General features: G+C 39.7%; 8 protein-coding genes across 11 annotated transcripts in view; 4 read left to right on the top strand and 4 right to left on the bottom strand.

The window, feature by feature from the left end:
- Window positions 1-4,145, bottom strand: part of LOC131256609 (uncharacterized) — a 5,083-nt gene extending 938 nt beyond the window's left edge. The window contains exon 1 of the mRNA XM_058257533.1: window positions 3,911-4,145. Coding sequence (XP_058113516.1) covers window positions 3,911-4,078 — 168 coding nt within the window. The 5' untranslated portion in view covers window positions 4,079-4,145. The remainder of the gene's footprint in view (window positions 1-3,910) is intronic.
- An 18,016-nt stretch (window positions 4,146-22,161) lies between these two features.
- On the top strand, window positions 22,162-22,884 carry LOC131256096 (auxin-responsive protein SAUR19-like). The gene has a single exon (XM_058257146.1). The coding sequence runs from the start codon at window positions 22,235-22,237 to the stop codon at window positions 22,748-22,750; it is 516 nt and encodes a 171-aa protein (XP_058113129.1). The 5' UTR covers window positions 22,162-22,234; the 3' UTR covers window positions 22,751-22,884.
- Window positions 22,885-26,972: 4,088 nt separating this feature from the next.
- LOC131256095 (indole-3-acetic acid-induced protein ARG7-like) lies at window positions 26,973-28,308 on the bottom strand. The gene has a single exon (XM_058257145.1). It carries the CDS (start codon window positions 27,578-27,580, stop codon window positions 27,167-27,169), a length of 414 nt encoding a protein of 137 aa, XP_058113128.1. The 5' UTR covers window positions 27,581-28,308; the 3' UTR covers window positions 26,973-27,166.
- A 22,719-nt stretch (window positions 28,309-51,027) lies between these two features.
- On the top strand, window positions 51,028-51,854 carry LOC131256094 (protein SMALL AUXIN UP-REGULATED RNA 51-like). Its single transcript, XM_058257144.1, has one exon. The coding sequence runs from the start codon at window positions 51,057-51,059 to the stop codon at window positions 51,540-51,542; it is 486 nt and encodes a 161-aa protein (XP_058113127.1). The 5' UTR covers window positions 51,028-51,056; the 3' UTR covers window positions 51,543-51,854.
- Window positions 51,855-67,766: 15,912 nt separating this feature from the next.
- Window positions 67,767-72,245, top strand: LOC131256608 (uncharacterized). Its single transcript, XM_058257532.1, has 3 exons — window positions 67,767-67,962; window positions 70,101-70,356; window positions 71,667-72,245. Exons 1-3 carry the CDS (start codon window positions 67,879-67,881, stop codon window positions 72,032-72,034), a joined length of 708 nt encoding a protein of 235 aa, XP_058113515.1. The 5' UTR covers window positions 67,767-67,878; the 3' UTR covers window positions 72,035-72,245.
- Window positions 72,246-72,804: 559 nt separating this feature from the next.
- On the bottom strand, window positions 72,805-86,487 carry LOC131256607 (ethanolamine-phosphate cytidylyltransferase-like). Of its 3 annotated transcripts, none has more exons than XM_058257528.1 (10): window positions 86,342-86,487; window positions 81,901-82,324; window positions 81,050-81,285; window positions 80,074-80,243; window positions 77,440-77,511; window positions 76,369-76,436; window positions 75,753-75,873; window positions 74,727-74,792; window positions 74,191-74,313; window positions 72,805-73,199 (listed from the first exon to the last, which is right to left on the bottom strand). In XM_058257528.1, exons 2-10 carry the CDS (start codon window positions 82,257-82,259, stop codon window positions 73,128-73,130), a joined length of 1,287 nt encoding a protein of 428 aa, XP_058113511.1. In that variant the 5' UTR covers window positions 82,260-82,324; window positions 86,342-86,487; the 3' UTR covers window positions 72,805-73,127. The 3 variants fall into 3 exon arrangements, with proteins under 3 accessions (XP_058113511.1, XP_058113513.1, XP_058113514.1); XM_058257530.1 differs by having other exon boundaries at window positions 81,901-82,321; window positions 86,342-86,483; XM_058257531.1 differs by lacking the exon at window positions 77,440-77,511.
- Window positions 86,488-89,596: 3,109 nt separating this feature from the next.
- LOC131256606 (pyrophosphate-energized membrane proton pump 3) lies at window positions 89,597-120,504 on the bottom strand. 2 transcript variants are annotated; one of them, XM_058257527.1, is made up of 15 exons: window positions 120,260-120,504; window positions 116,327-116,684; window positions 111,904-112,107; window positions 110,510-110,661; window positions 110,246-110,393; window positions 109,305-109,437; window positions 105,295-105,467; window positions 97,837-97,957; window positions 96,528-96,715; window positions 95,879-96,316; window positions 93,920-94,084; window positions 93,643-93,798; window positions 93,436-93,547; window positions 92,351-92,570; window positions 89,597-89,961 (listed from the first exon to the last, which is right to left on the bottom strand). In XM_058257527.1, the coding sequence occupies exons 2-15, from the start codon at window positions 116,414-116,416 to the stop codon at window positions 89,862-89,864; spliced, it is 2,400 nt and encodes a 799-aa protein (XP_058113510.1). In that variant the 5' UTR covers window positions 116,417-116,684; window positions 120,260-120,504; the 3' UTR covers window positions 89,597-89,861. The 2 variants fall into 2 exon arrangements, with proteins under 2 accessions (XP_058113510.1, XP_058113509.1); XM_058257526.1 differs by having other exon boundaries at window positions 116,327-116,657.
- Window positions 120,505-140,201: 19,697 nt separating this feature from the next.
- On the top strand, window positions 140,202-140,720 carry LOC131256604 (mitochondrial import receptor subunit TOM7-1-like). The gene has a single exon (XM_058257525.1). It carries the CDS (start codon window positions 140,259-140,261, stop codon window positions 140,478-140,480), a length of 222 nt encoding a protein of 73 aa, XP_058113508.1. The 5' UTR covers window positions 140,202-140,258; the 3' UTR covers window positions 140,481-140,720.
- The last annotated feature ends 3,459 nt before the right edge of the window (window positions 140,721-144,179 follow it).

Genomic DNA, 144,179 nt, shown 5'->3' with positions numbered 1-144,179 from the left:
CTTTTACCAATTGATTATATACATACTTTTTATAAAAGCTTTTTATAATCAATATATTTATTTACTTACTAAAAATTAAAAAAAAAATTAAGTTCATTTTATATATATAAAAACACAATAGATAAGCCTTGTGATTTTAACATATAGGCTTGCCATGAAATGTATAGGTTGGATGTCACATAAAAAACACATTGGGTCCCATTATAGAAAATGATGGGCAACCATTTAAAGACCTCCAAATTCATGAGGTGGCCTGGTTGGATAGTTGGATGTTAGTTTGAGGCCGTTCAAATTTCGTAATATGCAACCATGATGAAGAAATTAGGTGCAATAAAATAACTTGGTGGGCTTTATATGCATCACTTGCAAAATCAGCTCAATTTCTACACGTGTGGCTTTTAGTTTTGCAATTAAAGCACATTGGTGAGACAGGACGCATCATTAATGGACCATGCACTAAATTCTTCTTAATGGAATAACCATAACCCTTTGATTGTTGTCATTGTAATGTATCAGATTTTCATTATTTTGAATTTTCAAAAACCCTTGAAATTTTTTTTTATAATTAATTTATGTTGTCAATTACTAACCCTTAATTCTCGAAGTAAACATATACGTGAGTGGTACTAGTAAAGAAGCACATAAATCCGTTTAATCAACTATAGGAAGCCAACGAATCCACCTAATCACTTAAATCTCGAGTCTAGCCTCATGATTTAGTCATATAGGGTCTAAATCTAACGACCTATTACTGACTAATCAAGACAACCGTAACTAAATAAAGACCTACTAAGAGCCGATACAACTAGGAGTCGGATCAAACCAAACTGACCTAATTACTCTTTTAGCCTAAGAACCAACGGTTTAGGGTGATTAGGATCAAATCACCATTTATGTGAATTATGAATAAGCCACATTATGAACTTAGCTAATCCACACCCTTAATCATTGTGCATAAGAAATCTCGTTACCTAATTTATTCAAAAAATGTCTTGATTATCCAAACAAGCTCTATACCGTTCAATAATGAATCACTAAACCCGAGATTATAAAAAAATATTTGTCTTAGCGAGCTTGATGTCCATCGCAGGATATTGAGCTGAGATCGCTTCTTAAATCTCTCAACTTGGACACGCAAGGCTAGTGCATGAGAAGTGTGTGAATATTTTTAGAATTAATTAAGAATTTAAGTTAGTTGTGTGTATCTGATTTTTATCAAATTTGTAACTTTTTGACCATTATATTGTGACTAAATTTAGAGTACTAACCTAAGTTAATACCTTGCATATATCCATATAGTCGCGAACCTGATTGACCATCGGTAACTGTTGAACTGACTTCTGATCATACTCGTCAATCGACGCATCCAAATGACAGGTCGATTATATTCATACATAGATTATCACTAAGACCAACTATCCTACGGTGTATATCGACCCATATATCCTATAGTGGATCCCAAAGGTCAGAAACACCATCCCATAGGGATAGTATAATGAAAATCTAGGCTATAGGGCCATTTGCACTATTTCTGTCACTATAAATAGTTTAATATTTCACACCCCCTCCCATATGAATTTCATGCCCTAGGTTGAGAAAGAACGAAAAAGAGATTGCTAAAGAAAGAGAGAGGAGTGAGAGCAAGTGAATAAGAGATTGATGTCTCCTTCTCCGAATCACTTTAATTCAACCCTTGTCGCTATCGGATCTTCCATCAATCCTCTTCCGTTGACAATTGAAGGTAAGAATCTTGGTTTAAGATTGGTGATTTTTTTTTTTCAAAAAATCCTAATAATAAGTGCGATTAGGTCGCGTAAAACTCTCCAAGATGCGGACCATTATTTTAGGTTTCATTTTATCAACCCTTTATAGTGTTAGATAATAATTTTTAGTTAATTATAAGATATTATATGCTATTTGTGTTTGAATTAAGTTATTATTATAATTTTAATGTTATTTATTGATGGTATCCAACATATTTGAAGAAATATTTAAACGAGATGAAACATTTACGGTTTAGATAATACGCAGATATATAATGGTGGCTCCATGGAGTCTTTGTGCAACATCATTGGGTAGCGTTGGGTTCACCTTTCAACTAAAGGTATGGAGTGGTGAAATGACGTGGAGAGATTTCATCGGTGGAATTGTACGCTATCACACCAACATGTGAGTCTGCCAATCAAATCTGGCCCAGTAATTTCTCTGCATTGGTCTTCGCCACCCAATTGGCGTCCTCTAGCAGACTGATAAGTGGAAGTCACTAACATAAATGTAAGTTACGGAGAGAATATATTTCCACGATTCTCAACCACTAAATATCTCTAAAGATTCTAACGTACGCATGGTGTGACCTAGTGCCCGGCACATGGTCTCCCTGAGTCCCACAAGATGCAAGCAAAGCACTACGAAACTATCAACTAGGTTCGGCATCGATGTTATATACTTAGGGTGTGCGTAGGTTAAGCCCATCACACCCAATGCTCTCTCTCTCTCTCTCTCTCTCTCTCTCTCTCTCTCTCTCTCTCTCTCTCTCTATATATATATATATATATATATATATTCAAACTTCTCCTCACATGTGGCACTTTGTACAGCAATCCCAGCCATCTAAATTGTGGACTCCATTGTTGATGGAGCATACCTCTATAAAATAACGATCAATCAATCCTAACCATTCAGTTAATAAATAAAGTATTGAACGGTTCAAATTCAGAGAGAAATTTCAGATGGTTAATAGTATCTTCTTGTGCAATATTTAGGTCATTCTCCATCCATATTTGGGTCAGCAATTTGAACGGTCTTGATTTCCATACAACTATACCATGTTTGAGAAAAACTCTGATACTTTAGCAATGGGTTGGATGATGCGCATGTACTTGAAAGTTATTTAAAATTTCCATTCGCATATCAGCGGCCACAGTTTAGATACATATACCATGAACAAAAAATAAAGTTATTAGATTACCTGACCATCAGATCGTCTGGCATTATGGATGGTTAAGAAGAAAAAAAATACAACGGTCATAATTCAACAAACAAGTGTCCACGAATCAGAGGCTAGAGTGTTTCAATCAATCTGATTTTATAGATGCCGCTTATCGACCATCAATTCTCCAACTAAGTCGGTCTGATTAGCGTTAATGTGTAGAATGAAGGAGTGCCTGCGTAGCAAGCTTGAAACTCTACCACCGTATCAAATAACACTAGGGCTGAAAGTTGGGCGGGTTCAACCCAACCGACCCGTGACCAACCTGGCATTGGGTTGGGCTTAGGCAGGATGTATCGGGTTTGGTTTCGGACTTGGGTTATATAAACACCAACCTGATAAAACTTGGGTCGGGCTTAGACTGCCTGACCCCAACCCAAACCCGATCAGTATATAAGTTATAAATTATAATTGAATGCGGATCATCTATGTTGAATGCAGAGGAAATTTCAGTGCCATCGGGTCTCATTGGTCCACGCCATTTTCGATAACTCCAGCTAACAAGATATACCAAACTTATCTCTCCTAGCTAAATTGTGTGCTACACAACACGACTTTTAAAGGAATAGTTGTTGTATTAGCTTATTTGTTTAGAAAAAATGAACTTTTTGATGATAAATAATTAATAAATTTATAGGTATAAAAAATAAAATGTACAATTAAATATAATAACAAAAATATTAGTATGTATCTACCCAACCAACCGGAGCAACCTGGCCGAGCCTGCTTGAGTTGGGCTTGGGTTGAGAATTTTCAACTCGAGGTTAGGTTGGGTTGGGTTGAGATATGGGAACTTTGGATTGGGCTAGGTTTAAGCACCAACCCGACCCAACCCAACGCGGCCCGACCCAGACTTTCAACCCTAAATAACACCAGTTAAGTAAGATAGGAGATTGAGAAGGGTATAACGTGTGCGTTTACCTTCATGATGGCGAGCACCCATAACCGTCGACCAGCTGCATTGATACCTATGATTGTGCTCTTGGGTTGTGTTCTAACCTTATGCCACAGCCATCCATGGTACAAAATGCTGAGAAGTAGCCCACAGGGCACGAGCATCAAGTCCAAATAGCTCTTCCTCCACTCCATTCTCTCTCTCTCTCTCTCTCTCTCTCTCTCTCTCTCTATCTCTTTCTCTCTCACCTCTTCTTTTCTCCTCTTCTCTCCTTTGGTACTAGAGCTCCACCATTGTCCTTTATATGGGAATACAATGGCAATGATTCAATGAATCTGGACGTGTTTTACTGAAAAAAGCAAACCCACCTCTTTTGGCTTTGTCTCAAATACAAAGGTTGCCCTAATTTCCCGTCACAAACATGCAACTTTTGCTGCGACCTTTTACTTCTCGAGTTCCATAAATACCCTTGCTTTTTTGTGAAAACTACCAAAATGCAACACGTCCGTTACCTGGTTTTTGAAAATATGGCGATGAATCGACTCAACGATAATGTCACGATATTTTTCGAAATATCAGTAGATGTAAATATATCTTCTTTTTTTTTAAAAAATTTTTACAACTTATATTAAAAAAATAATAATAAAAACTTCTAAAGAATTTGTTACATGTGTGAGGTCAACCTATTGGGAGCGTCCCATGAAGTTGAGCTCTGTGGGCCCCACCATGATGTATGTCCCAAATCCATACATGCACCCTTTCTATGGTGAGTCATTAGCCTAAAAATTAGATCAATTCATTACTTAGGTGGGACACACTAAAAAAAATAGTCAAGAGTAGATGCCCACCTATTGAAATTTTCTTGATTGCTTGTGGCGCGTACTTATATGTGGTTAATTTAGTCATCTAACTCATCCATTGTATGTGTCCCACTTCGATGTAGGGTCACATTAAATTTCAAGCCACTCTAACTCAAGCGGGCATCACAAAGTACTTTTAAATGTTTTAAGCATGATTTCAAATAATGTGGATGACATCAATTTCTGATGTGATTGAGTTTGGGGGAATACCATAATCTAAAAGTGCCCTACTAAATGTGTAGACATATTACATTATGGGCACAGAGCTGGACACCATGAGAAGCTCTCATGAAATCAACTATATATATATATATATATATAGAGTGAAATGAACACTAGTTCTCAAGATAACTAGTGAATACCTTTTGATATGTGATGTGAGTGCCTCATGAAACTCTTAGGGCCTAACTTTCAGTATGATCTAAAACTCTAGTGGGACATTGCAAAAGAAAATAATTACATCCCTTGGATTTGCCACTCTTTTTGCTATGGCCCACCAAAGTTTTGGATCGGGATAAAAGTTAGGCCCTTGAATTTCATGAGCTGGCACATTACATGGACTGTTTGAATTTTGTGCCCATAGCACGTGTGCAAAGGCACACATGCTGCTCACATAAGAAGGTGCTTTTGTGAGCTAGACTCTCTCTACATATAGTCATTCTCACCTACATACCTTACCTGAGCACCCATGCGCACCTTTTTATACATGACATTTGCCTAAAATTTGAATGGTGCATGTTGTGCAGCACATTATAAAATCACCCAAGTTCAATTTTCAGCCTGATTCAAAAGTCTGGTGAGTCATAGTAAGGAGGGAGACAAATCAAGAGAGATAACTATATTTCCTTTTACTATAGCCTTCCAGAATTTTGGATTAAGTTGAAAGGTGGGCCTTGAAGGATTCATGGGTGTTGCATCATGTAGACCATTCAAATTTAGGCCTCGCATCACCAAGAAAAAAAAGTGCTCACAAAGTCTCTTGAGAACTTGTTTCAGGTGAGCATTTTCACCATATAATATATATACATAGAGAGAGAGAGAGAGAGACTCATTTATAAGAAAATATTTTTATGCATTTTAATTTTTGATGAAATTTTACTAATAATATTTTTTAAAAAAACTTAATAATTGAAAATCTCCCTAGTAATTTTCTGACTGAGAAATTGCTGAGAATGAGATTTGTCACTATGCATGGTTACCTTTTCTCTCTTAGGCAAATCTCGTCTTGGCAATTTAAACATAAAATATCAAAAAATAATTATCATATATTTATCATAAATTCATAAATAGCTCTGAATTTAAAAATATGGGTAAAAATAAATTATTTAAAAATTCCGCATATGTCCTCCACTAGAAGCATGACAAGTTCACGGTAAAATCTCGAATGATAAAAAAAACTTCAGCGATTTGAAAATCTGATGATATTATGGTTCGATGAATTTACCACGATACTCTCGTGAGATTTTCAAAATCTCCGCGATATTAGTAACATTGCTTTCCTCAGGGAGAAATACTTTGATACTCTGGCACAATGGATGGATGATACGCAGGTAGTTACAAATTACTAATAACTCGCATACTACCACATATAGGTAATTCAAACTAAATTTATGGGATATTTATTGCACGGTTAAAAATGCAAGATATCCGATGATCTAATTTTCGAAAAAATAAAAAAGAAAAAAAAATACATGCCATCAAGGGATCACGTGGCCAGTATACATACATGATCTGGACCGTTCATCTGTGGTACCTCACTTATATATGGCCTGATGGCCCAAAAAATGGACAGTCTTAACGGCTTGATTTTTGGAAGGAACTATAATCATTGCAACTTTTGGGCTAATGTTCCAATCTAGCGGTTAGGATCGTCTGACGTGCCTTACACTCGGACCAGGACTCATGTATGGTGAGCCTGATGGATGATGGGCCCCGGATAACGTTTGTGAAAAGACAGAAGTACCCCCGGATCAGCGGTGGTGAATATCGGACGCGGATTGCGTCCTACCCCCGTCCGTCTCTAGCCCACCGTGATGTATATATACATCCAAGCCGTCAATCCCTTTTATTATATCATTTTAAGGCATGAACACAAAAATGAGGCAGATCCAACGCTCAGGTGAACCACACCAAATAATAAGCTTAGTTGCATTAAATGCACAAAGCATTAAAAACCAGTTGCATTAAATGCAAAAGTAATCTGTAGTGTAGTCCATTTAAACTTAGGATCTACCTCATTTTTGTTTTTATGCCTTAAAATAATCTGAGAAAAGAGATAGACGGCTTAGATGTACAGATATATAACCGTAGGCCGGCCCACAGAACTACCCGTTCGGGGCTAGGGACGGGCGGGATAGGACGCAATCCGCGTCCGGTGAATATCATGGCATGCGCATGTCATTTACCCGAACCGTAGAGGGGTACTTTCGTCCTAATTTGATTCCCCTTTGTATTAAAAGAACGAAGATCATGTGTCTGCCATGAGTCCGGGCACACACACTACAAAACGTGAAGAGTTCGTTTTGCTGCTGTGCAACTCAGGATCCTGCGTTTATAGCAGCTTCCTTGGGCCCACATGATGAGCGGATTATAATCAGATCCGTCTATGTTGTTGGCTCCATGTTACATGACTACTATATATAAAAATTCAGAAAAATGGATTATTTCTTCTGTCACTCTTTGTAGATGAATTTAGAACAATGAAAGAGAATTTTTAATGACTCTCATTCAACTCTGAAAATAAAAGGTTAAGATTGATTAGTTATTGTATAAAAAGATCTTTTTTAGGGTATTATCTATAAAATAGACGGCTCAAATCATATAAACGTCTCATCATGCGCGCTCGGTGATACACGCACGATCGTGAGTCGCGACAGACGCAAAAGAGAACATAAAACCGACGCGCAGGTGAATGAAATCTGAGGTTTGATATCCATCAACGCAATCCGTCACACGCAGATGTACACGTGGATACGGATGGCAATCTGGTGTGGTCAATCGAATCTGATCCGTTCATAGATAGAGGCCACATAATATATTTCGTTCCCCAAAAACATTATAGCTTTCCATCTATCTTATGGCCCACATGTATACGGAAACAATAGATAATCTCCAAAACTAGCAAGCTTGAGCTACTGCATTGCGTTCAAAAGCCAATGTATATCTAATGATTCGCATTTTAGCAAGATGATCTACACCGTTCATCAGACGTAATTGGAACACGCAAGATTTTCACACGGGTGCAAAGGCAAAGATGCGTGTGGAAGCGTGTACGTGGGGCGAAGTGAAAGAAAACCAAAGCAATGGCACCTGAGTAATTTCTTGGAACGGAAAGGGTAGATTCTAAGTAGTGAGAATCCGACGAGGCCTCTTGACTCCAAAGCACAGGAGTGGGCTACGTAAACGCCAAGGTTCATGTGGTCTGCGTTTCCCGCGCATTTTAAATGGAACTGTTTCGTCTTTTGTATGACGTGTCAAGCAGAGGCTTGCTTACGTGGCAGGAGAATGCAATACACGTCTACCATAACAGGTATAGATGAGGAAAACACTTGTGTACGTCGGGTAGGTACCTACTTGGGTCAGTTTCTCTAATTTGGGAAAACGAGTTAATTTATATAAAATCCACTCCGTTCATCAGGTAGAATGCCTCCTTTTTGTTTGGTTTCCAAAAATAAGCTTATAGAATAGTAAGGTTAGCTACACACTTTAAAGATATATACAAGATATGGGTCAGATGTGATATATGTATACAAGATGTGGACCAGATGTGTTTTGGAATAGTTTGATTTTAGCGTAATTCATTCTTCCTGACAGGCCCATCAGATGAATGGATTGGATGGGGTGGATCAAATCAAATTTCAACCCACGTAGCACTCAATGAGCCAAAGTGACCTACGCGATGTACCCTATCCGGAAGCGGATTGGCTGGTGTACCACACACCAGCTATATAGCTGCTGTAGGTACGTGTCGTGCGAAGATAAGCATTGATTGTACGAACGGTTCATAGGAGATCAAAGTTGCATGGGACCCATAGTGATGTATTTATTATATCTATAATGTTTATCTATTTTTAAATATTATTTTAGAAAATTATCCAAAAAATAATTATATTAAAAAATTATCTGGACCACACCACGAATAGCACCGGAGATAATGATTTTCACTGTTAAACCATTCATAGGACCCACTATAACGTTTATTTTCCATCAAATCTGTTCATAAGGTCACAAAGACCTAAAGGAAGAGGAAAAACAAATTTCATATTGATCGAAAACTTATGTGACCTCAACAAGGGTTTCAATGGTAGACGTTCAATCTCCTACTGCTTTGTCTCAAGCCTTAAGATGAGCTCGATAGGCGGTTTGCATCTGATACATACCTTATAATCAGATCCACATAATTTGCTGATGTCAATAAAGCAGCTATATAGCGGGTGTGAGGTACACCAGCCAATCCGCTTCCCCCTATCCCGGTTCTCACTCGAACGGAACTTTTTACTGTACTCATGTGCTGGACGTCATCAAACTCAGGTACATATCTTCCATGTACTTAGTTGTATAAAATCCTATAATTCTAGACCGTCTAAATTGTGTGACACGTAGTGGATGGATCATGGATTAATGATTAAGCTGATCAGATGATTCTAACCATATGATTTTTCTTTCTTGAATTGGGATCGTTGGACGTTTTCGTTTCCACCATCAATTTAATGTCGACGCAAATTATCAATGGTTACGATCATCACATCACCATAGCTTTTATACATGCAAGTGGTGTAGGTTCTTTTGGGAGAATAAGGGATAATTCCTCACAAGAGATGCATTGTGTTGTTATCTTTTTGCATGCAAGTGATTGTAGCAAATGCTAGTGGAATCCGCACAAACCCATTCAACCCACTAATGTTATATAAAAATCTTATCTTATGGAGGCGGTTCCATTACAACTTTTCTAGAATAATCTTACTCTACTACGTCCTGTTTGGACTCCACCGTGATGTCTAAATGAAATCCAGGCCGTCCATCATATGTGTCTCCTCGTTTTCTCCTTGGAGATAAAAAAGTTTAAGTGGCCTAAAACTCAGGTGGCCACACCATGTAAATCATATGTAAAACCTTTAAAATCATGTGGTGGTCGGACCCACATGAGTTCTTCAATGACCTCACTCTTGGGGTGTCCATTCTTCCTCGTGAGGAGAATCTGATGAATGGATTGGATGGAATATACAAAAACGGGTCCCACACACAATCCAAAAGGTTTTTAACGGTGGCAATTTCCATCCCAACCATCCACTGTGGTATGACTCATATCTACTTTGAATCTGCCTAAAATTTTAGTTAGTGTGAGAGCTTGAAGTGGTCCACCTTATGGGCGGAATAGATGTGGACCGACATCACGGTGGGCCCACACGCAGTGCTGTAACATATGCTTATTCTACAAACGTTGTATGTTAACAGGCGTCAATCTGCACCTACATGATACTCCTCATTGTGGGAAGCCTGATACTCTAGCACTTACAAAATGCACACGTGGCATACATTAACTAAAATAAACCAACTAAACTGTGGAACCCGTACGTTGTCAGGTAGGTTACAGTCTCAGAATTAATAGATCGGTTTCAATAGTCACAACCTCTGATTTGTGGACACTTGTTTGTTGAAACAGCATTATTAGATATTTTTCATTTTTAGTCGTCCAATAAATGTACCCCAGTTCAATCAATTAAACAATCAAACAAGCATAAATTTTTTATTCATGATACATCTAAATTGGGAACCGTAATGAATTCGATTACTTTCATAAGGCCTGTGCAATTTCTAATTAATTTCTTAGTAACTGCTTATCATCTATCACGCTCTACCAGAGTATAAAATCTTTTTTAATTAATGAAAATAAAATTAATCTAATCATGTGATTAATGAGAGGATATTGAAGTGGGCAGGGAATACGTAATTGATTCGTTTGGTGGTATATGAGAGGAACCTAATTCAATTCGATCCATCTGATGGTATGATATCGTCACATGTTACATGCATGTCTTAGTTAGACATCTAGACTGTAGAGATCATGTGTCTTGATATTATTGGACGACTAACATAAAACGCCTAATTTTCATAGTGCATGAAACGCCCAAGCTGTCTGTGTGATATCCACTCTATCCATTACATGCACTCCCAAATTATATATAGGCCAATAACAGGAAAAGAAAAAAAAAAATCAGTCAAATAACCAACTCAGGTGGGCCACACCACCAAGTAAAATGGGGATTGAATCTCAACCATAGGTTTGTGTTTACATGGTGTGTCCTTTTCATCAAATGAATAATTATTTGTCAAGTGTCACTTGCAAGGTCAGGGGGATTTTTTATTTTTTATTTTTAAGAAAAAAACAGCCTGATTTGAACTTAAAATTAAGTGGTGGGACACACAACAATGTTAAAATCAAAAGAAAAGAATAGAAGAAGAAAATTCAAAATACAAATAGAGATTTACATGGCTTTCGTTCAGTACATTCATGAGTTCACACTAATTCATTATGCTTAAAGCAAAAATAAAAAAGTAATTTCTCACTACAATAAAATGAGTTAGGGTTTGCATAAAAGCTTTATGTGAAATTATGAAATTGCCTCTAAAAAAAACTCCACGTTGTACCTGTGACAATACCAACAAGGTGAACGATACATGCACTGTCAAGATGAACAACACATCTTTAATGATCTAGCTTCACGGATCTTAACAGTTGGAGGTTTAAGACACTTTTACATTGTTTCCATTGGTATAATCCCATCTTAGCTTTTTGTCTTGCGGATACTTTTAAAAATGAAAATAGGACTATATAAAGGCATGTTATCTTTTATATTATTCTATCACCATCTGTGTCTAGTATTCCTTCCATATCAGGGTTGCTTGGCAAACAATATTCTGGAATAGCTATTCATGGTAGAAATCCGAATGGGCACAAGGGTTATTTCTTTGGATTTTGGTAACTGTATTAATTGCCTGATGGTCCAAGCAACCAAGATATTGTAGGTTTTCTACTTGCATGGGCCGAATGTGATTTCATAAGGGCTTGTTTGGATGCTACTAAAAATATGATTTAATGGATTTTCCTCTTGATAGGTATGTGTTTTATCCACACGCCGTGGGACTACCAACCATATTCTATATAAACATGTGTTAAATTTATTTTTATTTTTCCTTCTTTACACACACACACACCCACACATACCACATGGCCACCTGAGCCCATGACTTCAGCGTTGAAATGCACATGGTCTACCCCTGAGCCATGAATAGGGACCCATATACACTTGTTATCTGCTCTACATAAAAGGTGGAAATTTATGCTTTAAATTTTGGTGAATCGTATTCCTGCTTTGTAAGTCTAAGTGCACTCCTCGGCACTATTTTTTTATGTATGTGCCTTCAACTTGTAGTGTAGTTAGTATTTGATATGCATTGGCAATTATCATAAAATCTAAATGAAATGAAATCATTTGTTGTGTTTGATAACTTGTAATATGAATTTATTGAAATCTAACAATTTAATAGTCAAAATCAACAAATTATGTTTAGCAGCATATATTTGAAAAATAGAAGTTGGAGAAATGACTCTGTCTTACAAAATCTTTATAAAATAGAATTACATGATTTTATTGTGATTTCAAAACAAAAGTCTTTTGGTGTATTTGATGTGAATTGAATCCAATCCATATTCACATCAAATACACTTTAAATATGCTTGGCTAACAAACAACAATAGGGAGGAATGAACATGTAAATAATTATCTTTTTTAATTAATAATAAATGATTTATTCATTCGAAAAGATTATCGAAAAACCCATATGAAAAGCCCATCAAATGGACCTAAGCATTGGGTCCAAAGGGCCCACAGTGGTTTTGAACTTCGGCTTTAAGTAATGGGATGGGCCTATCATGGGCCAGCAGATTGCAGACCCTACAATGGATGTCATTTAAACATAGGCATGATTGCGATTGCAGATGTTGGTAGCATGTGATCAATGACAACATTCAGAATACCTGAATCCCATCCAACCCCAACTGCTTCCTATTCCAGTTCCTTCCCCCACCTTCCAACCCAAATCAATGATGACGACGTTGTGGGCCCCACATCATCATCGTCATCTTGCCTTTAATCTCTCACCGAATCATCCTCCAATCACCAGTTTCCTCCATCCACCACTCATTTCCCTCCCTGGCTCACGTTAGAACCCCCATGCAGGGTAGAACTTTGTGCAATTAGCTGTGTGTGGGACCCACCGTGGCGTGCGTGTGGAATCCAACCTGTTCAGATCAGTTGCTTGACCATGAAGATGGGTGGTTCTGAAAATCATGCCGATCCAATCATCAGGTGCTCCACCATGTGAATTTGATGGTTTTTGGGCAGTTGTCTATTGTTTTCTATGGTGTGGCACACCCAATTATTGTATCAGACTGATTTCTTGAGGGTCGAGTTTTCATAGTAGGATTACCTTACTGGACGGTTTGGATGCCATACCCACACGACGGTGGGCCCCACCCACTGGTTGCACAAAAGTCATATCCACAATCTTTGTAGAGGAAGCAGCCTCACAAGAGGAACGTATCCATAAACAAATGTTAGGCAAAACCCACATAACAAAAGAAAGAAAAAAATAATAATCTGTGGGCTGGCAAAGTATGGCCGTACATAACCATCCACGCAGAAACTGGCACGTGGCATGCGTGTTCTTCAATCCAAACGTCCATGTTGTGAGGGGCCCACTCTAGATGGATCAAAGCCGTTGAAATAATTAATACCGGTTTATTTGTTGAGTGGAACCGATTTGAAAGGGGTTGAGTCAGGTTCGGGTAGGGTCCACCATGTTGGACCCGGTTACAATAGAATCATGTCAGATCCAAGTCGGTCCAATAAAACTTATGATAATGTTATATAGGCCAATATATATTAATTATTGGATAAAAGTGGCACACGTGTGTCAGGTGGACCTGACAACATAACCGCCCTTATTTAACCTATACTGGACCCGCCAGTATTTGACTGGTATCCGAACGTTATCGGATTCGGATAGGGTAGCAATGGGTCCGGTAGGCCCATGGGTCAACTGGGCCAACCCGTTTCTGAGACAGTTTGGCCGAGCTCAATGGCTAGTGGATAGGGCCCGGGTCCGTTGAAGTAATCAATGGGCTAGCCCAAATGACATGACTGAAAACCCGACTAGTCCATTTAGCCCTATATTTCATTCTTAAACCATGCGTAGTCGTGTTGGGTCAGACCCGATCTATTACAACTAAATGGGACGGGTTGGGTCCGATTGGGTTAGACCTGGGCTTGATGAATTTTAAGTGGGTTGGGTCAAGCTCGACCCTGACCAGACCCTAGCCCAACCTATCCTATTACCACTTTAGAAGGGCCCAAACACGATTAACCTGTGTTAGGGTCTCTAGTACCCGACCCGAACCCGACTCACTGACACCCATTTTTCGAGATATGAGCGAATAAAACTGGACCGTTGATTCTAGTGGCCCCCAGAAAGCACCTTGAATTGGCAGTTAGAAAAGGAGAGGTCAGGCTATTATTGCTGTACAACCATCAAAGAGCTGACCCCATTCAGTTCACTGACTTAGTCCATCCAAATGCTCTTTTCTATTTTGAGTGCAACGAGGAAACTGACGTTTTTTAATACCCGACCAGTTAAAGTCTGTATTATTCATGCATTCGTGCATATAGCCTAGTACAGACAGGTAGGTGTTATTTGATGCTCTGCCAAAGTATGACGCTTGATACGCTGCCGCTCGAAAGTTGTACACGTGGCACATATTAAGTCTAAGAGTAATGATTTTATTTGGTCCGTGAAGCAATTCCCAGTCAACTTACAACATGTGTCCCTCCCACATTCCGATGACCTGTGACGTGTGTGCCATCTATTCCGTCCATTATTTGTACACGAGTGAGTGTGCACATGTGTAGTTATATATAGTGGCCCACTTGAATTCTCATCATTTCCTACATAGTGGTCCACTTAATTTTGAATTCATGTAGTAAAATGAGTTTGTGCAATCGAGGGATGAGATGAGATGGATGTTGCACACATATCATGATATGCATCATGAAGCATTTGGTTGTATAATTGAACAGTCCACTAAATTATGGTCCAAAATTAAATTAGCTAAATAGTTTTTATACTCTGGTTGGTTGAAACTTTTTTATATAATGATACTGAGACTAGTGAGTATTTCACATTTTTAACCGTTAGATAAATATTAATATAATAATTAGCTAATAGAATATGTATAATATTTGGTTCAAATTTGTTCACACGTGGGTGCTGGTAGGCTTGCCGGACTTAGATGTGGCTTGAATCAAACTGAACTCCTTTTAACCTTAGGTGTTAAGATAGGCCAATTAAGATTAGATCAGTGAAGATTGACTGCCTATCCAATCACCAATCATTATGAGACCAAGCGATATGTGAAAGGAAGGGATTTGTTCTTCAAATGAATTTATAAAAAAATAAAAAATAAATAAAATAGTTGAAATGACTTCAATATTCATATAATTGTAATCATTGGTAGACAACAGAATAAATTTTTTTTTTTAAAAATAAAAACTAAAAATATTTTATTAATGATTTTTTTGATATTAACACTCACGATCGGTTTCAGGGATAACGATCCATTCATCACCCAAAGTGCATTGAGCTTTGCAGTATGATAGTCGTAATATGCGAGATGATTGTCTATTCGTTGCTTGATCAAAATTGAGCTACATGGTGAGACAATCAATGGAAGATAGGTCCTTGACAATCGGTAGAAAGCAATCTCAAATCTTGACTATTTATCCTTTTACACCCTTGTACTTGCCAACTATTATAGAAAAACCACCCTTATACCTTATAAATACCACATTACATATTATTTCCAAGAATCCCTCAAACATCCAAAACCCCCAGGTCCTTTAAAGCCTCTCCCTTTACCTATCTACATCCATTCACCAAAGAGAGGTGAGAGCAACAGGGAGTCCAACTTAATCCCTAGCGTCCTGAGCCACAAAAATCATAATCTTTGCCACTCAACCCAATCCTTATGCCACAACCATCCATCTAGCCGTCTAACTTCCAATCAACTTCATCTATTCCCGCTTTAGCATGTATTCCCTTCTCAATGCCTTTGCTTATCTCATCACATTACATTGCATTACATCACGCATCTAATTGACTCGAGTGTATGCTCTGTGGTTTGTTGATATAATTGTATCATGCCTATTAGAAACTCTAGTAAATTAGCTCACACTTCAATAAATGGAGATATCAGGGTAGATTTATTCAATTCGAACTGAAGCTTGTCATAGGCCATTGCATTCAACATTACATCGCACACACAACATTACATACCTAGCATCATATTTATTGCATCACATACACAACACTCAGAAGCCAATCAATACAAATATTATATGCTCTATGTCTTGCTAACATAGTCGGATACTGCTCATTAAAAATTCAGGCTGATTAGTTTATTGCTTCGGCAATTGGAGAAGTCAGGATATATTTATCTAGCCCAAACCAAATCTTGTCATAAGCGTTACATTTAATACAACATTACACACACACACACACACACACACACACACACACTCTCTGTTGCATCAATATTTTTGCGCAAGAACTATCTAAATCCTTAAGAGTGTGTCTAATCCTATGAAGTAGACACCGTATGCATGTATGGGCATGGTAAAGGTGCCTAACACTTTCCCTTTCTGTAACCTTGATTCCTTATGGTGAATCTTCAGTTGCAGTTCAATGAGTTACTTTAGGATTGAGAATTTTCGTATTTTCTTTCATAGTAGTTTTACAGGGTCTAGCGAATAGTGGGAAATAGAGTAATTAGCTAGTAACGACTTCATATAATAACTTTTCCTCACACAACACAAAGCCTTTCGTAAGGGCAACTCATGGAAAAGCAAGATCGAACGTCCACACCTACGTAGAGACTTGTTATTACTAGACTCCTTCCTTCGCGGAGCCATATAGTTTTTTACTCTGAACATTTAATGCTCAGTAAAAAAGTTTCGTTGATGGGGTTCTTGCCTCACCGAGAATTATTTTCCCATCACAGACACTTTTTTACCACATGGCATGTTCTAAATATGAGATCTAGCCATGATCACCCAAGTGTAAATACATAATACGTCTAATCCGTGGTCTCTAATTTGAACAGTTGAGTACATTTGGGTATCGTCCAGCACATTGCCGGAGTATCAAAGTTTCTCTGATAGATGTTGCATACAAGTAATTCAAATGCAACTGTCCTACGCATGAGTATTGTTCAAATGTCTTGTAAGCTAAATATTATACTTTTCTTATTATACAAGTCTCGCACTGGTGGACCGTTTATTGGACGGCTGAAAACAAAAATACCCAACGGTTCCTTTTCAGCAAAGGTGTACCCATGAATCACAAATTAGCCTGTTTTAACCAATTCAATTCTAGGATTGTAACTCAGCAAAAGTTGCATCTACAGTTCAGGCTGTTTTAATTGAGTTGACAGCCACTTGTATGATTTTTCAGTTCGCTTCTATGAAGCATCATAAGCTGTCAGAGTAACAAATAACTCCCTGTGGATGGAAAAGAGGAGAGAGTCCACTCGAGAGCACTGTGAGTTGTAGTGCTCCTTTTTGCATCGAAGCAAATGCTCAGTCCTATCTATCGAATTCCATCCGTCTATTAAGTATACATTTATTAAGTTACAATGTGAAGATCATAGTGATCAGATGATATGATCCGTCCATAAGCTATTTTACAATAAATAAATAAAGCCCAACTTTTGGACGGATCAGAATGTCCAATCAATCTGATTTTTACATTGTGGCCATGAAATGTATGCTGAACCTAATAGACGGTTGGGATGGATCGATCCACAGGATGTCAGCACCACAACTTACAGTGCATTAAGAGAGCTGGGTCAAATCTCTCTCTCTCACCCTCACCACACACGTGGCGCGACTGAGTCATGAAATGTGCACAGCAAATAAAGGAAGCGGATTGCCTGGTGGCAGGTGTTGTGGGTCCACCGTGATGTATATGTTTTATCTACACCGTCCATTCGTTTTGCCTCATTTTAGGGCATAAGCCCAAAAAAATTAAATCAGATCGAAAGCTCAATTGGACCACATCATAGGAAACAATGGTGATTGAACTCCCACCATTAAAAACTTTTTGAGGGCACAATTTTTGGATCAAGCTGATATAAAACACTTCATCCAGGTCGTGTAACCTTTTTATGGCATATGAACATCACGGTGGGCCTCAGGAAGGTTTCAACGGTGGGTATCATTTTCCGCTGTTTCGTGTGGTGTGGTCCACTTGAGCATTGGATCTGCTTCGTTTTAGGGCTCATATTCTAAAATGAGCCGGAAAAACGGATGGACGGCATGATATAAAAACACATACATCAAGTGGGCCCCACAACGCCTGCCTCCCTGTGTCAGGTCACCAGGGAACTCGCTTTCGCAAATAAAACAACCTGGAAATAGAAACTCGTGCCCATACCGAAAGTACCAGAAAATCCGCTAACTAATGCTCCATTCACACTTCACATGATGCTTGTGGTACTCTCTCTTTCACACGTACGCATATGTAAACACGTGTGTGAACTAGAGAGCAGGAGTGTATATTTGCATGCAACATGTGTACAAGTGTGTGAGAATGAGAGAAAGCACGTGTCGTACGTGCATGCAACTCCACTCTCTCACATGCAAGCGCACGTACGCGCATGTCCTGGCATGATTTTAAGAATCAGCTGCGGCTCGTCCGAGTTGACTAGGACTCGGTCGCACCTGATCCGGTTCCTAATAGTTAGGGACATGGTTTTAATGATTGGATGAGTCTATGAGTCATCAGAGTCGACTGAACCGTACTTAACCCTGTTTATTATTATTATTATTATTTTCAAGGTCTAGTACCAAATCTTGCCAAAGTTTGACCATTGACCAAATTCAGTCCCTAATTTTTATTACCACTTTTAGATATAATGATTTTTGAAATCATCCCCTTCTCTTTACTTTTCTGCCATTGTTATAGGAAAATGGGTCGATCAAAGATATAATGTCAGGTCGGGACTTAGTACACTTCACTAGGTCGGACCACAACAAATACAACTAAAAGGTTCAGCCTCTAGTTTCAAACAGAGTTGGAGATGAAGTCGAGCCAGATTAACTCGTCAGTAGGCATGAAGACCCCCTGGTCAATCATGTGCCTAAAGGAAATATTCGATTGTTGTTCGCCGAAGGATTCAAGTAGGTGTAACTCCAGGTCGGCATAACATTTCTTCTACTAGTTCTAACTTGATTCTAGCAGTGTCTACCTAAGATCCTAATTGAGGATCTAGGGAATCGATTGCAATATGGGTGTGCCCAAGATCCTAGCCAAGAATCCCAAAAGATTCTCGCAACGTATATGGATCTGAATCTTACTACAATGCACCCTACTAAACAGAAAAATCTCCTCTATGCCACCGAACTAGACTCAGATTACCTACCTGACTTAGGGATTGAAGAGTCCTCGTGCAAACCAGGGTCTCCTTTGTCTATTCCTTGTGCAAGTACACAAAGGTCCATAAAAGACTAACAAGAAAATTGCATCAATAATCATCTTCAAGCATGATTATGTATATTATATTTTAGAATGGGCCCATCAATCAAACGGTTGGAATGGAACATATTTGCAATATGTGGGCAAGAGAGTTTATGAAAAGCAACTGTAATAAGTATATATTTTAATGATATTTATGTTTTCCCTCAGACTGTGTGGCCTTGTCAATAGATTGAATAGCCAATATACATGATGGTGGCCCTAGAAGGTTTCAACGGTGGATGAAATGGATGCATGCGTGGATAAAACACACACATCATGGTAGGCCCACAGAGTCCGATCACCAGGGATATGGGTGGTGTTTGGGTCACCACCCAATCCGCTTCCCATTTTATATGTAGGTCACCATGAATGAATTATGGAAATCATGTAATCCTATCCATCTAAAGTTAGGAGTCTATTTTATAGCCATCCATCTTACACTGCATAATAGTATACTAGGATCATGTATGCAAGCAATCCACAGTGGACCCACATAATGATGGTTAGAACCATCCTAGTGCTGTCTTTTCTTCTTGGTAGGCCATGATGAGTGGTTTGGACAAAATGGATGGTCTAGATGAATTGATGAAAATGCCCTTTTTCCATGTGGAACTGAGACACTAGAACTTACATTGCTCGAAAAAAACTGGATCATTTCTCTTTTAAATTGGAACATTTCACATGGAGTTCTTGTGCCATCTTCCATGCACACACAATCCAACAAATATTTAATGTTATCAACCCCATAAAATATTGATGGGTGCATTCTGGCAACGGATCTCGACCGTTCAATCAGTGGCCTACCATTACCCAAAAAATCCTCTATCCCAAATTCACAACTCTATCAATCCATAACCTATATTATACTTCGATTGTTAAGAAAAGTTGAGGGCAATGGTACATATAAATAGTCAATAGGTTGAATGATTATAACCATCCGATTGCTAGAATTTTCTCCCAATGGCCCATCAATGAAGTGGCCCATCAGATGATCATTCCGGATTGATGAAAGAACCGGCCGGTCTTATGAATCGTGAAGTTGATACCATTTACTAATGGTAGTAATCATCTAATATTTAAAATTCCCAGTCCTCATCTAATATTTAAAAAGACAAAGCCTTGTAATTGGATTTTGATTTTTAAGGCAACTGAAGTAAAATCTAAGTAAACAACCATAAAAGAAAGGAGATAAATGGTCCACTATACCAGAGGCCACAACATTATAAGTTATACTACACCTAGTTGTATAAAGAAATATGGACAGTCTGATCAATCGATCTGGACTGTTCATTTGGTTCAGCTCAGACTATATTGTTCACTTGGCAAAAATCACACTGATTGGATGGTTTAACAATATGACAATAACATTTAAAATGGATGGTTAAGATTGTTTCTGGAAATTTTCATTGGCCAATAATTTTAACCATCCATTTGGTGGGGCTTATCATGGATTGCTTGAGGTTCTAAATAAGCCTATTGATTAAAAAAAAAAATCCTGATTATCCCATTCATGGGTTGGAAAATGAAAGCTGTAAAAAATGATATATGGATAGGATCATCTGATCCATTTGTTTTTCAAATGATGGTCTCTGTGCTGCTAGAAAACTCTGTGGGCCCCACCATGATGCATGTGTTTTATCTACGTCGTCCATCCATTTGTCCAGCTCATTTTAGCGCATGATCCTGAAAATGAGGAAAATCGAAATCTCAGGTGGACCACTACGCAATCCAAGTCCAAATCCACCAAGGATACACTTCCACGATAGTTCACTAGTATTTTTAAGTTGCAGTGTCCAGTACATTCGTGCGTGATCCACACCGTTTAAAGCACGGGCCCAGCCATGAACAGACGACTAGTCCGAGTCAACTCGGACTGAGTCGAGTCCAATCGAGCTCAGCACTGCAAATCATGATTGAGAATAGATGTGACTCAACCCTTCAGCTGGACGGTTGGAACAATGGCTCGAAAGAGTACAGAAGCGTGGCTACTAACGGCTAAGATTCAAAAGGAAGCAGAAATCACGCAGCTGAGGTCCACCTGTGGGGTCCAGATTGACTGTGCAGCTGCTTGAAATTGCACAGCTGTGAATCATCGAGCCCTGAAACCATAACTCTTAATGTGGATGGAACGGAGACCGATATAGCATCCGATTGATAGAGTAAATCGATCATCCAACCAATGAGAAAAATCAGATGGTTAAGATAACTAGCCAATGCAGCATGCCACGTGTACGGTTAAGACACGACAGCTTTAAGAAAAAGTAGCGAATACACCATAGAGTAATGGCCACTGTAGGAAGCTCTCAATCAAAGGAGAGAGAGAGAGAGAGAGAGAGAGAGAGAGAGAGAGAGAGATACGAAAACCAATAAACCCAACTTGCTCTGGCAACTACTCAAAGGAGAGTAAACAAAGAAAATCCTCTCATGCGTCTTGTGACTGTTGTATCAGATTTAAGGCACTAAAAAACATTAAAAATCATTTAAAAAAAGAGCACAGCAATTCAAGGATCCAACTTCTATAAATCTCACCATCTCTCAACTGAGATATTTACACACTCTGATCGGGAAGCGAAAAGCATTTCAAGATCTCTCTCCCTCTCCTTCTCACTCTCTTGGTTTTGATTCTTGAAGCATTCCAAGCTCTCTCTCTGTCTCTCTGTCCTACTATCTATCTTTTCCTACATCCATCTGTCCATCCATGTAACAGAAATCCCAGTTGGATGTTGTTTCTTGAATCATTCCAGGCAAGCGCAAAACAAAAGAGAAAAGCTCTCTCTCTCTCTCTCTCTCTCTCTCTCTCTCTCTCTCTCTCTCTCTCTCTCTCTCTCTCTCTCTACATCCATTCAATCCATCTATTTCATGGATCCAAAGAAGCGAAACAAAATAAGAGAGATTGTCAGGCTTCAACAGATCCTCAAGAAATGGAGAAAGCATGCAACTGCACCAAAGCAAAATACCATCACCAAGAGCACAAGCAAGGGCATGAAATTCCTCAAAAGAACTCTCTCCATCTCCGACAGCTCCTTTCTTTCGGCAGCCTCTGCAGACATTGTCCCGAAAGGATTCTTCGCCGTCTGCGTCGGGGAGGAGCTGAAGAGGTTTGTCATCCCAACAGAGTATTTAAGTCACAGAGCATTTGGGATTCTGCTTAGTAGAGCCGAGGAGGAGTTTGGGTTCAAGCAGGAAGGTGTGCTGAGAATCCCATGTGAGGTGTCTACTTTCCAGAGGATTCTGAAAGCAGTGCAAGAGAAGAAGGAGGTCATGTTCATGCACGAGCTGGGAGCTTTCAATGGAGAGAAAGACATGGTGGGGTGCTGTTCATCAGCGGCTGAGATTTCTCAATCTCATCACCTTCATAAGCAGATGTGCAGATGATTTCTACTCTCTTCTTCTTCTTCTTTTTTCTCTCTTTTTGGAAGGTGGGATTTTGAAGTGAATAAATAGAGGGGCCTGATTGTAATTGGACAGTGGCAGTTTAGTAATTTAATCGGTTTTGAAAATCTTGATTCCGTCGTCTCTCATTTTTTATTTCCTCTGTAAAAGGTTATGTGCCAATCGGGACCGTCCATCTAGCGGGCCTCATCATGGAAGACCTATGTTTTGAAAATCACACGTGCCCAACTTAATCTTGACCATTCATTCTTTTTCTTCACTACCGTCGTCTCAGATCATCTGGTACATATGTATCTGGAACCTCATGCCAAGCACAGCAGAAACTGCTAGCAGGGGCCCACCATGTTGTATAAGTTAAATCCACTCCATCCATCAGGTTCTGTCCTCGATTCTAGCACATGTATACAAAACATGGGCAGCATCCACAACTCAAGTGAGCCACACCATACGAACAACGGAGATGGGATGCCTACCATAGGTTTGCATTTGGGGCCACGATGGTGTGTTTCTTTTACCAAACCCACTAATCAAGCCCAACTGACCAGGATGAAGGGAAAACAGAAAAATCATCGTATTTTTAGGAGTACTTTTACATTATTCTCATTGATGTATCCCCATCAAGACTTAATATTTTTATATATGTTATTCAAATAATGGTAGATTTACATATAAAATATAGTACGCCCCACGTAGCTTAGCTGTTTTAAGTTAGAATTTGGATTATAAAAATCTTGATTTCCTACATCATGATTGATTCACATCTTCATAGACATTTTCAACACTTTTCATTAAATGCAGTGTATATAATGATGTGGTCCAATTATATTGCGACAAGTAAGATTTTTATGCTCGTAGCAAGCACAAGATCCCTATTCTTTAAGAAACTTGCACCCAGTACTACAACTCATGCATTTCATTCTTATCAAGCATAGCTTGTAAAGCTTAGTATAATTCAGTATAACTCATATTTCATGCCGTCGATGAGATTTCACCACAATGGGTACCCCCATTTATAACTTTGCAATCAAATGCTTGTAATTCTACCAAGCAAGGATGAGTATAAGGACTTAAATGAGAGTTACTCATTAGCAAGAAAATCACTTTCCTCGATGCACTACAACTGAAAGAATTTACAAGCATCCAAACACCACCTAAGTTTATGGTAGGGCACAAATGACCACCTAACCATAGTAAAGATCCAAGCCATTCATCTACAACCTCTTCTTGTAGATGCGAAACATGGAACCTTCTTGCACATACCATTATTTTTTAATCACTTCCTATAAATGCTGAGATCTCTCAATAGTGAGGTTTTTCCCTAGCAGACTAGGCTATCCACGTTCAGAAGTCCTAGAAGAACGGTCTAGATCATCACATGGTGGGGCAGAAAGGGCGAAAAGATAGGGCGAATTTCTAATTAAAATAACACAAATAAAAAAATCCAATGGATACATCCAGTAATAAGTGAGCTATGTATGACTTGAAGATTCATATAATTTCACATGCAACCATATGCTGCCATTTATTATAATATATTGCAATGAGGATACTTAGACCCTCCCACATCCTTCTATGTTGCATCTAACCAGTCAAAGTCAATGCGTGTTTCGCAAGTACGCCAATGGAGTTTCACGTGGCCTTCTTTCTCTCTGCCAAGTGTCAGTTCTGGCATATTGACAATTGTCACACTTTCTTAAATTTTCTGCACCTAAGGAAAAAATAATAATGACATGATGAAAATGGACCGTAACTTAAAGGAAAACACTCAGATATGTTTACTAGTAGGCGCGTGAGAGCTTTTGTGATGCAAATGACTTTGCATGCATGAGATCCAAACCGTCCATCAGGTACAGCACCCTACATTTGGCCTTGATACAAAAAATCAAGCCGATTCAATGGACACGGGTTGCCTGCACCCGCAACCATAGGAAGTTCGTGCAGTTGGAATTTATGTGAGGCCCACCATGATGTTTGTGAGAAATCTATCATGTCCATCTGTTTTGCCAGCTCCAAAAATCAAGTGGGTCAGTTGACAGGAAACAATGGTGATTGAATGTCCACCGTTGAAACATTGGTAAGGCTATGAAAGTTGAGCTCAAACTCTTGGGCACTACTTTTTATTGAAAAAATTATATTACTGTCTTCAATAGATGATTATTGAATAGCCACATGATTTATGTATGACATCTAACCCATCCAATAGATGCACACTAGCATGATTATTATGTGAATCAAATTTTTGGTGGATCCAATCATAAGGTCGCCCAAGCCATTAAAAATAATATACACCACTCAAAACACTTGAATTCAAATGTAGCCCATCTAATGATTTGAAAGGCTTTATGTTTTTTTTCCTCATCCAATCACCATGGTGGGGTATGTGTTGGATGGCTTGGATGTTATGCATATATCATATGGCCCCCACAAGTTTCAACTTTTGCTTCTTGTGATGAAAAACTTAGACAATGACATTGTTGAATTTTGCTCCCTGAAAATGGACCTTTGCTGATTTCTAAATGCTTGATATTTTTTGGAAAAATGCCGATTCGCAAATTAAACTGTATCATTTTAATATCCTATGTTTAAAAATGTCAATGACTTATAGAGGATATTTAAAAATGATAATGACTTATATCCTAAAATTCCATAGAAATTAGGATTTTATCAAATAATTTTGGCACTGAATGCAAATGAGTGGAAGTGCTTTTTCAACTGTACAATAATATAATATTACTCTATATATTTTTTCTTAAAATGGGGTAAAATAGAGAATTTTAAGGCCCATATGATACCCAATCTATCCAATAAATGTAAATCAACTATGATGTTTACAAGAATAAAAATTTACTTTCTCTAAATAGAAAGTGAATTCCATGCTTAAAAATAACATGCAACACTTTAAATAAAATCAAAATCAAAATTCATTTGTAACTCTCCGAATGATTTGATGGGAAAGATTTATTATTATTATTACGATTAGGTTCATATGTTTGACAAGTTATATGTTATACATATAATAATACATGAGCCTCAAAATTTTTAACTTTATTACTTTTGAAAGAAAAGTAATATATGTGGGCTTTTCAAATGTGTTATCCATGTATTTTAGTTGTAGTACTTTTTGGTCATTTTGAAACTTATGTAAAACATTTATATAAAATTTCAAAATATTAAAATTAATTATTACACTGAAGTATATTTGATCAGCTTGTAACTACATCACATGTAGTTTTAGACGTGACCTATAAAATTAGCCCACATGCATTTCCAGTTTTGAAAATTCTCTCATATTTTATTTATTGTATTAATAACTCTACTTTTAACAAGCGCACATAATATATTTATAATATATTATTCTACAAACTCCTACATATAAATAATTCAATTGATGTAGATATTTTAGTTATTGAAATAATTTATCCCATGGGCCCATAATTGATGGCCCACTGACATCTTGCACGGGCTGGACTTGGATGTTTTCTTGGGCTGGGAATTTAAATTGACTGGGCCCCAACATATTCAAAACCCTGGTCCACTTGGTACACTGGCAGCCCTATGGCCTGTCTTTTTTCTGTTCAAACCTTGGGGCTATGATACAGTGATCCAAACCATTGATATGATCGATCCATTCTAATCCGGCCCATTCAATGATTGGTCCGGTCAGATTTCAAATTTCAACAGGCAAGATCAGATGGTTGGGATCTTCCAACCCTTGATACTGAGGCTAATCTCCCTTTTGGGAAACAAGTAATGGTAGTTCAAAGGGCCCATTGCCGGTGAAAGATGATGAAAAAAATTATACCTATCATATAATCCTAGCCATCCAATCAGGCAGGCTATCAAATCAATGGCTAAACTCAATAACAATATCAGATGCATACGTCCATTCTAGTGCGAATTTCAGTCGAGGAATGCAGGGTAATTACCATACATACGAGCTGTGGGTCCCACCTGTGATATGTAGAATCTAAACCGTGCATCTGGTGCCCTTCCTCATTAGCACCGTATAACCCAAAATTCACTCCAATCAAAATTTGAGGTGGGACACACCGAAGGGAGAAACGTTCAATCACACCTCAAAACCTGTGCATTCACCGGCCCACCTAAAAATAAAATATTGAATGGCTCGTATACCCAACAAAGTGGGCCCCACATTCCATCTGTAAGTCCCACCTGAATTACAGATCAGGTCAGATCTTGGGATCAAAGCCGAATATTGAGGGACATCAAATGAACGGTTCGGGTGGTTCTCAACATCAGGTGGGACCCACTCGGCTAGGACGTATGGTAATGATCATTTCCCATTTGAGGATATGTTCCGTCCAAAATGGGCCCCACGATCTAATCAGTGGGTGATATGCCAATCGAACGGCTGTGATGAAACAATACCTTCAGATCTTAGAGAATCCTTCCACTCTCTTTTTCGAACTTCCATGAGCCTTTACCCAAAACCCTAAGAAGCTCTTCAAAGGTTTCCTCTTCGCAGGGAATCCTCAGACCCCCTTCCTGCTCGAACCCGAATTCGTCCGCGGCCCTCTCCATCAAAGCCCTAAAATGGGGCGAGCAAAGGTAACTCACGGGAATTACGAACCGCCGCATCTCCGGGCCCACGTACACCGCCACGTAGCCCTTCGGCACCGTCGTCAGATCCCGGCAGCTGGGAATTTCCGCCGACAGCAGCCCAGTTATCGGATTATCAACCGACTCCGGCGGCCCCCGCACTACGCCGGCGAGAAGGATGTATTTCCGGCTAGGCGTCAGAACTTCCCACTGCCGGACGATACGTCGCAGTGGCTTCCAAGCGGATTTCATGGCTGAATGACGGTAATTTCCGTGAATCGAGGACGGATAATTTCATGGAAAGAAATTTCTTTTTTTTAAAAATGGCCCTAAAATGCGAAAAAAAAAATGGATATTAGCAAGATTTTAAGTAATTGCGAGAAATTTCAAAAAATAAGTAAAAAGAAAATGTTTGCAGAATTTTCAGGGAATTCATTGAAGAAACGGAAGGTCCGATCCCTGTTTTCATCGGAGGGCAAGAAAAGGGATCTTCCCCGGCGACCGAAACGGGAACGCTGATTTCCGTGCGGAGAGGGGGAAGGGATTTGGGGAAAGCTCGGTCCATGCTAACGTGTGCACGTGGTGGGATGGCCTTAACCTACGCACGGAATGAACGGAAACACCCGAATCGATTTCTCCGGCCCCTTAATATGAATTTCTGGGTTTGACGTCGTTCTGCCTTTTGAATTTTTACTCTAGGGCCGGTCGTGACTGATATTGCCAGCGTCTGTCGCACTCCATTGGGGCCCACATTCTGAGATTGTCAGATGATCGGAACCGTTCATGTTGAAGCTTCTGGTCCAATAATCATGCTTCACTGATGATCTTACAATTGATCTTTCAATGAATTTGAGCCATTGAAAATTTTCCTATCAATGTTTTAAGTTCATCCAAGTGTATGGATGGTCCAGATCTTTCAATCATCGATGTTAGCAAGTCAACCAACGGATGGCAATGAGTGGGGTCCACATGGGATTTGGCCCACCCATTTCAAAGCTGGGTAGGAGGAAAGCGGACTGCGTACTGAATAAACTGTGGCCCCATGGATGTATGTGTCTTATCCACGGTTTCCATCATTTTGCCCAAACATTTCAAGTCATGAGCCCAAAATTGAAGCGTATCCAAAGCCAGGTAGACCACACCACAGTGACGGTGAGGATAATGATGCCCGCTGTTGAAACCTTAATGCATGTTTATTTGACATCAAACATAGTGATAACGTCATGAAGATAGACGAAGTTTTCAACGGTAGGCATTTAATTCACATCGCTTCCTATAGTATAGTCATGACTCTCCATATGCTTCAGTTTTTGGCTTATGCACTAATTAATTTAGAAAATAGATGGACAGCACATACAGCACAGTGGACCCAACAAAGCTTACTTATCATGCTATTATTCAGCGCAGTAGCTATATTAAGGAGCTATAGCGGTTTTAATGGTTTGACATGGTTTGCCAATATGACCGGAATGGATGGATGGATGAATGTTGAGACGCTTGCATATGTGTCTATATGTATATATATACACACACACCCCAGTGCCCAACTTTTACCTTATTCAAAACTTTGGTAGGTCATGATAAAATAGAAATGTAAGAAAGGACACTCCTATTATAAGAATGGAAATAACTCTTCTTGCTGCTTCAATATCAAATATTTTCACTTTCAAATCGGATAAATCATTTGATCCATGATTCATTGGAACAAAATAGGGAATGACCTGGCTAGGTATAGTACTGGCCAGGCAAGGGGAATCAAAGGAGATAGAAGTGCCAAGTTTGAATAAAAAGAGGGTGGCATCGAGTAGGCAAATGGAATCGAACGCCGCACCTTTTTTTTATCTCATTCATTCATGGCAATAATAGGATTCGTGCAGCCGCCTCAATTTGGGGAGTTAAAAAGACTTTTAATGAAGTTATCTGACCGTAAGTGTGAGAACGGTCTTACGTATTCAGCTCTCCATATATACATCTGCAAGGGCATACGTTAAGAGATATATGCAGGGCCCACTCGTGATGCATGTGGAATCCAAACCGTCCAACTGATGTTTCTTCTCATGTTCAGGTTGGGATGCGGATTAGGTACTACCCCAACTTGTCTCAAGCTTAGAACAGGCTGGAGCTCCGAGGGTCTCACATAGTGATGTGTGGGTTTATCAACTATGTCTAGCCTAATGAAAAAGTGTCATGTGCTGGGAGAAGACATTGCTTGAATCCCACATAGGAGAACTCTTTTCACCATCAGCACGCATGGTACTTAACACTTCTAACCGCCAGACATGACAATTTTTCATTGTCTATGACAAGATGCTAGCTAGGTGGGGCCTACCGCGATGTTTGCAAGAAATTCGCCATGTCCATCTGTTTTACAGCATCGTGTTAGGATATGGAGCCAAAAATGAGGTAGATCCAAAACTCTAATGCCTTGAATGACCCGAAAAAAGTAAGTAGGGAAATGTCTACAGTTGAAACCTCTTGGAACCATGTACTGTTCATAAGGATATTTCTATTAGGATAAACTGACAACAATATGAACTTAATCTAAAACTTCTATATACCCATGAATGTTTCAACGACTGTGGGGACCATTTGATAGTTTTAGATCTGTATCATTTTTTGGCCCATGTCCTAACATAATAATTTAGCAAAACGAGTGAACGGATGAATTTCTCGCGACATCAGGGTAGACCCACCTAGCATCCTGTGGGCTGTGGTAGTCATACCGCGTCCCATAATTCACGGAGGAGAATAGTTATCACCGTGACATGAGCCATGTCAAGGGTCATGGGCAATCGGGTCCAACATCAGTGGGAGGGCCCAGTTCTGCGTTGAAGTGACGCAAATGCCGGCCGTGGTCTATGGGATAGTCTTGGACGTTGGATTTTGTGAAATTGTCAACACGAAACATTTAAGGCACATGTGTGGGGCTACCTGATTCTTGCATATATATGATAAGGACGGCTTATATGCACTTTTCTGGCATCATACACGGTCGTTAAGTTGCCACGTGTGATGCGTATCAAAGGTGTCTGGGGAGAGGTGTGCCTGTGGGGCTCACATATCTCTGCGTCATACAAAGGATAGATAACCTCGTAGTTGCATGATAGCATGGTTGTGCATCTTAGTTGTCCCAGCAATGACATGTGGAGAGAGAGAAATGGTAGTTGGGGAAGATTAGATACTTCACCGGCTTGTAATGACATATAATGTGGAAATTGATTGAATGGCAGATAGAGCTGTACATGAACCGTGTTATCTCGGTTAACTCGCTCAACTCGACTTGAAAAAGCTTAATTCAAAACTTAGTTTGAACCAATTTTTGGGGTTCGAAAAAATTTTGAGTCAAGTTCGAGCTTGTCTGAGCTCGAATCAACTTGGATTGTACCTCAACTCAAATCGAACTCGGATCAAACCAGTTCGGTGACTCGGTTATTTTGATATTGATGTTGCTCACCAAACGTTTGATGAAATGACTCAACGAAATGTTGTTTTGGGTGCATACATTCTCCTCGGGATCGGTTGGTGGTGAGGAATATGTGTATGAAACAAATCACTACTTTAAAAAAAGTATATTACATGATAAAACTACACTCGTATCTTATCTTGATGTTGCCTACTAAGTATTTGATAAAATACATGTAAATTGTTGCTGATGTTTTGCTGCATAGGCTCGAACTGACCCAAGTTGTTGACCAAACCGAGTTGAGTTGGTCAATCATGCTCAAGGACCGAGTCGAGCTATGCCAAGCTTGACTCAATTTGACTCATGTACCGCTCTAAAGACAGCAATAGAGATGAAGCGGGATGCAATTTAACTAGGTACCCAATACTAATCATTTAGCTAGTATCAAAACTTTGTATAACCTTCCACGGTATATCTTGTTCTATATATGCTTGTCCATCCATTTTTCAAAGTTACCCTAAAATGAGGCAAAAGATCCAAATCTCAGGTGGACCACACCATGGGAAAATAGTGTTGATTGAAGATACAATATTAAAATCTTCCCAGGGTTTATTGTGTACCATCTAATTTGTTGATAAGGTTACAAAAACTTGGATAAAAGAAAAACACAAATGTTATTTTTAATCTAAAACTTTTGTCGCCTCAAAAAAATTCCAGCAATAAGCATGCAATCCCCGTTGTTTCCTTTGGTGTGGTCTACTTCAAATTTGAATCAACTTAATTTTTTAGCTCATGCCCTAAATGAGCTAGCAAAATGGATAGAGGGTGTGGATAAAACAGATACACCGTGGTGACACATAAAACTTTGACACCAAAAGGGTCATCAGCTAAACCAGATCCGATGGAGCAAGTAGAATACTTATTTAACCAAATTACTTTACAGAGTTTTAACACCCGGTCAAGGGTTCAAGTATCCATGAGTGGTGAAAACCCACTACGGCGTGAGTGTTTGGGGCTGTGCGTGGTGTTTCTTTCTTTCTTTTTTTTTTTCTTTTTATAAATTTTATTTTATAGGTAGAATACTTATTTAACTAAATTACTTTCAAGCATGCTTTGCATGACGAGGGTCCCCCAATTTAAACCTGTCACAGCATATTTATATTACTAGTGGGATTTGTTTGGCCAGATGGGCCAATCTAATTTATAATCGGCCAGGTAACTTTCAAACATATTTAGCATTGGGCTTTTATTTATAACAGTTGCATGCCATCTAATCAACTTCAATCACGTGTCTACACTTGAGGCCTGATTTACTTAGACTATAGATTTTTTTGTGGAACCGATATGTCACACATGTGCGCAGTTGCCTCGTGTGACGCGAAGATTTCCCGCCATCTTACGCGAGTGTTTCACTGTCATGTTACTCAGCCATGTGCCGTCACCGGATATCGATGTGACTGCGTTTGTTCCGTATTGCAAACGGAGGTACGGACGGAACTTCATGCTACTAACAGACGCCGTTAGTGAGGGCAATTCATTAACCACCTGGCAGCGCTTCGCATCACAAACAGATCCGATTAATGAGACCATATGGATATGAATCTTTGTTATATGATCTGGGACGTTCATCAATCTAAGCCCTTAGATTATATATTCTGTAAGAAAATTAAAAATAAAATAACTACCGTTTGGATATCTTTGGATGGAACACGTAATCAATGAAATTAACAAATCAGATAAACATCTGTAGATAAATATAGAAAAAAGGTCATTCTAACTTCACAAAACTGTATAAATTCTTCTATCCAATCTTTTGAACGATGTAGATTAAACACAGTGTTTCCCCTTTACACGTGTGACCTACTTGTTCTTGGCAAGTGCAGATGCGCGGCTTCGACTGGGAGATTTTCTCAAGAAGAGCAAGTACACTCGCCGTTTAAGGGAAACTTATCAACGGTTGACTATTGTTATTACCAGGCCTGTTGACAACTCTTTTCAGAGAGCAATTCTCACACGTTTAGAACATCAAGCACGTGAGAATGGTGGACCTCGTCTTGGATATTCACTTCATCAAATTTATGGCAGATCTTGAATCAGGTTTTCCAGAAGAAATTCCAGCGTCCGATAAGTTGATTTAAACGGTGCAGATTTCCTTTTGAATCTGTGAATATTTCTTTTGTCGAGGAGATATATAGTGGTGGGGCCATCTTTTCTACGGTCATGATTTCCTACATGCTTGAAACTTTGGAGGTGAAATGAGTGCAGCTATATGATTAGTTACCGTCCTACGCGTTGTATTGTTTTTGAAACCCTTACGTGGTACTCTGGTACTTCCCGTCTCTCTCGTTGGACTGCCCGTATTTTACGGTCAGCATGTCGGGCATAGTATTTTACGGTCAGCCTGCATGTCGGGCAACATCGGTGCGCCTATGAGCAAATGGCGGGCAGCTGCCCGAATCTCGACGTCCCAAAAACGAACACCAAGATACTGACTGCGATGTTTGGTTTTCTGTACGTCTCGTTTCGGTCCCGACTCCCGCATGCGGGCCCCACAGGGTATACGGGTGTTCATTTCTGATGAGTGGACTATGGTTCGTCTATCCAGACGATTGGTCTGATGCACCGCATCCTGGATGGGCTATGCCTTGAAAGTCTCCCTGATGGGACTATCTTAGCCAATCTATTTGTATGACCAACATATGAACGGCTAAGAAGAGAAGGACAACGGTGGTCCACATCCAACTGAATCAACTGTTAGGATCTTCCACATCCAAGCCGTCCAATAGGTTGGCTTGGTCACTGGAATTACCATATGCAAAATTTAGCCACATCCACTCACTGAGCGGACCACACTTATTATTTTTTTTTTTTTATTTATGAATGGCTAAAAATTGTTTTATATGATGTAGCGCACCTAAATAGTGGATAGCACTGATATGTGCATAATGCGATCCTCATGGAGGGGATAACTTATTGGACGGTTTGTATGTCGCACGAACATGATAGGTTCGAAGTTATTCACTTGATGGACTTTGAGTAATGGTCCAAACGGTTGGACTGGAAACGTTCTCTTGCTAAACACTAGGCGAATTAGTCAAAATATTATCTGTAGTACCCCCGAGGAAGCATGATTTGGGCACGTGATGGGGTTCGTTGTATCTAATAGTCGCTTCATTTTCGGCTCCTTTAACTTCTCCCCATGCATGCAGAGGAATCCAACGGCTCAGGTTGGATAGTCAAATGAAAATAATGGCCCTTTTATATGTAGTCAGGGTACAATTTTTTTATTTATTTGACTCAAATCTCTGAGTAGCTAGTAAAATGTTGCAAAATCAAGGCTAAGATCTAATCTTGATTTTGAGATATTAATCAGGCCCTCCACTGTTTTTTTTTTTCTTTCAATCACATGGAATCAAGACTAAGCCATGTGGGGCCCACATGCTGTGGGCATGAAATCCATCCTGCCCAGTCAGATGCCTCCTCGTCAGACCAGAACATGGAAAGATTTTAGATTATGTGGGGCCTGCCATGGTGTGTATGTGCCATCCAACATATTATAGGTGGCAAAAGGGGTTAGTTGGCCTGAGCATTGGGCCATGTTTGAAATCTAGGCCTGGTGTTTAGGTTGGGCCGAATAATATAAATTCATCCGTCCCATTGATCTCCTTGACTCATGAAGTGAGCCAAAAAAAATTAAAAATTAAAAACAAATATATATATATATATATATATATATATATATATACATATATATATGGGAAAAGATACTATGCGCTCGACCGTATTATACCTTCCATAAGGTCAAGTGCTGGTGGCACGTTATTCTTCAAATGGTAAAATTTTTATCTCTCGCATATTTTCTGTAAAAGTCTTGCACCCGTCATTAAAACCTTACTAAGGCCCACTATAATGTTTATCTGAGATCCAACTTGTTCATAAGTTAAGACGTACATGAAAGAAGGGAAAACACAAATTCCAGCTTGATCGAAAACTTTTGCGGCCCTTAGAAATTTTTAATGGTGGGGCGTCACTCTTTCTAATGTTTTCTATGGTGGGTACATTCCAGCTTTGGATTTAACTCATTCTTTCTCTCATGCCTTAAATTGATATATTCAACTAAATGGACAGTATGGATATAACACATATATTTATGGTGGGTCCTAGATAACTTGGTGACGTAACATGTCCATAGAATCCGCGTCCAGCCAGTCCAATGCGACTTTTAATAGTATGCATATTGTGTCCTACCCCGCACAGACAGTAATCCATCCGGGTAGGGCTTTGTGAGGCCCACCGTAATGTAAGTGTTTTATCCATGTTGTTAAAAGATTTTCTATGGGTGGCTCGTCATGTGGGGGCCCACCATGATGCTCACTGAATACTATGGGAGGCTCGTCACCCAGCATAAGCTAACAGATCAGATATAATGTCCCATACCACCATGGTCGGCCCGTGAAACTTTACTTATAAGATAAAATTACACTAACAGTTATAATTGAGACTTTAATTCAATAGAAATCATGATATCCCAAATTCAGTAAAGTGTTAGACAACAATCAAACACATAATGATCAACTATGAATTTGACTTATTCGGTGGATCAAATGAAAATCCAACAAATCCGACATTGTGCAAAGTAACCCGTGTAGCCCTAACTACTAGCAGTCAACTGTGTTCTGCCTCAATCGACGAGCCTAATTTTTTAATTTAATTTTAAGGAGATTTAAATAAGGAAATGGAATTTACAACTTAATTATCCAATTACATTACAGGGTGTAGAGTTATACCTCAAATTCCATTTATATATTGATTAAATGGAGTGATTAGGCAACTCCTAAGGTGAAATTCAGCAATCCCTTTCTTCTAAAACAAAAACCTCCAATCTAACTCTCATTCTCTTCTCTCAATTTCATTTTCATTTTATCCATTTTCAACACCCTCTCATCACTCAATTAGAGTAAAATTTGGATAGGAGAGAATGCTACCTAAAAATGAGTACTACTATAATTTTTATGTTTTCGTCCCTTAAATTAAGGACATGATTAGGGATTTAATTTTCTCTCTATTTTATACATTTATGAGATTGTAAGGGATTAAAATATAATGAAGCAAAAAATATATTCTCTTAAATTCGTTTGCCACCTAGGAATATTTTATATCAAAGCACTCAATTCAAGACTTTTAGTTCGTCCATCATTGTTACTGATAATCTTACCATTGTTGCGGTATTGTCACAGTCATTGGACAACAATATCATTATCATATTTGCAGCGTCATCTGGCATATTTGAGGTCCTTTTTTTTCATTATATACAAAAATAATATAGTAAAAAAAAAATGTTATATTAAATTTTACTGATATAAAGGATTGCAAATCTAAAAAAATTTCACAAGCCACCTTTAGAGTGTTTTTGGAAACTGCATTACAATGTATTGCATTAGATGACATTAACACAATAATTACTACTACGTTACTTGTATAGAAATACCATGATATTTTGACCTTCAAATTTCCCGTTTGGAATCTAATTTTTCATTTTTTTCAAAAATACCATAACATGTGAAGCCAGCATTTAGTGGATGTCAGAATAGTCGTCAACAGATCATATTTCACATATGATGTTAATCACCTATATTCATAAATAAGTGAATTGTCACATGTAAAGGGTAGCATTGATAAATTACTTGAATCAACATGGAGCCCACAAATGTAGCGAATTTTGAAATCCATCATAAATCAGCAAATTCATCCTAAAATATTTGTAATCCTATTAAGACTGGAAGGTCAAATATTAGGATTATTTCAATCTTTATCATGGATTTCAAACACTATGGGCCTGTTTGGATTTACGTATAGTGGTATGTTGCATTGTGTCCTTCTATTGTTGAAGTATACGTCCAACAAAAATTGATATACATCCACTTTCGCCAAGGATAGGGGAGTGTTTGGATCGGATCGCATGTTGGGCAAGTATACAAGGCATCCAAGTAGTCATTGTTTGGATCAGATTGCATGTTTGGCAAGTCTACAAAGGCATCCAAGTAGTCACTGTTTGGATCAGATGCATATGGGCTACGTTCGTGTACATATCATTACGATGAGATCATGTTAAGGCCGAAATGGATTGGTTGTTCCTAATGCCCCCCTTTGATGGGTTGATGGTCGGTGCTATGTGGGCCCCCACAATGATTTCTGTGACTCATCTATGCCGTCCATCTATTTTACAAAAAACAGTGTTGAATGAATTAGTGGACTGTGAGATGAATTTACTGGGGACCACGGGATGATCTCAATGGTGGATATACTGCATCGCCGAATGCCAATCGTAATTTGTTGATGTATTCACAGGGATGATAGACCCCCAATTTGAACTCCCTATCAAACATAGTAAATGTGTTGTTTCAATGTTTCATACCATATAAATCAATCCCGACCATCAATCCAAACAGGCCTTGTATGAAATTTACATTCAATCGTATGCAATTCAAGAGGTTCAAATTCTACGCACCAAATATGCTCAATTTAATTTAAAATAAAAAATTCAAATTCAAATGGGGCTTGTTTGATTTCCAGGACATTGGTAAATACTCTACAAAAGGGGGTAATAATTATTTCCCAATGCATTTACAACATTTCACCCATACTTGATTTGACAACCTACTTTTTAAACACGAAAATCAAGAATATTGTGTCTGAAATTTGGATGCATCTAAAACTTAGTCTGACCCTTCATCCAAGTGGGACACACATAATGGATGGGCTAGATTTGTGAACCACATCTTGATGTGCCAACAAATGATTATGAATGTTTTAATGGAGGGTAATCCCTCTCAACTTTTGTATGTGGTGTGGCCCACACAAGTCACAGATTGACTTGATTTTTAAGCCCTATGCACGCTATGGAATAATGGTGCATCTAACTGATGGGTTCAGCATACATCATGGTGGGGCCCACAGAGCTCGACCTCATGGGGAGTTCCCATGAGCTTGACCATATAGAACCTTTTCCCTTTTATATATATATATATATATATATATATATATATATATATATAAGTTTATCACCTATGTAAAGTATGATATGCTCCACCATTTCAACTGCCTCTATAGAGAGAGAGAGAGAGAGAGAGAGAGAGAGTTACATGGTTATGATGAAGAAAAGAAAAGGCTCAAAATGAAATAGGATCACAATGACATGGCTCCTTAAGGTCTAAGGTCTATTAGAAGTGAGAAATTTATTTTAAATCTAAAGGAGAAGAATTTAGATTTTTTTTTTTTTTTTTAATGTTAGTGAGTCAATACAAATCAATGGTTTGAGTGAATCAGATTGATGTCTCTTAATATAAGAGTAACAGATATGCTCGCGGACTCACTTTAATGTGATCATATTATGAACATGAGAATAAGGATGATGTCCACTCTTCTTTTCTGACTCTCTACTTTCACCTATTGAAGCATACCTTGGTCATCAATTCCTCTTCGACCTTTTGTATTTGTTCGTATTTTCAATGTGTTTGTATGAAAATTTGTCCGGATCAAATGAACAAGAGATATTTGAGAATTATTAATGCACATAGATTTGAAGGACAAGTTATTAAGGTTATTTTTGGTATTTAGATTATTTCCGGATAAGATTACACCACTATGCCAGCTATGTCAAGTTCCAAGTGTACAACGAAGATAAGATTATGGTCGATATATATAACTGCTCTTTCCTAGTTGAATACATGTGAATGCATCATATGGACCGAAAGTTGGCCTTTCATCTATTCTTGAAAGATATAAATAGCATAAGCTCATTGAGAGTATGACAACTTTTCCAATTCAAAAAAAAATCCAACTATAAACCCAACGACATTGCAAAGCTCTTTATTTAGGTTTAGTTTTCCCATGCACAACAACAATGGACCCTTAGCATAAATTTTTTGTTTTCTCATGCACAACGACGATGGACCCTTAGTGTAAATTTGTAGTTTTCCCCTGCACAACAGCATTGGACCCTTAGTGTAAATTTAGATCCAATTCATCCCTACACATATGGCAGACCGATTCTTAGTTGTAGTCAAGTAGCCATAGTTTCCCACTCTGGATATGAAGGAATACCTTAGTTCAGAAACTTGTCTGTCTATGCTTATACACCGGGATAACCTTAATTGGTAATATCCGACATTATCTTTTGCTTCACTCATAAGCGCATTACTCATAAAAGCATCTCATTGCTCTCGGCCGGGCCAGTGATCCCGTTGTAGTGGTAAGTAAATGGAATGTCTTTTTCGCATCTATCTCTCTCTCCAATCTATTATATTTTTTACCATATAATTGTTGTACTTTTGAAAGTCTTTGAGTTTATAAAAAAAAAACGAACCTGTTGAAGGAAGAACTCCAACTTTCATCATTCGACTAAATAACGAGTGCATGATAGTTGGCTAAATAGACAAAACAATTATATGCACGACCGACCCTTGTTCCATCTCAACATCAGGGGTTGATGGTTTAGGTTTAAATCAAACCCAATTGATTCTGGCACACCCGCAATCCAAACATGTGTTCGGCGTGGCCAAAAACAAGACCAACACGGCCACGGCCATAAATTTTTTTTAAAAATGTATAAATCAAAATTAAACCATTTTTCCCATCAAAAGAGCTTTTGAGCAATTAACAATAGCAATAAGCATGGCATGTACGTGTCCTGACCTAAAACTCGATGCTTTCAATGTATAAATGCCCTAGGAAAATCATATATCCTAATTTCTAAACTTCTTACCGTATAACACAAGATCATGGGCAACAATGTCGGTTCTTTCTTCATCTCCATGAATGCGAATACCTTCCTTTCTATTGTATTATTTGTGTGATTTTCTACAACCATGTGATGTATACAGCCCATCCAACCAGCCCATTAGATGCGTTACCTTACATCACCCTCTAGTATGCCAAAAACCAGCTACATCAAGCACTAAGGTGGGCCATAACACAGGGGACAACGTGAAGGAGGACACCCACCCTTGATTTGCGTAGGGGCCCAACTGAATGATAAAATAGCATGGCCTATTCCTTCATCCAAGATAGATGAAAAGTTGGAATGACCTGGATTCTATATAAACAACATGGCGGACCCTCTAACCTCTGAGAAATGGCTTTATGTGAAAAGTTCCCATAGCCAGAGTACAGTGATCATTTCTCAATGGAAAAAGTCATGCAACTGGACTTGGTGGGCCACCCAATAAATTACTGAAAGCGTTCCATCCATGTTGGGACCCATCTGATGAACTGTTGAGAGGCATGCCACGTGTCTGATTTGACTGCATTAGTGTTATTGTGTTTTTTTTCAACACCAGCTTTTTTTTTGGGTACTATAGTACCAAAAATTGCTGGAGTGTAACACTTGAGTTCTGTGGGCTCATCATGATGTTTTTAAGAAATCCATTCCGTTAATCAGTTTTTGCACTTATTTCCACCGTACAAAAATAGAATGAAGTCGACCTATGACTATAGTTTTGCAGATGAAGTTAACGGCTAAATCCTACACATTTATTTAGTTTGACCAAGGTGGGAATGTATTTCAGATTCAATTTTATCGTGTGTCTTAATTTCTAGTTGGGCTCACCTGATAAACGGTTTGGATGGCATATAAACAAAACCGTTGGCCAAGAAAAAATTTCTATGGTGGCCGATCCAGTCCCAACTGTTCCATATTCTGTGGTCTACATTAATTTTCGATCGTCCTTATTTTTGGGAAATATTTCTATAATGAGGTTTATCCACTGATGGACGGTATAGATTTTATATAAAATCATGGTGGGCCCACAGAGCTCGAGTGTTGCACGCTCTTTAGTAGTCGTTGTAGACCGGGCATGCAAAAACATCCATTGGCGCAAGTAGCATTTTTCTGTCCTTCTCAGGAACATCCTTTTTTCTCTTCCGCTGGCGAATGATATGATATAGCTCCACCTCCGCCGCAAACGTGGCACATATGGAATTCGGTGGATCACGACCGTCCAGATGCTTTTCTTTCATATAAATAATACATAGTTGAAGCATCAACCGATTATTCTAATCACAAATCTGAGTAACGGCTACAATTCATTAGAAATTTTTAAAGGGAAACTGATGGATAGGAATATCCGATTGGTATGAGATTTTAAACATCATCCATCCATTCAATATCCCACAAGGAGAAGGGTCCCGATCTAAATTTTACCCTGACACGTGTGCGGTAGACTGGGATTTTATCAGATTATGATGGAGACGTCCTGCAATTATAACCGTGTGGAAGAAATACCCGATCATAATCATAGCTGGAGTTACCGAAATTCACTCACCGAATTCGCCATTAGAAAATTTTTTATACTCTAGCAGCGTATAATGAATGATACACAGCACTTAGAAATTACTCAGAATTGGCGTATGCTGGCATACATATAATTCAAATAAACTGTCCAATAAAAAAATTCGATTGATTATCTTACAGTCCGATTGGCAGACATTTACTGGACGGTTAAATTAATAATGATAATAAACAAAATCCAACGGCCGTTCATCACCAATAAGTTGGTCTGGAATCAGAGGATAGAATTGCTCGACTAATCTGATTATGAGGTATTTGTTTATAGATAGTAGATTCTATAATTTAGTCGGTTTAATTTAAATCAATGGACAAAAGCCCTATGAATTCGTAGTGACCGTGTATCGAGTGGCATACTCTTCCAGTGTATCAAATAACAGCCTGTTTACTCCCCTGATGCCGAATCTGACTCGTTGCACGACGACCACTGACACGTGGTTGCTCGGCTAGTGATTATGGGCCGTTCGTCTCGTGGGACCTTCAAAATCACATGCAAAACAAGCTTAGACGGGTCGGCTTTTGTAGTTTAATCCATCCATAGTAGGGCCCACTTCTTGGTGGGTCCAGCTCCGCAGATCATCCCGAGCCACGTGTGTTGTACAGTAGAAAAACCGTTTACACGTGGTTTCGCGATTGATGATTCTGAACTGTTCATCTTGTGGGACACTCAAAATCAACCGTGAACACAATCATAGCTGAGTGGTATTCGTAATGTGGTGCGTCAGCAGTGGGGCCCATCTCCTGAACGGTACAGATTAGCAAACCGTACTTGTCTTATAACGTACGGTTGAAAAAAGAAGAAGAAGAAGAATGGCATGGTTCATCGCGTCAACGCAAAAACCCGGTGAGAGAATACTGCCTAAATACCGAGATTTTATGCATGAAATCCTCTTAAACACGAGTAAATAGAAAATGGAATCTTATCAACCGTTCAAAACCATGATTATCGCCACGAGGATGTCGCATCGTATCTTTAAGCTTTAGGTTTGAACACGTGGGACACATGATTCAGAAATCCAGACCGTTGATCTGTTGGGCCCAGCCATGGACGTATGTGATCCCATGTATTTCTCGGATTAGAAGATACTGGCCACCGATCTTGGCACTTTAATGTAGACTCTTTTATATATCTCTTATTAACCGTTTATTTGAGAGCGGTAAACAGAAAGTTTGGGACGGATTTTTTGCCAAGCCATCCATGTTTGGCTGAATCATATGGACGGTTCGGATCAACAAATGACCCTCACATGGATCTGCTGAAAATCCGAGTATCTGTCGGTATTTTGGGGTCGAGTATTGAGAATCTTTAATTTCTTACACTGAATTTATGGTCCTCGGCCATGAGCATATGTACCGTATCCTCGGTTTTTATTTCTACAGATGGGTCCTAAGTTTCACTAATCCATTCCGTTAATCTGACATTTCCCAACGTGGATTCTTCAACCGTCTTCGAACCATGGATGGCCCAAATACAGTCGGTTAAAGAAAGAATCACCGCAACATTCTACGTTCAACTAAAATCAAGGCTGAGATTGGACGGTTGAGATCTTCCAAACGTGGATTGATTTTACAGCCTCCATCGAGAGTGGGCTCCATCAGATCAACGGCTTGGATCACTAAACCATGGGCCCTGTACAACTGAAATCCCATGGCATGCACACCCTTCGCCTACAACTTTATACACTGCTTACGTGTCAACCTGGAAATGGTGTAGGAAATCTGAGCCGTCCCTGAGGAGGATCCCACCATGTAGAGGATTGCTTTCAGAAATCAAGCTGGTCAGCTCATCAGAATAGTTATCTCTGGACTAAAACAACGAACACTATAGAAAATATTGACAACGGTCCAGATTTCAAGGTATAGATAGATGAACGGTCCCGAAATTTCGTTACATATAACAGTCACGGTGTGATGCATCTTATGAACGGATCAGATGTTCTATATAGGTACCATTTTTTTCATGTGAACCGTACGTGACATACGTGTGGGGATGCAAACTTCAACTTGCAGGTTCGCTAAGCGCATGGAGCCTGGCCCATTCCATAGCTTCTGCACGTGCGAGTAGAGCAGGGATCCACACGCGAGCGAGCCCGACCCGTGTGATTGCGTGTGACATGCATACTTTCGTACACGTGGATCACATGGGCCCGTGTAGTTGCGTGTGAAATTCAGGGACCCACACGCGAGCGAGAATAGCAACTCTCCCAGAATGACGGATCACACGGTCGTTGTGAACCCTTCATGTAGTGGTAAATTACCTAAATGACCCCGTCTTTACCTCCCAGTATGCACGTTGATCAGGGTGCGGCTTCGGTGGATCACTGACTGTGAAGCCCACCCTGATATATCTGGATTTCATCCAAGCCGTCCATCCGTTTTTGCATCTCATTTTATTGTACTTTACAAGAAATTAAGTAAATAAAAATCTTATATGGACCACACTACATGCAAAAGTGGGTGAATGAATACCGCCATTAAAAACATCTTGGGGGCCACCGGAATTTTTATTTTCCATCCAACCTGTTGATAAGGTCGTAAAGGCTTATATGAAGGTACCACACAAATATCAGTTAGATCCAAAACTTTTGTGCCCTACAAGAAGCTTTTAATGTTGAATCATCACTATTTCCAGATGTGTGGTCTACCTACAATTTGGATCTACTTCATTTTTAAAATGATCTTTCAAAACGGATAAACGGCGTGGATGCAAGGCACATACTTCATGGTGGGCCCCACGGTCAGGAATCCATTGAAAGCTGCTCCCCCTTCATTACCTCAAATTCCGTTTTAAAGCATTAAAATTGAGAAATGCACCAGTGGTTCAGAACACCATATGCTACTAGCTGCATTTGGATCCACCAATCAAAACCGTCCATCAGTTACTACCAAGCATTTATGGGCTACTATGCAAACACACCAATATGACAAATACTAACCATTTGATCAATGTACTTTAATATGGACAGTCAAGATTGTTGGTCCAGTCAACAACATGATATTATGATTCTACTCTTCATTGATTTTTGACACGTGGCATAGGCACAAAATCCATCTCATACACCGTCTAAGTTTTTGGCCTAATCCAAAAATCTAAGCTTTGTGTTTTTTTACCTGGTCGTGGCATACTAGATTTTTAGATTAACCCAAAAAACTAGCCTTAAGTTTCATGTGGTGATACTTCAAATGAATGGTACGGATTTTGTGCCCACATCAGGTGTCAAAAGATCTGGTGAAGTTCCATAGAAACCATTCTCATGAGAACATTTTTCTAACATCGTCTGGGCTGTTTGCTTTCTTATTTGCTATTGTAAACGGTGGTAAATAGGTGATTATAACCTATTTCTATTATTTGGAAGAGGGTAATTATGCTATAAAAAAATAGAAGGCTGGGAGTGATGGAGTGAAATTTTTGAATTTCATCATGATGTATGTAATCGATCTATGTTGTCCATCGTTGAAATATGAAGCCATTTGTGAGTCCCACACTGATTTGTATTTGTGATACAACCTATTCATATGATCACTTAGACACTGATGAAGGAAAAGTACAAATATTAGTTGGAAACAAAACTCCTATAGCTCCCAAGATGTTTTGGATGGTGTGTGTTTAATCTCTATGTTTCTTGTTTTGTGGTACAATTGTACTTTGGATTTGTCTCGATTTTCTATTTATGTCTTAAAACAAGCTATTACAATGAATGGACGGCTTGGATCAAACACATATATCATGATGGGCCCTACGAAATTTTGAAATTTTTTCTTAGTATTAGTGTCAAGTCAAATTAAAGCTTAATGTGCTGGGCGGATAGGGTGTATTTCTTATGAAAAATAATGATTATTCATTTATTTTTATTTCCAGTTATAAATAAGAAAACAAACACCCCTAATGTGTGATTTGCATGCAGTCAACAATATGTTATAAATTCTTCAAAATAAATGCATGGGTTGTGACTTTTGACTTTGTACGTTGGTTGTTTTATAGAGGCACTGGTTCCGTCTTTTTGGTGACTCTAGTTTAGTAGCCACTGCAGCTTTTGGTGAATGGTTAGAAGCAGAAGGTTGCAATTAAATATGAAAGGGCATCTACCCATTTATTAAAATTTCTCAAAGAATCCCTTATATATAGCTATATAAAAATCAAACCTGACATCATTTCAGAACAACCACAGTGTCCTCTCCCTGCTTTTTTTCTATCGATTCACTTCCAAATATTCTTATTTTAAGTCTATGAAATTAGTGCGTTTTAAGAAGATTAGAATTATAGACGTAGAGAGAAATTTAACGATATATATCATAGAAGTCAATTCTAATGTAATTTTTTATTTTACAGGTAGAATCTTATATTGCTCGAGTTTAAGAGAGGAGTATTATACTGAGTAAGCAACGACAAGTACCTTAGGAATGGGGGTGTACATCAAGTCGAACCGAGTCGAGCTGGCCTCAGCTCGATTCAGCTTGGTCACTAGCTGACCTCAGCTCGAACTCGGCTTAGCTCGGTGTAACACCCTGGAAATCGGGGGTCGCGCAATCGCTCGACTCCCGAGTTCCCGAGAGTCACTAATACAGATTTGTTAACAAGCATTTAAATCCTTCAAGTCGCGTAGTCTGAAATTCTCTGAACGTGGAACATGAAAACACCAGTCTACTGAAATGAAAGAGGGCGATACATAAATGTACAAGTCCAAAAATAATTGGGTCGAGCAAGGCATTGCCCAAACAAAATAGCAAAAGAATAAACCATCCCAAAGGAATGAGACTGAGCCCAGCGCCCAGCCATCCTATCCCGCCTCTCATGCCGGCGGCGAACCCTCCATCAGCTGGAAGTATGACAGCTCTAGCTCCTCGTCCACGCTCGCCTCGCTAGGCTCGTCCAGTCCTGAGTCACCTGTATCTATCAAAGGGTCTGGTTGGTGTTTTAAAACACCGTCCCAGAGTGGGAGTGAGTGATCAACACAGTGGGTGCTATTAGCCATAAGTTATAACAAGCATCAATTGTAATAAGAATTTAATGAAAAGCGATCAATCATTAGCATCTGTCTAGTCTTGTAATGCGCATGTATGCAGGATGACATGATGAATGCCCTCGCCCAACACTCCTTCGTGCGACGCCATCTAACGATCGCCAATGCCAACACTCCCTCAGTGCGATCTCGACTGCCGAGTCGCCAACCTAACTAATGCGATGCAATGTGGTCGTGTTAGCCGAGTTGTTAGTTAGGTTCATTCATCAAGCAGATTTGGGAATCTGGAACACCCCATCTAATTAATACCCTAAACTGATTGCGAGGCCAAGACCCCCCCAATGCGTGAGGCCGAGGCCCCGCGGTCCGTGATCCCGTCGGGTTCCTCATCCCCGACTTCAAGCACATGAGGAGTGCCATGAGAAAAGGGATCGCTCGCGGTCACTACGGGGAGGCGCGGTACCCCAGCGTAGGCCGACAGCTCGAACACAGTGGCCCACTACAGTGGTTGTGAGGAGTCCCAGGTTCCATACAAATGTGAGCAAATAGGGTTAACAATCATGGTTGGCCAGACAGTAGGCTAGACCGCATGAGTCCAGGCAAACGTGTGGGGGAACGACATCGGGTGCAAGCAACCCACGTAGTCTAACTACAGCCGCCCACACACGCTCGCCCAAATCCGAGAGTATAGCCTCAAGGCGGTCCTACCGACGAGACCACCTTAGCCTTCTTTGTTTCCTTGGCCAACCGCAGAGTTTGAGTGGCGGTCCACAACATATCGACTGACAGAGATTTCGACAGGCAAGATCATCATGTTCTCATACATCAATCATATAATCCAGGTACAACAATAAACAAGCTAACAATTCATAAGCAATGGTGCAAGTGTGTTGGGTGTGTTGGTGGGGAAGTTGCGCACTTCCTACAACTCATGGAAAAATTTCACATGTGGTAAATAGGACATGCATGCAATAGGGATCTTATGAGCGATCAAACAAGTCATCAACAAGCAGTCATTAAATTCCAACAAGTCCTATGAGAAACACAAATAACATCTTGTGAGAAAACCAAACAAACACACGATTTCATACGATTAAAGTAGGCATGCATCCCTAGGTTTTCTCTACACTCTCTAAATGCATCAACCAACAATCATAATCATTAAACTCATATGAAAATTGGTGCTAGGCCACCTAGGAGTAATAGTCCGCACCTATGGCTCGTTGGAGGCTCGGGAAACGCCCTAGGGAATCCCTAAAGCAAGGTATTGCATGTTAGATTTCCAACCCAAATCCACAATACTACTTCGAATTTCAAGAAGGATGGAGGAACACTCACCTAGGCAACCCACGGAGAGTCGATGAGGTTAAGGAAAAGAGTCTTCTCCTTGCAAGAGTGGCAAGGAGATGAGAGGTTTGGCTTTCTTGGGGCCCACCTCGATCTAGGGTCCACCTTGGATCTCCTCCCTCTCTTTCTCTCTTCCTCTTTACTCCCCTTTACTCTCTTTCTCTCTTGGTGGTTGTAGCAAATGGGAGAGGGAGTTATGAGGGATTGAGTTTATTTCCTAGACTAGGCCCCTTTGGCCTTAAGTTCCCTCATATTCCCAAAATAGCCTACAAGGGACATTTTCGGGGTTGGCGTGGTCCTAATGCTCCCTTGGCCACCAAATTCAGTGGGTAGGTGCCTCATGGCCCGCCTAGGAACCGTGTAAAATTTGGGAATGAACGGATAGACGAAAGTGGGGTTTGAGTCAAAGGCTTTGATCTTTAAACGGCCCTGTGGGGTCCATTTTAGTGACTTAAGTAATTCTGGTGGTCCTCAGGCTATGAAACTTCTAGGATGGGTGCTTCACGGCCTGATGAAGGGCCACGCAAAATTTGGGGACGATCGGACCAGGGGTTTGACCGCACGGGTCCGATTTGTGATCAAGGGTGACCGGCCCACGATCGGGTCCCTGAGTTGGTGGACAGGCGCAGGAAAATCCATTAGGCCTCCACGGTAAATATGGAAGAGATCCAATGGTCGGATAACCTGAAATCTTGGTTCCATTTGCCAGCGCCAGATTGGTCCTGGCATAGTTGCGGTGCATTAAGTCAGTGTCAGATCCCACTTCTGAGCGTCTGCCGGGTCCGCGGTCCGCGATGGACCTCAAGCCCAGTGAGCTCTATGTCTCCCTAAATTATTAGATTTTTCTGACCCTTCGGCGTCGCGGTACAGCATATATGGACTGTTGTCCAGTGTAAATGGTCATCCGGCTTGGCGGCCCGCGCTTGGTCTTGCCATGGCCTGTCCGGTACAGGCAAATGGGCTAATCCTAGATTAATTAGCTCATGGCATCCCTGCCACGAATGTTTCCAATGTTCGGTCCTGCGGTAAAATCCTACGTGGACGCCTCAGGACACTGTACCGATTGGACGGGATGTTACACTCGGTCCTCGAGCCTGACTGGCCAGCTCGGCTCAATTCAATCAATAGCTTGGGCCAGTTCGAGCCAAGATCGAGCCGAGTTCGTCATATCACTACTCATCACCTGAATAGAGAGAGAGAGAGAGAGAGATCTGGTCCGTATTGGCCCGACATCCCACTGCTAATGTGATGATGTGATATGAGAGAAGGCATTAAAGAAGAAATTTCAACGACAATGTTTTAAGAAATGGGGTATATGAAAAATGATTCTATACCTCACTTGCCACCAGTCACACTTCATTGAGTCATTTTATTAAACACTTGGTGCGCAACATCAATGGCAAAGTATCTGAGTCACTGAACTGGTTCGATCCAAGTTCTATTCACGCTGGATTCGATCCGAGTTGAGTCGACCTAGGGTTTGCTTGAACTCGGCTCAAACTCATTTTCGAGCTCAAAAAGTCAGCTCGGCTCTGCTCAAACTCAACTTCAAACCAAGTCGAATCAAGCTTTTTCAAGTCGAGTCGAATTGAGCGAGCTAGCTTGGTTCATGTACACCCCCATCCATTTGTATTGAAAGCTCATTTTGAGATATGACATGAAAAATGAAGCAAATCCAACTCTAGTAATTGATCGATAAGAACTTCTTATGAGCCACAAAAGTTTTGGATATAGATGATATTTGTTTGGTCTCTTCATCCGCATCTTTGTGACCTTATAACCAGGTTGGATGGCAAATAAACATTCTGTTGGACCCTATAGAGTTTTTGATGGGGAGATTTAGTAAAGGTTGTTTCCTTTGGCCTTTGGTGTGGTCCAACTGAGATTTGGATCTCTGTCTTCTTTTGGTTCATGTCATAAGATGAGCTTTCAAAACGGATGAACAGCATGGATGTAAGAAAAAAAATACATCCTGGTGGGCGCTAGAGTTAGGGATCACAACTTATTTGAGCTCCTATGAATCACCAAAACACTCCTCTCTTTTTTTTTTGTTACCTGTGGTGTTAGTTAGAATGGTGAATTCCTGCATTGTTTATACTACCATAAGTAGAGAAACGGGTGTACTAATTGACAGTAGTGCCATTTCTACATTGAGTTATACCATTGTCAATTAATTTAAACATCGAGTACCATACAATCAGTAAATTGGCCTGATTGTCACACCAAGTAATATTAATGATGTGGCCCACCTTTTTAACGGCACCGATGTCCAGTATATATGACGCTTTAGCCACAACCGCTGCATGTGGTATATACATAATTTTCTAATATAATAAAAGCACACCGATATTATTTTTTAAAGAAGTGGCATTCATGTTATTACTTGAATTTACAAGGGCATTTATTCATCAAAAAGTAATTCGTTTCGCTTTTCCTGAACCGCGATTTTTGTACTCGGGTCTCCTGTTAGAAAGTGGGACCGTTGATCTGTTATCCAGACCGTTGGCCATTTTATCCTCTTTTTCTTTTTAACAGGGCACTAATCGAGTAATAAAAGTTCCTTATTTATGGGACGTTGGGAAATGAGCTAACCCCAGTGAGATCCAACGGGTTGGATCAGATACCATGGCCCACACACAGCCAAACTAAAAACCCGAGTATAGTTGCGTAGCTTTGATAAGCCCACACGCGTGTATAACGCAGCTCATGTTCACCCCAGCACACGTGCGGGCAGGTTCAATAGGTGCAATATCCACGCCGTAGATCAGGTGTTTAAGATAACGTTATCCTCTTAATTAAAATAAATCTGTTATGGTCGGATCGCTGGCCACGGATTGGTAAGAAAGGATAAGTAAAAATTTTCAGCCCTAAAAATATGTTTTATTAACCGTGGCCCACCTAAGATGTGGATGGATCTGATTCCTTGAATATACCATCTACATAACCTTAGGCTCCTGATGAATGGAATGGATCTTGAACCAATTTGACATACTGCCACGTACATGACGTGCACACGAGTTGCTTTGCACACGCGTGGCTAGCGTATGCAAATCGCCGTGTCGAGGATCCGATAATTCCTCCGCCCGTTATAATCCCCCGAATCTTTCCTTCCCTAATAAAGAGGTGCAGTCCAGTGGTTCCGGTACCACCGTAATCTTACAGTAGAACGAGACAGATATGAGGCCTACGTGGTGTATGTATCACATCCGAGCCGTCCATCTGATACCTTCCCTCAAGAAGCTAAAAACCAGCTCGTCCAAAATTCAAATGTACACATCACAGGGAACAATTTCTGAACGGATGATCAGTCATTATTATTACAATGGCCCACTTGAGTCACAGTAAAACGTTACTTTTTTTCCATGCACCTTCATCCATATCAAATGAAGGGCCTTCAAGGCATGGATCACTACCCATACACGAAATGGTGGTCCCCTAAACAAATCAAGACCGGCCGTCCTTATCAATGGCCCACCTGAGTTTCTGTTTGGGCTGACGTGAGACGAGTCAACCGATGAACGGATTGGATGTCGTGAATACAGAAAGTGGGCCCCATTTCCATAGCTACGGTGGTCCTGGTTCCACCAGAGCGCTAATAAAATCCGAACTCCGTTTCAGTCTCTTTCGCTTCTCTCCCTTCTCTTTCTCTCTCTCTCTCTCTCTGAAAATTCAATGGCGAGCGCCATTAAAAAGGTAGAGAAGATCCGCCAAGTCGTGAAGCTGAAGCAGGTGATGAAGCGATGGAAAGACATTAGCCTCGGTCGCAGACACGTCATATCTGATTCGGATTCGGATTCGGATTCGGACTCGACCCGACATCGGCGCATCCCGCCCGGCTTCCTGGCGGTCTACGTCGGACCCGAGCGGCGACGTTTCGTGATCCCGACCCGGTTCCTGAATCTCCCAATCTTCGTCGCCCTGCTCAAGAAAGCCGAAGAGGAGTACGGATTCCAGGCCTGCGGAGGGCTTGTTCTGCCCTGCGATGTGGGTTTCTTCAAAGGGGTGTTGAAGATTCTCGAGAAAGACGAGCAGAGATTTCGTGGGTTTGGTCTGGAAGAGGTTTTGAAGCTGTTTTCTGAGGTGGGTTTTGATTCTTGCAAGGAGGGGAAGGCCGCTTGCCATGGATTTGCTCCCCTGTTGCAGAAAGCTAGGGTTTGATGGTTGGTGGTGAGGAGTTTAGTTTTTTTCTTTTTTCTTTTTTTTTTTTCATTTCTTTGGGAATTTTAGGATTTTAGGTCTTTTTTTCTTTCTTTATTAGGGGTATGGCTGTTGGTGTAAAAAAACAAGAAGGGAAGGGGGTTTTATGCAAATGTGATGTTTTTCAGTTTGTTTTTCCAACCATCCATGAAGCCATTTTACATGGGTTTCAATGTGATGTGGCCATTTTTTTTAGGGTTAGTAGTGAAGGTGTGGATGATGATGATGATGATGATAACTTGAAATTAATATTAATGAAGATTTTCTTACTAATTCTAGATCAATGGAGTGCCTTTTTTTTTAATAGCTTTCACCAATTTTTCTTAGTCATTTTTATGAATGCCATTTATTTCATGCATAATTAGATAAAATTTCTAAAAACATTCTTTCACGTGATTTTATTTTACCATTTTCCATAAAAAAAAGAAAAGAAAATAACAGTATGTTTATAAAACAATGAAAGTAATATATTTGCATATTTTAATACAAGAATGAATCTAAATTCTATACTGGCTTTAAAATATTTACATATAACATCTTTGTACTTTTGAATGATTATGTATCGGTCATTTACTTTTGAACGGTTCAGATTACTTATAATTTATAGCTCAGGCTTACAATGCCAGCTAGATTATTGCCTTACTATTTTGCATCTGTCCAGTCTATATTGCTTTCTAGTTTATATTGCTTTCTATAGATATTACTTTGTGAAAGTATTTTTGTCATTTTAAAAAATAAATTAATAATATTTATTTATATTTGACAGACAATAGTAAAATAAATAAACTTATCAAGATGTGAGTGATTAGATCTATATAAAATTCTTTTGGATTGTTTTATATATTGTATTAGTACTTCTTTTACCGCAACTTTTAGTTAAAAAAAGTAGATATAGAGCCGAGTGTCAAAAGGTCTCAAAAAGGTGGGGTGGATGCATTTGTTAGATTAACATAACATGTAATTTAAGATAAATGGAGATTTTTCTAGTATATATTTTGAGTTGATTTTTCTATTATTATTATTATTAAGCTTTCATTTATAATTTCCTTTATTCCTGATGTGGGTGATGGTAATATTTGTTACTTGCAATTTTAAAGCTAGGGAAAATATCATGATAATCTAAAATTGGATATTTGGGTATCTTTGTTTTGTGATATTTTTTATATTTTCTTATTTTTATGTTTACTTAATCAGCATATTGATATCTACACCCACCCTTTTGATTTGCTTCTACCATAAATGAGGAAGGTAAGTGTGAAGGACTCAATTTGTTGTATGTGTCGTGTACATATCCTTTTTATAAGCTTAGGGCTGTATAGGAATTGAGTTAGCTCGCTTGACTCGACATGAATACGCTCGATTTGACTTGGTTCGAAACTGAGTTCGAGCCGAGTTAAGCTAATATTTTGAGCTTAAAAAAATTTTGAACTGAGTTCGAGCTTGCTTGAGGCCGACTCAACTCGGATCGAACACAACTCAAATCAAACTCGGATCGATCTAGTTTGGTGACTCGATTACTTTGATATTGATGTTGCTCACCAAGTGTTTGATGAAATAACTCAACGAAGTGTCGGATGGTGGCAAGGAAGGTATGTATACGAAATAAATAACTTTTTTTTTCTTGATTTTTATGTTACCTACAAGGTATTTGATGAAATACTTGTAAAACCATTGCTGTTGTTTTACATACAGTGAAAATTTGAAGGTGCAATTCATATGTTTGTGAAAATGCTGCATAGGCAAACTCGACTCGAACTGGCCCGAGCCACTGACCAAACCGAGCCGAGTTCAAGCCAGGGTCAACTAGTGGCCGAGCCAACTAGGTTCAACTCATGTACAACTCCACCCATGCTGAAACCTTCCTAGGGCCATGGTGATGTTTATCCACTTATTCATAAGGTCATACAGACATGGACCAGGAACAACACAAATATCAACTTGATTTAAAGCTTGTGTCCTTACGAAGTTTTCAACACTAAGCTAACCCCTTGAAAGATAAAATATAAAAAATTATTTTGTAGGCCGCTACAAAATCCATCCTTTATTTGTTCTCGTTTTTGTAGCCCTTTTTTTTTTCTAGCTATGATGAGATGTGGCTAGAGGTGGTGAAGAAAAGCTAGGCTTTAATATCATAAGCAATCTTTGATGGGCCCATCAAAGAGATTGATCAAATTGTTGATTTGACCTTTTTTGTGTAGATGAATTTGACTACCTCCATTAATGGCTAACAATTAGATGGTCATGATTGTATATCCAACCTAGTGAACGGTCCAAATCAACTAATGGAATTGCCTGAGTATGGAGCTGGATTTGGTGAGGCCAGGAAACATCTAGTTTAATGAGGATGCAGATTTGGCAGTGACCCAGCTCGTGCTGCTCAGTGTTGGAAAAAGCTCAGTGGACCCATTCATTTTTCTAGATCAGTTCATTACATCACCGTGAAATTGAGACTGATCAAAATCTAACCATAGGAAATTGTGGCGATTGAATGCCCCTGATTTTTTTGTTTTTCCTTCATAGGAGTTAGTGTACTTTTTTCATTTTTTCTTTAAAAACACTCACATCATATGGGCACTTGAACTCATGATCTACATTACAGTGAGCTTAAGAAGTTTTCAATGGTGGGCATTTAATCACCACTGTTTTTATGGTGTGGTACACCTGAAATTTGGATCTACCTAATTTTTGAGATCAGGCCATAAGATGATTAGTTAAAATGAATAGACAGCATGGATAAAACACATACATCATGGTGGGACCCACGGCTTTTCCAGCACAGCTTGGCACTAGAGGGGTTGGTACTGCAGGGGCTATTACCTAGCCCAGTCCGTTCAATGACACCCTAACGGAGTCAAATTTCATTGGGTAACGTTTTACTCACACATGAGCTGAACCAATGAGAGCCCTCCACTTCAGGACCTCACCAAGCTGGGCCCCACTAATGGGGTCCTATACAACTAGTTGCACTGTAACATACATGGAGCATATCCCCTTAAAAAATATAGGTACAAAATGATTTAATTTAATTTTTAAATAAATTTTACAAATGGCTAAAAATAAAATAAATTAGAGACACTTTGAAATCGAAATTTCATGACAGTGTCTGTCTTCTTAGCTGTTGTTTTCCCATTAGTCGTTTTCGCATTGCACTTATTGTGTCGTAGAAATCTCATTTACTTGACTGACTTAGACCAAAGATCTTGCGAGTATGCCTTGTCCCCATCATAACCACCGTGCACGGCATGTATGTTGAGATCTGCACCGTTCATCTGCTATTGTAGCCTATTTTCCCTACACCCAAAATTAATATTGGTACGTTGACGTGGCAGATCACACTGGTACCAGAAAATGGATGGTTACACGTATTTTCATGCAAATAACTCAAATTAAACATCCAGAAGGGTGGGACCCACTATAGATTGGTCATGCAATCATACCATAGAAAATCAGACCGGTTAGATGATTATTGAATTAGGCCATTTGTAATTTTTCTTTTAACCGTCCATTCGGGGTCTTACTATCTGACGGTTAGGGTATTAATTCCGCCGAAGATTCGGTTTATGACCCATCTAAAGTGGGCCCACGTTTTGGACTTGTAGCGCGTGAGCGCATGTGTGGTCCACTTGTGTGGTGTATTTTGTTTTGTTATTACTTTTTCGAAGTAGTTTTATTTGATACTCTGGTAGCCAATGATGCTCGATACACAGGCTCTCAGATTGGTATATATCCCAGCTCCAAAATTACATTGGTTGGAACAGGATCGTCCCTATCTTGTATCTCAACCGTCCGTTAATATCCAACAATCCAATGGTTATATGATCACTCAAGTGTAAATTTCAATCAGTGAAACATCTAAACTGGGACCCATAACTTGGGCAACTCAATCAGAATGAGTTTTATGCCACGTAAGCGATATCTCGTGCCTGTGTATCATCCAACCACTTCGCCAAAGTATCAAAGTTTTCCCGCCTAGTCTGTGGGGCCTTTTTGGAACCCCCGGATTCGGAACCCCCAACCCCCTTGATTTGCAAACCTTCCGGTATGTTTGGCAACCTTAATCCAAAAATATCTACCAATGGTATATTCACATGGGTTTGAATTTAATTACTAAATTAATTTTAATATTTTTAATTAGTGAGATATATAATTTTTGACACTATGGTTGTGATAAGCCCGCTGAAATATACGCTTTACTTGGAAATGATGAAATTCCTAGTCTCGGATGGACCGCAAGCACAAGATCATGTTTGAGTAACTAAACAATAATTTTTAATCATTGATTAATATGGACAATGTTTGGATGGTGTTTATTTACATGGACAATGTTTGGACAGTGCTGATTATCATTAGTGGGCCATGTGCCTAGTAGAATGATAGTGTACAGTAATATATATATTACACCTGCAACTATTGAAATGATTTTAAGTGTAATCCGATCTCTCACGGTGAGTGGCAAACCCTCTCAAAGAAGGGATTAGAAGCCCCCTGATTTTAAAACCCCCGGTTATATCATGCTGCCAAACAACCATGGGGATTTGAAATCCCCGTCCAATCCCCTCAAATCCACGGTGTCAAACGACCCTAATGTTTTATTTAGAGTCAGATATGACCTGTAACTCACCAACTTAGTTTAAAGTTTGTATACAACACCTGTTGTGAAAGGTATAATCATGATGGTGATTCCATGTGACTTGGCACAGTGGCCCTTTTCCTTCTCAGGATGGCTGTGCGCTGCTGGAAATGCTATGTAGGCCCCACCATAATATGTGTGTTTTATCCACCCCGTTCATCCATTTTTCCACCTCATTGTAGAGCATGAGCCTGAAAATGAAACAAATCTAAATCTCACGTGTACCACACCATAGAAAACGTTGGCGATTGAACTCTCATCGTCAAAATTTTCTTTGGGGATTATAAAATAAACATTACGGTGGGTATTAAAAGTTTCAAATGGTGGGCGTTCAATCACAGCTGTTTTCTAAGGTGTGGTCCACCTGAGATTTAGATCTACGGGCATGATCTGAAAACGTAGATGTACGGCGTGGACAGAACATATACATGTGATGGACCCACAGAACTTTTCCGGCAGGACACAGTGCCACGTGGGTGCTGTTTACTGCATGAATATGGATCGTGCCACCAACAAGTATTTAACAGGTTGGTCTACGTCATCACTGATGTTATGCATTAAATGCAACATGGAGTTGCATGAAGTTCGTTGTCCAACGCTTTTACTTCAGGCTGATGTGTCTCATCTGAAGACCATCCGACCGTGCAATAGGTGGGCCGCACGATAAAAACTACCTGGGCCGAAATCCAAGATGGTTTACTCGGAAATGGATTGGCTACTTCCCCTGCCACCAGCCCCGTGGCTGATGGTCCATGCTCTGTGGACCCCACCATGATGTATGTGTTTCATCCATTCTTAAAGATAATTTTAAGGCTTTATCCCAAAAATTATAGGGATAGAAATCTCAGGTGGACCACACCACAGGAAAAAAATAGTAATTGGATATCCACCATTTAAATCATCCTAAGGCCCAATGTACTGTTTGTTTGACATCCAATATTTTGATTAGGCCATACAGACCTAGATGAAGGGAAAAAACAAAGATCAGCTTGATCCAAAACTTTTATGACCTCCAAAAAGTTTTTAATGGTCGAAGCTCATTCAACACTGTTTCCTGTAATGTGGTCCAATTGAGATTGGGATATACCTTATCTTCTGTTTAATACAATTAAATAATCTAGAAAAATAGATGGACGGCATGGATGAAACACATACATCACGGTGGAGCCCACAGAGCCTCAACCATCATCCATTGGCTGGTGGCAGGGGCAGTAGCCAGTCCGTTTTCCGGTATACTCATCGGGTAGGCCACGACAACAAATTCGACGGATTGGGTGGTGACTCAACACGGCATAATTCTATGGGGCCCACCTTGATGTATGTATCTTATCCACACCGCCCATCCATTTTTCCATCTCATTTTAAGGCATAATCTCAAAAATGATGCAGATTAGAAGCTAAAGGGAACCACACCAAAAGAAACAGTGGAAATTAAACACTGACCGTTGAAACTTTCGTTGGGGCCAATGAAGTTTTACACCGAGCAGGTATTTGTATTTTCCCTTCATCCAGGTCGTATGACCTTATGAACAGGTTCGATGGACAGCGGCCTCATGAAGGTTTTAACGGTGGATGTCATCAATCATCATCCCCACTGTTTTATTTGAGAATAATGAGCTGGAGAAACCAGATGGACGGCATAGATATAAAACATATACATCACGGTGGGCCCCACACCGGTCACCCCAATCCGCTTCCATACGGCTGCTGTGTAACATTGTGATACACCTAATGAATGGACCAGCCGTATTTTCTTTCCCGACAATCTTTATGGGGCTGCCCATCTTTTACACGGCTTGGATTTTCCACACGAGTGACAGGTTAGTGGGAAGATGCGGATCATGTTTTTAGTAGAAATGATCACATGCATGCGCATTGTACAGGAATTTACATACAGCCCATATGTGTAAGATATCAGAGCCGTCCTAAAGAATTTAGGCTGGCCCACTCATGGGAAGGCCACATTGAATATCAATGGACAGCCGTTGGACTGACTCAATGTACACGTGTCGCCACCTAATCAGTCAACCAGCCCGATTTTCCTAAGATTTGGTCTTCAAGGTGGGGCCCGCCTTTGCACGGATTAGATTTCCTAAACATGCGACACGTTGGCGGGGAAAATGGGACCGTGTATGAAAGTTAACGGTCTGCATGAGATCGTTTTTCACTTTTATTTTAATAAATGATGAGATCATAGGGACGTACGGTGCTTCTCTTTGGGGTCATTTGCACATCTGTTGTAGACAGCGTGTAAAACACTCGTGCAAGTTAGGGCCCACCATGTAGTTCATGTGTAATCGACTCCATCCATCAGGCGAGCCTTCTAAATTTCACCGTACATCTCAAAAACCAGACAGATCCAACATCAGATGGTCGCTACCAACCAGTACAATGTAAAATCATGAGTAAAACCTTCAATTTCAAGCGATGTGAACCGCGTGAGTCTCGATCTGGTTGAATTTTGACGAGATCTGGTTAATCCCTGTGAGGCACACCTGATAAACGGATCGGATGAAATGTACAACCACGATGTACAACCTGATAGACCATGAGAGTTTTAGTTCAAGCTGGTATTTCTATTTTTTCCTTTATACATGTCCGTTTGATCTTATCAATGGGTTGGATGGAAAAAAAACATTATTGTGGCCGTTATGATGGGCCTATGAAGTTTTTAATGGTGGGTGTTCAATGACCATTGTTTCCTATAATGTGGTCCACCTAAGATTTGGGTGTGCTTAATTTTTTAGACCATGTTTTAAAATGGGCTGAAAAAACAAGTGGACGGCATGGATATACAAAATATCGTTGAGGTAGGCCCTCCATGCTCCTCCGAATTATCTGACTTTATTGCTTTTTAAAGAAAAACATACTTAATTTCTCCTCTCATACTGAAATAAGAAAAGGTAGGCAACGCTATGATGATCTCCGGATATCCGTAGACTTTGATGTTGTGGCCCATCCAAAGATTGAATCAATGGTATTTTCGCACAGGTGATTGTTATGGAACGTACCACACATTTTGCATGGATTCCTATAACATGCACGTGAGAAGTTGGCGGGAAAGAAATGTTTAAATGTTTAACAGTTAAAAGTTCAGGTACACCAATTGTATGGGATTCTCTTTTTGAAAGGCATTAATCTGATTATTTCCACACCTGTGTTGAAGTTCCCAATACTCTAGGGTCGGATGGTCCTTGCTACAGTGTACGGCAACCCAGTGCTTTAGGATGCATGGACGGTCAAAAATTAAATCTCTGCCGTTGATCTATATCGATAGCACCATGGAAAATTCACACTAGGGACATAAACATCCTATCGCTGCCATACAAATGAAAGGCTTGGATGATACGTGCAATGATCATTTTATTTCCAAGGAAGCATTTTGATCAGATGACCTCTACCATCCCAAACGAACGATTACCAAAAGAGAAGCCAAAGTTTCCAAGGTAAGAATCGTTGATCACCAAGAGTGACGCCCACGATTATTGAAGCAAACCTAATGGACGGTCCAGATCAGTGTAGATCTGTTCATATGTAACGTGATCCTGTTTATAAAAAATAAAATAAAAAACTTCCACAGTCCACGTTAACGTTAAAATGTAGATCATGACCGCCTATTAAGTTATCTTTGATTTAGATTGCCCATTATTTACAAACAACCAACTAATAGGACAATCCTAACCGTCAAATCATAACGCAATTTACAATCTGCTTAAAGGACAGTAGTCAGATATATAGGAACATACCGTTTGGGTGAGATTCTAACATGATGGGACACTATATGTACGGTCTAGGACACTATATGTACGGTCGAGATCTAGAATATACCATTCAACGTGGACTGAGAAAGAGAGCGCTACCGTATAACTATAGATTCAACTCTACTATATAGCGAGATTTCCGGACAAACTCGAAGAAAACGGAATCGAGGCCCCTTTTCGTCCTCTTCTGTACGGTACGCGCTTTTCCACCGGAAAGTACACCTTTTGTAAATTCCGAAAAGGCCCCTCCTTCTTCAAAGACTTCGCCGCCCCTCCCTCTAAATTATGATGGCATTACAGTTTTTTATGTAAAAAGAAAGGTTATTTTATTTGACAGTTATCTTTTTGTAATTGTATCTTTTCCTGTGCAAAGAATCGTACTGAACTCGTAGCCTTTATGTCTTCAAAGATACTTTCTAGGGCGTGGATTAGGTACTACCCCGCCTGTTCGGAGCTCAGGACAGACGCTGGCTCCGAGGGCTACTGTGGGGCCACCGTAATATATGAGTTTTATCCGCACCGTCCATCATATTTTAAATATAATTTTAGATTATTTTAATAAAAATATAAATATTAAATTCTCAAATGGACCACAAAGTGGGGAATAAATTCCTACTGTTGAAAATTTATTAAGGACCACAGAACTTTTGGATCAAGATGATATTTATTTTTTCAGTTCATCCAGAGATTTATATGACCATATCAACAGGTTGGATGGAAAATAAAATACATGGTGGACCCTAAGAAGATTTCAATGATGGGCGTCCTTAGCACCACTGCTTCCTTTTGTGTGGTCAACTTGAGCCTTATATGTGATTCATTTTTTGTCAAATAATTGAAATGATATAAAAAAAAAAAAAAATGGATGGACGGTATGGATATAACTAATACATCACATTAGCCCTTCAGTGGCCTCGGAGCCTCCGCCTATACCGAGCTACGAACAGGCGGGGGTAGTACCTAATCCGCCCCCCCTTTATGAAAGCTCCTCCAGCGAAACCACTGCCGGTTTTGAAAATACCGCTAGCGGTTTTTTAAAGTCCAGGAAAATCCAGGAGAAAGCTTTCTTGCCACGTGGCATGACTGAATAGAAAAGAAAGCTCATGTGCGTGACGCTTAAAATTAGGCGTATCCACAGTAAAGCTTCATAGGTAACCTGAACGGTATGTGTGGGCCCCACCGCGATTTTTGCAATACATCTCATCCGTACATCATATGCCCCCCCCTCATCTCTGGTGGGCCATATGAAACCATGCCTGAAGCCTCAAAGTGACGTGGCGTGGTATGGTGTGGCCCACCTGATTTTTCGACATCTGCTAATACTTTTTGCACGTGAATAAGGAAAGAGATCTGGATCGTCCCTTTAACGGGCTACCGTTGATTAGCCGCAAAACCAAAAACTTGCCTCCGTAGAATCGTCCGACCTCTGTGATTTTCGTTTCATGGCCCATTCTCACTATAGGACGTATTGGATGAACGGTCTTCCTTGGCTTTTACCTCGTAGGTAGTTTTCAGCCCACGTGAATTGCCTGTGCCGCCGCTACATGAAGTTCCCGTGGTCGGAAGTTATATGGGGCCAACAGAAATACCCGTGAGAAATCGTCTCCGTCCATTAGTTTATCAAGCTCACATTAGGATGGGAAACCAAAAATCAGTCACATCTAAAACTCAGGTGGGCCACACGACAGGAAACAGTTAGAATGGCAACGTCCAAAAATTAAAACATTCCTGTAGCCGACGATGGCCTTTATATGTCATCCAAACCGTTCATGAGATTACTACCACTGGGATAAATTGCATAAACAAATATCATCCTGACCCAAAACTCCTGTGGCCCCCACAAAGTTTCCAATGGTGTACGTTCAATACCCACTCTATTGTGAGCTTTAGAAACTGATGGACGGAGTGGATTTATCACGGGCATCACTGTGGGCACCATAAAGCAACCATGCAAAACGGTCCGTCGATTTGTATGGACTACAGTTGAATGGTGTGGATGAATTTATTCAGTGGGGCCCACCAAATGACTGACTAGATTCACTAAAAGTGAGTGGCAGAATAAAAATTGCGTTAGGCAAAACACACTGCAGTACCATCACCGGTCCACATCAAACAATAAACTGTCGGCAAATCTCTATCGTTCATCTCCGACCTTTTTGTATCAGTGGACAATGTCACTTTCATTTTCACTGATAACGTTTTTTATCCAAAAGAAACGTTTGCAGAGAAATCTGTACCTGAACTTTCAGGTACAAAGCTTTTATTCCCGCCAGTGTGTCACTTGTGCAGAATATCCCAGCCGTTCAAAAAGTGGGCCACCCATAAAGATTAACTGGAGCCGCATGCAGAATGGTCAACCGATCAGGTGTGCTGAACCGTTGAAATCAATGGACAGCTGGTAGTCTCACTCAAAGTATGTGTGTGGCCCGATTGATGAATGGATTGATCCGATTTTTTCCCCAGTTAATATTTGCATGTGGACCACCGTTTTCATGGCTTGGATCTTCCACATGAGCAACAGTTTGGCAGGAAGGAGCTGATTACATGAAAGTTTGCATTTAAGGTGAAGGGAAACGTTTCTCTCTATCCTAAACCCGTACACAGTACACCGATCTTTTTTAAACGGCGCATAATCAATGTTATGGTAAGGTCCTCTACCTTAGCACCGCAGAATATATACTCAGCTTTCATTTCTGAAGTGTGGAGCCTACCTATCGGTCATCCAGACGGTTGATCTTTTGTCTCCCACTATGGATGGACCATATGCCAAAAATCATCCAGATTGGAAGATCCTGGGACCTGATCTTGGGGTATTTTTCAGTTGATTGTTCTGCGATGCTGCATTACTATTGTTACACCGTCTAGTTTTTCCACAAATCAAGATGTTAGGACCATCTAAACCACTAGATCCATCCACATGCGATAGAGACGAACCAATGGTCTCGATTAACAACGTGTGAGGCCCACTTGTCGCATCCTATCATTCTTTCAATGAAAATGATCATGTAACTACCCAACATTTTTATAAAGAGACGAAAGAACACTCATTTGTAATTTACTGCTTTTTTCAAATCTCTTCCACCTTATTAGATTTTGTAGCATATCCCGAATCTGATACGTTCTTTGACAAAATCGATCGTGGCCCACCTCGCATTATCTTCCCTACACCTTCCTAATAATCATAGGTGGGCCACCAGGAAGTTGGATTGTCATTTTCTGGAGGCATGGTTTCGATAGGTAGGTGGGCCAGGATGAGAAATAAGGATGCGATTCCATGGTGGTCCAACACTCTGTAGGGCCCACCATGATGTGTGTTTTATCCACGCCGTCCATCCGTCTTGTCACCTCACCTTAGGGCATGAGCTCAAAAATAAAACATATCAAAAGCTCATGTTAACTACAACACAGGAAAATGTGAGGATAATGACATCCACCGTTAAAAGCTTTTCTAATGCCCACTGATCTTGACGAACGAATTCGATTCCTACTCTTTCACCTTTGGATATTCTTCAGTTTTAGCTTCAAAATACGGATGCGGTCCTGCGGATTGCGTCCTACACCCGCCTATATCCAGCAGGGAACGGGTAGGAGTTTTGCGTGGCCACCGTGATGTATGGGTCTTATCCATACCGTCTATACATTTTTTTCGTATCATTTTCGGTTATAAGACCAAAAATGATAGAGATCTAATGTTCAAGTGGACTACACAATGGGGATTAATCTCGTACCGTTGAAAACTTCTTGGGGCCACAGAAGTTTTGGATGGAGCTGATATTTTTGTTTTCTCTTCATCCAGGCCTATGCCACTTGATGAATAGGTTGGATGGCAAATAAACATCACGGTGGGCCCTAGAAAAGTTTCAACGGTGAGAATCATTATCACCGCTGCTTCCTGTGGTGTGGTCAACTTGAGACTTAGATCTACCTTATTTTTTAGCTTATAAACCAAAATGATATGAAATAAAAATGGATGGACGGTGTGGATAAGACCCATACATCACAATGGGCCCACAGAGTCTAACATCGTCTAACATCAAAGGGCTACATGGTTTTGGGGTCACCAGATAATCGGACATGCCCTTGCCACAACATCTATAGCGAGGTAAACCTGATGAACGGCCTGGATCTTTCACATCGCAACTTGTGGGGAGTCCAAGCAGCCATGGCAAGTTTTCACTGAAACAATCACATGGTCCTGGATCGTGCTCTCAATGGGCCCGGCTCGGGCTGCCAAAGCAAAATTTTCAAGGCCGGCCCGACGGCCCAACTAAAAAAGTTCAAAATACGGACCGAGGCCTACCCCAGGCCGGGCCCATTGACAGCCCTACTCCTGTATATGAACTTGATACTCTGGTTTTTAGTTTGTATCAGTTAAGCCATGGTTGCAAACAGTGGTGGTTGAACTCCCTACCATTAAACACTGCCTAAGGTCCAGCGTTTGGGCTCATGCACTACAATGATGTGGAAAAGCTGACGGATGGTGTGGATATAGAATACATACATCTAGGTGGGCCCTACGGGAAGGGCCACACCTAATCCCCTCCTCAATATTTCTTGCATGGGCTCTACCCTAGAGCCTATTTCAGAGCCCAATCTCTAGCTCTATGGGTGGGCCTCCAAGCCCATTCCTATCCCTATGAGGTTTTGGCAAGCCCAAGGCTATATCGTCCGATACATGCTAGTAAAGCCCATGGATGATACAGATGTATCGGCTCGCTTTCGATGGGAACGATTCATACATGCACTATCTGTGGCAACTCATTATCTAACCGTACAACCTAACGTGGCCCACTTAAAATTCATGAAGCCCAAGACAGACCCAACCCATTTAAATTGGATTGGTTCCGGTTGCAGTTCATTGAGTCCAAGCCCAGCTTGGCCCATTTAAGTATAAATCCTGCTAGCCCACATGTCAGGATTTAGGCCCGTGAACAACATTTCGGGCTTGACTCACCCGACCCGCTACACCCATCACGTTGCATATATAACAATGGTCCCGTCTCTGTCCACTGTGAACTAGACCCGTTTAATAGTCGGGTCTGTATTTCAAGCTCGAACCCAATATATTAGTACATGGATCGAATTTCGGGCACATGTCGGAAAAGATGGATTGGTGGGATCTGGACGGACGCGGATTGGGTACTGTGATGGGCCACCATGATGTATGAATTTTGTTGGTGCAAGAATTTGAACCGTTCTCTTCCGACTTTCGAGCACCTGCACAGGAGAAGAGCAGAGGAGGCCTTGGCTAGAGCAAGGACCCTCCAATGCCAAAATCAAGCTAGGAACTTAGGTCTAGTTGTGTAGAAGAGTTTAGGGTGAGAGATTTTGCGTACTTTTGTATGTAGATGGTCCTCTTATTTATAGTGTTTGCAGGATAAGGTGGTTCACAATTTTAGGCACGATCTTAGCCGTCAGGCGAGATACGCGCGAGTGGTAAATGTAGGTAGTTATCCTAAAATTACGTAGTGGACGATTATGTAAGTAATGTGTATCATCGGTTACCCTGGAGCCCTGGCAGCCTGAATAAAGCTTACCTGAACCGAGTCGAGCCGAACTTGTTGATCAATCGAGATTGGGCCAAGTGCCGCGCTGAGTCGAGCTGAATCAACTGTTAGTCAAACAAGAATTGTTCTAAGGAGCTTGGGAGTTCTGTGTTGGTTAAGCCGAGCCAAAGATTGGACTTATCTTCTCGTCGATCCCATCTACCCTCAATGAGCTCTTTCTCAACTTCACCAAGTCGATCACCTCCTCGGCATGTCCTTGGGGAAGTGAGCTCTAATATTTTTGGTGAGAGGGCGCAGGAGTGTGCGCTCGTCAGCCCGAGCTGACCCTGAGGACATTCAAACCATATATCCCATGACAAATTTTATCCACACCTTCCATCCATTTTTTTCATATCATTTTAGGGTTGCAATACCAAAAAACAAAAGGCAATTAGAAGGCTCGAGTGGAGCACGGTTTGGGGATTAAATACTTACCGTAGAAAAGTTTTTGGAGGCAAGAAAAGTTTTGGATGATGCTGAAATATTTAGTTAAATCAAATAGACTATTTGAAATCGAAAACTAAAAGGAAAATAAAATCGAAGTAGAATATTTATAGAGTTGAGTCGAGGCGTAACTTGAGTCATTCGGCTTGAAATCGAATTTGTTCTCCTTAAATAGAGTTCCAAATGCAACAGGTTTTCAAAGCAATTGACTTGCAAAATACAACGACCAGAATCCTGAACAGGGTCCCAAATGCAAAAGGTTTTCAAAATAACCGGCCTCTAGAATAGAACGATTAGAACCTGGTCCCAATGGTACACATGACGACTATAACCCAATTCTAGCGGGCTTAAACCACTTACAGTTTAATCCAAAAGTGTTGAGTTAATTCAGCGATGAACTCAGCAATCAAAACTTGTAAATCAAAAAACATAGATACGTATATAATTTTTATATAAAGGATCTTTGTTATGCCGGTAAACCTTCACCCACAGTTGAGCACAGTGCATATGTGTGGTCAATGCAATAGATTATAGCCATTGGTGTAGCCCTCCATAAGACTAAATTCACGTTCTCCTATATGGGCTGAAGCCCTAGGACAAAAAGGATTAAGAAAATTTATCCCGCCGTGGGACTAAACCCATCAAGTAACTGTGAAACCCACAGTCAGGGTCCCACCCACCTGGGTGGGTCCCGTCTCACCTAATCCGCTTCCCTATCGGTAGTAGGCGAGTTGTGGGAACTGTGCAAGGAAGCAATAAGGCAAAATAAAATTTTACCAAATGGCAATTTTACCCTTTTACTGTAGCTACGGTGTCTAACACGGCCCAGTGCGATTTTCCATTGAAAATACATCGTTGCTGCACCCAATTCCATGGATGAGTCAACGACTGGAAACATCCGAGATCGGACGGTCCTCATCGTTCTTTCGATGGAATGTCAAGGAACGTTCTCTTTCTTTTCGAAAGATCGGCAAAGTGTCACCCATCCAGCTTGTAATGGACGGGAGATTTCACGTCCTATCTGCCGCTGTGATAGTGGTGCAAGATCCGCACCGTTCATCAGGTAGAGGCACGTTTTGATAACCCTCTGGCTCAAAAAGAGACTTGTTCATTTACAAGGCAGGCTTCTCTCATATCTGAAAATGGACGATTCTGAAAATGACAAACGGTCCACATTCATCGTATATATGCTGCCTAACTGATTAGTGTACCAGCCTAATTTACCGTTGATGGCATGACCAACATCTCCCTCTCCGATGAATGGACAGGATTCCTTACACGTGCTCCATGTTCGCACGTGCTCCGTGAAGCTTCACGTACATCTCACCCTACGAGCACACTAGGCCCCGTTCGCATCTTTTCGCGGGAGTTCTTCTCGAGTCATCGAGAACGAATGAAGCTCCATGCAGACGGTGTCGCGCGCGTGAGTTGTAACAGCAGCCTCTCCCCACGCGTAAACATTTCAGTAGCATGTGAAAGATCCACACCATTCATCAGGTGAATTATATCATTTAACTTCAATGGTTAAAATCCACTCTGTTCATCTTATCAACCAGTACATTATGGAAAAAATAGATGAATAGAAAACTCAAAAGTGGCCCATTTTCAACATACACCTATTTCCTAACTAATAAATCATAGCTTTTTTAAAGGAAAATCAAAGTGGGCCCATTAGATCAATGGCCTAGATCTCCAACGTGTATTCTAAGTTGACATATGTGAGACGTAGCCCCTCCTCCATCTCAAGCGCGGGAGTCCTTTGCACTTACTTGTTCTCTCTTCTATAAAACCGTCGACGGTTGAGAGAGACGGAGAGAGATTTTCGAAAACCCTAGCTATTCTTCTCATTATTTAGGCCGATTTTCCAGCCGTAGGATTTCGCTGGCAAAGAAGTGTCCGGGTTCTGGACGGTGAAGATGAAGCGGAAGGATCTGGAAGAAGCGTCCGACGAGTCCTCGGATTTTCCCTTCTCTTCTCCCGCCAGGAAAACCCTTAGACTGGTATGTGATTTCTCTCTTCCCTTTCTGAATTTCTCGCCTTCTTTTAGGGTTTTTTGGATTTTTCTGATCTGTTTGCTGAAGTTTGCTGGCTTATGTTGGATTAGGTTTTTTGAATTTTTTGGGATTTCTGTTAATTTTGATGAATTTTTTGAAGTTTTTCATCATCGTAATCATCTTCATCTGAGCTGAATTTCTCCTGATCCATGAAGCAATTTAGGGAATTTGTCTAGATTCTGTGTATTTTGATGAACTGATTGCAATTTCATCGTCATTCTCATCCGTCCATCCATGGTCCTGGCGTGCTTCCCTCCAGATTGTCTAAAACATTCGTTTCATTAGGGAATAACCCAATATGGCCCATGGTTTGGATGAGTGGAACCAGCGATGTGGGTGGGACCCTGCCCTTAGGGATCAACTCGATGCGTGCATTGTATATCCACGCCATCCATCTGTTTTGCCAGCTTATTTTAGGCCATGAACCCAAAAATAAAGCAGATTTAAATTTCAGGTGGACTACACAACAGGAAACAGTGATTATTGACCATTAGAAACTTTTTGAATGGTGGGAGTTCAATGACCACTTTTTCCTTTTGTGTGGTCCACCTGAAATTTATATCTGCTTCATTTTTGGGTTCATGCCCTAACATAAGCTGGCAAAACAGATGGATGGCAACGATATACAATGCATGCATCAAGGTATGGCCTGCAGTCAGGGTCCCACCTACATAGCTGGTTCCGGGGTCACTGCCAAGTCGCACTCAGTTTGGATGGACCAGACTGTCTGAAGCATGGCCACGCGTCAACATGAAATAGCCCAATGGGGCCCACAGTTTGTTGGCTATTCATGGTAGAACACCCAAGCTCTGTTGGGTGTCACATTTACCTTGTCCATCAGATGAGCCTCTGATGTTAGGCGCTGGGGCACCCAAAAAAATCCTGATCCACAACTCAGGTGGGGCCCACCACAGTGAACTGGTGGGGTGCACCATGGTGTGTATTTCATCAGGCACACCACACCAGGATGGAAGGGCACTCCAAAGATCGGCCTGGTTCAGAATTCAGGAGGTGCAGAACAGAAATCAGGATGACCTTGCAACAGAAATTCCTCAGATTGGAAGATTCAAGATGTGTGTAATACTTAGTCTCTCTTAGTTGAATATGAACCGTTGATTTTTATTTTTATTTTTCTACACACCCCCACCCAGGCACACACCCCACATGGGCACTCAAACCCATGACTTTAGTATTGAAACGCAGAGCGTCTACCACTGAGCCATGCATTGAGACCCGAATATGAACCGTTGATGCATTCTCTCTTAACCTTCTTTGTTGACCACCTATTGGAGGCTTAGTATTCTTCCAATCTTGTAAGTGTTTGGTGCATGGGCCATCATCAGTGCAACCCATAAAATCAACTTCTTGTATCACTGAATTGTATACCCACTTGGGCAAACTGAAATCTGAAAGGTACCGTATAACCTGAACTGTGGGACCTATGTGATCAACTCATTTAGGTCCATAAGATCAATTTTGAGTTTTTGTGCTGGACTCTCAACTCTATTTTCCTTTATTTTCTGAAACGAGATGTCATTTAGCTATTTCAAAGCCTTTAGATATATTAGGACTAGGAGTTATAGCACACACCTGGAGAGAGTAGAGGAGAGAAAAAGAGAGACTGAGGGAAAGGGTGCAGATACATGCATGTGGACTAAACGGAACATAAGCCAGCCCCACAGCCTTTCTCACACAGGCTCCTTGTGCTCCGCCTTCCATGTGGCTACATGCAAGAAGAAAAGAGGTGCAGGCTACTCCTAGGAAGGAGTTGAAAGACAATAATGCCCTCAGGTTGAAGTGCTACACGTGAGAAATCAAACCTTTTAAACGTCCCCAAGATTAATTACAGGGGCAAAAATGTCCAGAAGCTACTCACATTATACGTGGTATAGATATGGTTTACATCTGTTATTTGCCTGTTTGGCTTACAATGCAATGCCAACTTGGGTGCTTGTACGATTTCAAATTGGCATGTAGTTGCATTCTCAATTTATTTTTTCTTTTCTTTTTTTTTTATTGCAGAAGCTTCACAATCTTTGTTCAAACTTAGTTAAGTGACATCTCCCTTTCTTTGGTATCACAAGGATGCAGAGATGCCTCCAATCATGGAACAAGAAGCTGTAAATCCTCTGGGTTTTGACCAATTGTTACCTGAAGAGCACCTCATGGGTAGCACACAGCAATCAGTAGCACCAATGGAAGTGGCAGTGCCATCTCTTCCTTCAAACAAAGAGATGGCCCTTGTTGTCTATAAGCCATTCAACAATCCATTGCTGCAACCTATGAAGTCACCAAATCTATCTTTTAGGGTGAATACAGATCTGATTCGAGGTCTGAAAAGTAAGTACCCAAATACAATCTTCCTTTTCATCTGTTTAATGCGCTTTTGTTTTCCATTTGCAGTTATAATTCTAGTTTAGAACTCCCCAGTTTATGATGTATTGGTAGAACTCCCATTGCTTTTTTTGTCAATGCACTGGTAGAATATCATTCCAGGGCTGAAAGTTGTAGACCCTAAAGGCACATACAAGCGGCAACTCACATCTATTTGGAAGGGAATTGTTCACAAATTGTCGTGTTAAAATGCATTGAATTGTTGGCTTATGTTTTTTTCTGCCTGAATTGATGGCTTGTGTTTTTTTTCCATCGAATTATTTCCACATGCCCTAGATTGATCGCGGCCAGTATGACAACTATTGTCGAGATTTTGAAAAACTTGCAATAATAACATGAAAAATACTACAAATGTATTATTGCGATATTTTCAAAATATTTGCAGATTTTAAAAGATCTTGACGTTTAATATATATATATATATATATATATATATATATATCATCATCTTCATCTTCATCTTCTAGGCCTTATCCCAACTAATTGGGGTTGGGTACATGAGTCCTTTTCCACCATTTCTCTCTAGCAGGGGCGCAATAATTTCAGTTAGACCATAGGTGCTTTTCTTTTTAGGTCCACCCACGTCCTTTTGGGGCCTTCCCCTTGCCCTTTTAGAGCCTTCAAGTTGTACCAGCTCACTCCCACTGGCATAGTACTTAGTCTCTATTGCACATGACCAAACCATTTAAGTCTACTTTCCCTCATTTTGTTACGTATTGATGCAATACTAAATTTCCTAGAATGCATTCATGTCTAATTCTATCCCTTCCTCTCCTACCACTCATCCATCTCAACATTCTCATTTCAACTACACTCATCCAATGAACATGTTTTTTCTCAACTGCCCAACATTGTCCCATAAGAATGGCTGGTCTTATGTTTAAATTTTAAATTTATTTATTAATTAACAATAAATATCGTTAAATATGCATTTCTGACAAATTTCCAGATAATATTTGGAAATTTTGAAAATCTCTGAGAAATTTCCAAGAATGAGACTTGTCACTATGATCATGGCATGCAAATGTGATGACTTTCAGTTGAATCTCATGTCGCCTACGGTGCATTACATATTCGCACAAATCTATTTGTAAAGAAGAAGAGAAAAAAATGCTTGTAGTGTAAAAGTCATGACATGGTCCAGTTTTTAATCTGTTTGGTCATCCTGCACGTTGCATGAGAGAGAATCCATCTCAAGTTTCAGTTAATAGGCTTAGCAAGTGACTAACTACACAACCCTGGATAATTCTCTCCAGATCGAGTTTTATGGTCAGGGCAACCGACCGTCTTCATAACAGGGCAGGAAGAAGAAGAGGTACCCAACCACGAAAAGCCAGCAGCCACCAGTGACTGCCTAGCTGTCACCCCTTGGGTGCCATCTCAGCTGCCAGAGACCCAAGGAGTCGAGGATTCTGCAATGGATGATGGATTGTCAGAGCCTATGGAGGCAGAAGAAGTGGGTATGGAAGTTGAAGAAACGAATGTGGCCAGCAGTGAAGGGCAAGAAATAACAGTTGCTGCTGGAATGGGAGGAGGTGAAGGCCTACAGCAGTGGCAGCAACAGCAATGTATAACCCCACAGATCCTCCAAAACATGTCCACTCCAATCACATGGTCTTGGTGAAAGACTGCAGCCCCTGCTGCTCCATTGTTGTGCAGGAAGGCAGATTATTAGAAGGAAGAAGGTGTGTTGCCGAAATTCAGTGAGGGCTATTATGGGAGAAAATGCCTATTTAGGCTGTACATGAATAAACTAACGATGAAATGTTCTCTGTTACTGGGAAAAAAAAAAAATTTCAATCCAACGTGAAGCTTAAATGATTGAATATTTTTCACTCTTGGATGTCCAATAAATGTTCACCAATCTGATAGTCATCATCTCCACCGTTTCCTGTGTTGTGGTCCCCACTGTTTCCTCTGGTGCGGTCCGCTTGAGCTTTGGAGATGCTTCAATTTTTGGGCAATGCCCTAAAATGAGCTGGTAAATTGGATACATACATCACAGGTAGGCCAAAGAGAGTTTACTAGCATTTTGAGTTACTCAGTGCGATATGAACTCTTTAATTTGACTGTGTTGTAGGTCATATATCCAATTTCTAAGTAATTTAAAAGTGCAAGCGTCTCAGCCATCACACTGCCAGAGTATCAAAGCTTCTCTCTTTCGGTAACAAAATTTCATAAATGGCCCAAGCATCTGCAGCAGAGATGGTGATTAAAAAAATAAAAAAAAAAACTTCTCATTCTCTCTCTGGGACCGGGTCTCAACTTCAATGCCCTGTTTGTTCATCTCCAAATGCTGGCTGGGTTTTCTAAGGTGACCCAAACTGTTTCGGTAGGGCATTGTTTAGAAGAACATGAAAGCATATGCTACTAACGCAAAAGACTCTCTGCAAGTGAATAACAAATACATGCTTCTTCAACAACTGTCTGAAATTTAATGAATGGGTTACAGCAGCAAATGAACAAAATTCCCAGAGGTTAAAAATAAAAAATAAAAAACAGTAAAACCCAACAAGGAGAGAATGTTACAATGTTACACCTACTTCCTACTTGCTACTCTCTACCTTCCAGTAACCTTTTTGTGTCTGTCTTTGCTGGATTTCAAAAAGACGGTGTAGCCTCTCTCTCTCTCTCTCTCTCTCTCTCTCTCTCTCTCCCCCTTACTGTCGTCTTTGCTGGATTTCTGCTTTTGCCCTTGGTACTAGCGTGTGTAGGCCTTAGTCTCCGAAGACAAATTTCTTCTCTGCATAATATCTCTTCTCATTCTCCTCCTTTTTTGCATTGCGTTTCTGCATGTGAAATGGCGTGAGACACAGTATTAAACTTTCTTTTCTTCCTTTTTGTTATAATCTCCTCATTATTTTTATTTTCATTTGTTTTCTTCTAGAATTGACTACCGTCGGCTGATTCTGCTGAAAGGGAAAAGGACTCCAAAATGGAATTTGCATAAGAAGACCCCAGTGCCAATGCATGGTTATGGTTAGCCCATAAGCCTACCAACTCTTTTGTGGAGGTTTGCTAGCCCCCACTCACACTCACAGCCACATGCACCTATCGGACGTCCGTCCTGATCATGTCTTTTGGGAGGCAGCACCATTACCTGGTGATGTTTGAACAGCCTCAGATTTGGCCAGATGGTTGACGATGGGTCCTATATGGAACACAGCTCAAATGTCCCATGCATTCCGTATTTTCACATGTATAGGTGCATGTGGATGGGTGCAAATGGAGTGGCTAGCCCGACAACTGTGGGTTGATAGTTGGAGCGGGTTTGTAGAGATTGATCAGAAAAGAAAAATAAATAAATAAAAACCCCAAACTGCAAATGCGTCTTTCAAATTTCTATGGCCACAGATCATGGGCTATAAAACTTGTAAATGGTAAGATGGAAAAAATTGCAAACATAAGGTGGAAAATCGACCATTTCAGGATTACCAGACATTGGAGCCAGAGTATCAAGGTATATTTTACACAAGATATTGCTAGGGAGGCTCACCAGAGCCTCCTTGAAATGTAGCTTTTGCTGGTCAATGACTTCTACAGTGCCAATTGGCATGCCTTTGGGAATCAGAACCATTAATCCGGTGGGCCCCCATATGATGGTGTGCTAGATAAAAAATATTTGGCGGTTTGGATTACCTTTATACATCTATGGGTGATCAGGAAAATGTACGTGCAGAAAAAGGTATCATCACTACATGTGTGACCATTTAAGCATAAGCGGGAGTAGAGTAAAAGGCAACGTATTGCAGAGAGAGCAGAGAAGAAGCTAAAAAATACCTTGTAAATGTCATGATTGGCAATTATCCTCTCAGCTATTGAAGTGGTCGTCGTATCTCTAGGGCTCTCAACCATCCAGAAAATTCCCATGCTCTTTGGGGCGGCATACGGATCAACTTCACCCTATAAAGCATGGATGGTTTTCTCTAAGAACCCATTTTTTAAGGGTACATTCAGATGGACTATAAGTCACAAACCGTTTGGATATCTTAGCAGAATAGAATGGTCATCCATGCAATTGTGCACTTGGAACAAGACAAAGGGGGAATTGAAAGCCATGTCGAATGGGATATAATTCTTTACCAGACTTTTCCACAAAAAATCAATATCAGCATAGCCAATGTTGATTTCAGTGGAGAAGTAGTGTCTCAACTAGCACATTTCCCTATTTATGCCCTGAACCAAATGACAGAATAATAGTTCAAAAAAAAAAACAAAAAATAAAATAAAATAAAAAAATTTTCCAAAATATGCAAACCACTTGCAATCCACACACCCAAAGCAGGGTTTCTGAACAACTTCAGATGTGAACTTACATTCGACAGAGGGTTGCTCTCGGCGACTGTCCCGTGCACAACCAAGGAAATGTTAAAGGTTGTTATCTGTCCAAGAAAAAAGTAAATCGTGTTTTAGTAAATGACAAATCCTAACAGTAAATTTTAAGTAGTGGAATGATGATTGGGATTGGGACTGAGTTTAAGACCACTGATTCATTTGGTCCCACTATGGATGGACCACACCCCAAAAGCCTACCAGATTGGCACATCCAAGCCACCAGTGTTACGCCCTTTTTGTCGATAGAATGTGGACTGTATTTCTCTTCTCAACTCTCTGCAAGCCACTAAATGAAAGGGTGGGATCAATCTATCAAAAAGTCTCTGTTACAGGGTCCATCCATCCACGGTGGGGCCTGACCGACCAATAGTCTGGCTGGCATCACCAAGCCATGGGCCCCACTTATACAAACTGAGAACATGAGTATGCTTCTGCATGCCCAATAGAATACCATTAAACCTGCATCCGAATATGATGAGAAATGGAGTGTGGCCCACATCTTTGCACGGTATACACAGGTTTTCAATCGTAACAAGTATGGCCTGGGTCCAGCAATCCAATATAAGGACTTCCTTAGCTGAGCATACCCAAAAAATCTCCCCAGATTGGAAGATCCCAGTGACTAATACAAGGACCTTCTTCATCTGAATTGTGGACCATTGTTGTATCTCTTCCCAAATATCTATCTGCAGCTCACATATTGGAAGGTTGCCATTTCCCTATCAGGGAGATCTGTTTTAGCGGTGGTACATCCATGTTGGAAAACAAAACAGACTAGTTGTCTTCTGGATTACTGAACCATGTGGACTTGTCAGAAATGAAAACCCATGTATTATGGAAAGAAATGGGCCACGTGTTATATAATTTCTCGAATATGTATATATCTTATTTGAGGATTGTATGAGGCAGGCAATTCTACTTTGTGACATGGATAATCTTAAAAATATAAATGCTACCCATTTCAGAAATGGGGTATATTACAAGGACCGAGAGCTCAGCTCACACACCATGTCTTTCGTTACTTCCCAAGGTGCACCAATGATGACTTCATCAACGTATCGGCATGCCAGCACACTAAGGCTCCGCTCATGAAGGTGCATAACTGGATGATGAGTTCCTCTGTGCTCACTGCACCACACAGCGGTTTGTTTCGAAGAACATCGAAATTAAATCAATTCCCCAAGAACGTCTACCCAAAGTGAGATTTCTCTGAGGACAACAGAGACCTCTGTGTGGTTGCACGTACCAACATTGCACTTGTAGAACGCCTGAGCCACGCATCAAGTGGGCCGCATCTGAAGATGATCTGGCTGACAAATCAGGCCAGTCCATACGCAAATAATGTCAATTGGATGTGGACCATTGGCTTTTTTTTCCCAAACCATCCACTGTGGGCCACCTGATGATTGGACCAGCCTGATCTCTGACCAGGTTAATTTCAAGGAGTGCCCACCTGATAGATGGCTTGGATGTCCCATCGACATGCCAGGTTGGCTTTTGTGGCTTAGCAAAGATCTCCACTGTAAGCCAAGAAATGACTAATGGCCCTAGAAAGACTACTGTTGGGCAATGTCCTAGAAAACTGTGGAAGGAAAGGAAGGAGCAGTGAAGTAACAGACAAACCTGACAGTTTGATCACTGTGGATACCTACAAGTAGAAAATCTCCAAGCTGCCTAGCATGCTTAAGGATCTGGAGATAGAAACAATGAACAAGTTATCTTTGCAGGGGAAAAATAATCTTAACAGGCAGTGTCAGGATCCATCAGTAGATATGGACACAGCCGCTGTACAAACTTGGCATAGCATACATGCACCGAGTTAAACCTTACAAATCGTGGGTCCCCACAATAGATGGTCATTACCCAAAAATCCCTACGTTTTGGGATGAACATCTAATGGAAGATTAAATACAAAAATAAAAATAAAAATTTAACACCAATCCAAATCCAACAAAGAAACTCCCATTACCAAGTAACTCCTCAGAAAGAAAAGTCACTTTGGTTTTCAAGGTATGGGGCAGTGATGAATAACTGACATGCTCAACAGCAACATTCCAAGGGAACTTCACTTGGATGTGTGTACCATATTGCATATGTTACATAAAGTATGTAGCATATGTGCATGACAATGACATTTCTGATTTCCCCATGGCTGTCTATGCATAAAATCTGCTTGGGTCCTATGGTCCTAATGCATCGGTACGTGGGTACTTTTGCGATGTGCATGGTCCATATGGGTGGGTCCCATGGTTCAGTGATCCAGACTATTGATCTGATGGGCTGCATCATGGATGGAGGATGACGGAAAATTTCTCGAGATCAGTTCCTAACACTTAGATCAGGCCTCTAAATAGATTACTAAAAAAGTATACCAACAACCCAAATGAAAAGCAAAGGATTAGAAGGCTAGAATCTTTAATCTAGAACATTTTTGTTAAACTCCCACCTACTGTGGGACTAAACAGATCAACTGTGTGGATCAGCAAACCATGGATGTCACTTGTCAGGACAGAGCACCGTGATGCTACTCACATCCTGATGCATTAGGACTTGACGGTACAATACAGCACCATATAAGTATGTACATATAAGCAAAAGCACTAAATGTTATAGGCATAGAATCACAGGGAAAAAAAAATAATCATTTCTTCAAGACTCAAATACAAGTGTTTCATTAGCCCATAGCCTATATACCTCCACATGACCAGCATGAAAGAGATCAAATGCACCATCAATATACACTACACGAGCATTTGGTCCAGGTCCCTAGAATAAGATAAAAGTAACAGGGTGTTATGCACCAAGAGAAAACATTGTGGTAAAACTATTATAATCATAAAACTTAATAATAATTATAATAAATCGCTACCTGATTATTTGATGCTAATGTTGGTTATCCTACTTGAACAATGACACAAGAATATATTGTTTATGTGATGGGTATATCTTGCTTGAGCTATTTGGATTCAAGGTCCCTTGTTGATCCTTCACTTTTAAATTTGCATGGACCTTAAAAACTAGATGTGTGCATTTTTTTTTTCTAGTTATTAACTGTGTTTGGAACTGATCAATAAAAAGTACAAATAGAGACAAATCAAAAGATAAACTGCACTAGTGATCATTACAAGTGCAGGAAATTATGAGAAGTGCTTTGGTGGTACCGATACCACCGGAAGCTTACAGTGTTACTGGGAAGATGTGGGGACCACGTGATGTATGCAGGCCATCCAACCCATCCATCGGACCCGTCACCTCATATTACCTCCATGCGCCAAAAATCAGCCTGATCTGACACTTAGGTGGGCAACAACACAGGAAACAATGTGAGGAAGGATGCCCTCCCTTGATTTGCACAGCTGACCACCTGAACTGCAAAACTCCTAAGTTTTGCATGACCCTTCATCCAGGCTAGATGAAAGGTATGAGTGCCCTAGATTTGGGCCCTCCAGGGCACTCCCTCACAACTTGTACCCTGTGTTATGGCCCACCTGATTCATAGATCAGCCTCATTTTCGGGATTTGGGGGTAACATTTGTTGACACATCTGATGGACAAGCTAGATTTCATTTGTGCATCACGGGAACTCAACATCTGCCCAGTACCACTGTAGCTTACGGTGGTACCAGTACCACTGGAGCACACCCCTATAATCACGCCGATTTATGAAGGTGATAGATGTGGCACAATTAGACCTGCATGATCCATTTTCTCATCTATTATCTGACTTGCTTTAGGTCTATGGTGATCAAGTTAAACAAAATGCCCAAAATAGCCTACATAACCAACACATTTGGTGATTCCAGTCACCTCGGCCCAGCCACGAACATGCTTATTAAGAAACTGTGTTTGTATCCAGTCATGGGTAGCCTTTTCGCATATTTAATACCTCAAATCATAACTTAGGGAGGACATCAAGTCTGCCTAGGAGGACCAAATTTCTGTCCACCCACTTCCCATACAGCACATGGCATATATGCATGACTATCCAGGCCATTGATTCATTAGGACAACCATGAATGGGTCTTGGACAAGAGGTTACGGTGATCAGATAATGCTAACCATTTTATAATATATAAAAAATGTGCACAAGAATAACTAAAATCCACTTAGTTATTTTGTACAGCAATTTTACATGGTTAGGATTAGGTGATTGTGAATTTTGATTTGCAGTCTTCATCATACACATGATTCTGCAACGAAAACCAAGAACTGTGCCTATTAGGAGTATGTTAGCACAAGTTGAAGGCTCTACGAGGGCTAGGGGAAGGAGGGGCTTTCAAAAATCATTGAGGGGCTTCTATTCTCTGGTATTTACCACATTGTGGATCCCCAAAGAGAATCTTACACTCAGGAAGTTTACTGTTTATTAGGGTAGGAGCCCCATTATTTTAGGCTACAGTGTCCAAATGGGAGGTGGGGCTGTCCGGTTTCTCATATCCACAAGGAAACCATGGTCTATTCCAATGAACTCCACAATTATGGAAATCATCAATGATTTTTTGGAGTAGACTACGGCTTGTTGGCAGTATAGATTTTAATAATTAGTATCTATAGAATCTTTGTGAGGCAAAGGGACAGGCACTAATTGCCTTGAATGCAAACTTTGTGTGTATTCACATACAAGCATATGCATGCATCATGCTGCATGCATGTAATATATGGCCCATCCAGGGAGAAGCACTAGCCTGCATATTAGATATTAAACATCAATATCCCAACTGCTGACAGATAAGGGCAGATCTTTATGCATTGGATATATTTTGCATTTGGGACAGGGCCATAACTTGGATGTTAGTGTATGGTATATGGAATAAAGGACAAGAACTATAATAGAAGGTCACATGGAAATGGATAAAATATAAAATGTGAAAGAAGCCAAAGTGGCTGTACTTTAATGCCTTGCTAACAGAATAGAGGTGCAATCACATACAGACTAATCGATGATAAGTCGCCATCCATCCCTAGCACACATGCTAATATGCCGTGCATGCACAACACATATAATCTTAGTGCAAAAGATGGGTCCACCAACCTGGTGAAAAGATCACTCAGTTCCACTCATCAGGTGGCCCTCACCATACAGAAATGATGGATGATTTAAATTGGACGTGCCCACAATCTGATTCAATGTAAAAAGGTTGCCCACCTGATGTGTGTGCCGGCTGATTTTTGTGCCAGATGATATTCGTGGTGGTGACTACATTTTGCACAGCTCGGATGTCATACACACGTGACATGACACATTACCGCATGTCCTGCTGTCAATGGTAATTTACCACCCGCATGGGTGTGCATCAGCATTCCTCGCCAGTAATTAACCAAACATACCTTTCCATTTGAAAATTGCACAATCCGACGAGATGTAGGTAGAAAATGAGATACATGGGATCCATTCGAATCACTTTCCTCAGCATGAGTAGTGCTCTGGTTATGGAATTGTTCTGGCAAGGATGCATTGCTCTGACGATCCCGGTCCCTCATAGAAGAAAGTATCCTGCCTAATATAAAGTTTTTACCCAATGAATGGTAAGAAATAAGAATAGCATTGGCATGTAATATCCTAAACAACGAAAACATTTTCTGATAGAATAATTACATATGGCAGAGCTTTATTCCTAGAGCTTTGCCAAGTGCACACGCATGTGCAATAAAGCTCATGTACACACCACACGTGTGCCAGCATGGCACATAGGTGATAGATCCAATCCATCCATCAGATTGGTCCAAACTTCTACATGTTTTCCCAAAAAATATATTTGGTCCACTCACCATGTGGGCCCCAGTATTGAAAACAGGTGAACGGGTTAGAGAACTTCTTCAGAGCCGTACACCTGTTTGCAAACTGTGGCCAACCTCACCAGTGGATCAACCTGATTCTTGGGCTAGGGCATCAAAATAGTGGTGCCCTTCTGTTGGATGGATTGGATCTCAGATTCATCATGCCATGCTGGCACATGTGTGGCATGTACGTGAGTTGTATTGCACACGGGTGTGGGATTAGCAAAGCTCTTATTCCTTAAGTATGGAGCTCGATCAATACTATGCCTTGATTGAAAAAATAAAAATAAAAAAGCTGAAATTTAAATTACTGTAAAACCAAATCATGCCTAGGAAACAAGCATATAGGAACTTTTACCCGTTTTCAAGATATTTCTAAATATTGTATTGCACTTCATTGAACGTCATAAATGCAATGATGGAATATATGAACCTCAGAAGAACTATTTATTAAAAACATGGAAGCAATATCATGAATCAAACCGTAACCACTAAATTTTAAAATGGAAGAGGAGAACTGTACTACCAACAATATCCGTGCTCGAGACACCTTCAGTGCGCTTGATTTGCTTGTAACGGCCCACCTTCTTTGCAAGGGCATAAGCATCAGTCCCACCTGGAAGTAGACAAGGATCGTCTCCATGTATAATGTAGTCGATCTTAAGCTCATTGAAAAGAGTATTCATGAACTTCTCATTAATCTCATATGGGGCATTGGTGATGACCTCGTCTACCCACTTCAGCCCATTAACAAGGACCAACCTACGAACAGTTTCAAATCAGATTGCAATGAGTACTTCATGAACAACGGAAAAGGGTATAGAACCAACTAAACTAATTGTTCATGAATTCCTCAATCAAATGAAAGAATCTATTTCTAAGGCACATGTAAACAAGAAACAGAGCATTTTAAAATCCTGATCTGTGGAGAAAGTTCCAATTACACAAGTAGTCATCAATCTAGATTACTAATAAGACGTGTTTGACATTTCGTGGAGGCTTTGATAATGTTAAGTAAATAGGGCCATAGGCCCATAGTAGAGAAAAAGATGGTAATTTGAGGAAATAAACTAGGAGATTGGATAACATGAATTTCAAGAAAATTCCACTGCCTATTTGGTAAATGGCTGAAAATGGGTTCATCTAATTTTATTAAACCATAACTATTTATTAGAGATCATCATCTCTAATAAATAATTATGATTAACTAAATGGAATTATGTATTAGACATAATGATCTCTAATACATAATTATGATCAACTAAAATGACATTAACTCATTTTCAGGCATCTACCAAACAGGACCTTAGTAAACATCCATGTTTCAGTTACAATTCTACAATAAATCCACATAACCAGAATAAAGATGCCATGTACCTCTCTTCCATGGATAAAACAGGAGGACCCTTGTTTGCTATGATCTCTTCGTCACTGACCACTCCCACTACCAATTCATCTCCAAGAGCCTTTGCTTGACGTAATGCATTTGCATGGCCATAGTGCATGAGATCAAAGCACCCATCCATGTAAACCCTTACAGGTCTTCTACCATACCTCTTCTTCTGGAATATCCCCAAATCCAGCCCAAAATAGGGCAAACAAGCAACCCCAATTCCACCAAAATAGCTAGTTGATAATCCAAGAACAGCAGCTGTAATCATTATTCCTCCAAACAGATGTGGGTAGTAAACCCCATCCCATATCCAATTATGGCTTTCAAATTCCATAGACCCCATTCCTTCTCTTTTAGGCGTTTCTATCCTTTTTTCTTGCTCACACCAAGGAGATATTGACCTTGCTACTAGAGAGAGAGAGAGAGAGAGAGAGAGATGCTTAACAAAAGAATATGAGATTAAGGACAAGAAGTAACCAGATTCTTTTTCATAATTACATTATTGAACATATCTCTAACAAAGTGACAATATGAAACCTGAAACTGAAATCTCTATGAAATTAAAAGAACTCAAAGCTTTCAGCAAGGAATCAGATTCAGCTTTTCATGATCAAAATAAAGAAATGTAACCACCATATGAATCTTAAATTTGAAGAGGGAATAGCTTAATTTTCCATATCCAGCAAACCATATAACAGCAAACCCAAAGGGGTCATTTGGATGCATGGAAATATCCGCTTAGGGGAGGGGAGAAAGAAGAACAGTAAAAACAACAGGAAATTCCAAAAGGAAAAATAACAGAAAAAACAACAGGAAATTACAAAAGGAAAAATAACAGAAAAATGGAACTGGGACTCTGCTTTCATGATTCAATAATATAAATACAGCACAGCGGTGGCAAAACAATTATAAGTGAATTACCACAATAATTTTGCAGGAGTGAATTATTAGTTAAAGAAAAATAAGATCTAGGTTCTTTTTTCATGGTCTGGTTATCAAAATCATCACCATCATCATCATTTTCATGACCAGGTCATCAAAAGAGATGCCAAGAAATTAAAAAAACTAAAATGAATTCAAGGAACCAAGAGCACCAAACCCCGAATCTGATGTTTAAAAAATATATAATATGACGGAGAAACAACCATGATGAATTTGCAAAATGAAATGAAATTTTAACAAAAATAAAATAAAATCAGATATGGGATTTTTATCACCAAACACTAACTCTAACAAAAACCCAATCCAACTGAGATTTCAAGAAAAGAAAAGCACTGAAATTAAAGACATGAAAGGGTAAGGGAAATGAGAAACAGAAGAAAAATCAGAACTTGGTTCTCGTTTCCATGATAAGATTCATAAACAAATGGAGATATGAAATGGGTTTTGAAGTGTTTGCCAGAAAAAACCTTTTCCAATTGAAGTTAGAAAAAATCAAGTATGATTAAATTTAAAATTAAAATAAAATAAAATAAATTTTTTTAAAAAACCTAAATTCAAGGAAAAAAAACATCTGAGTTCTTCAAATCCCCAAAACTATTGAAATTAGATAACCCAATTATGATATAAATGTCCCAAATTCAAGGAAAATAAGAACCGGGTTTTTCAAATTACCAAGCACTAATCAACAGCAGAAACCTAACTGATAAGGACATCCGAGCAACATACCAAAGAAGGAGGGCTAGGCCAGTCTCCTTGTGGCTAGATGATTATTACATGAGGCCCACTTGGCCCAATTCACATTCTTAGCCACGTTGAAGACCCCACGAGTATGTTCGTGCATCTTTGAAGACCCCGCACTGGGAAGATGCACATGGCCGCATATAGGAGTTTGATGGATACATTGGACCGTTGGATCGAGTGGACACAATGATTGGACCATTGGATCATCATCATTGAACATCTTGATCATGGACACCATGGGCCATGAAATATTTTAGTTGCTTAGTTTGTTTACATGTTTCATTATTTTCAGTAATAGCTTATATTTATGTTGAGATTAAGGAATTAGGAACAACTTTCAATTTATTGAGCGTCTTTATGTTGAAAATCTTATTTGAGAACGCATTTTTGTAAAAGGTCTTTTTCAAGACTATAAAGGGTTGGACATCCCCACCCTGTACATAATGCATGTTATGACTGAAAGAGATTTATATCCCTTTGCTTTGAAATTGAGCAAAATTTCATCATGTGATTGGATTGGTGGTGCGAAGCCATGGAAAGGGATTCCCTAGTCATCTTTTCTACTTTTTTTCTCTTCCCCAAGTTATTATCTTCTCTCTTTTCTTGTCTTTTCTCATTCTCTTCCATCAAAAGGTATTTCTTCACTTTTCTTTTTCTCTTTCTATTTAGTTTTATTTTCTTCTTTCTCTATCAACAACCAATTCCTTATACCTGTCTTTCTTCTTCCTCTTCCCTCTCGTCTTTTGATTCCCCTACTCAAAACCCTAAGTCTCAAAACACTAGTTCTCAAAATCATAATTCCCCATAACCCTATTTCCAAATCCTAATTCCTAAAATTCGATTCCCAAACCCTAGAGTCCTAACCCTAACCTATACCCAAACCCTGACAAACCAAGTGAAACCCTTTGAATTGAGAACAATACCTATGTTAGATGGAAGTTTTACCTTCCATAGATCCTGATTATTCGGTATTGTATTGGATCTACATTGTGGGACTGTCATATGGCTCGAATTCAAACATGTTACATTGCTAAAAAAATTTAAAACTTGTGATAGTTATCATTATTTTGTGCTTTAAATTATTCTAGTTAATCCGTTTATCATCTTATTGCATCATTCTAGGTTAGGCCATCCATCCTGCATCACTAACTGAATTCAATAAAAGACCACTAAAATTAAAAGCATGAAATAGGAAAAGGAAACGAGAGAATGAAGGAAAATGATTACTAAGTCCTGTTTCCAGGATCACATTCACAGAGAATAATGCCTAGGAGCAGAAATCCAATTATGACAACAACAACAACAACGACAATGAAAAAAATCAAGGAAAATAAGATGGAGTTTTTCATATCCACAAGCACTATGGCAATTATTAAATGCAACTATGATGGAATAACTCAAATTCAAGGAAAACAAGATATGGGTTTTTCAAATCCCCGAGCAATAAATCAACGGAAGAAATACCATCTGAATTCAATAGCAAAAAGAAATGACACAACGAAGCAAAATAATTATTGTGTCCTGTTTCCGTAATCAAATTCGTAGAGAAAACAGATAGGAGCTGAATCCAATTATGATTTTTTTTTTTTTTTTTTTTTTAAGACCAAATTCAAGGAAAATAAGATCTGAGGTTCTTCAAATCCCCAAGCACTATTGCAATTAGAAAACCCAACTATGCTAAAATAACCCAAATTCAGGAAAAATAAGATATGGGTTTCTCAAATCTCCAAGCAGTAAATCAATGACAGAAAACCCAATTGAATTCAATAGAACAAACCACTACAACTAAAGGCATGAAATAGTGAAAGGAGATGAGACAGATGAAAGAAAATCAAGAAATAAAAATTAAAATTTAAAAATTTAAAAAAAAAAAAAAAAAAAACCACACCCAAATTCAAGGAAAATAAGATATGAGCTCTTCAAATCCCCAAGAGCTATTGAAATTAGAAAACCCAACTATGACAAAATAGCCCAAATTCAGGGAAAATAAGATCTAGGTTTCTCAAATCTCCAAGCATTAAATCAACGACAGAAAATCCAACTGATTCAATATAAGAAAACCACTATAATTACAGGCACGAAAAGGCAAAAGGAAATGAAAAAATGAAGGAAAATCGTAACTGAGTCCCATTTCCATAATCAGATTCGCAGAGAATAACAGATAGCTAAAAAGAAACACAAATTGAAGGAAAATAAGATCTGGATTCTTCAAATACCCGGGTACATTGAAATTAGAAAAACCAATTATGATAAATTGGCCCAAATTCAGGGAAAATAAGATCTGGGTTTTTCAAATCGCCAAGCACTAAATCAACGACAGAAAACCCAACTGAATACAATAACAACAAACCACTAAATTACGGGCAAGAAATAGCAAAAGGAAATGAGAAAATGAAGGAAATCACTACTAGGTCCTCTTTCCATCATCAGATACGTACAGAAGGGTAGCTACTGAGGCATTATAAACACAATTATAATATAAACAATCCAAATTCAGGGAAAATAAGATATGGGTTTTTCATGTACCTAAACACTGAATCAATAGAAAGCAAAACCCAACTCAAATTCAAGAGGGGAGCCAAAAAAAAAAAAGTAAGATTACAGGCATGAAATGGCAAAATGAGATGAAAAAAGAAAGAAAGAAATATAACTTGTAGAATAATGCCTAGAAATGGAAATCTGGAATGGGATTTCAAGCATTTCTCATTATTAAAAATAATAATAATAATAATAATAAATCACCTCTCTATCCCTTTCTGGCTAGGAGCAGCAAGTCTCGTACTCCCAACTCCAAGGTGTGAGAAAACTGAAAGTCGGGAGATTCCCTCTCTTTTGTTTTTTTTTTTTACTTTTCTCTTCTTTTTTTAAGAGTAATATGATACTCGGGCTTCGTATGACGCTTGATACACAGACACACAGAAATTGTACAGGTGACATATATCCACTCAAATAAAACCTGTTAGATTGTACAGACCACCGTCCCCAAGTCACAATCAAGAATCAGATTGGTTGAAAATTTGTAATATCCTCTGGAAACTTTTTGGTTGAAATACTACCGTTTGATATTTTCATCTTAACCGTCCAATAAATTTCAAATAATTGGAGAATAAGATAATTAAATACATTTAAATTTTCTGTTTTTGACACATATCTATTGATTTTCATAATTTTTGAGGTTTGATTCTACTAAGTTTATTCCAAGTGTGCAATCTTTAAGTAAATATTTAAGTGAATGTATATCATGCACCATATTCGGCCAGAGACTACGGTGGTAATTTTTTCGTTTTTAAATTATTTTCTTGAAAAAAAAACGAAAAATAGAGAATTTGTGATTTTACACGTGTCATGCGTTTATTGGATCAGACATCCCCATGCGACCTGTTTGGGTACCCGATGCAGTCAGTGACCAAAATGCGGACGAGACTTCGCTGCAACCCAGGTCACAGGAATCCACACAACCCAGAGCTCTGTAGGGCCCACCATGGATGTCTGTATTATATCCACTCCCTCCATTCGTTTTTTCAGCTCATTCCAGCACATGATCCTAAAAATAAGGTAGATCCAAAGCTCAATTGGAGCACACCACAGGAAAGAGTGGATATTGAAACGCTCACCGTTGAAGCCTTCTGAGTTCATCGTGACGTTTATATGCCATCCAATCCGTTCGTAAGGTTATTCCCACGAGTATTAAAGGTACCAGACAAATATCAGATTGATACACACCTTCTGTGGCTCCCGATAAGGTTTTGACGGTGGGCGTTTAATCCCCACAGTTTCTTGTAACGCGGCCCACTTAAGTTTGGGGCCTGGTTTTTTTTTCTTTTGTCTTTTTTTTTTTTAAATTACGACCAAACATGGAAGCGGATTGGGTGGTGACCCAGCACTGCCTGGCTAGGTGTTGGGCGTGTGCGAGCTAACTGAGATGTATATGTTTTATCCATGCGTTTGTATATGTTTTATCCATGCCGTCCATCCGTTTTGCCAACTCATTTTAGAACATGAGCTTAAAAATGAAGCAGATCAAAAGCTCAAGTGTACCACACCACAGGAAACAGCCAGTATGTATGACCTTATCAACAGGTTGGATGGAAAATAAATATTAGGGTGGCCCGTAGGAAGGTTTCAACGGTGGGGTCATCATCCCCGCTATTTCCTTTGATATGGTCCACTTGAGCTTCGGATCTGCTTCATTTTTTGGGCTGGCAGAACGGCTGGACAGCATGGATGTAAAACACATACATCACGGTGGGCCCCACAGCGCCCAACGCCCCCCCCCCCCCCCATGTGACAATTTGGCGGGAAAATGGCTGTATCGAATGTTTGCATACAATCTGCTGTAATGGTTATATGTCCATCTATCCCATCTCCGATGTATGGTGGAACTCTCTTACGCTGATTGGAACCGTTGATCAAGTGGATCACCACATGCATACATCATCCGTGACGTTGCTTTTAACCTAACCGTTGATCATTGCTCTTTATTTTCATTCAATTAAAAAAATAAAAAAAACATTCCCCGACAACCATGATTTTTGGGCCATGGCCGGCGGATGTGGCCCACAAGATCAAAGCTTATGATCACCCTAGATATGCTTGCTAGCAATGTAATCAATGGTGCGTATGAGATTTCATGGTCCAGGCAAAGGTCCGGCAGCCACACACTCGTTTATACAAAAACACGGGCCAACCAAGCCGATTGGTGAGAGACCAGTTTGATTTTTCCCAATGAGTGGTCAACCCAACTCGAAAAGGGTTCCAAACTCGTAGTTGTCGGTCCCACCGCCAATGTGAACCGATCAGTGTCTATAGTAGCCTTTTTTTCTTCTTGCATGCATGCTTACTAGTTACTAGCTTAGTGGCCTGTGAACATGGCTAGAGATTTTCTTTTAGTCATAGTTCTAAAACTCACTAGCACAACCTGAAACTAGGCCGAGTCAACTCGACTTGGAGAGATTTCAAGCCAACGTCATTGAGAAACTCACCCGAGTCATCGGACTCCCAACTGTAGGTAAGAGAGGTCAGACAACTGCAAGCTCTAATTCATGTTTTTTAAAAAAAAATGCTTTTCTATATTTGATTCGTCCATATACATTAAATATCTATCATGAAGGGCGCCTTTGGATAGTATGTTGTGATGAGTATATTTGGTAGCCAAAAAAGCAGAAAAGTATGTTTGGTTTCCAATATCAAATAAGTACTAATTCCTCAATTTTGTTTGGTCCACCCTTAATATCCACCATCCATCATATCAACCAGCCTTTGATGTGGACCATTCATTATATTGAGCCCGTCTTGCCTGTGTCTTCAAGTTAACTTTGACAAGTTTCAGAATAAGGGAATTTTACTACTTGGCTATTAATGAGGAGAGAACAAAAGAAAATAATGCAAAGACGGGCTACATCAGAGCATAGAGATGATGCAAAATATTAGTTGGAGTGGTGAACCTTACAGTACGAATTTTCACACATATGGCAGTCTTCCAACATGTCACTTGTGCAGGAGATTGGAGCCATCAAAAAAGGTGGGCACACACACCATGAAAATCACCTGGATAAAAAAAAATCAGGCCGGTGCTCTTACTAGGCAGGAATTTGTGAATGCCATTTGACCATATTTGCTAGGGTGATGGTGCATCAAGCTGTTCGCAAGGGCTAACTTGATCTTCTTCACCAGGGGAAGTTATTATCCAGTGCAGTTTTCAACGGATTCATGTAGAAATGTAAAAAGGTCAACTGTCAAATGGTCCATTTTTCCTTTAAGATTTTGGAAAAAAGGATTTATTAATTTTCTACAGACATTGATATGGGTTTTTGTGAAATGTTTGGCACACGAAAACGGACTACTACATGTCCTTTTTAATGCAAAAGTTGGACAAGTATGAATTTCGCAGAATTCTCTTTCAATTCCAAGGTATCACATAGAAACAAACATGTCCCCAATAGAAATCCAATCCAATCACTTGCATATATACTATGGAAGTTTCCGTGCAAATGAAAAAGACAAATTTCATAAACTAGCTATTATTACTAAAGACACTAACAATGAATATGAGCCTACATATATTTTGCCAGTGTGAAAGACCCAAATGGGCAGTCAGTGTAACATTATTTCTTCAGAAGAGGAAAAAAAAAAAAAAGAAACAAGGAAAAATCAGCACCCTTGATCTTAAGATCGTGATTCCTTTGCACATTCAGAACATCGATAGCCCCCACGAAGAGAGAAGGGTGCCTTTTGTTTGTCAAATAAGAGGATGTAAAATTACTCACAGAAAAACAGGTGCCATGACAAGCGTTATCGTCGCAAGCATCTTGATAAGGACATGAAGAGAGGGCCCAGCAGTGTCCTTGAACGGGTCGCCGACACTGAAAACCAAGTAAAAAAGAAAAAATCATACAAAAAACTATGAAGTTATGCAAGAAAGTTTGAGGCAGAAAGATGCATTCATATGCTTTTTCTTCGGGGTTTTAGCAGCTTATAGCATCAAGGAGTCCTAAATGAAATTCAATAAAATAATCTTTTGAAAGAAATTTTGAATTGGCATTCAGGACAAAAGGAACATGATGCTTAGGAGAGAAAAATAGCGATGGTTCGCCACCATTTTAAGTTGTCTCAACCACCACACAAATTGCATAAATGTATGTCGATCCACAGTCCACGATGGTGGCCTTTTGTGAATGGAGCCTATACCAAAATTCACGTGGAAAACGATCCTAACTATCCAAATGCTGGCTATAAAAGAATGGTAAAATGGTCAGCGGTTCAAATTCAATGCAAAAAAGGCAGATATTATCAAGATCATTATATAAGTATGAATGCCAAGATATGCTCCATCAGTAATTTCGATGGTCTTGATTGATGTGCATTTGTATGTGTACAGGGGATGAGACTGCACAAACTAAATAACATGGTGGACAATCACCATGTTTAAGCCTATAATTAATCTTATGCCTTGAATACATTAACTAACAATTCCATTCTATGCAAATTCTCTGACTTCATATGTTAAGCAACAACTGCATTCTATGCAAGCCAATGACTTTCTACCAGAAATTAAAAGACAATAAATTATCTAGAAAATGTGTTAAATATTCGCTGGGACAGGTGTTTGACATGCATGCAATTTCTTTCTAGAAAAGTGGCATCCTCATTTTTAAGCTTTCAAGTTGGGCGTAGATGCCATGAGACATCAGAATTTTGAAAATCTCGCCATATTTTTGTAAAACAGCTTTTCTATGCCCGCACGCATGTACAAGTCAGCTAATGCACACACCACCACAAATGCCAGCATCAGAAAGGTACCATTAAGCAGATTCCCTATCCCAAGAATCAGGTTGGTCCACTAGTCAAGTGGGCCACAATTAACTGAGCAGACATAGTAGTGAAAAAATCAGCCAACATTTTCTAACCCATCAACTTATTCCAAGTGTTCAAAATATCGGTATCGCGTTAAGCATCGCACCCTTGGGATATAGATACATATTGGTTATTGCACGAGATATATCGTTTGTATCGGGTAATTTATCGCACTTTTTGAGAAACATGGAGAAACATTACAAAAATAGTTGAATTTTTCAATGAAACTTCCAGGGATTGTTAAAAAAGACCTTAATACACACTTTTAAATCATAACATCTCATTAAAGAAGTGTATATAGGGTCATAAGCTATGCGTTGTCTGTAGGGTCATAAGCTATGCGTTGTCTGACTGAACTAATGCAACTATATTCAAATTGAATGAATAACATTTAGAGTGTACGTGATTATCATTTCATCAAACACTCTTAAATACTTCGAAATTAGTCTCAATTGACAGCCAGTTGAAGGGAAAATTCAAAATAAAAATAATAATAATAATAATTTTTATTAATTTTTAATTAAAAAATAATTTTTACTTTTCGAAAATTGACAAGGACTCAGTAGATCAACCCTCATATATGCTTGATTTTACGTTTCGAGTGCAACATTGCAAGCAATTTGGAAAAATTTGGGGGGGAAAAATGAATTTTCCCCAAATTTTCTCAAATCAGACCATTTACACTCAAAATTTGATATTAGAGTGTACGTTATGATTGTTTCATCAAATACTCTTAAATACTTCAAAATTAGTTTCAATTGACAGTTGGTTGAATAAAAATTTCGACAAAAACATGGAGAACATGAAAAACCAATGAATATCAAAATCAAAGCTTGGCTCCATCGTACAAAATATGGAGAACCAATAGATTTGTAACCATTTGACACTGATTTAATATAATTCCAATTAAAAATGCTCACCGAATCAAACGTGTGGAATATATCGGCATAACCTGTGCATTTTGTATTGAACAGGTGGGATACAAGATATATCGTGGGATATATCGGCCAATATCGTCGATATTTAAAACATTGCTTATTCCTAATATCGTGGCTCACCTACTGAATGGACCAACTTATAATTAAAATTTTCAATTATTTATTAGTTTATAATAAAATTTTTTTATCTTTTTATAGTAAATGAGATTTCCCTAGATTATCCCCAGAAAAAAAAAAAACTGAAACTTTTGAAAATCTCTCAAGTAGTTCTTGAACACAGAAATTGCTGAGAACTAGACTTGTCACTATGAGTAAATGAAGTATACACAATTACGTGCATGCATTCAGCGTTCGTGAATCATCGCACATGCATGTAATCATTCACATGGCACGTTCAGGAGCAATGGTGTTTGATAATGGACTTCTTGAATTTCGAAAGCAAAAGACATGGCAAACTTACGTATCCCCCGTGACAGCAGCTTTGTGACATTCGCTCCCTTTGCCACCAAGAGCGCCAGTTTCTATAAATTTTTTCGCATTATCCCAGGCCCCTCCAGCAGTGTTTAGAAAGAGAGCCATAAGAATACCGGATACAGTCGCAAACATGAGCATGGAAGCCACAACTTTGGCCCCTAATAGAGGATGGCCAGTGAGGTGGCCCAATATCCGAAACACAAACCCTGCAAATTGAATACAATTAGTATGCAGGGAAAAGGAGGGGGGAGAAAAAGGAAGAAAGAGGGTATGTTTAGTTCAGTACCAAATCATTAAGGAATTACAATCAAAGCAAACTTTTCAATCTTATCAATATAAAGTTTTGCTACACCAAAAACTACTTTAGAAGATAGGGCACAGATTTTAGAAATTGTGGGAAGCTCTCCCTCATCTTGAAGAAGTCTAGAATGAATGAAGAATCAAGATCTACATCACTATATGACAGACAGGTCACATTTGTTGTCTTTCCCCAAGTAGAAATTTTCAATGTTTTCCTTCTGTTGCTTCCCCAACAGAAAGTGGCATATACGACTGGCGCATGGCAATTAAAATGTGGCCGAGCACATCATTCCAACCCATTATCAATCAACTTGAGTTCTTTTAGTAGAACTGCCATAGGCATGGAAGAAAAGTAGATTCCATGGACCACTCGAGATACGGTTAACCTCACAAAAGAAAAACAACTTAATCCAAATATTCCGAGTGACCATATCGTTATCAAATGGACAAATTAAGGGCCAGTTTGGACACATCCTCCAAAAGGCCATTTTAGGCCTAAACTCTATTTCGATCCAAACGACCGTGTCCCATCTTCCTGCGTGACAAAATTGGCACCAAATCGCCAACTCAAACTGTAAAAATAGGTTTGAAATATCCACTCCCCGCACGGGAAAATTGTGTCCTAAGTATCAACTCCTTTTCACGTATATTTTTTTTACTTGAGCCATGCAATAAGCCTTGAGCTGTTAACGTTTTGGCAAATATACAATCACATTAGTAAAGATGTGAAAACACATGCACCACACCGAGAAAACAAATGAAAGGACTCACCGATCGCAATGGGCGATATAATAGCCAAAGCGCCAGGTTTTATCATCTCCCGCAAAGACGCAGATGCCACAATAGAGACGCAGCGGCTGTAATCTGGTTTCTCTTTATAGTCCTGGGATGGGCATGTCAAATCAATTTGAGGTGTCACTAATGAGCTATTGAGAAAATGAGCTACGTGTTACAATACAGAGCCGGCAAGATACTCACCATGATACCCGGTCTCTCAATAAACTGTCTCCGCACTTCATTAACAACCTCTTGGGCAGTTCGACCAACAGCAGAACATGCCCATGCACTAAATAAGAAAATAAGCATAGAGCCCAACAAGCCACCAACAAAAACCTCTGGAATTGCAATGTCAACCTGTGAACCAATCAAGACTGGAAAAATTAGATAGTCAAAAGGCCTCTTTAACTATTTTAACAAAGAAGAGTCATGGAAACACCAATAGATAGGTTTTGCAGGGTACACGCATTCAGCTGACCTCCTTAAAGGGGGTTTGCGCAAAAGAAGCTACTTCATCCATATAAGCACTAAAAAGGAGGAAAGAAGCAAGTGCTGCAGAACCAATAGCAAATCCTTTAGTGGTAGCTTTTGTGGTGTTCCCAACAGCATCTAGAACATCTGTAATCTCCCGGACACTTTCAGGCTGCGTGAAACATGAATAACTTTACATTAAGATGATCCAAGCTAATATTACAATGTCACAACTTACAACCTTCAAAGAATACATAAGCTTGTTCCCAAGACTCTGCAACTAGGACTTAGTTGACTTTCCAGCTCAACAAACTCAGACGAAGCATATCAACTCACCCCAAATGCAGAGAATCTTTAACACAGGTAATGATACAAAAACTTACAAACCAAGAAGGGTAAAAGTATTTCCCGTACTAGATTTAACAACCATGGTTCTAAATATTGGAGCAGGCCGAATCAACTCAGTATCCGTGGAGAACAAAATGAATCATTGGACAAGTCAACACACCAAAACCTGTCTGAGTCGGAACAAATCTGACCGAGTCGGAACAAGTTAGGACAAGTTGTAACAGTTTCAGTTTCCAGGTGAGTCACTGTCCGAAACCACTATTTATGACCATGCTAATAACCAATGATGTCAAATCGCATTAAAATTGCATAAGCCATCAACCTGGGCTGATCACTTAAGCCATCGCATAATCGCATAAGCGATCGCTCAAGCTGATGGCTTTTTTTCTTTTGAAAATTTTAAAAAAAAAATGGTAATAAAAAAAATAGAAAAAAAAAATTCTAAAAAATTAAGAAAAACTATGTATAATTACTACAAGTGATTGGATTGGGTTTGTTTACCTATTTCATTGTAGTTTGACTATTAGGCCATCTATATGTTGAGTTATATTATATTATATATAACAAAACAAATTTAAATAATTAACAAGTTACACAAAGAAAGAATTAATGATTGAAAACTACAAATATAGAAATTGTATTGATAACTTGAATCTTGATGAGTTAATGCATACAATACAAGTTACGACTTACAACTTATTACAATCTACAAGAAACTTGATTGTTGGCCATTATGCCATGGCATACTATATTATGCGATTATGCCATCGCATAATCATGGCATGCTTCCTGCACGGCATATGCGACCACGGCATAAGCGATCCGAGTCATGGTATGCTTTTATGCGATCGCACATGACAACACTACTAACAACCTGGAAACAAGAAAAACTTGATCCATTGACCCTCATATAATTGTTTTGACTCAATTCATGTAGAAAGACTCAAAAACTGGTAGTTCTATTACATGCTTGGGACTAGGTGGCATATCAATATACCAACATCCAATATTTGTAGTGATTAGTTAAGCATGAGAAAAATCCTATGTTTTCTTTTCTTTTGTAGCCTTGCACAAAAATCTCTACATTGATACCACAAATCTGATTACAACAATGTTAGGTCATCACCCAGACATTTACAAACCATGTACCTTACATCCCTTAAAAAATTAAAATTAAATAAATAAATAAACCCTTAAATAAAAGAAGTCCTTACGTCCCTTCCTATAGCATAGATAAATATTGCATAGAAATACGGGGGGGCGCGGGGGGGCCCATGGCCTCTTGGAAACATTCTAAAGATGACATTCCAGTAAACATGCAATTCAAGAATGGCATTTCAAAGCCTATAGGAACAGACATGGACCAAACAGTGTGAACTGGACTAACAGCAATTTTAGATAGAAGAATAGTATTGCATGTGAACTGGACCACCTTCCCAAGACCAAATAGAATGCACATGCATGGAAAGAATACATGCATTCCATATGAGAGTGCATCAAAGGAAAAGCCATCATGACTTCTGCATGCAACACATCATGAAAAGTAGAGCCAATTTTTCTTTTCTATTTTTATCAAATTAAACTTTCACAAGGATTAATTATTCATCAAATTCATTACCTGCTGGCTCATCTCAACGATCCCACCGGCATTATCAGCAATCGGACCAAACATATCCATGGTGAGCACATAAGCTGCAGAACTGAGCATCCCCATTGTTGCTACAGCAGTCCCAAATAGACCACCAGTTGGACTTCCAGTTACATCTACCAGGCCTGAAGTTTGACCTAGCCAGAAAGATGAAACAATAGCTACACTAATAACAAGGACTGGAAGGGCAGTTGATTCTAAACCCAAACTTATGCCTGCAATTATGTTAGTTCCATGGCCTGTTGTGCTTGCAAGAGCTAGCGTGCGTACAGGCTCATGCTTGTAATCAGTGTAATACTTAGAAATCCAAACAAAAACGTAGGCTGTTGTGATTCCCACCAAGCCACATAAGGCAAAGTTCAGCCATGCAGAAGGTGCTTGATCAGTGTAAAGCAGCCAACGAGTAGACTGTAAAATAATTAAACAGAAAATTAGAAAGAAAGAAAGAAAAAAAAAAAAAAAAAAAACCAGAATGAGAAACAATGATGGATGTTGACCAAACAGGGTTAAGATTATGAGCATTACATGCAGAGAACAGCTGGAAAGGATCATATAACAATATTAACATCAATTATGGGCAATATTAGTATTGAGTCATTTGATGCAGATGAAGCATTACCGCGCCAAATGCCAGAACAGCTAAAAATATTGTAATGGAATAGCCTTTTTGGATTATTGTCATTGGATCCTCTATCGGAACCTTTGCTCCAGATTCACGTGTACCCCTGATTGAAAGTATTCCAATTGATGATACCACCAAGTCAAAAGAATGAATGACAAGAGGAAACAAGATAAACCCAGACGGATCTGCAGAGGAAAACAACTACTATCATCAGCTGATGCAGACTGAATGCAAAACATAAGAAAGTTCATCTAAACCAATTAGAATAGAGACATATTAAAAGGAACCTTAAAAGTAAAGGCAGGTTGAACCAGCACATTGGAAGATCAGATAGGACAAATCAATTCCAGAAGCCCAAACTCAAGCTACTTAAAAATTTGAGTGGTAAGAACACATGAACGGAGAAGCCTACAAAAAAAATTCTCTTGAAAGGTATGAAACCTCAAAACCACGAATCCATAACAGGCAGAAAGGCCAACCATATAAGACTTCAAAACTTTAGTTCATAGATAACCAGAATTTGGACTTGCCCACGCAATGGAAGGAATGAGATTCATGATTAACCTACTTATCAGATACTTTTAGTTATTTAGTCTAATTCTCCAGTTCACAGCAGGCTTTTCTAACAAGACTTGGATCTTAGAGACCTCACACAATGAGGATCAAATGTCAGAAAGAACCAGCCTTCTTTTTTTTCTTTTTTTCTTTTTTACTTTTTTTGCCATCTATGGCTTATGGGTCTCAATCATAACACTGAACCATGGCATCAATGACGAACCAGAGAACTTTGCATGAGAGAAGCATGCCACAAACAAAGAGATTATCACCTCCATGTTGTTCATGGTGAACTATATAGTGCCATGCGACAAGCAGAGTTCTGCATGTTATTCAACATGGCTCCCTTTCCAGCATAACGTGTCTGACACAAGCCATAAAGCAGGTGACATGTGGGTCAAGGCTCTACCACATTTCTTTTTCTTGTAAGTCAAAAACCTAATTATTTAGTGCAACAGAAAAAAAAAATTAATAATAATAATAATAATAATAATAGCAAAAAAAAAAAAGAAAAGCAACAACTGCACGTAGCAAATCTTGAAAGAAGTAAATAGGCACAATGGTCCTCGCTGCCAAATAATTCTAATTACACATGCATATCAGCAAAAGAAGAAGAAACAAATAGTACCATGCTCAAGTGGAGGGAGAAGACGAGGAGAACAGAACTGATATCAACACTCCTTATATTTAAAAGAAACAGTGAATCGGGGTCTTTAAAACCTAATCAACATCTACAGAACTTATTGCTTGCCTTCGATTTTGCAACGTTGAGCCATTGTCCCCCCAAGTATCATAGCACTGATTATCTCTGCCGCAATACTTTCAAAAAGATCAGCACCTCGAGCAGCACAGTCACCCACGTTGTCTCCAACCTTGAACATGACAACCCAATGATTAAAAATCCTATTTAACTAAAAAAAGAACTTAAAAAAACTTATAAACTGAATGGCTATAAACATTAAATGCTCAACTTATCAACTAAAACAATTTGTGATACGGATCCACAAAAAATAATAATAATAATAATAAAATAAATAAATTAATGGCAACTAAATTTTATTGAAATAGAAGAGCAAGAAGGAAGAGAGAAGTGCGCTAGCTGAGACATTCAGGTGTAAGGCGGGGATGTTTCCTACTACCTATTTAGTATACCCTATGTATTGGCAAACCTGCAAAGCATTTGTGGACAAGGTGATTGAAAGAATCGAAAGGAAGTTATCACTACCAATGCACCGACATCTATCAACGGGTAGGAGGCTAAGTTCAATTAAATCGGCACCATCGAATATTCCACTATACTTCCTATTGTTATTCAAGTGTCCCAGCAAAATCATTGTGAGACAAGATAAATTAAGACAAGACTTCCTATGGCAAGGAGCGGAGGAGGAGAGGAAGTTCCACTTCAAAAAGGAGGAAGCCTGTAAGCCATACAAGGAGGGAGGAGCAAAGACAAGGAAGCACAGAGATTTAGTACGGAGGAGGATGCATTGTGGAAAAAGGTAATCGTAAGAAAATATGGGGTAAAGGAAGAGGATCGGTGGACGGAGTCATCACTATATAGGGGACCACGTGGGTGCGGAGATCTATTGATGGGTTAAGGAAGAAATTCTCAGGAGGGGTTAGATATTCACTTTGGATGGGAAGAGGATTTAATTTTGGGAAGACGGGTGAATGGGAGAAAGACCCCTAAGGGCCTATTTGGAATGTTGGATTAAATGGTATTGAATTGCAATAGGTGGAATTAACACTGTTATCACACAATGATTAAATGCCTGAAAATACCATGGTATTTTGACTGCCCAATCCCACGTTTGGAATCAAACTCTTCCTTTGGTGGGGGGGGGGGGAACTCTATTAAGTGAAACTAGTTTTTAGTGGACCATGGAATTGTAATCTACGGACCAGATTTCACAATTGATATTGGTCACCTATGTGCATATGCAACTCGACTGTCACATGTAAAGGGCGCATATGGATGGACGGCATGGATAAAACACATGCGTCAACATGGGGCCCACATATTGTAGTAGATTTCAAAATTCCACCATAAATCCCACCGTATCTTATGCTGGGTCTGGATGATATGATACAAGGAGTAATCCAATCCTTCTCATCTTTTTCAAACACCGGATGGAATTTACATGGACCAAATGCAACTCCATACCACCTAATCCCACCAGATTGTACCCGAGGTTGGCAGCTTTGGCCGCAAATGTAAATGTATTGGTTAATGCTTGCTCTGCAAGGTCAGAAGCGAGAACTATGTGGACCCCGCCATGTCGAAGAAATTTGCGGGAAGAGGAGATTGAATTCATTCTATAACAAGGAAGCTCAATGGTGAATCCCCGTCGCCAGCGGAGAGCAATGTTATCTCATGGTCCATTGATAGATACGAGAGGTTCACAGTCAATCATTCTACTCATTGCTCAGTGGGTGTCACTCTAGGAAAGAAAAGGCTCATGCATCCTTTATTTGATCGTATGAAGCCCCTCCAAAAGTAGCAATGTTGGCATGGTTGGTGAGAAGAAACAAGGTATGCACAGTCAATGTTATCAAAATCCTACGATTTACGATTCAAATCGTGCAAATTGAATCATATCGTACATGTTTACGATATGAATCCCATGGTGAATCATAAACATGACTGAATCGTACGATCAAATTGGGAATCGTATCATTCACTGTGAATAATACGATTCAATTCTGCGCAAATAGCCACAAATTTCCAGCAAAATTATTTTAAAAAAAAAAAAAACCAATTTTTTCACTCTTATCTATTTTTTGCAATTTTTTAGGGCTTTTGTATTTAAAAACCCCTTTTAGGACCCACCCACGTTAGAAAATCACTTTATTTGGTTCTTTTGAGATAGAGTGGAGAGTTTTGAAGATTGTGAGGCCTAAAAAACTTCAAGAAAGAAATTCTCATATGTTTTTTCGTCAGTCAACAAAATCGAACGACGCTAGTTTCATTGGATTTCTACATCAAAATAGGTGCCAATAAATATAAAATACTTATTTAATCTTTTCTTTTTCCATTCTCCCATTTTTAGGGTAAAATGTGCATTGTTTTGTGTTTTCCTTTATTTTTTTTCATTTATTTCAAGATTCTTGTCATTTTCTTAATGATTTATATTTTTTTAACATTTTATTTTAGCCTAAATAGTTGTTTTTTTTTTTCTTAATAGGTAAGGTTAAGTAAGGCTCTCAATCGAGCGAGTCATATCCAAGATCCAATTCGCTCTTAACCCGTATAATGCAGAGTTAGATCTTAAAATAGGTCCGATTAATTATACAAACCTAATTCAGGTTCATAAAAATAAATCCAAATCATATTCGAGTCGGATCCGAATCTAGTGGTGAGATCCGATCAGATCCCCGCTATTGCATGCTTCAAGCTATCAACTGTTTCGACTTCCACAATAGTAAATTATGTGTGGCTGTTCGACTTCTGCTCCTTGAACTTCAATACTCCTGCACGAATTAAATTGAAAATATTCAAATTGCACCATTTTATTGCTAAATAAAATATATTATCTTATATATTTTTATATTTGTGATGTGGTGGATTTGGACCAAATCTGACCCGAATTCGATGGCTATATGGATATTTGGATCATAAATAAATCTGGCTATTTATGAATGGATTGGATATGGATATCACCTTTTCGATCCGAATTCGGATCTGAATCCGGCTACAGATTTCGGACCGGATCCAACTGGATCCAATCCAGATCCGACCCATTGAGAATCCAGATATTGATTATTGTTGAAGTCTGGATGATGGGAAAGCAGTCGAAGTCCAAGGATAACGACCCCATATAGGATTATTGTTCGAAGGTGGGTGAGAACAATAACCTTCACCTAAAATGTAAATTTAGTGGGAAGGCTTATTGGGAAAGTGTGTTTTGAATAAAACACCGCCTTGCCTGAACCAAGAAGAATGTAGCAGCATATTCCCAAGTGGGCGATAATGTTGTAGATAAATTCAAGTTGTTAGATAGTAGTATAAGTGAAACGGAGCAACAAGAAGAATGAGAATATGATGTCGGAAGAGTTCCAATTATTGATGATATGAAGGAATTTGATGAAGGAAAAAGTTGCTAAATGAATTTGTCGGAAGAAAGAGAGGGTTGAAAGAAAAGCAACAAGCCACAACAAGCCACTCTAAACAAAATTTGGAAGAACGGAGATGAAGATAATGCATACCTTTCTATTTCTCGCTTCTTGTATGTGAATGCTCTACCTTTTAATCATGTGAAAAGTCCCTTCTTCACACCTATGATGGAAGCAGTTGTTGCATTTAGGCCAGGTTGAAGTTCTATCATATCATGAGGGAACAAAAATTTTAAGTTGGAGGTTGAGACCGACTAGAGAAGTCCATTTAAGTTTACAAGAAGGAATGGGCCAAGACTGAATGTAGGATAATGTCATATGGGTGGACCAATGGAGTGAATTGGTTGATTGCAATTTTTTTTGTTAATAGTCTGGGTGGTATTTTTTTTTAGAATTCGTTGATACGTCCGGTATTTGGATGCGGACAATTTGTTGAGTTTACTTGAGTCCATTATTGATGACGTAGGTAAAGACAATGTAGTTCAAGTCATTACGGATAGTGCATCCGCTTATGTCAAAGCGGGTCAAACGTTAATGAAGAAGATAAAGAAGTTGTTTTGGTCTCCATGTGCAGCCCACTGCATAGACCTTATGCTTACAAACATTGGAAAGTTGCAAGTCCATTCTAAAACCATGGCGAAGGCGAAAGCGAAGGCTATAACCGTCTAAGCATTGCTAGGTCTTAAACTTAATGGGAAAGCATACAAAAGGAGAGTTGATAAGACCAGCCGTAATACAATTTGCTACGTGTTACTTGACATTGAAAACATCCACGAGAATAGGATTGGCTGGAGGTAGATTATTCACCTCAAAGGAATGGGAAGGTAGCAGTTTCTCTAAGACTACAAAGGGGAAGCATGTTCAAGATATAGTGTTGGCCGACGTAGATTTTTTGTCATCTATCAAGTTTTGCTTGAAGGCTACTCTCCCATTGGTTAAGGTTTTACGGTTAGTTTATTCAAATGAGAGGCCAACTATGGGATATATTTATGAAACGATGGATCGGGCAAAAGAGGCAATCGTAAAGAATTTAGGAGAGGTAATGAAGCATTATTCGGCTATATGGGAAATCATAGATCAGCGGTGGAATCTCCAGCTTCATAGGCCTTTACATGTGACGGCTTACTTTTTAAATCTGAGATTTTGGTATGATAAGAGTTTCCATCCGGATTAGAAATCAAAACTGGCCTATATGCTTGTATTGAAAGATTGATCTCGAATTCAAGGCAAAGGATCACTGTTGATGAACAAACGGATCATTTCAAAAGGGCCTAGGGTTTGTTTGAAAGAGAAACTGCAAAATTAACAAGAACGGTAAAGCAACCAGGTAATATTTTAATTATTTTGCTTGTTGGACTTCTTTAAGTAGTTAAATCGTAAGTGTATGTTTTAGTTTTTAGTTGTTTTCTAGGTTATTTAGTTTATTATGTGATTATTTAATCTTTATATTATTTATATATGATTGATTCATAGAAGATTGAATGCTCTCGTTTTCATAAAATACAATCTCCAGCACAAAGTCCGTCATGCGAAGAGAGAGAAAGACCAAGGGCTTGATCCTATCTGCTTATCGGATATGGAATCTGATCATGAGTGGATCACTGAGAAGGAAGATCCCACCCTTCCTATAGATAATACCTAGATGGACAAGGGTGAATGCTTTGCCAAGGGATTAAAGGATGTGTGCAAAGTGTAAGCAGCTCTACCTCATGACCGGATGGTCGACGTCTTGTAGACTTGTTGTTTAGTCTTATAGTTAATACTTAAGGGGTCGTTTGGGGGGATTTTGAGGGGATTTCAAATCCCTTGTATGTTTGGCACCATAAAGTAAATGGGGGTTTCAAATCCCCTCAAAGAGGGGGTTTGAAATCCACAGTGATAGCTTGGATTACATCTAAAATCTTACCAAGAGTTGCATGTGTAACATGTGTGTCACTAGACTATTAATCTATTGGGCACATGGCCCATTGATGATATCCCAAAACAATTAGATTATCAATTACATCACTATAATTACTTTAATAAAATGATTTGCGACATCCAAACATTATCCATGTAAATCAACGGTTAAAAATCGTTGGCTAGTCTTTCGGATGTGATCTTGTGCTTGGGGCCCATCTGAGACTTAGAATTTCATCATTTTCAAGCAAAGTATATATTTCAACGAGCTTGTTACAACCATTGTGTCAAACATTACATACATACACTAATTAGAGATATTAAAGTTGAATTAGTACTTAAATTCAAACCCCTGTAAATATACTATGCATAGCCCGTCATTTCCGAACCCAATCGATATGTAAGTTACTTATAAATTATAATGGAGTGCGGATCGTTTGTGTTGAAGGAACAGGAAATTCCACTGTCGTCGGGTCTCATTGGTCCATGTCATTTCCGATTACTCAAGCTAACAAGATAAGTTGGATTTCTCTCTCCCAAATAGATTGCATGCTACACAACACGACTTTTAAAGGAGTAGTTGTCCTATATTTTAGCTTATTTGTTTAGAAAAAATGAAGTTCTTTACGATAAATAACTACATATATAATTAATAAAATCATAGGTACAAAAAATAAAACGTGTATTGAAATATAATAGACTAATGTAATAACGAAAATATTAGCATGTATCCACCCGATCAACCTGACCGAGCCCGCTTGGGTTGGGCTTGGGTTGAGAATTCCCAACCCGAGGTTGGGTTGGGTTGGGTTAGGGTTGGGGTATAGGAACCTTGGGTTGGGCTAGGGTTGAGCACCAACCGCCCAACTTTCAACCCTAGTTTTTCTGCTTGCTGGCTTCAAAGCAGCGAGTGGAGCTTCGCAAAGCGAGCCAGAGTAGCGCACAGCTCCTAGTTTCCATACCAATGCCCTTGAAAAGACTTTCTCGGTTCTGAAAATTGTTGCCCATAGCCCCTTGGCCTGCTATTGAGATGAAGCCTCAAGTGGTCTGAACTGTGCCCCACCAACCTTTTTCAGTTTGCCTACTTACCAAAGCAAGAAGGTGGAACTTGTGCTCCTCTTCTGCACCATGCCACGAAAACTGCCTTTGGATCCTTTCCCACCTTTTGTGCAAATATCAGTATATGTAAATTTAAAGAATTCTGGTGAAAATGGTTTAATATGGGAACAGGACTTGTGGTAAGAAGTAAGAAAATCAATGAGAAAGATGCTCTCGTAGAATTCAAGATGGGTGGAAGAAGTAGATACGTGCCTCTGGAGTTCTATGCAATCATCATTTACCAACCAAACTAAAGAGAAAATTTATAGATGGCTATAAGAACAGCCATGCTTTACAGGACAGAATATTGGACAGAACAACATGCTCATAGCCATAGGATGAACATAGATGAAACAAGGATGTTGAGACAAAAGAGTGGCAAAATGAGGAAGTATAGAATTACAAATAAATGCAGTTGTGGTAACTTAGGAGTAGTACTAATAGGTAATAAGATAAGGGAAAGTAATCTTAGATGGTTTCATCATGTGCAACAGAGACCAAGAACTGCACCATTAGGAGTGAGCTGATTCAAGTTGAAGGCTCTAAAAGGGCAAAGGAAAGGTCCAAAAGGATGTCAGTGGAGATGGTAGGAAAAGACTTGAGGACCTATGGCATGACAAAGTGGAATGGCAGAACAAGATTCATGTAGCTGGCCATAATTAGTTGGGATAAGGCTTGGATGATGATGATGATGATGTCAATGACGACGACGACGATGAAATGAGAAGGGCATCTACTTCGAGCAGGAACAAAAATGAAAAGAAAAAAGATGAAGCTAATAATAACATTTCAATAAAGTAAAAAAGAAAATAATAATAATAATAACAAAAGAACAGATGACAATCTTGATTTTTACATCAGCTGCGATGTCTATTAATCATAGTGCAAAATAACAAATTGCACTGGACATAAGTACACTAGATGATTTCTCAACAGCATGCACTGGAAGGAAGGTTCACAACTGGTTCCTAAATGAAGGGACATCTGATCAAACAAGATGATCAGAAAATACACTTCAAAAAAAAAAGACGATCAGAAAAATAAAAACAGCCAATGAGCAAGATTAAACCATCAGCGTAAAAGATAATGCTTAAAGTACCAAATCTGCAATAACAGCGGGATTTCGAGGATCATCTTCAGGGATTCCCTGCTCTACTTTTCCAACAAGATCAGCACCAACATCAGCTGCTTTAGTGTATATTCCACCACCCAACTGCGCGAAAAGGGCAACAAACGAGGCTCCAAAACCATAACCAACCAGGAGAAGAGGCACTACAAGAGATTGCACATGTCAGGCAACAGACTAGAGAGTGCCAAAAACAATCAGTTACAAAGAGTATGCACTCTTATACAACAAGAAGCACATGCCAGTCTGAAGAGATTTACAGAACAGTCCGTATGTCAGATAGAAGAGGACGACCCAAGCATCAACATAAAGCTTAAACCTTAAAATATTAACATGATAAGTCTAAGCATAAAACAATCAATAAGGAGAAACAGTTTTCCAAGATTTCAGAAGTCCACTGCTCATCTAATGACTCGAATACTATGTTACCTACCACCCAAGCATGGGTAAGGCAGTGTTCGAAATATCGGTATAGCGCTATGTATTGCACCCTTGGCATACAGATACGTATCGGTTATCGCATAGGATATATCGTTTGTATCGCATAATTTATCGCACTTTTTGGGAAACATGGTGAAACATTGGGGAAATGGTTGAATTTTTCAATGAAACTTCAAGGATTATTAAAAAAGACCTCAATACACACTTTTAAATCATAACATCTCAAAAAAAAATGTGTACATAATAAGTTTCCTTTGTATAGAGTCCTAAGTTGTGCGGTCTGACTAAATTAATGCAATTATATTCAAACCTTCTTGCCAACTCATTTTAGGGCATGGGCCCACAAATAAAGCAAATCCAATTCTCAGGTGGACCATACCACAAGAAACAATGGGCATGATGGACATTTAATCCTCATTGTTTCATGTGTTGTAGCCCACTTGAGCTTTGGATCTTCCTGATTTTTGGGCTTATGCCTTAATATGCTCTGGAAAAATGGATGAACGGAGTGAATTTCTCACAAACATCATGGTGGACCCCACCATGAGCCCCACATATCATACGTCTCTGCCTAGGTCCTAGTGGATGTGGATTGCTTAATGATGATGTTGGTAGTTAGTAGCCACTGGATGGTGGTCTATAGGCCCCACCATAATGTATGTTTTTAATCCATTTTGTTCATCCATTTTCCCAGGTAATTTTATAATATAATTCAAAAAATTAGGCAGATTCAAATCTCATGTGGACAACACCACAAGAAACAGCTGTAATTGAACGCCCACTGTTACATACTTCTCAGGGCCACAAAAGTTTTGGATGAAGTTGATGTTCGTATTTTCACTTCATCCAGGTCTTTGTGACTTGATCAACAGGTTGGATGGCAAATAAACATTACAATGGGCCCTAGGAAGTTTTTAATGGCATTCGTTCAATCACAACCGTTTTCTTGTCATGTGGTCCACTTGAGATTTGGATTTGCCTCATTTTTTGGATCATGGCGTAAAATAATATGAAAAAATAGATTTGTGGCATGGATAGAACACATGCATCATAGTAGGGCCCACAAAGCACCGTTGGTAGCCACCTCAAGTCAGGGGGCAATTCGCGTCCAGGCGCGGTTTTGGTGGATCCCCATATCCACCAAGGTCGGTAGATCCGTAACCATGGGGCCCAATTTGATGTATGTGTATTACATCCACATCTTGATTATATGTTGTATATCCACTCCGTTCATTCGTTTTTCCAACCGATTTAGGACAGTCTTAATGTTCAAGCACATCCAAATATCAGGTGGACCACACCACATGAAGCAATGATAATTGAACACTCGGCATTAAAAACTTCCCAAGGCCCATTGCAAGCAGATCTATAATGTTTATTTGTCATCCAACCCGTTAATAAGATCAACAAGAACTTAATGAAGGGAAAATTCAAAGATTAGATTGACCCAAAACTTTTATGGCCTATAAAAATGCTTTTAATGGTGATTCACAACTTTTTCCAATGGTGTGGTCCACTCAAGATTTGGATATGCTTAAGTTATATTATAACACCCTTAAATGATCTGAGAAAACGGATGGGTAGTGCGGATATTAAAAACAGTGATCAAGATGGGCCCCACACGGTGAGGTTTTAACACCCACTGAGTTGTTACCTGCGTACCACCTAATCCACTCCCTAACTTAAAAGGGAAGCAGATTGCATAGTGTGTAACTTACTACAGTTAGCGTACTGACTAAACATTTTGAGGTCCACCTTGATTTATTTATTTTATCCGCTCCGTCCATCCATTTTCCCATATAATTTTAGTAGTTTAGCCCCCAAAAAAAATCATATAAAATGTTCAAATGGGCCACACCACAGGAAACAACTGATTTCAATGTCTACCGTTGAAAATTTCCTAGGGGCCATAGAAGTTTTGGATCAAGTTTATATTTGTGTTTACCGTTCATCCATGTCTTTATGATCGCATGAATAGGTTGGATGACAAATAAACATCACTGTGGGGCCTAGCAAGGTTTCAATGGTGGAAATCATTATACCCACTGTTTCCTATGGTATGATCCACTTGATCTTTGGATACGCGTCATTTTTGGGATCAACCCCTTAAATTAGATGGAAAAATGGATGGACGACGTGGATAGTCCATATACATTCCAGGGGGGCCAACTAAGTTTACTTGGTGCGATAGAGCGTACGGAGTAACTCAATACGCTATCCCATTTCAACTTAAAGACTGAGAGAGAGAGTCCGAAAGACTCTCTTCTCTGTTAAAGACAGCCGCAGGTCCGCAGCCCTAATCCATCAAAAATTCCAACCAAAATTTCCAAAAATCTCTTTGAAAGTATTTTTATTTGGCAAATCCTAACCCAAATCCCATAATCCTCGACAGAAATACAATTTCCTTCCAGAATAGTTATCTTCAAACAAAAAAAAGAGTCTGAGGGTTTTTCTTACATGATCCAGGGATGTCGATTGCGGCCCACCAATTCCAGTCGAAAGCCACCTCAAGCAGATCACAAACGTAAGATAAAAATTCTCTCTCTCTCTCTCTCTCTCTCTCTCTCTCTCTCTCTCTCTCTCTCTCTCTCTCTTTATTTATATATATATATATATATATATATATATATTGCAATTTCTGGATGAGATGTGTTTTTTTTTTTTTTAAATTACTTTCTGGATGAGAAGAGATGTCGCCTGTGATATTGCGTATAAAATCGAGCAAAAATCTGGAATATCAAGCATTATCGTGCGATATATAGTCGATATTGGCGATATCTCAGGATATTTTGCGATATCTTGCGATATATCGCACGATACACAGGATTTCAAGATTTTTGTAATTTTCGGGAGGCTTCTGAGGGGTTTCGTATCGCTGGCCTGCGATAAAGATAATATCAGCCGATATATCGGCCGATAGTATCGATATTACGAACAATGGGTATGGCAAGGATCAGGTTCAGAGAATCTTTTAAATCCAAATTCTCAGTATGTGGTTACAGCAAGGATTGGACACTGCTGATAAGTACAATCACATCAAATATCGCCCAAGAATATCACAAGTTTAATTTCTTGCCTAATTGGCAAGATTCGCAACAAAGTCTAAATAACTACTAACTCTGTAGTTCTGGAATTCACTTCTTGGGAAAGGGGGATCCCTCATCCTTAACCTCATCTGAGTATCCGAGTATCCAACTAGGATGTGAGTATCACAGCTTGAATGAGCAGTTAAATTCATAGAATTCATAAATGAATGCTAACCTTTGTGTTAAAAGCAGAAGACACTTTTTATAGCCAATGAGAACTGTATTGCATAAAAAACAACGCAATAAAAATGATGGCAATAAACATACACCAGCCATGTCAGTAAGGGACACTGCCGCAATGATGTTTTTATTGGATTCACAAGTTAGCTTAACTACACCTATATAAAGGAGTCATGGTACTTCTAAATTCAGAGAAAACAGCATGCCAAGATAGAGAAACATGTCATCAAGTATCATCTGCATCAGAATAATTTAAGGAACAAGAGGAAGACTTACAATCAGTAACCTTCATTGAACCTGGTGAATCTACACCCAACCAAACAAAGAATGTTGCATAAAGGATTGCCACTCCTATTACAGCCATACCCACAACTATAATGGCTGAGAAACCACCAGCACGCACAGCAATCTGTACATAAGAAACCACAATGATATAAGATACCACGGGCATGTAGGACCCCTGCCCATCCACATGCAAGCACACATGCCAATATGGAACACGTGTGCAAGATTAGCCTTGGCAATGGGCCAGGGCAAGGCCCACAATTTTGAAGTAGTCAGGCTGAGCCTTCGAGCTGGCCCTATTCAAAATTTTGATTTTGTTGGGCACGGGCCTGGCCCATTACCAGCCTAATCCAAGATCAGACATTTCCATCAGGTGGCCCACATTGTTTTAAGGGCGTGTTTGGACGCACTTCCTCAAAGGTAAGTTTCCAAAGAAGGGGGGTCAGCCTACTTTTTCGGTGGAGTCAGCAAAAACCAATCCGATTGGTTTTCACCAAGTTGGTGTTTTAGCACCTATTTTGTCATGCAGAAAATGAGACAAAGGTTCACAAAGTGCGTCCAAGCGCACGTCGTCAACTGCCATTTAAATCAAAACTGTGTTTAGGCCCCAAACGCCGGTTTGGAGGGTGCATCCGACCGGGCCTAAAAATCAGGCCACTTAACACATCAGGTAGGTCATGGTATACAAAACAAATGGATGGCTAGAAAATTTTCTTTTAACCATCTGTTTACTTTCTGTATTGCGACCCACATGATGAGTAAAACTCAGTTTCAAGGCAGAAGACCCAAGCGTTATCTCCAACCAGATGGAAAACTCGAATCTAGCGCTCACATATTAGTAAATGTGCCAGGATGGCAGGCTCCACAAATGTGGAATTAGCAAGCAAACCTCTTCTTTATCATCCAAAGTAAGAAATTTTCCAAGAGAGAACCTGCAATGCCTCCCGTGCAGACCGTCTAGCAGCACTGGAAACTCTAACATTTGCACGTACTGACACCCACATCCCAACATACCCCGCAATGCCCGAGCAAAGAGCCCCCAGAAGAAAAGCAACCACCGTAATACATGCAGATGTTGATCTGCAACATGATGGTGATAATATTAAACATCGGTCTGCAGAAAAATGTGAAATATAAAAAAGGTTCCAATTAACATCCAAAATTTTAGAAATAAAAAGAGCAGCAGCATGTAGCACCTCCCAATGCCAGCTGCTTTTTGTTGAGGAGTTGTACTGCGAAATAAGTAGATGCAAAGGATTATTAGCGCCAACAATACTGCCATCTTCGAAATAGTACCATACTGGGTCCGAAAGAAACCTTCTGCCCCATCCCGTATTGCATCTGATATCTAGAAAGTGAACAATAAGCTCAGTACAAATGCAAAATTCTCAAATTGAACCAGATCTCTTTTTCTTTTCCTTTCTTAAAAGGGAGCTTTGCCAAGACCAAATGCATGTGCAAGGCAGGTCATCTAAACACCACACATGTGCCAAGGTGGCACATTGGTATAAGATCCAATCCATTCATCAGAGAGTGACAGTGTAGATCCCCGTGCAATGCCAGGTTGATCCATTGTCAGGTGGTCCAGTGTATGAAACAAATGTACCGCCGAGAAATACTTGGCTGAGGTTACCTTACCAATCCGGCTGTTTCAAACATCATGGCACACCTGCTGACTGCTGAATGGACCAAATTTATTTTTGGCCGAGATGATCTGAATGGTCAGACCCACCTGATGGATGGCTTGAATATTGTACTGGTCAGCCATGTTAGCTCATGTTTTGGCATGCACATGAACTACATCATACATGCATGTAAGCTTCAAAAGCTCCTTAAAAGGTACAAGTCGATATTCTAGAAAATAGAACTGCACCTATTCATTGACCATGAACACTGGTAATAATATCTACCTAACTTGTCAACAGTTTTTCTCCTTTTTTTCTAGTCTTGGTAGGCAAACAATGAGCACAAACCAAGTAAAAAGTTAAGCATGACAAAGAAATAACGTAATCCTAAGAAATCTGTTAATTAAGCAAATAAATAAATTTAAAAAAAAAAAAAAAAAAGAATAAGGCTTCACTAGATCAATAGAGTGAGCTGAGAAACAAGTAATTTGGTAGAGTGAGCCAAAAGGAAAAGGTCAGTAATGTCAAAAGACCAACTAAATACTAGGGGTGGCAAAACTAGACACAAGGCGCAAACCCAACCCAGAAAGTCTAGGTTGGGGTCGAATCATTTGCCATGTGGGTTGGGTTCAGGTTGTGTTTTGTTAACCGGAAATTAAATTGGTTAGGTTTGGGTTTGCTAGGACCGGCAGGTCATGAGTATGGTCCACCCCTTGTCTCCTCACTAAATGCTAACTATACATATGTATTATATATTATAATATAATATAAGTTCAAAAAGCCAAATGTTCAAAAAACATAATAATAATAAATTCAAAAAACCATAAACTTGATTATGATTGATGGGGTTGAGATTTTCAAAGCGATTAACAACTTGGGTTTGGGTCGGAACCACCCTCGTTATGACCCAAGCCTAACTTGACCCAACCCATTGCCACCCCTGCTAAATATTGACGAAAGATTACCTGAGCCATCTCGGGAGGTCCCTCATCCTTCGCAAGCACCCACTTGGTGAGATAAATAGCAAAAAGGAAGCTGATGATGCAGATGGAGAAGACAAACACGATAATTGGAGAAGTCCTTGCACCAATGTAAAAGACAGCTCCCAAGCTCAACAGCAAGAGACCAAATAAGGCACGAACATTTAATCCCATAAGAATTCGAAATATCTACAGAAGGCAAAGCAGTCAATATTCCAAGAAAGAAAGAGAAGAAAGCAAGATAAAGATCATCAAGCATAATAAGCACCAAAAGGAATAGGCGAATCAATCCAATTAGTGCCAAGGGGAGTACAATCATCACAATAAGCTTTGTATCATTGCTCGAAAGAAATAAAAATATAGAAGTGATCTCATACTGATAGAAGGAGGCATTACCAATTCCATACAAAGCTTAAGTGGATCCATCAATAAGGCTTCATCTTTTTAAAGATAAAGGCCAATCGGATTTAAAAGGTATGAAAAATCAAGACATTTAAAAGGTGAGATTTCTAGGGAGTGATGCATCCAGGCCATACGTGGATCAAGGTTTTGAATATTGATTTCAGGGGGCGTACCAGCCCAGCCCAAAACCAATATGACACAGGCCAGATCAGTCTGTATTGCCCAAAATTTTACCCAAAAAAAAAAATTTATACCGGGAAATAAAAAAGGAGAAACAGGGATACGCAAGAATGTAGCCCTTTCTTTCTTTCATTCTTTTTTCTTCCTTTCTTTCTTTTTTCTTTTTTTTTTTTTTCGCGTATCCCAACATCTATGGTAAGAATGTTGTCAGTTGACTTGACCTTTTCAAAGTTCAGTTTTGAAGTATTTGACTTCTAATTCAATTTAATGTTAAAAGCATTTAAGAAATATGCATTATTGATTTTTAATGATTTTTATCCATTGATATGACATTATCAACTATCATCCACCACTTTTATCTTCATGTACAAAGTATTTGACAATTACACATTCACAAAATTTAAATTTAGAATGTGGAGTCTAATAAATTTACGTGATTACAATAAAAATATCATTTGTGTGTATGGTGGTGAGGCTGGTGGGGAGTGTAAAATACATCCTATTTTGCTGTGTAAAAATTGCAATTTCTATGTTAAAATAGAATAATAGACACAATTGCAATTGATACATTTCATTATAAACACAACTATTAAATGAGTTCCTCTTCATTTTGATTCATCGAATCACACACAGATCTAGTATTTTGATCTCCAAGATGGACCTAAATTTAGTCTAAATTGAATTCATCGAATTTATCTATGTTTCAAAATGAGGGAAATACCTAAAATTTGAGAAGAAAGGTAAAAACATGAAAATGGCCTCTTTATAGGCCTATTGGTGAATAGAGGCATACAGGGACAAATTTTGATGGGACTCATCACTCTCACATGTTATATAGGCATAGTTCAGCCATATTGGACAATACAATGTCGATTTTCCAAACCATTGACATGGACAAATCCAATCCCAATAGAACCTAAGAGGAGTATGGGGTCCGCCAAGTCCACTCGGATTGTACTTATAGCCATAATCATCAATTGGTAGCCATAATTTTTTTGAAAGACGATGCAATTTATTAGGGCGAAAGGCTTGAAAGAAAAAGAAAACTATACAAGGCGAATACAACCACATTAGCCAAGCTGCATGAATGGTGGCATCTAATGCCACAATTATTGGATGTATACAACCATATTAGCCAGACTGTGAGAAGGGTGGCATTTTATTTTATTTTTTGAGAAGTGACAAAATATTATAAAACGAGAAAAAGGATACAAAAGAGGGGATTGACCCGCTGAGATAGCCGGCCAAAACACCTATGAAAACGAGAACGAAAACAAATTACAACTGCTTAAATGCAGCGCATGGGAGGCCCATTCCACTATAAGAAAATGAACTCTCTTGATAAGATACCCTACAGCATGGGATTCCCCTTTGAAGCATCTCCCATTACGTTCTTCCCAAATCACCCACCACACTGCCGCTAGGGACATTCTCCAAACCAGATTTTTCTGCTTACCAAAATCTGCACCATGCCAGGCTATAAGCAGGTAGTCAGAAGAATAGGGGAGGACCCATGAGATATTGAACCAAGAAAAAACCACAACCCAAATTTGAAGAATAAGGGGACAATGGATGAAGAGATGATTCACTGATTCTGCTTCCGCCATGCAGCAAAGACAGTTGTTAGGAATGCACATACCTCTTTTTCTTAAATTGTCTATACTGTCAGCACCTTCCTGATACTAACCAGCCAGCTGAAGACCGCGATCTTTGGAGGAAGCCTGTGTTTCCACAGTTGTTAAGACGAGATCTGCCGCACCGAGGGGGATGTTGTATATGCGGTTGTATAGGGATTTGACCGAGAAGACGCCCTTTTTATCATGATGCCAAATAATTCTGTCGGAAACACGCTGATCTGGATTGCTGCTATTGAGCAGAGATAACAGGGCCGCAAGCTCAGTAATTTCATTATCCTGAAGGTTTCTTCGACACAGAATATTCCACACATACTTGGAACCGAGAGGCGAGAAGCAATCTGCAACTGATAAAACCCGATTAGGAGCCAGACGATAGATGGATGGAAACGCTTCTTTCAGAGGTATATCGCCAATCCAAGTGTCATCCCAAAAGGAAATATTATTTCCGTTGCCAACCAAGAAGCAAATCCCATTGAGGACTACCTGTTTTATCTCTAACACTCCTTTCCATAATGCTGAAGCTCTATAGGCTGCTGAATCTTTGGTCCACCACCCTCCAACTGACTGACCGTATTTACATTTAACCAAGGAATTCCACAAAGACCCGGATTCAGACCCGAGTCTCCAGGTCCATGTACCAAGAAAAGCCCAATTCATCAACTTCAGATTTCTGACGCCTTCGCCACCATCTCAGGTATGAAGGCACACCGTATTCCAGTCGACCAGATGGAAGTTCTTCTTGTCCCCATTACCGTACCAAAGGAAATCACGTCTTAGGCTTTCAAGCTTGTCCAGAACAGATCTCGAACACTTGAATAAAGACATATAGTATAGCGGCAGGCTGGAGAGGACCGCTTTGATCATTGTAAGGCGACCCCCTATTGATAGATACTTGCATTTCCAAGAAACTAGGTGCTTCTCGAATCTATCAATGACTCTATCCCACAGAAATTTTGGAGGTTTACCCACCGAAAGAGGAAGGCCAACGAACGTCGTGGGAGGGGAACTGAACGAGCAATTGAAAAGATCAACGAACTCGGAGAGCTCTGTCTCTTCCATGTTAACTTCAAAGATAGTGGATTTAGCCAGATTAACTCTAAGACCCGAGACCGCCTCGAAACAACGAATGATGGTGCGAAGATCACTCGCTTTATCAAGATCGGCTTCACAGAAAAGGAGGGTATCATCTGCATATTGAATGTGGGATATGGGAGACATGCCTCTGATGTGACAACCGCCAATAATACCAACTTCTAAACCTTTTTGCAACATCTTGGATAAGGCTTCACCCACTATTAAGAATAGAAAAGGAGATAGCGCGTCTCCCTGGCGGAGACCCCTAGAACTGGCAAAAAATCCTTTGGGAGAACCGTTGCATTTAATGCCTATTTTATAGGGCTCATGCAAATTGCATAGTAATCCCAACCATACAGCCAGCCATACCAGCTGATTTAGATCGTTGGGATGAGGTAGAACTCTTTACATAAACTATATGGCCTACCACGTATATAATATTTTATAGAATCTATATGCATCCCCTTTGTAGGATTTCATACAGACTTTTCTAAAAGGCAATTTCATGCATTTATCGGATCAACACGGATCATTCCCATAATCTAAGAATTCATGTGTGGTTAATTTAGACTTGTTCTTTCTTTCTTTTTCCTTTTCCTTTTTTTTCTTTGTGTGTGTGTGTGTGTGTGTGTGTGGGTGTGTGTGAGTGTTGGGGTTGGATGATTATTGGTAGTATCCATCAGGTACATGAATTCATATTCTTGGTATTGGGATTTCTTTTACGCTTCTACTTGCATCAGGGAGGGGCATTCAGAACTCCAAATTTCAGACAGTACTGCTACTAGAAATAGAAGTTCTCTACTGGAATTAATAGAGCACAAGATCTGAAAATTGACCACAAGTAATTTGTTTTATGAGCAGCAACACAAAGTATATCCTCAAAACAATACAGTGACTCCCTATCGCCACATAAATTCCTCCCTCTACAACCTTCAAATGCCATTACCAACAACTCAAAACCACCAACAAGAGTTATGTCAAGAAGCAAGACTCTACATTTCATAAATCATAAGCACCATAATAACCGAAGTATCAGCTGAATGGGATTCAGACGGGCAAATTTAAGATGTAGTTTTTATTAATAATGAAAAGTTGTAGCAACTAATGAACCTTACCAATGGAGTATAGGGTTTACTCCTCATCATAGGGAAAGTTCTTGGTCTGTCCTGATAGGACCCCATAGTTCCATTCTCCATATCATCCATCACAACAGCATGGGAGGAATTCACTCTCCGAGGGACAGGGAATGGGCCGTACTCACCGCCCTGGGGCAAGTCACCCCCTGAACCTGGTCGCTGAATTTTGGCCGGCGTTATTTTTAGCTCTGAAGCATAAATCTCAATGCCACTCAAATAAAGGAAGAATCAGATGCTGGGTTCAAAAACCCACTCCTCCATGTGCCATTTGGTTTCCTTGCTTTCCAGTTTCCAAAACTGAATTCACAATCTGCAAGAAAATTCGGTTTATGAGCACCTGCAGTAAAGGAACAAACCATAAAGCATTCAAACTTTTTTTCCTCCATCAAAAAAAAATAAAGCACCACAGCAGTGGTACGAAAAAAACCTATTGGCAAGAGAAATCCCTTGATTCCCCTAAACTTCATTTGTAAAACAAATGAACACATGCCATCATGTCTGTTGGTGTGCCCAACATTGTATCGGAAACAGTAACCTCAAGATGCAATACACCAACACATTCGAACATACTAAATGTTATTAAAAAGTAATGGGTAAATGTACAAAAGTTATTTACGAAAACCCGCCTACCTTTTGGTCTATTTTCAAAAATACGCATGCTTTTGGCATATTTTAAGGGAGCCGCCTACCTTTTGTGTGCCGTTATGGTATAACCGCCTGCCGTCATATGTCGTGAGGATTACATACAGTTTTACAGCAGTATTTTTTAAAAGGAAAAATACCCCTCATTTCAAACTAAGTGAGAGAAGAGCTTTCGCGTTTGGTGTTCCGAAGCTAGGTGGGGCCCACCATGAGTTTGTGAGAAATCCACCCGGTCCATATGTTTTGCCCGCTCATTTTATGGCATGACCCCAAAAATGAGGCAGATCCAAAGCTCAAGTGGCCACACAACAAAAAATAGTGGAGATTGTACACCCACCATTGAAACATTTGTGCAGCCACAAAAGATTTGGATCAGGATTTTATTTTTTTTCCTTTCACTCATCCCAGTGGTCATGACCTTATGAACGGTTGGACCGCTTTATGAACGGTTTGGATTGCGTACAAACATTAGGTGGAGCCCAGAAATGTTTGAACAATAGGCAGCCCCTTTCCAATATTTCCAATCGTGTGACCCAATTGAGTTTCATATCGTACTGAATTTTTATCTCAAGTCTTAAAATTTCCTGCCAAAACAGATGGACGGAGTGGATTTCTCACAAATATCATGATGGGCCACACATGCCGTAGAGCAGTCACGTCATTAAAAGTCATCTCACATCACATCAGCCAGCCTGTACAAGCTGGTTGGCAGCGGAGAGGGAGGGAACAAATTAGGTGAGACCCTGAACTCACCCAAGACGGTGCGGCCCTTACCGTAGGGCCCACATGTATTCTATATCCACACCGTTCATCTGCTTTCCCAAATCATTTCAGGGCATTATCCAAAAAATGAAGCACGCCTAATTATCACGTGGACCGTACCAAAAAAAAAAATGGTGATTAGGTGGATCGTACCATAAAAACAGTGGTGATCAACCATTAATGGGCTACAAAAGTTTTAGATCAAGCTGATATTTGTTATTTCCCTTCATCTGGGATTATGTGACCTTATCAACAGATTGGATGGCAAATAAACACTATGCAAACATTAAGATGCTCCGTATTAAGTTTTTAATGGCTGGAAGTTCAATCACCACTGTTTCCTATGATATGGTCCACTTGATAATTGGATCTGCTTCATTTGTTGGATCTTGCCCTAAATTTAGCTGTCAAAATGGATGGATGGTGTGGATGTAAGTTACATACATAACAGTAGGCCCACAGGTAGGGATGCTTATAAACATCAAGTGGAGACCATAAAGGTTTGAACGGTAACCAGCCCATTTCCACTGTTTCCCATCATGTGGCCCACTTGAGCATCATATCCTCCTGATTTCTCATCTCATGCCTTAAAATGACCTACCAAAACTGATGGACGGAGTGGATTTCTCACAAACATCATGATGGGCCCCACCTGCCGTGGGGCAGTCACATCGTTTAAAAGCCTCCTGCCATGTCAGCCAGCATGTAATACAGGCTGGCAGCAGCAGGCATAGCTTCGGTGGTTTTATTTGTGTGGTCTCTTCATCTAGGCCTTTGTGACCTTATCAACAGGTTGGATGGCAAATAAACATTCCGGTGGCCCTAGTGAAGTTTTTAATGGTGGGGATTCAACCACGACTGAAACTCATATTATGGCTTCACATAAAATATCAGCCAGATTTGAGCCAGATGCGACCCACAACAATAAAACCAAATTCGGATGATGAACACCATTGAAACCTTCCTAGGACATAGGTGATCAGTTCGTGAAATGGCCTTGCAAAACAAATGGACAGGATGGATCACTTTGGATGGTAAAGGTGAGCTCCAAACACACTAACGAAAGCAAGCACAAAAAATTGGGTTCAATTGTGAATATAACTGGCAGCAAGGGCAAAATGTTCTTTCAAAGACCTTAACGGCGCCTTTCCATCAGAAATCATTAGTCAAAATCAAACAAGCTGCTTTTTCATCGTATTTTTAAATAGAATGCGTGTATTTGTAAGTATTTCTAAATGAGACGTGTACTCGAAAATAGACATAGGCGGGTTTTCGTAATTAACTCAATGTACAAATGCCAAGAAAATTATGCAAAAAATAAAAATAAAATTTTTTTAAATAAAATAAGAATCAAGTAAAAAACTAAAATTTGGGGGAAAGAGCAATACTGGCCTGCTAAATTGGTGTTACCAAGAACACACCCATTAGTTATGAAAACCAAAGAACTGTTATGCGACAGATACGTAAATTGGCACACAAATGTCGAAACAAAATGCATCTGTAAATGGGCGTATAAATGTGAAACCAACTTCATAAATTCCCACTGTCCAAATTGAGGAACCAAGCTAGAAAATTCAAGCTTGTGAAATGTAGGCAATGGATAACAGGATTTTTTAAAAAAAATTGCAATAGAACCAGCCAAAAGTAAATGCAAATTTCGATGCAATATCAAATTGGGTTGCAAATTTATTCAGTAAAGTGGAAATAACCAAATTGTAATTTCCTCCATTAGCGTTCACGTTGAGGAGCGGGGCTCCACACAACTGCATTTTGAAGGGAATTTCCCCATTATGAATCCTACGAGACATCGTTAACTTCCATCATTTCCTCACAATGAAACCAAATGCTCACAATTCTATTCACTTCCGCATACAAATCCAGACACAAACTAGCCATTTAAAAAGCTGACAGAACCAAGCAGCAGACAACCAACTTCAGCTTATATAACATCTGCTAGAGTCAAAATAAATACAAAATCACCATATACGCCAATCCAAGCCCGTCAATTTCCCGGAACAAAGAAACATTACAGCTATCGAGAAATACACACCCTGAAATCAACATTCTCATTCAGCCAATTCACAGATCGGTTTCAGTTTATCTTCAAAAAGTGAAAAGTCGAAGTACACAAAAAATCCAATTGAATCATAATAGACCAAATTGTCCACTTGCCTCCCGAAAAAACAAAATCTTAGTGAGTACCAAAAAAAAAAAAAATCTCACTGGAAAAATCCATCCTAAATACTCAAAACAAAGAAAATTCAAATCCGTGCAGCTTAAATTCCACAGGATCTAATTCACAAAACCCTAGATTTCAAAATCAAACACTGCGCGATTACGAATGAGAAATCAATCAAGCCATACCCACTTTAAAATGGAATTCACGAAATCAGAACCCTAGAACCCTGAGATCGGGAACGGAACTCCTTGATTCGCAATTCTAAACAGAGATTCGAGTGACGAACAGACAGATCTATAAATCATGGTCAGAATCATCAGACTACTTACGTTTGTCAGGCGCGGAAAATAAGGAATCAGGACTATCGTTGATCCTCGCAGGAAATCTTGGAAACCGGAGCTAAGAGAGAGGTAGAGGGAGAGAGAAGAAAGGAGGTTTCAACAGCTAGGGTTTTTGAGATGAAATCTTTCTGTAACTGCCATTAATAAAAGCGAATGCAAGATCGTGCTGTGTCAATGCTCTAGACGTCTGATAATGGAATCCGCGGCGTTTAGAGAGGGAGAGGAAGTAAACTCCTGTGATAGTTTACCACCATTTCAAGTGAAAAGCTTGGAGAGGACGCGGATTACCTGAAGAACAGGTCACCACGGATATCCCTAGTGACCCGACTCTGTGGGGCCACCGTGATGTATGTGTTTTATCCAAGCCGTCCGTCCGTTTTGCCATCTCATTTTAGGGCGTGAGTCAGGTCCAAAACTCAAGTGGACCACACCATAAGAAGCAGTTAGTACATAACTCCATCTGTTGAATCCTTCTTAGGGCCCACCTTGATGTTTATATAACACAAATTTAGAGCTGTGCACGAATCGATTTAGCTCGGTTAGGTTGGTTCAACTCAGTTTGAAATCAAGTCAAGCTGTTATTTTGAGTTATAAAAAATTTCGAGCCGAGCCGGAGCTTGCTCAAACTAAATTTGACTCAGATCCAACCCCAACTCAAACCGAGCCAATTCAGTGACTCCAATTACTTTGATATGGATGTTGCTCACCAAGTGTTTGATGAAATGACTCAACGTAGTGTCGCCCAATGACAAGGAATGTATATTAAACAAATATCATTTTTTTCTTGATTTTAATATTGCCTGTAAGGTGTTTGATGAAATACATGTAAATAGCAGCCGTTGTTTAACATAAGTAAAAAATTGAAAGTGCATTTCATGTGTTTGTGAAAATGCAACATGGGCCTGATCCTAGCTCGAACTCGGCTCAAACTGGCTCAAGCTGCTGGCCGAACTACGCCGAGCTGGCCAATCAAGCTCAGGGACCGAGCCAAGTCGAGTTCGAGTTGGGGTTAGCTAGTGGCCAAGCTGAGTCGAGCTCGGCTCAACTCGTGTACACCTCTATACAAATATAAGCTCGAAATTTTTTTTGGCCCTAAGAAGTTTTCAATAGTAACCATTCAATCTCCTTCATTTCCTATGGTGTGGTCTATTTGAGCTTTGAATTTATCTCTTTTTTCTGGCTCGTGTCATGAGATGATATGAAAAAAATGGATGGAGCATTGGATAAAATACATACATCATAGTAAGCCCCACAAATTCATGTCAACAGAGATATCCCTCAAATCTGGCCTGCTGGCAATTAGATGGAATTGGATGTGTCCAAACTCGTTAAACAATAAGCCATCCGACCAAAGCTCCTATGGGGTTTACCATAACTTTTGTAGCCCGCGAATGGTTTTTAATGGTCCATGACCACTTTGTGTGATGTGGTCTGCATGAGATTTGTCAATGCATGCACCGAGGTGGGCTGTGCAGTCGGTCCCACCCACATTCTTGGTTATTACTCTCAACTAAATCCACTAAGGAGTCTAGCTTCAATGGATCTTTGACTGTGGGCCCACTGTAATGTGTGCATCTTATATTCAAAATGTCCATCTATTTTACCTGGTCATTTTAAGATATAGGCCAAAAATGCGGGCCATCCAAATATTGGGTGGACTCTAGTATAGAAAACAGTGATGATTCAACATTAAAAACTAATCAAGGCCACCAAAGTTTTGGATGAAGGTGATATTTGTGTAGTCCTTTCATGCAAATCCTTGTGACCTCACCTACAAGTGGGATAGAATAAACATTATAGGGGCAGCAAAGACTCTTTTAATGGTGGGTGTTCAATTACCATTGTTTTCTATTGTATGGTCCACCTCATGTGTATCTCTTGTATCTTTTGGTTCATGCCCTAAATTGATCAGGTGAAGCGGATGGACAATGTAGGTGTAAGACACATCGATGAGCCTTTTTCATTTGCAAGTTTATTAGGCTTATCTTTTTTACTAAGCTTATCTTTTTTACTAACTTCTATATTAAAATAATATAAATAGGCTATCATTATTATTTCATAATATTTTGTAAAATAAACATTATCATATATATATATATTTCAAAGTCAAATGTATTTTTTATTATGGATAGACTGTTGAATTTATAATCATTACAAAATTAATTGTATTGGAACGGAAATTTCAATTTTAATACCAACATTAATATATTTTGGTATTGATTTGATATTAAAATAATGTAAAATTATCATGGTTACACTTTCATGTTGATGACGGAATGATGTAATTATCACAATTATTGTGAACAAATGCAATTGATGTCTCCCAATTAAATTAAAGTAATTTATAATCATTACTTGTCTCATGCACATTTTTGGATTGAATATTGCAACATTAATGTAAATTTACACGTCCAGTTGCTACAGTGATCGATGAGATACTCTGTTACCGTGTTATGGTTGATACATGAGTAATTAAAAATTATTAGAAAATTGCACATGTGACAAATTAGCGGAGAATTGCAATAATGTGTTAGAATTTATTGAATAAAAAATTTCTTAAATTAATTTTCATTGAAAATATAGGTTTTTATTCAGCTCTCCTCCCTTGGGGCTGATCAGGCAATCCTAACCACACATTTGATGGCTTCAAAACGGATGGTTAAAGTGGTGGTATAAATTTATGGCCAAAATCAAATGGTTGGTATTAGGGGTGTACACAAACTGAGCTAGCTCAATTAGCTCGCTCGACTCGATTCGAAGTTGAGTTCAAGTTGAGTCAAGCTGATTTTTTGAGCTCGAAAATGAGTTCGAGTCGAGTTCGAGCAGGCCCTAGCTGGACTCGACTCGGATTGAATCCAGCTTGAATCTAGCTCGAATCAAACTCGGATCGAACCAATTTGGTGACTCGGTTACTTTGCCATTGATGTTGCTCACCAGCTGTTTGATAAAATGACTCAACCAAATGTGGCTGGTGGCAAGGAAAGTTTGGCCGGTTGTAAGCAAGGCATGTACGTTAAACAAATACCTTTTTTCTCTTTATTTTTTTCAATTTTTATGTTACTTAGAAAGTGTTTGATAAAACACTTGTAAAACTACAAGCAATGGGATTATGAAGTTGCAATTCAAGTGTTTGTGGAAATGCCTCAATGGCGAACTAAGCTTGATCTTGATTTGAACCTGGCTTGAGCTAGCCCGAGCTGCTGACTGAACCGAGCCAAGCTACTCAGTCAAGCTCAAGGACTAAGCCAAGCCAGTCAAATCCTGCTATTTGCTGTGGCGTGGTTCACATGAACTTTGGATTTGCCTCTTTTTTTTTAGCTAACGACCTAAGCGGCTGGCATAATAAATGAGTAGTGTATATAAGTCACATACATCACGGTTGGCCCACATTAATTTTGTAAATTTCTTGCTTTAAACTTTAAAAAAGTAAGTTGGAAAATGTGGTAATTACCTAAGTAAATAATTATAACCCATTTACCTAATAAGTGGAGCCAAAAAATCAAACAGGCCATTAAAGCTGCTCGTCAACCACATATTTCCTGTGGAGCCACAATCTTGGCTGTCCATTATCTTCAACGGTGTGGCACGCTCGATCAGCGAAGTGGCTAGCTTTTGCTACCAGCGATCACCGTTAGTAGGGCCACTGCTTGCATGGTAGGGATTTCCTACACAAGTAGCATCTAGGCCTGAAAGATGTGGTTGGAAGACAAGTCAGGGTATGACCCGCTGTATATCCACGTATGGATTAGAGATTTGGACGGTCTGGATTGCTGCACAGCAACAGCATATGCGTCCGGTTGGAGAGACACTACCACCTTTTAAATGGTGTGATGAACTATCACAAGAGTCCGCTGAGACGCTTGGATATCTACTGAGTGATGTTTTTCAAAATCATCTACGTGGGTGTGGGACCTTATAAATGAATGGTCTAGATCATGGTGTCGTGGTACGGGAGAAGGCGAGCATTTGTCTACAGTGCGTCGCACCCCATGCTATGATTTTGCAATGGACCGTATGAGGGTCTTCGCTGTCGTGTCATCTTGATGGAAGACGTGCAGATTACGGGCGCGGATCCACATAAGCGGGTGGGATCCCTAATAATGGGGCCCACCTTGATGTATATAATTTAAATCCACGCCGTCCATACGCTTTGAAAACTTATTTTAGACATAGTCCTAAAAATTAAGCATATCCAAATCTTAGATGGACCATAATACAATAAAAAGTGGTAATCGACCATTAAAAACTTCTCGTGGGCCATAAAATTTTTGGATCAAGCTTATATTTGTGTGGTATCTTCATCCAGATCATTTTGACGTTATAAACATGTTGGATTGTAAATAAAAATTCCGGTGGCACCTATAAGGTTTTTAATGGTGGAGATTTAATTATGCATGTTTCCTTTGGTATGGCCCATCTAAGATTTATATCTGCTTCACTTTTAGGATAATACCTAAAACTAACTTAAAAAATGTATGGACAGTGTGGATTTAAGTCGCATACATCGAAGTAAGCCCCTCAGTTAGGGATCCACCAACCTCAGTAGGTGCGGGGATTCACCTAAACCGCGCCCGCAGATTACGCACTCCACGCACTGTAAGCACTATGATGGAATTATGCGGCGGAGGATCCAACGAGAAAAGCATGCTAGCAGGATTTGTGACCATCCATGCTCATGCACGCAGCCTCTTTACATGTAGAATTAATAACATAATCCAAACCGTTCAAATGGTGGGAAGTAGTTTATATTGATCACGAACGGAAAAATCAGATACGTTGGAGTAATTGAAGTCTTTTTTAAATGTTTATTACTTCTCGTTTGATTTCCTTTTTGATGGAGAAAATCGGGTAATAAGTATAATATTTTAGTATGTATTTTGGGTTATGTCCATTTAATAATGGGTCCCACGATTTGGACGGTTTAAATTGATCTACGTATGATCCATGTGTACCGAATCAGCGTGGATTTTTACACTCTTTACAGCGTATCGAATATTCGAGATCATATTCGTTTTAATAATTCCTGATTTACAACTGTACGACTCATTTACATTTTTAAGCCCACTTCTTTTTACCTCGTGAGAATAGTGCTTTTTGAAAGCTGGGGCTGCCTATTGCTACGGATTATAACCGTAGCTATAACCGCAGCCCCTGCCTTCCTTTATATCTTTCGATATGTCGGAATCGAAAAAGGTCCATAACTATTAGGTGAGTGTCTCATAAATCCTGCAATTTTTTCCTACGGATTATAACTGTAGCAATAGCTCTAGTCCGTAGCAGTGCTTGTTGTATTTTTTTTTTAATGGAGAACTTTATTTTACCTACAATTGTCTCCTATACATATTTATATGAATATGTATATATAAGCATATGAATTTTTTTTCTTTTTTAAAATTTCTTTCTTTATTCATTTAATAAAAATATCTTCTAAATCAAAATTAGTTACTTGCCGTATCCTATATGATTTTGGGGTAAGAGAAGCTACTTTAGCCAACTAACTTGGTTATCTTCCAAGATTCCATCAGGTTGATGGTCGAAAATCCATTTCATTCATTTCACAGTCAATTTCGTTCATTTCATTTACTTCACGATCAATTCCATGCATTTTACGATCAATTCCCTTCACTTCACGATCAATTACGTGCATTTCATGGTCAATTCCCTTAATTTCACAGTCAATTCCTTGCATTTCACGATCAATTCCATGCATGTCACGGTCAATTCCCTTTACTTTACGGTCAATTCAATGCATTTTATGGTCAATTCTTTATGGTCAATTCTTTACGGTCAATTCCGGCGATTTTCCTTTACTTCATGGTCAATTCCATGCATTTTACGGTCAATTCCGACGATTTCTCTTCACTTTACGGTCAATTCCATGCATTTCACGGTCAATTCCTTTTACTTCACAGTCATTTTCATGCATTTCACGATCAATTCGCTTTACTTCACGGTCATTCCATGCATTTCACAGTCAACTCCCTTCACTTCACAGTCAATTCCATACATTTCACGGTCAATTCCCTTCATATCACGATTAATTCTATGCATTTCACGGTCAATTCTGGCGATTTCCCTTCACTTCACGGTCAATTCAATTCATTTCGCAGTCAATTCCCTTCGCTTCACGGTCAATTCCATGTATTTCACGGTCAATTCCCTTCACTTCACGATCAATTCCATGCATTGAAGATGATGTGTACATGAGTATAAGTTCATTTGTTCAATTTAATTGGAGATGATGTGTACATAAGTATAAATTCTAAATGGTTGTGTATGAAGCCTCGCATCCAACTGGAGTATTAAGAACTCTTGTGAAGTCAAATATATGAGGCCCACCGTGATGTTTGTGAGAAATCCAACCTTTCCATCTATTCTAATATCTCATTTTAGAACATGAGAAAAAATAAGTCAGATTAAAAACCAAATGAGCCAAACGACATAAACCATAAGATGGGTAATGCCTACAGTTGAAACTTTTATTGGTTTCATTTATAGTTATATGCTATCCAAACATTCAATCCTCATTGTTTCCCATTGTATGGCAGCTTGATTTGTGAAGCTACCCTCTTTGGTTTCAAATCGTCAAACGAGGTGTTAAAACAAATGAACAAGGTGGATTTCTCGTAATCGGATTGGCTACTCCCCTTGACATCAGTAGGGGTGTACATTGAGTCGAACCAAGTCGAGTTGTCAGCTCGACCACTAATTGACCACAACTCGAACTTAGCTCGGCTTGGTCAGTGAGCCTGACTGGCCAGTTCGAGTTGAGTTCGCCATTGTAGCATTTTCACAAACACCTGGAGTAAACCTTCAAAATCTCACTGTATTTGAGACAACAATAATAGTTCTACAAGTATTTTATCAAACAACTTCTATGCAACATAAAAATCAAGGAAAAAATGATGTTAGTTTCATATACATACCTTCATTGCCACCAACCACACTCCTTTGAGTCATTTCATCAAACAGTTGGTGAGCAACATCAATATCAAAGTAACCGAGTTATCGAACTGGTTCGATCCAAGTTCGATTCGAGCTGGGTTAAATCCGAGTCGAGTTAAGCTCAGGCCAACTTGAATTCGGCTCGAACTCATTTCAAGCTCAAAAAATCAGCTCTACTCAGCTCGAACTCAGCTTCGAACCGAGTTGAATGAGCCTTTTCAAGTCGAGTTGAGCTAGCTCGGCTCATATACACCTCTAGCCATCTGCCAATGGCTGGTGGTCGGTGCTCTGTGGGCCCCACCATGATGTATATGTTTCATCCATGATGTCCATCTATTTTTACTGATCATCTTATGATATGATACCAAAAATGAGGTATAGCCCAATCTCAACATTATAAGTAACCATGTTGAATGAATGTCGACCATTAAAAACTCTTTGGGGGCATAAAAGTTTTGGATCAAGATAAACTTTGTTTTTTTCCCTTCATCTGGGTCTGTATGACCTAATCAACAGATTGGATGTCAAATAAACAATACATTGGGCTTTAGGAGGATTTTAATGGTGGATATCTAATCACTTGTTTGCCTGTGGTGTGGTCCACTTGAGATTTATATACCTATCATTTTTTTGGATCAAGCCTTAAAATGATATGTAAAAATGGATGAACGGAAAGGATAAAATACATACATCATGGTGGGGCCCACATAGCACCAACCACCATCGACCAGGCTGGTGGCAGGGGGAGTAGCCAATCCGTTTCCGGATTTCTCACAAACATTACAGTGGGCCCCGCATAGCTTCCGACCGCATGAAGTTCCTGCTGTGGGGGTCGTAGGAAATCCGCTCCTACATCGATGGACCTGCTCAAGAGGTGGGCCCCACGTCACTTGCCCACAGGTAAAATTTTCACCTCCCAGATGACCAACCAGAACCAGAACCGTTTATTGGAGAGCACTGCCAGTTGAACGTGAACCGCTGGCCACCTGCTAGATCGGGACCGTTCAAAGGTGTCGATTTTCTCTCTCGACCCATGCACGGTGGGGCCCACCTCGAGATGCATCGATCACCGTGTACACGACCCCTAAGGCCAGGTGGACCACGCATTGACCGTACCCGTCATGTTGTACGGGTGGATGAACAATCTCTTTCGGTCACCTATCACGTGGGGGTCCCACCGTAAGGGACTGGCGAACCAAATTGTCCACACATTAACGTAGACAATGAACATTGCTATTGTTAAGAATCCGTGTAAAAAATCACCAATCCAACGGTCGCTATCATCCAATCGATCTGATTCTTTCCCCTCGGATCCGTGGGCAATGCTACCAACCTACTGCGGAGAATGCTCCCGGAAGAGAACTGATCGCATACATGCAATTGCATCACAAGCTGTGGTACCAAACCAGCCTTTCCGCCAGCATGCAACTGTTGCAGCAAATCAAGGCTACTAAATAATTTGACCCAGCTGATTTTTTAAACTTGAAAAAATTTCGAACCAAGTTCGAGCTTGCCGAGCTCGACTCGACTCGGAATGAACCCAAACTCGAATCGAACTCGGATCGCACCAGTTCAGTAGTGATTTTGATAACAAGGTTGCTTACTACATGTTTGATGAAATGACTCAATGAAGTGTCCGCTTGTGGCAAGGAAAGTATGTACATAAAACAAATATATATATATTTTTTGATTTTGACGTTAACTAAAGATATTTGATAAAATACTTATAAGCAGCTGCTACGGTATGTTTTATATGCAGTAAGAAATTGAAAATATGACTTTGGCTTGGCCTCGAATTGAATTGGCCCTTGCAGCCGGCTGAACTGAGCCAAGCTGGCTGGTTAGGCTTGAGGATTGAGCTGAGCCGAGTGTAGCTGGGGTCAGCTAGTGGCGGAGCCAAGTCAAGCTTGGCATGGCTCGACACAGTTCAACTCGTGTACACCTCTACCCGTGGGACGACATGGCCCAAGCTCTGTGGGCCCACCACAATGTTTGTATTTTATCCGTCCCGTTCATCCGTTTTCCAATTCATTTTAGGGGTGAAACCAAAAAAGACGAAGTAGACTAGGTCACATAAAACGATGGGGACTCCAGGGCCCATTGGGATGTTTTATTTGCAATCCAACCTGTTCGTAAGGTTACACACCAGGATGAAGGGAAAACACAAAAAATAAGCTTGATCCATACCTTCGGTAGCCCATAAGAAGTTTTCAACGGTTGGCGTTCAATCCCAGCTGTTTTCTCTAAACTGAGCTCTGGCTCTAAAATGAGCCAGAGTGCATAAAACGCATACATGCGGGCCATGTCGGATATCCGCACGGCGGGTGCCACAGGCCCACAGGCAATCCGTCCATGAAAGTGGGACATTTTACTTTTTACAGTGAAAATGAAAGCATAGATACTCTCCTGCCAAGAGACAATGCACGTTTGGCAGGTAAGGACATCGATGTAAACCATTCACATCTAGCAGACAATCCTGCCAAGAGACAAAAAAATAATGGTCGACCGGTGCAGACTGTTTCAGTCCGTAGGATGGGAGAAGCTGGATGACGTGTCCAATACCTATGGTGGGGCCCACCAAAACATACCTATTAGAAGAATCAGACAAGTTTATGTCTGTGCAACATCCAACCACTCAAATAAGTTGGACCCAGATGAGGATGACCGTATGAGAAGATCATCTCGAGTTACTCTAGGTGGGCCAGATCATACAAGAGTGGATTTGGGTGGCCTACCTATAAGTGAATTGGGTTATTTTTGCATGAGATCATCTTCATGGTGGGGCCGACGTATTGGTGGATGGGTTGGATGATGCATACACATTTCAAGTTGTGCTTGTTGGACGGTAGATTATCTACAATTGGTTGTACGTAAGCATACTTGGCTTTTGATTATCTTATCTTGAAAAGGGTCTAGTGGAGCACGTTTGAAAGTTGCTCGACTAGTACTCATTTGGAAGAGTAGCCTACTGGCCAATCAAATCCTACCATGCCATGACTCATCTGTGGTTGGTATGAGAGTAGATTAGGTGAGCCCTAACATCACTTAACACGGTGTGGCCTTGACCATGGGCCCATTTTGATGCATTTATTATGTACCCACACTGTTCTTCTGTTTTGTGGCTCATTTTATGGCATGTGTTAAAAAATGAAGCAGATCAAAATCCAAGGTCAACCACACTATATGGAAAAGTGGTGATTGAACGTCCATCATTAAAAAAAAAAAAACTTTATATGACTCACAATAATGCTTATTTACCATTCAACCTGTGAATAAGGTCACAAGGACTTGAATGAAGGGAAAAGACAAATATCAGCTTCCCAAAATTAAATTATCCCATAAAAGCTTTTAATGGTCAATCACCACTTTTTCGGGGGTGTGATCCGACTAAGCTTGGATTCGCTTCAATTTTCGGATTCATGCATTAAAATGAGCTGAAACAATGGATGGACAACATATATATGCAGTATAAACATCAAGGTGGGCCGCATTATTAGGGTCACACCAACACAGTGCGACCCTAATAATGAGCTGGTCGATCGCCACTTTTTCCTGTGGTGTGGTCTAAAGGGTGCCCACCTAATCTGCACCATTTGTTACACTGGCGGTAGCACGCGTCATCCTTAGGACATGATCAAGCAAGTTTAACAATCTTGGAAAAAGATGAATCGGGCACTTTCATGTGGCAATTGCTATGTAGAGGCAGCCAACCCTCCTTGATTTTTAGAGCTCACTCAGACTCTCTCGAAGTAGATCCACTTACAAGCGGATTGCCTACTGGGTAGGCTAAGTATATTGATAGTGTTTTTTGTATTTTATCCACTTTATCCATTCATTTTGCCAAATAATTCTAAGGTTGAGCTTAAAAATGAAGCATATGCAAAGTTGGACTATACATTAGGTGGACCACGCCATAGAAAATAATGTGAATTAGACGTTTGCTATTGATTTTTTTTTTATTTTTTTTGGGTATAAATTTTTAATTGAGTTGATATTTGTGTTTTTCGTTCATCCGTGTCAGTGTAATTTTATGAACAAGTTGGATGAGAAATAAACATCACTATCAGTTTTATAAAGGTTTCAATGGTTTTTTATGGTATGATCTACTTGAGCTTTGGATTTGCTTAAAGTAGGGGCTCAATTTATAAAATGAGTTGGAAAAATAGATGGACAAAGTGGATAAACCACACACATTCATAGTGAGCACAACAAAGTTTACTCAGCACAATAAAAGTATACCTGAGTAACTCAGTACACAATCCAATTTCCAATCACTCTGAAACCATAAGTAAATCGGACTTGAGCGAGTCCAACCGATACAGCCCTAGTTCAAGTGAATTAGACTCAATTAGGAGCGAACCCATAGTGCGAGTCTCCTAGCCGCTTAACCATGCTTTTAAGGGTCGTTACTTTTTCCCCAATAGTAGACTCACAAGAGTTTTAACACTAGGTCAAGGATTTGAGTACCCGTAGCCGGTGAAATCCCATGACTTTATACGCGCGAAGGGGTGTGAGGGGCGTGTGCGCCTTTGGAGAAAAAGGCACATCCAAATTTCAAGTGGACCACAACACAAGAAACAATGATGATTTCATTCCTCGCTATTAAAAATTCCAAAGGGCACATAGTAAGGTTTTCTTAGTGTTTATTTGCCTTCCAACCTGTCAATAATGTCAAGTTTTTAATAGTCATTCACCACTTTTTCCATTGGTGTGGTCTACTTGAGATTAGTATCTATCTAAGTTTTGGGATCATATCCCAAAATGAGATGAAAAAGCAGATAGACGGCATGGATATACAATAAATACATCAAGCTGGTCCCCACATGGTTAATGTAACATACACTAAGGTCCCCACATGGTAAAAGCTAATCCGCTCCTAAAGGAATGTCAACGGTGCCATGTGTGGTCCCATTATTCTGTTTTTTTTAAAGCAAAAAATCCACAGTAGTTGAGATTCGCTACCGTCTAAAAAATTACTCTTTCTCATCAAAGGACTAATGGTTGTCTCTAATTATAATCCTAATCCATGTGGTTGGTGGGCAGATTGGGTCAAACAAGCCCAACTTTACGTGGATGAGATCTACCCCATCCATCTACTAAATCATATCTTGTTTGGCCTTGATCCAAAAACTAATGCTGATTCAATACTCAAGTGGGCCACCCCGTCGGGACACATAAAATTATTACTAAAATCTCAAAAATCTCATGTTATGGTCGAACTGAGCCTCTAAATAGTGTGATTTTTGAGGAATGCTTCCATCTTGATAAGGTATGTCAGATGAATGGACTGGATGAAATATCGAGACCATGGTGAGCCTTGCACAAAACTAATGGTGGGTATGCCCATTCAACTGTTTCATATGGTGTGGCCCACCAAAGTTTCAGACGGTCATGATTTTTGGGTTTGAGGGTGAACATGAGAGGGGAGCACACCTGATCGATGAGGTGGATCCAATGAAAGTTCCACTCATGCGATGTGCTACACTACTAAGTCCATAATTCCCCACTAAGGTTGGAGTTTATTACATGTATATACCTAAAAAAAAGTAATAATTATTTACTTTGAAAATTTTTCATTGTAAGATACTGTGCATACTTGCCAAAACTCTCTGGCCATGCTATGATGTATGCGTTGTATCTAGAGCTAGGCATTGAGTCGAGTTGGATCGAGTTAGGGCTGACTCGACTCGTTGCGGTTTTGAACTATGCCTGACCCGAATTCAATCCAACTCGATATTGAGTCCATTATGCCTGACTTGATCTGAGTTCCGTCTAGCTTGAACTGATTCAGATTGAGTTTGATTCGGTCAGAAGTACCAAGTCGGGTCAAGTTGGCACCGAGTCAGATTGAGAGATGAGGGAGGGAGGGAATGGAGAGAAGAGAGAGATGAGGAGGGGGGAGGGTGATGGTGGTGGGTGGTTGCCGGGCTTGAAAGAGTAGGAGGATGAGGGATGGAGAGAGATGTTGGGATCGGGTCGGAGTAGGGTTAGAGAATTGGGTCGAGTCGTGTTTGGGATCGAGTCGAGTTTAACTGGAACGAGTTTCGGGTCGAGTCGGATTGAGTTACCGGACAACTCGAACTTAGCTTGGTTTGAGTTCTGATTGGGCGAAGCTTACTCGGTTCTGACCGACTCATCCATTTGGTTCGGGTCGATTCAGATCGGACCAAGCCGGATGGGTCCAATTAGCCAGATTGGGTTGTCCCATGCCCACCTCTAATTATATCCACACCGTCCATCAATTTTGCCATATCATTTTGGAGTATGAGCTTAAAAATAGGACAAATATAAAGCTCTAAATTAGACCTCACCATAAGAAACTATAGGAATATAAACGCTCATTAAGCTCACTATTTTCTATGGTGTGGTCCACTTCAGCATCCGATCTGCCCTTCTTTTTTTTTTTGGCTCATGCTATAAAATGATATGAAAAGTTGAATGGACAACGTTGGGCCCACTGAGATTTTGCTTAGAAATAAGGTTGAGTTTTGCCAAAAAATCTCGAAATTACACCAAATGAAACATGCCCTAAAAGGACAACTATCATAAGCGGTGACCATCATAATCATGCCTCTGCCCCACCCATATGTTTAGTGGCCCACTTGATTTGACTTCAGCCATTTATTATATCCCCATGATAGGCCAAAATAATTAGGCTCTGGGTAGTAGGATACACATTACACTATGCTCGGTTGAGCTCAGGCACTAATGATTATACACGGCGTAAGCCTGTTCATGCACGACCCTACCAGATGTTCTGTCTCCTAGAGGACTGGAACCCTCTACCAGACCTGTTTTACGTAATGTGTGAAATACCCAAGTCCGTGGGTCCCACCATGTTGTACACATATAATCCACTCCGTTTATCAGGTTCTATCCTCTATGTGAAGCCCTATGGCTAAAAATCAGCAATATCTACATCTCATATTGTTCACACCATGGGGATGCAATGCCAACCATAGGTTTGTATCCGGGGCCTCACAGGTGGGCCACACAGTGCAAACTTATCATCTTTGGGGGCAATTTTACAATTTCCCCTCCTTGTGGTGCAGATGAGTCTTTAATTAGTCTTATCTTATGTATCTACGGTTCAAATAATAGTTAGGGCAAAGTATATTTTACATATACAACATGGTGGACCCCACAGAGCTTGGTTGTTTTATAAGCTGCATAAAATAAATAGGCGTTAGATTCCAGTCTGCTATATCAGACCGTGCCGATATGATACATGGTGGCTGGATACACCTATTTAAAATCTTGTAGCTAGAGGTGTACATGAGTTGACCGAGCCGAGCTTTGTCCAGCTCTTACTCGGACAGCTCGAGTCTCAAGTTGTGTTTAAATTGCTAGTTTGTGGTCGGCTCGGCTAGTAGATAGGTCAAGTTTGAGTTGAGTTTCAGACGTGTTCCGCTACATAGATGGACCTAGGGCCTATTCACTGAAAAAAATGAAGAGAGTAGAGGAGAGGACTCACTTTGGAAGAGAAAATTGTCCGGACAGAGGTTGGAAGAAGAAATTTCATCGGGCGGTGGAGAATGGTAAGAGTATTGGGCGGATGGATGGCCGATTTGAATGAAAGGGAGGGAGAAATAGATTAGGGCCGGGTGATTTGGACGAAATGAAGGAAGAAATGGGTTAAGGTTGTTAGGTTGGGCGAAATGGATAGGGTCGAGTGAATAAGGGTTTTTTTTTAAACCCCTATATATTCACTTAAAACTTGATCTGAGTCGAGTCGACGTAGGTCCAACTCGGACTCGAATTAAAATGTTCCGAGCTCTCAAAAAATGGCTCAACTTGTTTTAAACAAAGTTTCAATCCGAGTCAAATCAATCTTTTTCGAGCCAAGTCGAGCGAGTCACCGAGCTAACTTTGCTCGTGTACAACTCTACTCGTAGCCGAACCACAACCCTATAATATAATCAATGTGATGGATGTGATGGGGCCCAGATGCTGAATGATTTAGATCTCACACAAACTTTCCAGATTTGCATGTGGCCCGCACATTACAGTCAATGCTAGTTTAGCATAAAATACCAAACACATCCACGTGTCCGCTTCACCAACTCCGACATTTCAAACACTTGGTGTCCACGTCCAGTATGTGGGTGTTTCTAACACGGCACGAGCCACCACAACCATGCGGATGGCCTAACAAATACAAGACCCATCTAATCAATGTGATTTGATATAAGCACAACACCTAACTCAAATGAGTTTGTCTTCTGTGGCCCACTAAAAGGTATACTAATATAGATATCTTCAAACATTTTTTTATGATATGGCATGTGTGGGCCATCCCTCCATATTCAAGACTAATAAATCATGACTGTGACATAACATCTACTTTCACTGGAAAGAAAATCCTTTATTTATTAAAGCCTAGCACTTGAGTCGGAATGCTCTCCTTGTCATTAGCAGTGATTTCTTGCTCGTTGCAATGTGATTGATCCATGTCATCACTGACATTATCAACACCCAGTGCTAATAATATCAATGATGACGTGGATCAATCACACCGCAACAAATAGAAAATTCCTACTGGTGGGAAATGGAGGAGTGGGATTCCTCTCACTTGTGCCTCGTGAAGTATAGTTTTAAGATTCGATGATCTGGACCGACTCATTGAGTCCGCTGACTCGGTCGAGTTAGGGCACCCCCCAATTCCAAATTTTAACTAGTGGGCCGAACCGCATTGAATCCGACTGAGTGGGGGTTGAGTGGGACTCATGGTCTACCACTTTTGGAGTAGGTAGTAAAGGTGGCAATGGGCTGGGTTAGCCCATGGGATTTCAGGTCCAAGTCCATGTATGCGTCAGGCTCAGGTTTCCAATAAAAGACTCTGGGTTGGGCACTTAAATCCTGATTTTGTGGGCTCAGTTGGGGTTGTTTTTATTTTGCTTAAGCGATCCTTGCAATATTTTTTGACTCAGCTTGTTGTCCAATCAATGATATAAATTTTATCATAAAAAATCTCCAAAGGGCCAGGATTCTACCCAAGAAAGCTCTCTCTCCCTTTCTGTTCACCTCTCCCCTTAGCCCACTCCTTATTATCTCTCATACTCCATTCCTCCGCATGCATTGCATGTGTTATACACTTAGCTAACATAATTTTCAGAATTCTTCGGTGAGCCATTCCTAGTCGTCCAAGCTGACTTGACTCATTTGTTACTAGTATATTTGTGCTAGTTGTGCTGATTTACTCTCAAACTCGAGCAAGCCGTGACTTGACTTGAACAAGCTGGGAAATGTTGTATAATGATTCTAGTCTAGGATATGTTGCTAGTCAACGTGGCTAAGGCATGTTTTATTTTCCAATTACAATTGTAAATGATAAATGGCTATAGATGGGTAATAATTATTTACTCTTGTAAATGTTTAGTAATATTACTTACATTTGATTACAATGATGGTTTTATTGTACTGTTTATTTCACCCATAAATTACTTTAAATATGGTAGTTTTGCGGTGTGAAAATGATAAATATAATTTATTTTACGCACTTTCTTTATAAATGTATTTGACTCTCGATTTACACAGTATAATTTATATTTAAGTAAACAGACACAAATAATAATGATAGCTCATTTATGTCACATATTACAGGAAATTGGAAAACCAAACATGCCATAGTTAAAAAAGAAAAAGAAAAAGAGGCAATACTTGTAATATGAAGTTGAATCCAATGCAAAGCTTCTTTTTTTTATCTTTTTTTTTAACACACGCACACACACCCCCACACACTCACACTAGTTTACCACGTATGGGTACTCGAACCCTTGACCCGGTGTTGAAACTCTTGAGAGTCTACCACCCGTGCAAGAGTAAGGACCCATCCAATGCAAAGCTTTGTAAATTAAGTTGATGTGTCCACGACATCCCATCTATCTTTTACTAGGGGGCTCAAGTCCTCAATGTATTCTCTTGAGTGGGCTTTTGCCAGGCTCTTCCTCAGGCATGCCAACTTTACCAAAGGATGGTCTTGGCCCTGCCTCTTTTGTGCAGATGCGTCCAGTCCAGTTTTGAGCCCAAGCCCAAGGACCGTCGCACTCACCATGTCAGCTTATCAAATAACCAGAGGGATGCTAGCCGGGTTTGCTCAAGCTGCTCATCTCTCATGGCCCACCTGGACATGATCTAGATCTTTCACTTAAAAGGTCTTAGTTCTTGGAAACAGATCCGGTGAGACTAGTATAACACCAAGTCCTATAAGGCCCTCAGGCAATGAGATTTAATTAGGCCATGTGCTGCGGTTAAAAATAGAGCCACCAAAGCATGTTTGAAATGTTTGGGCTAAAGCAATAGGAGCCCTCCATTGGAGCCTCCTCAATGTTTCAGAGGGCTCCTATTGCTTCAGCGACTCAACTTAGGGGCCGTTTGGACAGACTCAACTTAGGGGTCGTTTAGACAGGCAGATTTGGTGGTATTAAGATAAATTCGGTGGGATTGGATTGTCAAATCCACCACCGTCTATAAGCCAGGCTATTTGGATGGCGATGTATTACACTGGAATGAAAAGATCGCTAGATTTCTACATATCAGACGAAGGATTCCCAGATCCCACGCTGGATGCTAATGCCGCTGATCCCTTCTTGGATCAAAGAACTCTTCCTTAGATCTACTGGCAGAGTATTTCTGTCTATACTCATGCACGTAGCCTTTACATGTTTGGGACGTATACACATCAATCTAGACCATCAAAATAGTTGGCTCCGCTACAATTAAATATCCATACAAAATCACATCAATTGAATAAATAGAACATCTGATTACTCTATTTGAATTTTGGATCATAAAACCTTCTATCCTAATTATCCATTATCCAGCCACAGATATGAGAGTTTTATGATCATCTGTTCAGTTCCATTCCATATGACTTATCCACAATGGGCCCCCCCAATTGGATGGTTGATTGTGGCCACGGTGCATATCACATCAAGTAATAAACTCCATTTCGATAGGGAGGACTTCATATTATTGGACCCCTCTCGTAGAGACTCTAAAGCCATTCATCCAGCATTGATGCGGATGACGCAGAAATGACACCAATCTTATGGTTGTAATCATTTGATGTTGGGTTTTTCTTATTGTTTTTCTTTTTTCTAATTTTATTTGTTGATTTTTTCGATTTTGATGATGCAAGTTGCGAAATTGGTCTAAAATTTGAGGTTTTTGAGGTGAGTTTTTTGTTTTTATGTTTCTATGTTTTTTTTTTTTTTGTTTTTTTTTTTGCTGTTTGTTGGATTTTTTTTTTTTTTAGATCATGGGTTTTTCTTCTTTCCTATTTCTCTTAATCAGATTCTCGGCTTCATTGCAGCTGACTGTGAAATTCACCCAGAAATTGAAGCCTTTGGAGGTGGGATTTGTCCGTGACTATGATCAGAGCTGAAAAAAAGGTGATAGCTGTTGAAAATTTTTATGGGATTGCATGCAATTCCACACCCAACCAAATAGAAACGGACGTTGCATCCCTGGATGTGCTACCCATCCCAAACAGGCCTGAATATTGCCCATGGAACACACCAATATCACGGGGTTGCCAACAATCCATGGACACTGCCATCATTACCTTAAATATGATCCAACCCACCCAAATACCATTCAATTGGCCCAGCCAAATAGGCCCTCATTGTTTTCCCATCCTCACCAATCATCCCTGCTTGGCCGAGACCTAGAATCAGCAATGAAAGTGTTACCTTGACCATGGAGCCCACCTCAATATATAGGTTGTATATTTATCATCCACCATTTTTCCAACTCATTTTATAGAAACACAGAGAGATAAAAAAGTTCTAGGCGGACCACAAGATAGGATACAGTGGCAAATTATTATTAAAAACTTTTGCCCAGCAGCAAAAGTTTCAGAGGAGTTAATATTTCTGTCTGGTCTAATCAACGTGTTGGATGGCAAATATATATTACAACGGGCATAATTTATTTTTTTTAATGGTGGGCATTTAATTACAATTGTTTCATGTGGTGTACTCCACCTAAGATTTTATCTCTTCATTTTTGGGCTAATGCAATCAAGTGAGTTGGCAAATTGGTGGATGGTGTAGATACATAATGCATGGATGAAGGTGGGCCTCAAAGTCGGGTTACCACCCAAATCGCTAGTTCTGGGGTTGCAGCAAAGCATCGACCCACCGAATCCGTTTCCCATTCTTGTGACCACATGGAAAGTCTCACTCATTAAAATGTCTGACCAGCTCAACATAGCAAGTGGCTAACGGTACCTCATGAACGGTCCTGTTTCAACAATCGAGTGTCCAGGAATCAGATGTTAGGATTGTTCAACCAATCTGATTTTTACGACTGTGATTTAAAGACGTCACGATTCACAATTTAGCCGGTTTAATTGGAGTTAAGGTATGCCCGTATACGACTTTTAAATGCATGTGTATCAAGTAAGATTGGCTATCAGAGTATCAAACAACTCCCATGAATTATAAATAGAGGCGGATTTCCTGCCGTGGGAAGCTAGGTGGGACCCACCGTGATGTTTGTGAGAAATCCATCCCGTTCATCCGTTTTTTGAGCTCATTTTAAGAGATTTAGGAAAAAAATTATAATCTGGATTTAAGACTAAAGTGGACCACATGAGAGGGAAACCTAAGAAAGAAATGGTTACCGTTGAAACCCTCCTGGACCCACCTTGATATTCATATGCCATCCAAACCGTTTATAAGATTATTTTCACTGTGATGAACTGAAAATACGAAAACCTTGGCTTGACAAGAACCTGTTTGTGGTCATGCGAATGTTTCGACGGCGTTCGTTCAATCATCAAGTTTTCTTATTGTGTGGCCCACTTGAGTTTTGGATCCAGATCATTTTTGGTCTCGTAGCTTAAAATGAGCTCGCAAAACGGATGGACGGGGTTGATTTCTCAAAAACATCAAGGTGGGCTCCACCTAGCTTCCCGGCGCAGTAACCTCCTGGTAAAGCATCGGCGTCCATTATAAACCTCGAAAGCTAGGGTTAGGGTTTTAGAGCGGTATCGAGAGTATCGAGAGAGAGAGAGAGAGAGAGAGAGAGTCGTTCCATGGCGTCGAGAACTGCATCTGGGAAGGGAAAAGGCAAATCGGGGAAGGGGTCGAAGGGGTCTGAGAATCGATCCGCAGCGAAATGCTTGAAGGAATGGAGCACATGGACCATGAAGAAAGCCAAGGTCATCACCCACTACGGTTTCATCCCTCTCATCATCGTCATCGGCATGAATTCAGAGCCAAAACCCCATCTCTCTCAGCTCCTCAGCCCTGTTTGATTCCCTCCCTCCAACACCCACATGACAATTTCGCCTCTTATATGATAGTTTTTGTTGATTTCTAGCTCACATCATATTCGTCGAATCGACATCTATAGTCTCTCTCTATCCCTTCTTTCTTCTTTTTTATTTTGAGGTTTTTTTTTGTGGGCTATGTGGTTTTGTTTCTGGATCGGAATCCGCGATTCCCGGATCGTTGTTTCGTTTAAGTATAATGGAGTAGTTGTGTTTGTTGATTGATATCTGCAATAGGCGTGTTCGGCAAATCTACATCCTCTGTGTGTGTGTGTGTGTGTGTGTGTGTGTGTGTGTGTGTGTGTGTGTTTTGGACATGTGTTCTGTTTTTGGATTGAAATCGGCGATGCCCAGATCGTTGTTTCACTTTACTGTAACGGATTACTTGCGTGTTTGTTGATTGAAATCTGCTATACACATTCGTCTAATCTACATCGAAGGCCTCTCTTTCTTTTTCATTTTTTCTCTTTTTCCGGATGTGTGGTTTTGTTTATGGATTGAAATCTGTGATACCCAGATTGTTGTTTTGCATTAGTATAATGGAGTAGTTGCGGTTGTTGATTGATATCTGCAATACCCATATTCGCTGAGTCTATGTTGATACTCTCTCTCTCTCTCTCTCTCTCTCTCTCTCTCTCTCTCTCTCTCTCTCTCCCCTTTTTGAATTTGTAATTTTGATTAGAGGTTGTTTGGATGGCGGCAAATGGGGCAAGTAGTAAATGATTTACTACTTGTGCTTGGATGCTCTAATTTGCTAAATGAGGAGATGGCAGCGGCTCTGTTTTTTTTTTTTTTGAATGAAAGCTTATAAAGCAGATTTCATTTACCATTTACAGGCTATCCAAACACTGTAAACTAGTAAATCATTTACAACTTAAAGCCAAACAGACAGGCTGTAAATCATTTACAGCCTTTAAGTGATTTACTAGTAAATCATTTACAACGTAAACCATTTACTGCCATCCAAACGAGCCCTTATGGATTGAAATCTGTAATTCTAAATTGTTCCTTTGCTTTAGGGCTCATTTGGCAGTGTGTTTTTGAGATGAACTATGAAGCTAGGCATGTTTGGCAATGGTGGATTTGGGTGTGAGGGCATGTTTGGCAGTGTGGATTTGGTATACAGTGGAATCCAAATAAAAATTTCACAGAAATCAAATGATTTCGAATGTTCATTTGTGTTTGGCAGTCTAGAATTGGAATCCTGTGAAATGCAAAAATTGTGTTTGGCAACCTGAAATTTGGCCAAAGAGGATGTTTTTAGAAAGACGAATTCATTAATAGAACAAAAAGAAAACGACAAACAAAGAAAACAGAAACAGAAACAAAGAGCTCAAACAGCAGCAAAGAGAAAAAGAGAAAAAAGAAGAAGAAGAAATACATCAACCTAGACCTACATAAACTGATGCAATATCCCCGCATCCCACACATGCACGCTCTGCACGTGTGTTCAAGAAAAGGACCACCTTCCTTTTTTAACCATCCTCACTTTCCATTTTTTAAAAAAATTCTAGATTAGGAAATCAGCTCTTTCTTTCATAGGAAGCGGATTGCGTACTGAGTAACTCAGTACGCTTAGCGTACTGAGTAAACCCTGTGGGGCCTAATGTCATTCATACATTTCAGCCGTTCCGTCCATCCATTTTACCAGATAATTTTAGGGGTTCAGCCCAAAAACGAAGGATATCAAAAACTCAAGTGCAACACACCCCATGAAATAGTGTGAATTGAATATCTACCATTGAAAAGTTCTTGGGGGCCACAGAAGTTTTAGATCAACCTTATATTTGCTTTTTCCCTTCATCCATGTCCGTATGATCTTATGAACTGGTTGGATGACAAATAAACACCACTGTGGGCCTTAGGAATGTTTCAATGGTGGAAATCAATACTTCCACTGTTTCTTGTGGCATGGTCCACTTGAGCTTTTGATATATTTAAATTTTGGTCTCAACCACTAAAATGATCTGGAAAAACGGATGGACGGCATGGATAAACCACATGCAGTCACGATGGGCCCAACAAAGTTTACTCAGTACGATAAGAGCGTACTGAGTAACTCAGTACGCAATCCGATTCCTCTTTCATATCTTTATTTTTAGGCAGGAAATAATCTTAAATATTTTCTTATCTAAGTATCTTCTTATTTTAGAAAGCTTTGTTACTTAGGTGCTTTCCTATTCCATAGATTCTTATTTTAGATATTTTCTTAAATATAGAAAGCTTTGTTACTTAGGAGCTTTCCTATTTCATAGGTTTTTAGATTTCATATCCTTTATTACAGATTGTAAGGTTGATTATAAATGAGGACTTCTGTCCTGTGGAATAAGACAACTTGATCAATATTCTCTTTTTGAAATTTTCTTCCTTTTTCTATGGTGGCTGTTGAAGGGAGGGAAAGTGATCTCTAGTTCTAGACTAGAGGACTGTTGAGCTTGCTCACAGTCTTGCGTTGTGATCTCTAGCATCCGGCTAGATTGTTGGATCTTTTCCACAATCTCTTTATTTTCTTATTGATTTATTTGCTTTCCCTTTTGGGTTTGCATAAAAAACCCAAGGAAAACTGAGTACTAAGGAGTCCAATCTCTGAACAACAAGAGAACCCTACCAAAGACTCCTGTAGAGGACACACTATGATTCCGAAAGCAGTGGAGGTTCCTATCATTCCAAACAGCCCCAAAAACTGCGAAAAGTAAAATATGCCATTTTTTTTTGACCCAGCAATCCTCCCGAATTGGCATATGCCAAACGTTGAAGAGTTGATTGATCAAGAGAGGCATAACCTAGGAGATGTTGGCGCCATGCAGAACTCTATTCCAGATATCCGATGAAAAGGCGCAATGGATGAATAGATGGTCGGCAGGCTTAGCTTCTTCCAAACACAGCGGACACACATTGGTGAGGATCATACCTTTCTTGCTTAGATTATCGATTGCGAGAACCCTATTCCTGCCCACTCATGACGCAAAAACAACCCACTTTGGGGGTGCTCCGCAGAACCAAACAATCCCATTGTGACTTACAATAGAGGAATGGGAGGTAGAGATTGAACGGTAGAATAACCTCACCGAGAGCGCTTCTGAGTTTGCAAGGGTCCAGACCCTCGAATCTTTAGAACTTGGAGAAGGGAAGAATCCTTGCAATCGAATCAATATGTTCACAAGATAATGAATTTGATGAAGTAAATCATCTTTAATACCCTGAAATGGTATACATGTGTGATATGTTAAATAATCATTGTAATAAGCCAATTAAAAGATATGCTTTAGCTAAAAACAAGGCAATTTTGAGCCTCAAGTGGCCCACAGAAGTGGGCCTACTCATTTTATCTTAGACAAAACCTTATATGATCAAGATACTGAAAGCTATCAATTACAATATATGGCACATAAATTAGGCCAATCAATGTGATGGTTACCTGGTGGATGGATTTGATTGCAATGAATGTCGGTCACAGTTTATGGGTCCTGAACTTCAATTAGAGTATCTCTATAAAGAGAAAGAAAGTGGGAGCGTACCTTAAGAGTGTTGTTGCAGGAGGGAGGGGGGATTTTTACTAGTAGGCGAGGGCATCTTCACGGTGGGTTTTTACTAACACTTAATGTCATGTAAAGAATTTCCAAAATAAGATAGTATGGGAAAAATAGTTGGTACCGACTATTCTAGCGGCTAGAAATCATGAGA

This window comes from Magnolia sinica, chromosome 9 (assembly GCF_029962835.1).
Source record: "Magnolia sinica isolate HGM2019 chromosome 9, MsV1, whole genome shotgun sequence".
Taxonomy (NCBI): Eukaryota; Viridiplantae; Streptophyta; class Magnoliopsida; order Magnoliales; family Magnoliaceae; genus Magnolia; species Magnolia sinica.
Note: the sequence above shows the minus strand (reverse complement) of the source record. Positions and strands in the feature narration are given on the sequence as shown.

Excerpts from the sequence above, each read along its gene's own strand:
- LOC131256608 (XM_058257532.1), top strand. The coding sequence starts at position 67,879 with ATGAAGCGGAAGGATCTGGAAGAAGCGTCCGACGAGTCCTCGGATTTT. Across the intron at positions 67,963-70,100 it reads CCAGGAAAACCCTTAGACTG|GATGCAGAGATGCCTCCAAT; the intron begins GTATGTGATTTC and ends TGGTATCACAAG. Across the intron at positions 70,357-71,666 it reads TCTGATTCGAGGTCTGAAAA|ATCGAGTTTTATGGTCAGGG; the intron begins GTAAGTACCCAA and ends AATTCTCTCCAG.
- LOC131256607 (XM_058257528.1), bottom strand. The coding sequence starts at position 82,259 with ATGGGGTCTATGGAATTTGAAAGCCATAATTGGATATGGGATGGGGTT. Across the intron at positions 75,874-76,368 it reads CACAGTGATCAAACTGTCAG|TGAGCACAGAGGAACTCATC; the intron begins GTTTGTCTGTTA and ends TGTGTGGTGCAG. Across the intron at positions 74,793-75,752 it reads GGGAAGTAACGAAAGACATG|ATAACAACCTTTAACATTTC; the intron begins GTGTGTGAGCTG and ends TTTCTTGGACAG.
- LOC131256094 (XM_058257144.1), top strand. The coding sequence starts at position 51,057 with ATGGCGAGCGCCATTAAAAAGGTAGAGAAGATCCGCCAAGTCGTGAAG.
- LOC131256095 (XM_058257145.1), bottom strand. The coding sequence starts at position 27,580 with ATGAAATCCGCTTGGAAGCCACTGCGACGTATCGTCCGGCAGTGGGAA.
- LOC131256604 (XM_058257525.1), top strand. The coding sequence starts at position 140,259 with ATGGCGTCGAGAACTGCATCTGGGAAGGGAAAAGGCAAATCGGGGAAG.
- LOC131256096 (XM_058257146.1), top strand. The coding sequence starts at position 22,235 with ATGGATCCAAAGAAGCGAAACAAAATAAGAGAGATTGTCAGGCTTCAA.
- LOC131256606 (XM_058257527.1), bottom strand. The coding sequence starts at position 116,416 with ATGGATGATATGGAGAATGGAACTATGGGGTCCTATCAGGACAGACCA. Across the intron at positions 93,799-93,919 it reads CGCAAACCCCCTTTAAGGAG|GTTGACATTGCAATTCCAGA; the intron begins GTCAGCTGAATG and ends ATTGGTTCACAG. Across the intron at positions 92,571-93,435 it reads TATATCGCCCATTGCGATCG|GGTTTGTGTTTCGGATATTG; the intron begins GTGAGTCCTTTC and ends TTCAATTTGCAG.